General features: G+C 37.4%; 12 protein-coding genes across 43 annotated transcripts in view; 6 read left to right on the top strand and 6 right to left on the bottom strand.

The window, feature by feature from the left end:
• Positions 1–18,105, bottom strand: part of LOC113667968 (uncharacterized) — a 23,679-nt gene extending 5,574 nt beyond the window's left edge. For 2 of the 3 annotated variants that reach the window (XM_089181420.1, XM_089181421.1), the window contains exons 1-5: positions 17,858–18,098; positions 17,574–17,699; positions 9,411–9,971; positions 8,178–8,726; positions 1–874 (exon numbers count right to left, since the gene is read on the bottom strand). The exon at positions 1–874 is cut by the window's left edge and continues 1,411 nt beyond it. In XM_089181420.1, coding sequence (XP_089037546.1) covers positions 1–874; positions 8,178–8,709 — 1,406 coding nt within the window. In that variant the 5' untranslated portion in view covers positions 8,710–8,726; positions 9,411–9,971; positions 17,574–17,699; positions 17,858–18,098. Of the gene's footprint in view, positions 875–8,177; positions 8,727–9,410; positions 9,972–17,573; positions 17,700–17,857 lie in introns of all 3 variants that reach the window. The other variant, XM_089181419.1, reaches the window with a different exon arrangement.
• A 1,904-nt stretch (positions 18,106–20,009) lies between these two features.
• LOC149040472 (UBX domain-containing protein 4-like) lies at positions 20,010–24,426 on the bottom strand. Of its 2 annotated transcripts, XM_089181422.1 has the most exons (5): positions 24,227–24,426; positions 22,827–23,097; positions 21,954–22,037; positions 21,290–21,421; positions 20,010–20,558 (listed from the first exon to the last, which is right to left on the bottom strand). In XM_089181422.1, the coding sequence occupies exons 2-5, from the start codon at positions 22,872–22,874 to the stop codon at positions 20,457–20,459; spliced, it is 366 nt and encodes a 121-aa protein (XP_089037548.1). In that variant the 5' UTR covers positions 22,875–23,097; positions 24,227–24,426; the 3' UTR covers positions 20,010–20,456. The 2 variants fall into 2 exon arrangements, with proteins under 2 accessions (XP_089037548.1, XP_089037549.1); XM_089181423.1 differs by lacking the exon at positions 24,227–24,426 and having other exon boundaries at positions 20,417–20,576; positions 22,827–23,018.
• Positions 24,427–24,490: 64 nt separating this feature from the next.
• On the top strand, positions 24,491–32,565 carry LOC113667971 (sperm-associated antigen 6). 2 transcript variants are annotated; one of them, XR_016179514.1, is made up of 15 exons: positions 24,491–24,621; positions 24,700–24,795; positions 25,458–25,624; positions 26,381–26,449; positions 26,781–26,895; positions 27,016–27,143; positions 27,499–27,576; positions 27,893–27,998; positions 28,485–28,552; positions 28,682–28,834; positions 29,128–29,187; positions 29,695–29,736; positions 30,003–30,140; positions 30,728–31,466; positions 32,150–32,565. XR_016179514.1 is itself a non-coding variant. In XM_089181418.1 (15 exons), the coding sequence occupies exons 1-15, from the start codon at positions 24,597–24,599 to the stop codon at positions 32,208–32,210; spliced, it is 1,569 nt and encodes a 522-aa protein (XP_089037544.1). In that variant the 5' UTR covers positions 24,491–24,596; the 3' UTR covers positions 32,211–32,565. The 2 variants fall into 2 exon arrangements, 1 of the variants encoding a protein (XP_089037544.1); XM_089181418.1 differs by having other exon boundaries at positions 31,204–31,466.
• Positions 32,566–33,631: 1,066 nt separating this feature from the next.
• LOC113667957 (rho GTPase-activating protein 15) lies at positions 33,632–52,036 on the bottom strand. Of its 3 annotated transcripts, XM_089181416.1 has the most exons (18): positions 51,030–52,015; positions 48,201–48,377; positions 47,845–47,931; positions 47,192–47,278; positions 46,345–46,569; positions 44,886–44,984; positions 43,052–43,122; positions 42,475–42,556; positions 41,761–41,862; positions 41,506–41,604; positions 40,926–40,980; positions 40,390–40,482; positions 39,932–40,033; positions 39,623–39,721; positions 39,239–39,316; positions 38,300–38,434; positions 37,779–37,884; positions 33,632–35,760 (listed from the first exon to the last, which is right to left on the bottom strand). In XM_089181416.1, exons 1-18 carry the CDS (start codon positions 51,510–51,512, stop codon positions 35,589–35,591), a joined length of 2,352 nt encoding a protein of 783 aa, XP_089037542.1. In that variant the 5' UTR covers positions 51,513–52,015; the 3' UTR covers positions 33,632–35,588. The 3 variants fall into 3 exon arrangements, 2 of the variants coding, with proteins under 2 accessions (XP_089037542.1, XP_089037543.1); XR_016179513.1 differs by lacking the exon at positions 46,345–46,569 and having other exon boundaries at positions 33,632–37,080; positions 37,148–37,884; XM_089181417.1 differs by lacking the exon at positions 46,345–46,569 and having other exon boundaries at positions 51,030–52,036.
• A 58-nt stretch (positions 52,037–52,094) lies between these two features.
• Positions 52,095–65,468, top strand: LOC113667970 (uncharacterized). 4 transcript variants are annotated; one of them, XM_089181413.1, is made up of 14 exons: positions 52,095–52,698; positions 54,106–54,345; positions 55,800–56,141; positions 56,322–56,798; positions 57,622–57,747; positions 58,169–58,296; positions 58,493–58,609; positions 59,009–59,172; positions 59,464–59,636; positions 60,035–60,187; positions 61,397–61,515; positions 62,464–62,580; positions 62,932–63,041; positions 63,985–65,468. In XM_089181413.1, exons 1-14 carry the CDS (start codon positions 52,392–52,394, stop codon positions 64,124–64,126), a joined length of 2,715 nt encoding a protein of 904 aa, XP_089037539.1. In that variant the 5' UTR covers positions 52,095–52,391; the 3' UTR covers positions 64,127–65,468. The 4 variants fall into 4 exon arrangements, with proteins under 4 accessions (XP_089037539.1, XP_089037538.1, XP_027039648.2 ...); XM_089181412.1 differs by having other exon boundaries at positions 60,032–60,187; XM_027183847.2 differs by having other exon boundaries at positions 52,107–52,698; positions 54,109–54,345.
• A 1,214-nt stretch (positions 65,469–66,682) lies between these two features.
• Positions 66,683–72,283, top strand: LOC113667978 (insulin-induced gene 2 protein). Its single transcript, XM_089181415.1, has 4 exons — positions 66,683–67,203; positions 68,405–68,571; positions 69,329–69,428; positions 70,325–72,283. Exons 1-4 carry the CDS (start codon positions 66,805–66,807, stop codon positions 70,364–70,366), a joined length of 708 nt encoding a protein of 235 aa, XP_089037541.1. The 5' UTR covers positions 66,683–66,804; the 3' UTR covers positions 70,367–72,283.
• A 1,642-nt stretch (positions 72,284–73,925) lies between these two features.
• LOC113667967 (phosphatidylinositol 5-phosphate 4-kinase type-2 alpha) lies at positions 73,926–85,236 on the bottom strand. Of its 2 annotated transcripts, XM_027183841.2 has the most exons (10): positions 84,978–85,232; positions 84,805–84,902; positions 80,873–80,969; positions 80,610–80,759; positions 80,172–80,357; positions 79,832–79,945; positions 78,889–79,213; positions 78,447–78,547; positions 76,802–76,888; positions 73,926–75,600 (listed from the first exon to the last, which is right to left on the bottom strand). In XM_027183841.2, exons 1-10 carry the CDS (start codon positions 85,095–85,097, stop codon positions 75,520–75,522), a joined length of 1,359 nt encoding a protein of 452 aa, XP_027039642.1. In that variant the 5' UTR covers positions 85,098–85,232; the 3' UTR covers positions 73,926–75,519. The 2 variants fall into 2 exon arrangements, with proteins under 2 accessions (XP_027039642.1, XP_027039644.1); XM_027183843.2 differs by lacking the exon at positions 76,802–76,888 and having other exon boundaries at positions 84,978–85,236.
• A 1,795-nt stretch (positions 85,237–87,031) lies between these two features.
• LOC113667976 (protein boule-like) lies at positions 87,032–95,177 on the bottom strand. 2 transcript variants are annotated; one of them, XM_027183853.2, is made up of 8 exons: positions 94,923–95,177; positions 92,783–92,887; positions 92,534–92,625; positions 91,979–92,033; positions 91,057–91,119; positions 90,180–90,225; positions 89,984–90,048; positions 87,032–88,667 (listed from the first exon to the last, which is right to left on the bottom strand). In XM_027183853.2, exons 1-8 carry the CDS (start codon positions 94,953–94,955, stop codon positions 88,545–88,547), a joined length of 582 nt encoding a protein of 193 aa, XP_027039654.2. In that variant the 5' UTR covers positions 94,956–95,177; the 3' UTR covers positions 87,032–88,544. The 2 variants fall into 2 exon arrangements, with proteins under 2 accessions (XP_027039654.2, XP_089037536.1); XM_089181410.1 differs by lacking the exon at positions 94,923–95,177 and having other exon boundaries at positions 88,404–88,667; positions 92,783–93,058.
• A 1,026-nt stretch (positions 95,178–96,203) lies between these two features.
• On the top strand, positions 96,204–111,370 carry LOC113667964 (dolichyl-diphosphooligosaccharide--protein glycosyltransferase subunit STT3B). The gene is made up of 20 exons (XM_089181409.1): positions 96,204–96,457; positions 98,331–98,439; positions 99,070–99,179; positions 99,507–99,595; positions 100,227–100,315; positions 100,779–100,844; positions 101,512–101,611; positions 102,324–102,422; positions 103,266–103,412; positions 103,582–103,630; positions 104,381–104,535; positions 105,401–105,633; positions 106,171–106,376; positions 107,360–107,431; positions 107,624–107,723; positions 108,521–108,694; positions 109,099–109,212; positions 109,501–109,625; positions 110,168–110,255; positions 110,740–111,370. The coding sequence occupies exons 1-20, from the start codon at positions 96,261–96,263 to the stop codon at positions 110,851–110,853; spliced, it is 2,436 nt and encodes an 811-aa protein (XP_089037535.1). The 5' UTR covers positions 96,204–96,260; the 3' UTR covers positions 110,854–111,370.
• A 2,472-nt stretch (positions 111,371–113,842) lies between these two features.
• Positions 113,843–123,211, top strand: LOC113667972 (methyltransferase-like protein 27). Of its 4 annotated transcripts, XM_089181408.1 has the most exons (5): positions 113,911–114,213; positions 118,858–118,946; positions 119,277–119,363; positions 121,053–121,387; positions 121,927–123,211. In XM_089181408.1, exons 3-5 carry the CDS (start codon positions 119,332–119,334, stop codon positions 122,151–122,153), a joined length of 594 nt encoding a protein of 197 aa, XP_089037534.1. In that variant the 5' UTR covers positions 113,911–114,213; positions 118,858–118,946; positions 119,277–119,331; the 3' UTR covers positions 122,154–123,211. The 4 variants fall into 4 exon arrangements, with proteins under 4 accessions (XP_027039650.2, XP_027039652.2, XP_089037534.1 ...); XM_027183851.2 differs by lacking the exon at positions 118,858–118,946 and having other exon boundaries at positions 113,890–114,213; XM_027183849.2 differs by lacking the exons at positions 118,858–118,946; positions 119,277–119,363 and having other exon boundaries at positions 113,843–114,213.
• Positions 123,212–123,824: 613 nt separating this feature from the next.
• LOC113667953 (SWI/SNF-related matrix-associated actin-dependent regulator of chromatin subfamily E member 1) lies at positions 123,825–133,474 on the top strand. Its single transcript, XM_027183825.2, has 13 exons — positions 123,825–125,223; positions 126,832–126,881; positions 128,024–128,092; positions 128,720–128,797; positions 129,181–129,282; positions 130,196–130,225; positions 130,563–130,638; positions 130,882–130,946; positions 131,449–131,497; positions 131,947–132,057; positions 132,345–132,406; positions 132,796–132,897; positions 133,162–133,474. Exons 1-13 carry the CDS (start codon positions 125,109–125,111, stop codon positions 133,270–133,272), a joined length of 1,020 nt encoding a protein of 339 aa, XP_027039626.2. The 5' UTR covers positions 123,825–125,108; the 3' UTR covers positions 133,273–133,474.
• Positions 133,475–139,065: 5,591 nt separating this feature from the next.
• LOC113667954 (D(1) dopamine receptor) overlaps positions 139,066–140,173 on the bottom strand; it is a 49,577-nt gene continuing 48,469 nt past the window's right edge. For all 18 annotated transcript variants that reach the window (XM_089181394.1, XM_027183829.2, XM_089181404.1 and 15 more), the window contains one exon: positions 139,066–140,173. This exon is cut by the window's right edge and continues 1,274 nt beyond it. In XM_089181394.1, the coding sequence (XP_089037520.1) occupies positions 139,902–140,173 (272 nt within the window). In that variant the 3' untranslated portion in view covers positions 139,066–139,901.

The following is a 140,173-nucleotide window of genomic DNA, read 5'->3' as shown; positions in this document are numbered from 1 at the left end:
GATGCAAGCATTTCCTGGAGGTCCTCGTCTTCCACAACCAAACTAGATACAGAGGACATCCACAAGTCAAGATAATCCATGTTACTTCTTTCACAGAAATCATCCTCGATATCCTTGTAGAATCCGCGCCTCACTTGAGGGCTGACTTTAACATGTGGATCGTCACTTAAGTTGTTAACTAAAAGGTAAATCGCCCGTGGTGTGAGAAATATAGGATGGGTGGCGTAATAGACAGATTGTCCACCAAAATCCCACAAAACTGCGCACACACCTTCTTTACCTTGGGCACCTTCGGCTTCTTTTAGTTGAAACAAATTTTCAACCAAAGTAACTATCTCAACCGGTACCTCTTTTAACTCTGGTGCATCCGGTCTAGCGTGGACTTCCTCTACCGTACTAGCATTCTCTATCTCCTTTAACTTTATTTCTTCTTCATCTGAATTTGTTGCTTCAACCTCTTGGGAAACTTTGGAGTAGGAAGGGTCAATCCCACTTTCAAGATTTGACACATCAACATTTTTCATCTCTTTTGAATTTAACCCTTCTTTAAGGCTCGTGAAAATGCACTGAGCTGTACATTTTTCGTAGGAAAAGGGTGCTGGATCTGAATTTGTTGCTTTATTTCCACTTTCTCCTAGTTTCCATACTTCTTGGGAAACTGTGCAGTAGGAAGGGTCTGTCTCTATTCCTTTGGTGATGGTTCTCTCTCGCTTAAAACGCTCTCCTTTTAATGACCTCTTTAAACTTGTTTTTCCCGACTTGCTCTGTCCAATGAACATGATGGGCAGTCTTTTTACAACGGTTTTCCCCTCTGAAAGGGCTTTATGATAGGCTAAAACTGCTGAAGGACCTCGGGAAAGAATCTCCAGTGGGGCTGTATGGGTAAATTAAGGAAACATCGCGTAATAAGGAAATCTTCGATCTCATAAAAGAAACGCACTAAATAAAGGAATCAAACAGAAGAAGGAAGGGATAAATAGGGCTTTGCAAAGAGTATGTGGCGTTAACCTCTTTCATTTATCGTAAAGATGTTGCGGCCTTTTTCAGCTTCAAAATAAAGTTTGGTTTTATTATAAAATGGTTACCTCGGTAGGCATTTTTGAAAAAAAGCAATCCAAGAGAAGCATTGCTCTCAGACACCCTTTCAAGTATTAAATATTCTTGTATAACAACTACCTGCTTCTAGTCTCCTCTTTTTCTTTTCTTTCCTCACTATTTTCCCCTTGATTTCATCGAAAGCGCAAACAAATCATTTCTATTTTGTAGTGACTTATTATTCCTTTTAAGGTGAGCAAAAAAGTGTCCAATTTTTGGGTTTTGAGCGGCACGTTTTCTCCTTCACATACTGATTATGCCACAGATAATTTTTAAGTAAGTAAGTAATTAAGTAAGTAGGTATACTCCTTATTTAAAGAGGGAAGCACTTAATTGCCGAAGGGCTAATAAACTTGTGGCCCTCGTACAACACATATCATAATACTAATACAAATACAGTTATCAGTAAGTAAAAGCAAGAAATAGAAAAACAGTTGAAAAAATTAATAATCCAATGATAAAATCTAAAATAAAGTAGATCTCAGGATTAAATGACAGAGTCAGGTAACTTTAAAAGGGAACCTATTAAACTATGAAATGATTCAAACTCTGTGACGGAGACTGGAACCGAGCGTAATTGACAGGAGGATCATGTGGAGAGTATGTGGAGAGAGTCAGTTGTGAACGCTACGGTTTGTACGTGAATTTGAATGCGTAAGCAATAAACGGTGATGATGGATTTTTTTTCCGTTTTGGAGATTGCTTTTAAGGGAGCATTTTCAAAATGTGGCACCTCCAACGAGACAATCCCGACAATCCTCACTTAAGAGAGAAGAAACCGTTATCTTTACTTTGAAAAACATGGTCACGGATGCCGCCCAACTTGATTTGTAGACCAAACTTACCCTGCTGCAGATGACATGAGCGAATACAGCAAATGTTCTTACAAAAGGAAACGGAACTTGGACTAAGTGGCATAAAGACAACTTTTAAAGGGCTGCAGCGAACTCAGCGGATCAAGCTGGACTTTAATTAGAAGAATTGAAAATCGCTGCTGGTGAAGAAGAGGGTGCTATTGTCTCCTGAAGCAAGGAGGTTGAAAATAAGATTGCGATGATCGACGAAGACGTAGTTAAACTGGGCTTGTTTTTGATGGAAGCCGAACGAGTTGAGATAGAGAAGGCGAGGGAAGAACAGCTTCTTTTTGAAAAGGAGTTGATAGCGAAGAAATTCCAGTTTCACAAGGAGCTTGAAGAGAGAGTGCACAAAAGCAACAACACGCGCCGAACGAGTTGAGATAGAGAAAGCGAGGGAGGAACAGCTTCTTTTTGAAAAGGAGTAAATAGCGAAGAAATTCCAGTTTCACAAGGACCTTGAGGAGGGAGCGCAACAAAAGCAACAACACGCGCTCATAGGAAAGCAGGAACACGCGCCTGCTACTGCCAAACTCCCTAAGCTTACGATTATCAAATTCGATGTGACGTACTCAGATGAATGCGATTCTAGAATCAATTTACCGAAACCATTGATAAGGCAGGCATGTCGCCGGTAACAAAGTTCGTTTATCTTAAAGAATTTGTGCAACCCAAGGTAGGGAAAGGAATTGATAGATTATCAATTAGCGCCGAAGGCTACAATCGGGTCTAAAGCATTTTGCAGAATCGTTATGGGAAGGAGAGAGAAACTGGCATATGTCTAGGAAATTGGCACATGTCCAGGATATCCTCGATCTCCCAAGGATTAAGAAAACGAATCCTCATAAAATTCATCAACGCGACAAGCGGCTTCGATACAGTGTGCAATCACTCGAAACGATGGGAAAGCTGGGAGAAGTCAAAGGTAGTATGGCGTTGACAATCAATAAGCTCGCTGGAATTGGAGTCTTATTGCCAGCAAGTCTCGCCTTTTGAAACAAGGGCTAACCATTCCTCACCTCAAACTTATCTCTAAACAAATGGCCGTAAATTTAGCATCAAACATTCTACGTACACTAGAGGGCTCCCTTTTAGCTACCGATATCCAGCGTTGGCTGGACAGTTCCGTAGCGTTACACTGGTTGCATGACCAAGGAGAATATCGCCAATTCGTGACTAACAGAGAGAAGAAAATTCAGAGACATCCACACACGCTGTGGCGCCATGTTCGATCAGCCGAAAATCCTGCAGACCTTGGAAGTCGCTAAGGTAGTGTAGTGGGAGCAGAGTTATGGTGAATGGGACCGAAGTGGCTGTCAGATGTTACCCAATGGCCATCAGACATCGTGACAGCAGATAGATAGATAGATAGATAGATAGATAGATAGATAGGTAGATAGATAGATAGATAGACTGTTTATTCACAAATACATCGCAGTCATTAGACTGAATTGCGTATTTCACAGAGAAATATAAAAATAGGCAAATGTTAAAACTAATCACAAACATATGTACATGATATAAAAATATACTTATCTAATGGGATTCAAATATGTATCGTTACTAGCTAAGTACTACGCGTTGTTTGTTGCTAGGCATCTTTGGACATTGCATACACAAAGGACTGTCTAAAGCGGTCTGTGCGCGAGCGTGGTAGATTATATGTTCTCTGTTGTCGCAGGCAGTAGCTTTGGTCATTTCTTGGAGGCAGTAAGTTGTGTAGTTTATGCCCGAGTTGTTGGCGATTGAATCAAAGAGTCGTTTACATAGTTCATTGCGTCTCTCTTTTAGCGTTGGCAGGCCTAGTCTGTCCAAGCAGTCCTGATATGACATATCTGGGAGAATTATGGAAAAAACTCTTTTCTGTATTCTCTCTATATCCTCACTAAGGTAAGCGGGAAGCGCGTGATGGAAGAGGGGAGCGCAATATTCTAGAACAGATCTGATTGTTGTACAGTAGAAATCAACAATGTCATTACAAGGTACACGAGCCCTTTTCAGGAGAACAATGAAATATATCCGCTTGTTTGCCTTCTTAATGCAATCTACGACGTGATTGTTCCATTTGAGATCACTAGATATGGTAACACCTAGGATTTTGGCGCAATCGATGACGGGAAGGGCTTTGCTATCTACTACAAGGGGAGAAAAGTTATGAGGATTTTCTTTAAAGTCAATAATTAACTCTTTGCACTTGTCAGCGTTGAGTTGCATCAGCTGGGATTGGGACCAGGTGTCCACCGCAGTAACAACGTGTTGTACGTCACCCAGGGAGCCACGGGGTATGGTTTGAGAGATGGTAGTATCATCTACGTACTTCCACGTTGGGGCGTCAGCTTTGAGATCGTTTATCATGAGCAGAAAGAGCCATGGTCCGAGTTTGGTTCCCTGTGGGACCCCGGCCGGGACTGGGCCCCACTCAGAGAAACAGTCTGCCGACAGTTTTACCCGTTGTTGCCGGTTTATCAGGAAGTCGGTCACCCAAGCTTTGATGCTGCGTGGCATGTCAAGACCATTGATCTTGGCAACGAGGATCGTATGATCAATGAGATCAAATGCCTTTCGATAGTCAAATAGCACGACCCTGACGGCTGCCCCTGTCCCATCTGTAGCCTGTGACCAGTGGTGAAACATCGAGATCAGGGCGAATGAGGTGGAGGATTCGGGGATGCCGCCATACTGATCATAGTCGACCTTCTTGAGTACTGCGGGACCAACATGAGTGGCTACAACGAAGTCTTCCGCGAGTTTCGAGATGGTGGGGGTCAGGGAAATGGGCCGCAGATGCTTACTTAGGTCTTCAACAAGCTTCTGTTTGGGTAGCGGTACAACGTCAGCTAGCTTCCACGGCGAGGGCAGCTTTTGCTCTTTATAGCTGGAGTTGAGTATAGCCGTAACGGGTTCAACAAGAACCTCTGCATACTCTCGCAGGAGCCAATTAGGAATACAGTCAGGTCCGGCTGCTTTACGCGGGTTTAATTGCTTCAAAGCAGCCAAGACCGCAGACTCGGATACAGACAACACATAGGGTTCATCCTCGTGGGCTGCGATTGGCATTAATGGCTGAAAGTTTTCCATTGGAGCAAGAAAGGCTGAGTTAAATTTGTTGGCTATTTCAAGTTCGCTCAAATCGCCATCCAAATGAAAGCTGGAAAGAAGACTCTGATCTGGAGCAGGGGACCATTCCTGCGACCCGTTTGACAGCATTCCACCACTGAGAGGGCTTGGTGGACTTGAGATGGTCAACTTTGCTAGCAAAGTACTTGCCGCGAAGAGATTTCCGCTCGCGGTTGACGATGTTGCGGTAGCGGCTGAAGGCGTTCTTATCTCCCTTGTTGAACGCTTGCTGGCGCAGCTTGATAAGGTTTTTAAACTCTGCGGTGATCCATGGCGCATCATTAACGTGTGTCTTGAAGTGCTTAACCGGCATGATATGATCCATACCAATCTGAATTATGTCAACGAACATGCTTAACCTAGCCTCGCAGTCATCTCCATTAACTGGAGACCAGTCAATCGACGAGAGATAGCGTCCGAGTTCCAACTTTCTACTTGGTCGTGTGTCTCGCCTTGCCGTGGTTCTCATACTGCAACCGTTGCCCTTGGGTCTCGCTTTGGGTCTCACTAAGACAACATTGTGGTCAGACATGCCAAAGGGGGGAAAGGTTTGCACAGCGTTTGAGTCGTAGAGCTGTGGAAGGTTAGTAAGCACTAAGTCCAAGATTTGGTCACCCCTTGTGGGCTTATCTATTAGTTGCTTCAGCTTAAATTGGGTGGTCAAACGGCGAGTATTTAGGCGGTTGAAATCGCCGCACAACACGAAACCGCAACCGGGGTACTCTCCTTCCAAAGAAGTGAGGGACGCAGACAGATAGTTCACAAGTGCTGCATCTCTGATGCTGTTGTTAAAGTGTGGATGGTATATGACACCCGCGACGATACAGGGAACTCCGCGTGGAAGTCGGCTGGGTCGTAGCCACGCCCACAGTGCCTCGATGTCAGGATCCGACAGTTTTTCTAGGTGCTTGAATTTGATAGAATTCTCGATGTAGAGGCCAACACCGCCGTGATGGTCTGTGGTGCGGTCACGATGGATAAATGAGTAGCCTGGGATCTGCAGCAGTGAGTCACAGATTGTCTCTCTTAACCACGTCTCGGTAAAGAGTACCCAGGTACCCAGGTACCCAGGTACCCAGTCAAGAGAGCGAGACGGAGGGAAAGGTTCGAAGAGAACTGTTTGCAGGAGCAGTTGATGTTCCCATGGGTTATTTTGGCCGTTGCTTTAGAAAAATTTAAGTTACATAAGTCTTTACGTGTTTGTTCATAACTGTCAGCAGCCGCTAAACAAGATTACGGGGCCCCTAACAGCCACAGAAATCTCAGCACGAAGACTTCTCTGGATAAAGCGAGCACAGCAACAAGGACTCGACCACAAGAACTTCCACGAGAATGAGCAACAGCTAAATCTCCAAAAGAATGAGGACGGATTGCTTGAGTGCAGAGGGCGAATCCAAGGTGAATACCCATTTTTCTACCGGACAACATGGTTTATACAATGAGGGAAGTTCAGAGAACGCATGTGGTTACCTTACACAGAGGAGTCGGTCTCACGATGTCAAGAGTGTGGGAGAAGTTCTGGGGGCCTCGTCTCCGTAAGTTAACAAAAAGGGTAGAGATTTCAAGCCGTTACCCTCTCTGCTCCGCCACATGGTCAACTACCAAGAGAAAGAACTGAGGGCAGTACACCTTTCAGTGTAATTGGTGTTGTATTTACAGAAGCCAAAGAAGGAGATAAAGACATATGTGGCGATGTACGCATGCAGCTTATTACGAGCCGCTTTCTTACACATGTTATAGCGAGGAGAGGAAGAGCAAGCAAGATATACTCTGATGACGGGAAAACATTTGTCGCTGCAGCAAGTTTGTTAAAGAAGATACGGAAGGACGAAAAGCTCCATGACTCCCTCGCCAGGCATTCAATAACATGGCATTTCAACCTGAGCCGCGCTCCTTAGTGGGGTGGAAAATTTGAAAGGTTGATCGTTGTGATGTAAACTTTCCTCGACAAAACAATTGGAAACGGCATACTCTCCTGGGATGAGCTGAGCGAAGTCCTCCTTGATGTCGAGATAGCGATGAATAACCGATCCCTAGGCTACCTAGAGGAAGACGTGCAGCTACCAACGTTGACACCTAATTCCCTCCTCTTAATTGACTGTAACATTCTGCCAGAGCTTGCACCTTACCATTCGAATGAAAGGGATCTGAAGAAAAGGGCGAGGTTTCTTCAGAGGACGAAGGATGCCATTTGGCGTCGATAGAAGTTAGAGCACATACGGGCGCTTAGAGAGCGACATCGCCCTAGGCACGACAACGCAAAGAATCCATTCTTTGTGGGAGACGTTGTCATCGTCAAATCTGAAGAGCGCAACCGACACCACTGGCCTCTAGGCGTGATGGAAGGCCGATCGTGGGCAGAGATGGCGTAACACATAGAGCCAAGGTGCGATCTCGCAAAAACGTGGCGGAAAGACCGATTCAGCACCTATATCCCCTACAACTTTCATATGACAGGGCAGCTTCTAGCAATCTTCAACCTCAAACCCTCAACCCTGATGTCCTTCCCTTCCGTCCAAGGCGGTAAGCAGCAGTAGCCGCAGGGTTGCGTATACGAGACATTGTTACTGAGGTTTAGTGAACAGTGACTAGATTCCTAGTTTTGTTTGGTTCTGTGGGACTGAGTTCAAAAGTAGTTCTTAGACAATGTAGTTGTTTCTGTTTTGTTGCGTTTTCCACTCATGATTTATTCATCTGTGATCTCTAGTTTCCTCATCAACATTTTCCTCTTAAACAAGCAATATGGGGGGAGGGTGACGGAAACTGGTACTAAGAGTGATTGACGGGAGGATCGTGTGGAAAGTGAGCATGTGGAGAGAGTTAGTTGAGAACCCTACGGTTTGTACATGGATTTTAATACATAAGCAATAAGCGGTGATAATGGAGTTTTTTTTTCCGTTTTGGCGATTTCTTTTACGGGGGCATTACCAAAACGCTGCTGGTTTCCGAGAAAAAGTTGTCTTAAGGACTTTTTAAAACTTTTGTACTGATGTCTTTTGTCGTAAGGTGATAGGTAAACTGTTCCATAGTTGACATGTAGTAACATTGAAAGTTTCACCGCCATCTAATTTACGTTTAAAATTTGGACATACTAAGTTTCGGTTTGCATACCTGGTGTTACAGGAGTGAAGACATCTCTTAACTCCGTCTTTTGGTTTGTGATCTGTTGAATTCCTTCAGTGGAAAGACCCAGTGCTTCGAATGCAGCAACAACTTTGCCAATAGCATATTTAAAGTCAAACTCCGAAAGTTGACCTTGTGGCATATGAGCAAATTTACTGCTAAATTTTCTGAGATCGTCGACATTCTTTCTCACCACCGTGTTTAGACTGTGGATGCAATCTGAGTAGAGAATGGCGTAAAACAACATGGTAGTATCCCATTCCGCTCTATTTCCTTTAATCATGGTTGACAGCATATGCACGTGCATCCTTTGGTTTCGCTGAGACTCTTGACCGTAAAAGTCTCTCCCGTTCTCAGGATAATCTTTCCATTCTCCAAAAGTTGTCTTGTAACGACTGTCCCATTCTTGTTTGAAAATTGTTCGCAAACCTTCGGCTAGGATATCAGTTCTGACGTGACAAATCTTGAAATAGTTTAATTGCTCATCAGTATATTCTTTTGCAGCGGCCATGTCTTTCATAGGCGTGTCTTGTAAGCCTTTGTTAAAAATACTAATATCAGCTAACAGTCAAAAATATTTTCCAAATCCACAACTTCAATGAGTAATAAAACTATTCCAAGCTAAAACAGTAAATTAGTAACGTATTTTTAAGAGCCGTGCAAGTGCCAAAAGAGCTTCGTGCTGAAAGATGTCATGCAGTCTATTTAAAGGGCGTTAATAAATCAATAAATTGAAAATCAATTTTAAATCAATCAGTTACAAAATCAATAAAACGAAGTAGAGAGTAAAGGAGAGAGAATAAAGCGCTGGGTTTAAGGACCATTGATGAAAGCAGGCCCATGGAACATTCTAGCAAATTCCATAACATTCCTGAACATTGTAATTAACAAAAACAGAAGCCTTGACTGTGCTCTGTTCTGTTGTAGAGCACGTAGGAAGCGGCTAGAGCACGAAAGAAGTGTAGGGAGAAACACGAGACGTAGTCGAGTGTTTCTCTTCGCTTCTTAATTGGAGCTGATTAAACTATAAAATAATTCGAACTCTGTTGATTTCCGAGAAAAAATTGCTTTAAAGCCTTTTTAAAACTTTTGCACCAATGTCTTTTGTTGTAAGGATATATAGGTAAACTGCTCCATAGTTGATATATGGTAACATTAAAAGTTTTACCGCCATCTAATTTACGTTTAAAATTTGGACATACTAAGTTATATTTGGCATACCTGATGTTCCGAGAGTGAAGACATCTCTTAATTCCTCTGACGGAAACGTCTTTTGGTTTGTGATCTGTTGAATTTCTTAAGTGGAAAGACCTAGTGCTTGGAATGCAGCAACAACTTTGCCAATAGCATATTTAAAGTCAAGCTCCGAAAGTCGACCTTGTGGCATATGAGCAAATTCATTGCGGAATATTCTGAGATCGTTGACATTCGTACTCACCACCGGGTTTAGACCCCTGAAGCAATCTGAGTAGAGAATGGCGCAAAACAACATCGAAGAATCCCATTCCGCTCTATTTCCTCTAATCATGGTTGACAGTATATACGCGAACCTCCTTTGGTTTCGCGGAGACTCCATACCGTAAAAGTCTCTCCCGTTCCCAGGATAATCTTCCCATTCTCCAAAAGTTGTCTTGTAACGTCTGTCCCATTCTTGTTTGAAAATTGTTCGCAAACCTTCGGCTAGGATATCAGTTATGACGTAACAAATCTTGAAATAGTTTAATTGCTCATCAGTATATTCTTTTGGAGCGGCCATGTCTTTCATAGGCGTGTCTTGTAAGCCTTTGTTAAAAATGCTAATATCAGCTAACAGTCAAAAATAATTACCAAATCTACTATTTCAATGAGTAGTAAAACTATTTCAAGCTAAAATAATAAATTAGTAACAGTATTTTTAAGACCTGTGCTAACGCCGAAAGAGCTCTGTTCTGAAAGATGTTATGCAGTCTATTTAATAAATTGATAAATCAATTTAAAATCAATCAGTTACAAAATCAATAAAACGAAGTAGAGAGTAAAGGAGAGAGAATAAAGCGCTGGGTTTAAGGACCATTGATAAAACCAGGCCTATGGAACCTTCTGGAAAATTCCGTAACATTCCTGAACATTCTAAGTAACAGATGGAGAAGCTCTGACTGTGCTCTGTTCTGTTGTAAAGCACGCAGGAAGCGGCCAGAGCACAAGAGAGGTGTAGGGAAAAAACACGAGACGTAGTCGAGTATTTCTTTCCACTTCTTACTTGGAACTGATTAAACTATAAAATAATTCAAACTCTGTTGATTTCCGAGAAAAAATTGCCTAAAGGCTTTTTCTTCTTGGGTGCTCTAGCCACCTCCTATGTTCTCTACAACAGACCAGAACACAGTCAAGGCTTCTCTATTTGTTTTATAAAAAAGAATCCGTTAAATTCCCCACGCATTACTTTCAATTTTCAAAACAAAACAAAATTGTCGTCAGCATACTCTATACTCTCATAAACGACAACCGAATTCACGGGAACATCAAGATTACTCAGGATGACAGCGCCGTAAAACTCGGCTGCTGTGACTGATGTGGCCTTCCACTCAACGCATCGGAAAGGATATCAGAACAAGCTCTTAGTTGCTCACTCGAAGGGCGCCCGATGTAATTTCTGAGGCTTGCTTCACTGCTATGACCGGAGATCGCCATTATCAATGAGCTAGCCACGATGGACCTCAGCATGATTGCAGTCACATTGACACTGTCATGATTAGAGTTAATTTTAATAGTTATGCCAGTTTGGCTCTATTTTTCATCATTGCTGTTTTGTTATTGAACACGAAACTATATACAATGTACGAGTGTTAGCTATGTTTGATTTTTATCACCGTAACCAAGTTTGCAATCTATCTGAGCGCGTAAACCTTCAAAACTCGCACTGTCTATTTCGTTCTCTCTTTGAGGATTTTCGTCTCTGCTCACTCTATGATAACGTAAATTACGGCGGTTCGCATGTTTGCAAACCTCTCTTTGGTTCTTCTGTTGCTACTTGCCGGCTCGCTTGTTCCGAAATTTCACTTTCAATTACCGAAAAACAGCTGGAGAGGAGCAGATGGTCGGACACAGAGCAATTTGGCAGATAGCGTGACAGCTTTAGCTCAGCTCTATGCTTTGTACTCGGATAGAGCACGCTCTTTCAACCAATGACAGCGCACGCTATATCCGAAATTTAAACATTCTGAATCATTTTGGAATAATCCGAAACACCCCAAAAAGTCAACAATTGCGAAGATTGTGAAAAAATACAAGTATCTACGGCCCACTATTGATCAATTTGCATCTTTAGGTACATTTTGATGAACAACAAAATTTTTTTCAATACTTAGTTTCATGCAAAATTGCTGTCCAGCAATCAAGCGAGGAAGGTAGTCATAGAAATAAGGCAAGAGAATAAATTTTTTTCTTTTAAATTTAATTTGAATACATCTTTAGAGACCCTCCCTCTGATGGTAATTGCTTTAAAATGGAACAGCCCCTCTTTAGATCCTGGATCCACCCTGGTGACCAGATAACTTCTTACTTACTTCTTTCCATCGTTTTTGGTGGCATAGAAATCATGTTTTATTCATCTGATCGATATATATGTACTTGCATTTCAGGTCAGCTTGTTGACAGGAAAATTAGGTAGCATTCCCTTTGCTCTACTTACAAAGATTGACATGTACCTCCCTCCCTGAAACAATGAATTTTACATACAACCCCCCTCTCGATTTCAGCCCCCTCTTCTGATAATTGTTGCACAATCTCTGAAAAGGGATATTGGTAGAAGCACATGTGCCACCCAGGTGGTGTGCGCACTCCGATTGCGTTGCATTGTGGTAGCTTAATTTTCAATATGGCGGTGAAAGCAGCAGAATTTGGCAGATTTTGACTGAACATTCCGTAAAAGTTTGGTCGTTCCTTTTTTCTTTCACCATAAGTAAATTTAATTTGATTTATTCTGAATGTGTAAAAGTATTTTTTGTTCGTATTTGTCGCGTATTCTATGGTTCTCAAGGACAAACGCGATCACTGTTTTTTTGTATGTAATTTGAGACCGGATTTCAAGGTCAAATTTGATGTATGTCGTAGTCTGGAGCCTTTCAAAGATTTGAATGGCTGCTTTGATCCTTCTTTAATAGCTCTGATAAAACCCTCTCAAACGCTCTCCAACGGTACATGTGTTTCTCGCATTTTAAGTACGGGTGTTTGAAACCGATTATGGCCGAGAAAAGGCTTATTGTTGCGTTACACAGTGTTAATATTATATACTCAATTGTGTTGTAAATCTACTTTCCTAAGTAAAAGGAAGTTAACTTATCGCGAGTGTTGTATGGTAAATCTATTACCTTGATCATTGAATGAAGGACATTTGAATTTGAGCTACGAACGGAATCACTTGACCAATGAATAACTCTACGATGCGCACGGTGACACACCGGGTAAGCCGGAAAGCAAAAGGTAGTCGATCGTTAAACGGTGTTGATAGCTTGAGCGACTCCTGCCTTTCGCTTGCGCTTTTAAATCTTCTAACCTGAAAGCTTAGCTGTTATTAGGATATCCTTTAATGACTTCCGTTTGCGATGTGATATTAAGGGTTAGTTTTAAGGTGTCATTTCCCCACCTGTATGTTCTTGAGGTTTGGCAAAGCCGGATGAGATTGTGTTACAAAAGATAATATTTTCATGTGAACGCGTTATTTTTTTTTTAGGTATCAGTCTCTCCCGCAGAAAATAACTCCAGAGATACGTTTGTCAAAACCTTATTCTAAGTATTCTCTATTCTTTAAGCATATTTGGAACTCTGTACGTTTTTTCATAAACGTTGAGCGTGACGAATTTGGTATTAGGAGGCGTAAGGCCTCTCCTTTCGCGAATCCCGTATACACACACTTTACACACTTTACACACTTTATTTTTCTTTTTCTTACAAAATAATTTAGATTATGTTGACCCGCAGATAGCAAATTTGCTATTCGAGGCGGGTCAATCATCAACAAACATTATTTACAATATATAAAGAAAATTAAAAACTAAATAGTTAGATATTGTTAAATTATAAAAAGAAGCATAACTGGCAAATACATCAATAGTTGTTCAATAAAGTATAGAAGCAAATAAATTAGTACTGAAAGCAATCGGATCAATTTGTTTTAATTATGCAGTCCTTAAGTTTAGAGGAGATCTTTTCAACATCAAGATAAGAATCTTCATTATCTAGTATCTGAAATAAAGACGTTTAATTTGTTTATTAAAGGAATGTTTTGATAACGTTTTGAATTCTTTCGGTATCTTATTCCAAATTTTGACACCAACACGCGAGAAAGCCTTTTTTTGTAGGTTAAGTCTAGAGTACTTTGTACTAAAGAGCTGCGATTTGGATGATCGAGTATTGTAGGTATGAATATGAGATGTTTTAGTAAATAGTTTCAAAATATTAATGGGAGCCCTCTGGTTGTGCACGTCAAACATAAGTTTACTTACGGCTTCATAATATAGGAACGTAACAGGCAGAATTTTTGCTTTGGCAAATAAAGGGATGGCATGCTCTCTTCGATCGGTGAAATAGATTAAGCGCAAAACTCGCTTTTGAAGAACTAAAATCTTGTTTAAATAAGCATATGACGCATTGCCCCAGGCAAGGAGTCCATAAGTTATATAAGGTAGAATTAATGAATTGTAAATATTTACAAGGATAGTAGAGGGAACGAAGTACCTCAGCTTTACAATCATCCCTATTGTTTTACTTATTTTTACGATAACAGAGTCAACATGGTTTTTCCATGACAAATTTTGATCAATTAAAACGCCTAGATATTTGATATAACTTTTTTGCTCTAAACTAACTCTTCGGTTTGTCTCACAATCTAAAATACCTATTTGTGGAGAAAAATGCATTTTTTTCTGACGAGGACGAAAAATTAAGAAATTTGATTTTTTTGTATTCAATGTCAACCTATTTGTAGTTAACCAGTCATGTACGTTATTCAACTCTACATTAACCGTTTGCTCGATCGCCTTAAGATTCTTATCAGCATAAAGTATATTAGTATCATCCGCAAAGAGATAAAATTTTAGTTTATCAGAACAAAGGTGAATGTCATTTATGTAAAGTAAAAATAGAAGAGGTCCAAGGACTGATCCCTGGGGGACACCACAGGGGGAGATAAGTTTTGTTGATAAGTGCTCTCCAATCTGAATTGTTTGTGTTCTATTTTTTAAATATGATTGAAACCAGTCATTTATCAATCCACGGAAACCGTAAAAGTTCAATTTATCGAGTAATATTTCATGATTGACCGTATCAAATGCCTTTTTCAGGTCAATGAAGACACCGCATGAGAAGTACCGTTTATCCATATTACGTAGTATATCTTCGACAATATCAAGTACTGCATGCTCTGTGGAATGTGACTTGCGAAAGCCATACTGTGAGGAGTACAATAGGTTGTTTTTGTCAATAAATTCCTTCATCCGGTAGTACAAAAGTTTTTCAAAAATCCTATTAAAATTAGACAAAAGAGATATTGGTCGATAGTTTGAAGGGTCGGTCTCGTCGTCACTTTTATATATTGGCGTTATTTTAGAAATCTTAAGTTTTGAAGGATAGACACCAAGGATAACAGATAAATTGAAAATATGAGAAAGAACTGGAGATATGATATTGCAAGAAGATTTAAGCAGTTGTGTAGGGCAGGAGTATAAGCCACAGGATTTACTATTTGGTAGGGATAATATTTCCTGTTTAACTTCTTCTGGTGTAATGGGTTTGAAAAAGAAGGAAGAATCAGGTGATTTCAATTTACCAAGATAACTCATATAGTTATCTTTCTTTGGCAATTTACTTGCTAGTAAATTACCAACATTTGCAAAATGCTTATTTAGAATATTTGGTAATCTGGAAGGATTTTGTGTTATTTGATTGTTAGTGCTTGGGTCTTTCAGCTTCGTTAACACTCTGCTTTTTGTCCTTTGGTTATTTATTAATTCATTTATTACTTTCCACGTCTTTTTCATATTATTTGTATTTTTCTCAAAGAAATCATAGTAATAACGTTTTTTACTCAAACGAATAAGGTTTGTAATTTTATTTCTATAATATTTATATTTGCTGTGTATTCCATTAACATATAGCTTGTTCTTTATTTTTATTGATGTCCTTATTCCTTTTGTTATCCACGGTTTTGCAAGTTGTTTAATTTTACGTTTGGATAAAATTTTAACAGGCGCATGGTTATTCACGACTGAATTTAATTTTCTGTAGAAAGATGAGAATAGTTCATCAATATTATTTGTTTTAGAGGCAATAATAGCATCCCAGTCGATCGCGGACAAATCATTATTAAATTCCTCAGAGGAGAATTGAGAGAAGTCGCGTTTTTTAATTGTTTTCTTGACAGGTTTGTCTCGCTTAGATTTCAAAATACAAAATTGAGAAAAATGATCAGAGACATCGGTAATAATGTTTCCACTAATTAGAACTTGATCAGGATTATTAACGAAAATATTATCAATAAGAGAGGCTGAGTTATTACGTACGCGTGTTGGTTTGTCAATAGTTGGAACAAGATAAAAACTCTGTAGGGCCAGTAGGAAATCCTGACTATATGAAGATGATTCCGTCTTTAAAAGACATAGGTTAAAGTCACCCATTAAATAAAGTGTTTTCCCAGTGGAAGCCAGCTTTTCGATTGTATCATTAAAATATTCAATGAATTGATCTGGGGAGTTGTTGTGTTGTATTCACGCCTTTAGGTGTGTGACATGGAAAATAGTTCGTGTATTAGAAGGTCGCTGCCTCTTTGGAATGCGTTTGCATGTCAAGGGACGATTCCCCGTTAAATAACTCGCGATTTGATATTATCCACACAGCCATCGGCTGTGTGTGTAACTGCTGTCAAATAAATAGATTCTCGGGCAAGACTGCAGTTTCGATTCTTTCTGCATCTCTTCAATTGCCTCCTAACAACGAATTTGTCAAGGAGGAATAACAGGAGTCGCACAGGCCCGCAAACACTTTTTAACTTTCGAGGGAACGGCATCAGACAGTGAAGTCCCATTAAATTCAACGTTTATTCACGCTATCTTGCTGCTACCAGAGATGTTCACTCGACCACGACAGGATGCAAATGACTTATTTTTCGTTTTACGACCATGATGCGACGCAATCAGAGTGCACACACCGCCTGTGTGCCACCAATGTAGCCACAGCAGTCGAGCTGCGGGCGCGATCTACACCATTTTGAAAAGGATAAATAATTAATTTGGATGTTTGGATGAAAGACCTTTAATAGTTTGAATCTAAATCACGCGACTGAAGTTGTGTCGAAACAACTTTCCACGTGAATCGGATCAACTTAGTCGATGTATCGAATTAACTTCAGCTTGTATCGAACCACCTTAAATGGAAACGACCGTAAACGGTCACATTTATTCGACGCCCGATGTGGTGAAACAGCGTGTCACCAAACGTATTCCCTCAAAGCCTGTCACGCAAATTGTATGCATCGTCGAAAATGTGTTGTTTCCAAATGCGAAGTTGTTTGGAAAACTGCGCCATTTCACGACGAGAAAAAGTTGAAAATACCTTTTATATTCCAGAACTATTCTATTCCGCACAGAAACGAGCAAAAAAAAATGAATTCTAACATACTGATTTTCTGGTTTCAATTCTAAAAATAAGCGTGATCACATGATCAAGAACACAAAGGTCTGCGATGTAGTCACCACTGCGAGATCGAACGATGCACAATGTTCAGTCGCCTTCCTTGAAAACAAGCAACGAAGAATCTCTTAAGAAGATAACTTATCTAAGAGACTATTGAATAGAGAGTGCTTCTTGAGCAGATCGAACTGATTGGATTAATGTGAAGCGCATCAACAGTGCGATCCTACATAGAAAGTGACGACTTTATCAGACAAATAATAAAAAAATTAATTACTGAAGTAGTCACCGCGGTGAATAACCACAACAAGTTGTAGGCCACTGTGTGAAAATACATGAAATTTAACCCTTTCCTTAGAGTGCATTTTTGGCACAAGAGTCGGGACGTGCCAACTAACGATTACGACGTAGGTAGTTTTACATTCTTTACTAAATGATTCAGTTCTCATGCACCCTAACTAAACTACTGTGATTTTCCACTTGTTTCAACAGAGGCGTGTATCGATCACAAACAATCGGTAAGTTTTGAAATGAATATTGATCATCATTATTTCTAGTGATTTGTAAAGGCAAAATCAAATTAACGCTGTTGTTGTCGATTTGAAAAATAATTCCCAATGATGTATTGCACTTGTTTAGAGAATATTTAGAGGTGAGCCACCAGGTGCACGGAAACAACATTAGTGGACGTGAACAGAAAAAAAAAATCAATAATCTTACCACAATACTTGATCTCACATCGTGTAATTACTATTAGCGAAGGCGGAAACTTCTCAAATAAGCGAAGGCGAAAACTTCTCGAGCAGGACTCCTTGTTTAACACCGCAGTGCAAGATGTTGGTCCTTCTGTTGGGTTCGATGTGAAACAGAAGTCACCTCAACGTCATCGGAAATAAAGATTACGGTCTTGAAGCGATTGATCAAAGTTTTCAAGTTGTCACACAGCTATTCATCGACCGCCTAACCAAATACGAAATCAGTGAAAAAAGAATCAATAATCTTACCGCAATACTTGATCTCACATCGTGTAATTACTATTAGCGAAGGCCGAAATTTCTCAAGCAGGACTCTCTGTTTATCCCTATAGTGCAAGATGTTTGTCCTTCTGTTGGGTTTTGATGTGAAACAGAAGTCACCTCAACGCCACCGGAAAAAAAATTACGGTCTTGAAGCGATTGATGAAAGTTTTCAAGTTGTCACACAGCAATTCAACGACCGCCTGACCAACTACGAAATCAGTGAATCAGGGTGTAAGCGGAAGTCGAAACTGAAAGTATTTGGTCAGCACAATAGTTATGGTTCGTTTGGAGCCTGGGAATAGTGAAATGAGGATAAGAGGAAATGGACAGTGAGAAATTACGAGATGGGAAATGAAAACAAACTGCCGCTCAACTTTGCTGTTGTTGTTGTCTTTTTTAAATGAAATTTACTAATTTTGCCTCCGCTCTTCTTGGGACGTAATTTCATGTCCCAGTGGCTTACTTTCTATTTTTTTCCTAGGTATTTCAGATTATTGTGCCCTTACTATCATTTACTACTGTTGGACTTTGCCAAGGCTTTCGATAAAGTCTCCCATGCCCATCTCCTCTACAAATTGGAATGCTATGGTATAAAAGGCCAGATCTTAACTTGGTTAAGGGATTTTCTCACGTCAAGGAAACAGCGTGTAGTGATTGAGGGTCAAGCATCTGACTGGTTAAATGTTACATCTGGTGTGCCCCAAGGCTTGGGCCTTTGCTGTTCCTTGTATACATCAACGATCTTCCTTACTCAGTAACCTGCAACGCTGATTTGTTTGCTGACGATACTGTCCTTCATCGACACATAGCAAATGGATCGGATTGCGATCTACTTCAAGAGGATTTAACATCTGCCTCTGATTGGTGCAAGTCTTGGCTTGTTACTCTTAAGACCCAGAGGTGTGAAGTCCTACACATTACATGGAAGAATGACCCAGTAAGATCTCAATGTTCGTTGAATCATATCTTACTACCGGAAGTGGATCACCACAAACACCTGGGTCTTTGGCTGACACCGTCTTTATCATGGGATTATCACATTAACTCAATTTGTGCTAAAGCTAACAAGGTCCTAGGCTTGATAAAAAGGACATTTGGTTATTCAAACAAGACTGGTATCAAAATAGCTTTTAAGGCGCTAGTGATACCTATCCTCGAGTATGCCTGCCCAGTCTGGAATCCTTATCTGGTGAAACACACCAAGGCAATCGAAGCAATTCAGAGAAGAGCGTCCCGACTAATATGTGGCCCAGACAAAGAATATCCTGAAAGACTTCTAGAGTTAAAATGGGATTCTTTAGAACTGAGAAGGCAATACTTTAGCCTAGTTCAAATGTATAAGATTATATTTGATTACTGTGATATCAATTGCCATCATTACTTTGATATTATTGGAATAACTCGAACTAGAAGTAAGCATGAGTATAAAATAAGGCCTAAAGTTGCTCGTACAAATTATTTTAAACATTCTTTTTTTAATAGATATATTAACGATTGGAACTGTTTGCTTTCTGAAGTAATGTCATCCCCTAGCCTTCAGTCTTTTAAAGTTTCACTAATTAAGTACCTCCGCTCATGATTACCCCAAATACCATTTTTTTTGGTTTGTTTGTTTGTTTTTTTTTTGAGGGTATGTCTTAGCATGGGAATTTAGTTTCCCCCTACTACCGTCCTGTCAACCATTTTTGTACTTTTGTTCGATGTATGGTTACGAACTGTGATTAAAGATTAAAGATTAAAGATTAAAGATCAGGTCTAACGGAGGTTCCTGAGAGATAAGCTTTAGAAAAAAGAAACATTATTGATATTGATTATTTAAAACTTCCTTTTATTTTATTCTACACCAATCACTCCAATATCATTTAAATAGTATGTTTTATTTTAGCCTTATGCCCCATTCACACCAAAGCTTAAACATGTTTAAAAGTTGTTTTGTTAAACACAGTTTAATTTTTTTTTTTCTTCATAGAAACTATTTAACCGAATATTTTTGACTTGAATGTAGCACATTGGAAATGCAAGTTAGCAAGTACTTGAATCCAATGGAAAATCAAGTTTTTCAGTTCTCTGTTTATAATTTTCATTCAATGAAAACCAGTTTAACAAAACATGTTTTGCTGGTGTGAACGGGGTGTAGGTCCTATGTTTCTCTCTGCATTCTCGAGGGACTGGGTAGTGATATCCTTTGACATTTTAACTGACTGTCACAACAAATGGAAGTTGGTCAGAACTTTGGCTGAGAAATTGAAAATTGTTGTGCCATTAACCATCAAATACACTGCAGAAAACTTTAAACTGTTTTCTGTTTTCAATTGTTTTGATATTCTGTGAATAATGGACAACACAAGCTAGTCACAACATAGAACTGTATACAAAAATAAGCCAACACAAATGTTTGATTCCTTTCTAAAGGAACATTGTTTCTGTATCAATGTATTAATTGTCAGACTCTTGTCACTCTAACAACCAAGCTCTTCTCCACACTAGCTAATCTATTTAACAAGAATTATTCCAAATCAGAGACTAGATTTTACTCTTCATATATTTATAACAATCTTGGATCATCCAGTTACATTTGCTGAGTTTAGTTTCCATTCCATGTGTGATTTTCATCAAGTTCACCATCTCTCTTATCAAGCCGGTGAATTGCGCCTTCTTTCTTTACAGATGAAAACCACCTGGGACTCTATGAGGTACACAAGAACTGCCATCAAAACAAAAAAAACCAAAAAAAAAAATAGGAAAGATTGGCATGTAACCTTTGGAAGGAAGGAGTTCAGATGTTGTTCATGACTCTGAATTTGACTATAAGTTTGTTTATTTCATTTTGTTTGTTTATTTATTTATTTATTTATTGGTTAAAAAAAGCAATAATCTACTCACTGTAAACAAAAATCTAGAACAAGAGACCATCATTGTTTTTGTGAATTTTGTGAAATTTGCAAATTGTGATAATTGAATATTTAGTCCAGAGTCACCAGTAAAAAAATATGTGCACTTTCAGGCATTCACATCTGTTTCATTTGCCAAAACTTTCATCTGTCGAATAATGAGCCAAAAAAAACAATGGACAATAAAATTGACTGTAAATCAAATTCTGCAAATTCTTCACAAATACAATAATAATCAGCTGATGAAAAATAAAAACAGCAACAACAAAAGATTAAACACTTATTGGGAGTGAAGGAGAAGAAAAAAGCTAAAGTTGGTTGCAAGTGGCTCCCAAGCTTTCCTAAAACACAACCCTGCTTTTATTTTCTAAAGTTTCAACTTCTATTACCCTAACTCTGAGTTACACAAATGTAAACAGAACTCATTGGTGGGCCAAGCCATATGCCAAGTTTACATGAGACAAATATTCACTCTTTCTTATAGATGAATGTTTTAAAAACAACCTAATATTGATCTTAAACTTACCACAGCTACAATTAAAGTGGAACTTAGTGCCACACCTAACTCAGTCAAACTCTTTATCAGGTCTTCTTCAATCACCTCCTGCCTAGGATAGGTGGTGTACATTGTTATTGAGCTGGTAGTGGGTCCCAGTCGCTGAGAACAATATCCACATTAATAAAAACTTATTTTCAGTAAGTTTTTAACAAATTTGCTCAAAAGAGCTCACTCATTTTTTTTGAGGAGTTGATGGCTGTAAGGATAATTAACAAAAACCAAATGGTCTTGAAGAGAATCTTTGCTTGGACACACAGAGGCAAGGTTGTAGAAAATTACAAATCTAATGCAGACCTAAGAAATGGTATATCTTTGCCATTTCACACAAAGTCAATTTCAGATTACTTTTTTAAAAACAATTTGGGGTCTTCTCGAAAACCCATTGAGGTAAATATGAAATATTTAAAATTTCACCATTTAAGCAGTACTGTTCTAAAATGGAATGGCTCAGATGACTTTAGGAGAAATTTTTAGGCAAAACTATTTATGGCCCCTAAAATAAGAACCTAACAATCATAGTTTCAATACATTTAACACTGAATTCTCCTCTACTTATTTAAATAGAATTCCCTGAAAGTTCCTTAAATTTTTCTCATTGTTATACATGTACGTGTAAAAATCAACTACTCACAGTGATGATATACTGCTGGATGGTCTCCAAAGGAGTATCAGGTGGGAAAGAGTTTGTTAAAAAACTGCCATCTGAAAGACGAAACTGGAGCCAGGCAGAAATGCTGAGTAAAAACAAAAAGTCTCTGCACAGAGCAGTAAATAACAATACAGTACAACAATGTATAACTAAAGTAATGGCTGATGTTATAAATAACATGTACTTTAATTACTTTCACAAGTGAAGGATATTCAAGATCTCTAAACCTGTACAAATGACATGTTTCATTGCATTTCTACTCAAGACAAACCACAAACAAGTCTATTCCACCTGCTTTGAAAGGTTTTGATGTCATGAAACATACTGAACACAGGCTGTTATGAACCATATTAATTCAACATTTAATTTCGTAAGTTGTATTCAAGTGTTTTGGTTATTCCTGGTCATGTTACAAAATAATTCCTTTTATTGTCTCATTTGGGAATCTCAGCAATTCAAGAAAATGACTTGTAATGTAACGCTTATGTAATGTAATGTCGTTGTAATGTTGTAATGTCTGCTTATTTCTCACTCTGTTGTCCTCTTTCCCTTTTTAGAGGATGCAACACTACTTTCAAATGAGTTTTGACTCAAATCATCAAAGCAAGACATGGATCGAGTCCTTCACAAGGACTTAATAATTCATTTCTCATATCAAAAAAAAAAAGTTTGATGAATTTAATTTTAACTCATACAAGAAATATCTTACTAATAACTGTCAACAGTCAAAGCTATCTCCTCTCTCCCAAAGAGATTCATCTAAAGAGATCTAGCAATAAGCTGACAACAACAAAATAGGGACTCTTTCAATACTTAATCAAAAGTTTGCAGAGTTGGCCAAACTATTTCTCTTACCCAAGAGTTTATGCAAAGCTTCTTCCTCTCCTTTTTCTTTAAGGGCATCTAGAAAACTCCCCAAGTGGCCCCAATCCCTTCTTTGTGTATCCATCTAACAAGCATTTGAAAAGCTCTTTCCCAGTTTTCATAGTAGTTTACCTCAATCATACTGAGAACTGGTCTTGGAATCCTCAGGATAGTGCCCAGATCCCTCCATGTTGATCTTAGTTCACCAATTATATTGGTGCAATATAATATTCTGTGACAACCCTTTCTTGGATGATGTTTGCTGCAAATGCAGATATAGGATATCAGAGTCAACTATAAAATAACTCGTAAATTCAGGTTTGTGCCTCATTAAAACAGTTGATAATTATTGTGTTTACCAACCCCAATTTAAACAAGAGGGGGTTGGGGAGAATTAGAGGTTATGCAAGCCAAAGAAGCAGTAAAGGGTTTATATACCTTAAATTTCTAGAATCCTCACAACCTCCTGAAACAACAAATTGCAGCACAATTTTTGGCCCTTAAGTCTAGCAAGCAACAATTCAGGCAAGGTGAATCTTTGGAGCAGGTCGCCTATATGGCTCACTATAAAATCTGCCTTTGTGTTTTGATAGTCCAAAAGGCAATCACAGCATTCATTGTCCTTTTCTTGTGAAATACCACCAAAAATAAACATCCTCTCAGTTCCATCAGAGGACATGAGCTTACTGGTAATGAATAGTAAACCTAATTGTTTGTAGTATTTCACAAGTGTGCTAATTTCAGGGACAGGGTGTAGGTTATTCCTGTCATGGCTACGAGGAAAAGTACTGTATTTTTCTAAGGTAAGTTAGAGTAGTCTGTAGGTGCCAACAAGTGCTGAATTGTACATTAGCTATCTGACACCATTTGAGGCCTCCTATGCAAAACACACCATCATGTATTAATAGAGATTTAAGCCTAAAAGTGGAGCTTGCATTTTTTTTTCCTCCACGTCTCTTCAACAAAACTAAAGCCCCTATCATGGATAAAGTGCATGGTAATATTAATGGATTTTCATTGGCAACTTCTCCATGTCCGTGTAGAGGACTGATTATAAGATGGTGCCAATGGTACAGTCGGCCGCACATGCTAAAAGTAGCACCCTGTACAGTCGGTTGTATGGCCGTACGGTTGCACATCCAAATTTTTTCAGCTTGATAGGTTACTTCTATTTGGTATTATAATGGAGCTACGCTCTGCAAGCTCCGCTATTAGAAGCGCTCAGAGATTTTTGGGTGACACAAAGGAGGCGCGCATAGATTACAGACCTTGTCCTTCCCGCAGGTTTCCCTCGGTTTCCAATTCCTTAACACTAGTCTTATGAATTGGATATTTGGGGTTTCGTCTGAGAATTATTTCCACGGCAGTGATTGACAAAACAATCAACTTACCGGAACTGCCATCTGAATATTTCGAAGAAGTCATCAAGTTTGCCGAAGTGTGAGCCCAATCTATTACACCTCTAATTATACTTCCCTCCTTTTGGTGAAATATTCCAATATTTAAGAGGCTATTTAAGAATGAATTTCCGATACTTTCAGATGTTAAATTCCTTCGTAGCGTCCGAGAAGGAGATGGGCGGAAGTACGTTAATAGGCCTGATATTGTAATCAGCAGCCTTACACTTTAGCGCATGCGTGAGTGTAACGTCCTGTAACGTAGCAACGGAGCAAAAGAAAACAGCTTTTTGATCGCTGTACGTCTAAACGCGAGACATAGCAGTGCTTGGTTTTGACGGTAGCATCTCTTTAAAGAGAGAAAATGAGTTCAAGAAAGGTTACAGCAGGTAAGTTATAAAACATAGGGTAAAATTCTAGCGTTGTAATGTCAAAACTAAGGATACATGCTTTGTCTTTAACCGTAGTGTTTGAGAACTATCAAAAACAAAGGACAACTTTTGTTGAGAGAGTCGCCGAACTCGCCAATCAGGCGGAGAACATCGAAACTCTGCAGAATGTTGGTAAGTTAAACATGCACTTCCCAGAACATTATGTTGTCTGATACATGGAGATCCCTTTTTTTCAGATGAATCTCCTATCTTTTAATTCCAACAAAGTTATCGACCCAAATAAGTTTGGTGTAATTCCTCGAAATTGTGGATGACCCGAATCGTATGTATGGCTAAGCTTTCGAAGCAGAAATCGTGATAAAATTTACCAGCACTGTTATTAAACTAATATGTGACACGAACATGTATCTTTGAAAATATGTCTATATACACAAACATATAAAACAAGTTTAGTATGTGAGATTGTTAACTGGAAAAAAGACCAATGTATTTACATGTCTACTGAATATAGAACATACTGTAACAACGTAATTATACGGATAAGGAGTTATATTGTTACATGGTGGGTCCCAGTGTCTCAGTAGGGGACTCAATCTTCAAATGAACAAAGATCATGTTCAATCCCTTGTGTCATTTGAATTCTGTATTACCCTAATGCTTAAAAGTCTTTTTTCTTTAAGGTCGTTCAACCACATTTTTGATGCATGAAGTCTGACTTTTAATCACTCTGAGTATATTTGCTGTATCAAATTCTTTTAACATGTAAAAAAATAGGCAGTCAGCTTTTTTCCACATTTTTGTTAATTACTTATACACAATGTTTGTTTGTGAAGGTGCGATGGCTCTGTTGAGACCACTTCTCCTGGATGTTGCCCCAAACATTCAACAGACAGCAGCATTAGCCCTTGGTAGACTGGCAAATTACAATGAAGACCTTGCTGAGGCAGTTGTGAAAGGAGACATTCTGCCACAGCTGGTGTATTCTCTGGCAGAGCAAAATGTAATTATTTATGTTTACATGTATGTCAAGCAAAAATTTTCCTGGCAGTTGTAAAATAAAAGATAAAAAAGAGTTACATGCATATCTTTGGGAAAATTTTGTAGGTTTATTTAGTTTTTGTATATGATCTTTTGGCCCTGTAATTATCAAATCCTGTATTGACCATTAGTTTTGTTCAGTTAGAATGGCGGGATATTTACCCAGCCTCATTCTTTCAAAGCATATTTATTGCCCAAACTCTTTTGCAAGCCAACTTAAAATAAGACCTAGGTCAATATTGAGGAATCTTGACCTCACCCTAATGGTCAATGACACACAAAAATATATCTATATAATTTTAATTTGCATAATAGAGAATCATCTTGCAGCAACTAGCCTGCTAGTTCTTCTGCAGTTAACTGGGGAACTTGTGGGACATGCAGAACACATTCTAACTGATTATATATTTTGCACAATAGAGCATATTGAGCAGCAACTAGCTTTGCTAGTTCTTCTGCTGTTAACTGGGGAACTTGTAGGACATGCTGAAAACATTCTCACTGATTATATAATTTGCACAAGATAGAGTAGTCGTGCAGCAACTAGCTCTGCTAGTTCTCCTGCAAGAAGATATTTGCTGCAAGGCAATTCTCTACTGTATAAATCATATATATTTATATATATTGCTTCTATAAAGTGTGGAAAACTCATCTAGTGCGAACAAATTCCATGTTTTTTACTATAACAAAAAAAATATATCTATGTTTCTGTCCACAGCGATTTTACAAGAAAGCTGCTGCGTTTGTGCTGAGGGCTGTGGCAAAGCATTCTCCTCAGCTGGCACAGGTATGTAGGAGAGCAAAATAAAGAAATTTTTAAGCTATCACACAAAATGTGTGTACATACCAACTAGTGTACATGTATATACTAGATTTTAGGTTATGCATGTGCTTAATGTAGAACTTGCAAAGCTTAGTTACATTGTACATTGTTCACTGAACTAAAACAATACAGATGTATTTCACATGATCGTTGTGATGTTAAGGTTAGGTGCAATTAGTCTTTGATGAATAAAATTCATGTAGTTTGATAATTTTGATGAAATGTAAATTTAAAAAAATGGTGAATGTGCAGCTTTATGTCCAAAATAATTCAAGGATCTGACTGCCCTTTACAGGCTGTGGTAGACTGTGGTGCTCTGGAGGCTCTTGTCATCTGCTTGGAGGAGTTTGACCCTGGGGTCAAAGAAGCAGCAGCGTGGGCCCTTGGATATATTGCAAGACACAATGCAGGTAAGTAACCAGCAATGAAATATTATCAGTTTCCATGTAACAGTTTCTTCCTTTCAATTCTGATCACAAGTTCCTTGATTTTAATACCAACACTTAAGTCTCTAACATTTTTTTTTTCAGAGCTCTCTCAGGCAGTTGTTGATGCAGGAGCTGTCCCTCTGCTAGTCCTCTGCATTCAAGAACCTGAAATGCCTCTCAAGAGAATCGCTGCATCAGCATTGAGTGACATTTGTAAACATTCGCCCGAGGTGAGCAGTACACTATGGGCATGACCACTGATTTCTCAACAAAATAGTAGTGCTTGATTAAAATTGCTTTGTTAAACCTTATTTGGGTTTCCTTTAAGTGGGAGCTGTAGTGTTAACCCTTTACACCCTAACATCAGTTGACATATTCTCCATACTGTTCTCAATACATTTCCAAAGGTGCTGACAAGGATAATTTGTTTAACAATCAAGAGCTTCTATTGTTGATCATTTCCTTTTTTCTCTTGACCTCTATGTGTGATTTTGGGGGTGATATTTTGAGGAGAAATTGAATGCTAGTCACTTGGAGGGGTTAAAGGGTTAATCTATATAAAAGCCAATTTACTCTTTTCCATAGTTGGCCCAAACAGTGGTAGATGCAGGAGCTATTGCTCACCTTGCACAGATGATTCTAAATCCTGATTCAAAACTTAAGGTAAGTCTTGGTGATGACTGATAAAAGTTTCACTGTTTGTTCAACTCTTTGCATGATTCTAATGATGCTTTTAACACAAATGTAATCAAAGAAGACAATAGTTTTATTAGATTTTTTAACCTGATTCTGAAGGTGAACTGTAACTAAACTTTGACCATTAATATTAGCACCTGTGGTCAATTTTTACAACTGCCTAGTACCTTCACACCTCATTTTGTTTGTTAATATGTGATAGATTTTTAATGTACTGTAAGTTTTAATTAATTCTTTTTCAAAGTGGAATATAACAGGTTGATATCTATTTTACTTTCTACAGCGTCACATATTCTCTGCATTAAGCCAAATTGCCAAACACTCTGTTGACCTGGCTGAGATGGTTGTTGAGGCCGAGATATTTCCAGCTGTTTTAGCCTGCCTTAAAGGTAAAGCGCATTTGAATTCTGACTTCCTGAGCGATTTTCTGGTCAGCCTTAATTAATCTACGGTTAAGCTATTAAAAATAATCCTCTGGATACAATTTTTTTGATAGCTTTAAAACTCAATTAAATTGTCAAATGCCATTGAATGGAAAAGTTGATTTATCTGCAACATTGCTGTCAAAGGAAAAAGGATTTTTAAGCCATTAAGTAGGAGGGTTATCTACATTTGACCTAGCAATTAGTTCCATGCCCACTGTAGCTGACATGTAAATTTATATAGCTGTATTTATCATGTTATTTAGTAAACTGAATAATAATTTATCACTGGTTGTCATGGATTTGATCTTTTTCACTTTTATTTTCTCTTGAGGGCTATATTTTCACTCTCTTTATACCTGAGAGTGATCCAGTGTAAACTTTTGGATCACTACCATTTGATTTTAAGGTTTTCATGATACTAATAATTGTCTTTGTTTTTGTATGTTTTAGATGAAGATGAGTATGTGAAAAAGAATGTGGCAACATTAATAAGAGAAATTGCTAAGCACACTCCAGAGGTATGATAAATCATAAATCAAGTTACTTCATTTGTTTAGTTGATATATTATCAAACACCAGCACTTAAAATCTGGCTGGAGTAACTGGTTTTGAACTGTTTGAAATCATGTTGTTCCTTATTTTCTCAGCTTGCCCAGTTGATAACAAATGCTGGAGGAGTTGGCGCTGTGGTTGATTTCATTAAAGAATCAAGGGGAAATGTGCGACTACCTGGAATTATGATGTTAGGATATGTTGCTGCCCACTCAGAAACACTTGCAATGTCTGTTATTGTTTCAAAGGTACATGTCAAGTTAGTTTACATATTAAGTATTTTAATAATTTTAGTGTCTGATAAATTCAAATGATGTTACTGGTCCTAATAATGGATGATAAAGTGATGATGATTATAAGCAGATGGCTTTCCTCGCAAATATACTTTTCAAAACCTCACTAATTCTTTGTAGATGAATTGATCAAATCCTGTGCAGGGCTGGAGAGCACTGCCTGATAAAGAAATTATCCTTGGCTATTCCCAAACAACTGGAGCTTGTAGAATTAAGTTGAAATAGTTTTATAATTGTTGTTGTTGCAGGGAGTGACTGTGTTGGCAGGCATTCTCTCTAGAAGTGAGCATAATCACATCATGCGACAGGTATTTTGAGCTTCATGTATTATAAATGTGGTACTGATTGATACTTACAAATTCCTAATTTATTTTTCCACAATGGAAAAGAGATTAAGAGAGGTGTGTTTCTAATCCAGAAAAAGAATTTAAGTAAACTATAAACTTCTTGATTTCTAATGTTTTCCTGTTTACACTTGGTGAAAATGTCAGATTTAAGAAACATGCAGTCAAATCAACCCTTCACACCCAAACTTCATGATCAGTATGCATATTCTCCATACTGCTCTCTCTACATTTGCTAAGGTGCAGATACGGAGAATTTGTTTCACAATCAAGAGCTTTTCTAGTTGGTGATCATTTCCAATTATTCTCATGACCTTAATGTTTGATTTAGGGGTGATAGTGTAAGGAGAAATTAGATGCTAATCATTCTTAGGGGTTAAAGGGGTAATCAGCTGATAGACCCTGCTGTGGTTGATGCTATCGTACAGTGTACATGTGTGCTTATGAAGTCTCTTTCTCTTACAAATGTAGCGATCCACCGAACTAGGAAGGAATGAAGAAGATCACATACAGGTAAGGGATGTTTTAAAAAGTTTTCTAGTGAGTTTTTGAAATGTAAAAGGAAAGCATTTTAGGTTTAATTATATTTCACAACTCTCGTACCTTTCTCATACCTGCCTTGCTTAGGAACACAACACATGGCCACAATACCTAGCCAGAACTCCTCGATCATTAATCCACTTTATCTCACACATATTGTTTCCCCCAGTAACTTGACCATTTTTGCTGAATGAGCAAAGTTTCTTCAAACCAAACCCCTTAATTTCGTTTCACAATAGGCTGCTACAGCATGGGCCCTGGGTCAGATTGGAAGACATACACCAGAACACGCTAAGGCAGTGGCAGTCACTAATGTCTTGAAGTCCCTGTTGGATTGTTACCAGGACTCTTCTAGCTCAGAGGACCTGCAAGCTAAGGTAAAGATCTGCAGTTTATGGCAAGCATTGTGAAGGCAGCTTCCGTTTTGTTCAGGCGCTGGTAGGAAACGATATTTATGGCGTCTTCTTGTTCCGTCTCGTTTTGGTAACAGGGATACCTTGCTTGGCAATCCTTCTCGTTCTTTACCAACCCAGTGATCATAGAAACCTTTTTTGGTCGTTTTTCAGAAAGCGGCGTTATGTCAAAACAATATTCTTTAGATGAAAATTCTCCTAACTTGCCCACGACACATTGTATGGAAATGGGAGGGATGATCTTTACGCTGGTCACTCCTGGCAATGAAGGGGTTAAAATAGGCTTGATATAGTCAAGATATTAGTGCGTATTTCCTTGGAATTGATGTTAAATGATTTAGGGCGAGCTCTAATTTGCGCTTTACAGCTATTGGCGAATAATCTCACAAGGAAATTAAACTTTTGCTAGTAAAGAGTGAAAGCTTCCTTGTAACTTTGACATTGGGTAAACTCTTTCTGAAAAACAGGCTTTAGAAATCTATTACAGTAGTCATTGCACCTATACCAACTTCATAATCATGATTTTTCCTTCCTCTCTTCGCGGTGATTAGGGTTGCTCCCTCTCTCTCCGGGCTGCTATTTCTGCTTCACCTCAGGTTCTCAGCCCCCGCCCCCTCAGCTCCCTTTCGACTGTCTGTCGTCACGTCCCATACCAAATTAACACTGGAAAATTATGTAAGGAGGGAAGAAATCAGAAGAGACCATCAGCGTAACGGCGTTTCCAGTACGAGCTGTAGTCAGGAGCACCTGCAGTCATTGTCAGCTACAGCAAGCCTGCACAGCAGACGGTTTTAAGGCGCATTCCTTTTACTTGGCGGCAGATTTGCGAAAGCGTCCTATTGCATACCCCTCGCGGCATCGCCGCTCTTCTTCGACGCCAATCCGCTGATTGACGCCTCAAAGCACATGCAAAACCGCGGCAGGATACATGTTACCACTTTATTTTGTTAATTTACAATTAATATACTTGTTCCGTTTATTCTTTGCGCCGTTTCTGAATGATGTCTTTTCTTTTCCTACACTCCAGTCCAAGAAAGCACTGACCAACATCCTACAGAAGTGTGTCCATCTGCCAGCGCTAGAACCTCTGCTGAAAGACGCACCGCCAAACATCTTGAAGCACGTCGTAAGTCAGTTTGCTAAAGTTCTCCCGCACGATGTGGCGGCGCGTCGGCTGTTTGTGACGAGTGGAAGTTTGAGAAAAATCCAAGAGATCAATGCAGAGGGGAACACAGCTCTCAGTGAACACATCAATACCATCAACAACTGTTATCCTGAGGAAATCGTCAAGTGAGCAAAACACCAGATTGTTTTGTACATATCGCTTTTAAACGGTTAAGAATATATGAAGGTCATATATTTGAACTGCGGATAAAGACATGAATGAAAGTGATCTTCTTAAGGGCAACTCTTGTCCTTCCATTAGAGCAGTTTTTGATTAAGTGCCGTAAATCCGAAACCAATGAAATCGCAACGACTAATTAGAAGAAAGGAAAGTACCTTTGGAAACCAATGAGAACTCAAAGTGAAAACAGGCAAACTGCCTAAGGCGCGGGAAAACGCGCTGGCTACCAAGTCTTGTTTGGGTTTAGTTTTGCATCTGGTTGGATGAGAAAGTAGCGCGAGTTTTCTGGACCAATCACAGAGCAAAGTAAAGCGAAACCAAAGCAATCCCAGATTACTTTCGAAAATTGAGAATTGCTCTCAAGGAAAAACTTATCTCCTCCTAATTTTACTTCGTAGTGTAACTAGCCGAATCGTGCAGCGTAGCATGAAGTCTCTTTAAAATTCTTGACGCTTTAAAACAGAACATAAGAACAAACGCAGCGAGAGGTTTGGTCACATTTTTGGCCAAACTTTGGCGTGTTTGTTCGTTGCCCTATCATTCTCGTTTTTTATTTAGAAGCTGTTAAATATGTGATGTATGTTGTCATGTGTTGTCACTTTACACTGTTTTTGGTTTTTGGTTTCAGATTCTACTCTCCTGGTTACCCCGACAAACTGCTTGAAAGAATTGGTCAATGTCAATCTTAATAAGAATTTTTTTTTTGAACATGGTGTCATCACCTTGGATCCAAGAGTACAAGATGTTTTCTTTTCTAATTTGTTCCCTTAGACCAGAGAATCTTATGCTGATATTTCCAATTTTCTACAAGGTCGTTGGACTTTGATTTCGAAAAAGAGGCTATTTTTAGTGAAGAAAACTTGAACCCATGTTTCAGGGACTCAAGCCAGTTAAGTATTAAATAAAAGTAGAATGACCTCCAGCATGTTCTTACCCTTTCGAGTAACACACTTGAAGCATGTAAATATCTAAAAAAAATTAGGTTTCCATTTCTTATAACGTAATGGACAGTAAAGTTTTATTATATGTTGTGTGAATGCTGAACTTTGTGATTCAAATACGGGATTACCAGTAATACACTTTCTTTCCCTCAAGACCTTCACTCGTTTCGTTCTAAAAGACGTTTCGTTCCCCAATTTAGACGATTCGTGACCAGTTCGCGTGCTGGTTGATACCCGATCTATCACTGGTCGTTTTGTATCAGTCCCAACATTCAGTGACGATCAAAACGTTGAACTCGCAAAGTACCTTACCCACGAGCGCGTGAACAAAATGTCCATCGTTGTATACGAAAAGTTAGTGAAGAGTCAAGCAAGTAAGGAACAAGTATGAGGGCCATGAGTTTATCGGTTAAATTACCAACTAATGTCGCCCTCGTCAGGAGTCTTGCTCTCGTTTGATAACACACCTTATTAGTATGGGTAAAAAACGGCCAAACTGACTGGGTACGAGTGGCCATATCTGAGTACCAAACGTTAGTGGCCCAGGGGTACAACACGGCAAAATTAACTGGGTATGAATGGTCCCAGCTGGGTACCAAACGTCCGTTGAGAAAAAACTACTAAACTGACTGGATACGAACGGTCCTCGGGCTGGGCACAAATCGACTGGGTACGAAGTGTTCGTAAGTAAGAAACGACTGGTTAAAGCCTTAAAACCTCGTAGGACATCCACAACAATGGCTGGTTTCTTTTGTGAAAGGAATTTACGGTCTGATGATTGATTGGAGGGCGGTGATTGAAGTGAACAATGTATACATCCTGTTTATATGGCGTTCTCCTTCGTTCACACTCCGTGTGAAATATGGGTACGAGTGACTAAGAAAGCACATTTTTGGTGATTTCACGGCTCTTGGCGGCGTCCAGGGTTGACCTAGCTGAGATTGGAAAGGCTCTTGCCTACTGTCTTCTATATAGGCAGACATTCAAATACTGGGGATCTTGTCACCTTTTACAAGAAATCAGTAAACACAGCCTTCCTTCACAACTCACGAAGGGCGTGCTCTAGGTGACCTCACTGATGTTCGTTTGCCTTTTCCAACTCAATCTTTCCTCGGTCGTTCTTTGCGACAAAATTAAATCATACTCCCTTCAAGAATCATCATAACAAATACCTCATCCTAAATTTATTTCACTGAACGTTCTTTGATGGTGGTAAATTGAATGTTTAAGCTGCTGCTGTTGACATCGTACATGCAAAAATATATCTTTGTTATTACAAAGTCTGAACAGCTATGAATGTCGTGAGTAGTGCTTAGGCATTGTAATTAAACAGAAGTCCAAAAATAGGTCCACAGTGACTTTGCACATTGCCTCGTAATACTACAAAGTTAACAAATACACCAACAATACCTTTCAGCCTCACTCGCAACACTTTTTTTCTAAAAATGTATTTTCCTAAACGAAAGTTCTGTGTCAGATGAATTATATCAAAGGACTAACCACTCTTAATATACAAGAGATACTTTCATATGGTATGTTATCTGCACAAACACTAAAGATAACAAGTGACAGTGCACAAGCACGCATTTCAGACCCATTTCAGGAGAATATAGTGGCCCAGTGATACTAACGTTTGTTCACGGAAGCTTGGCGGCCAAGCCTTTAAACTCTGAAAAAAAAAGGGATTTTGCCCAAGTAACTTTTACTTGACAAAATGTAGAAAGATTCTCTCAGAGTAAATTATCTTAGTGCATGCATAAATATCACCCCATAGACAAAAAGTTGTACAGTAGCATTTGCACATTTTGGATGACTTATCCAAAACATTTCCTATTTTAAGGCATGAGTACGCTTACTAAACCTACACGAAAAATCATGTCTTGCATATGTGGATGTGAAATCCCCTCAAACTTTAACACTTAAGAATTTTTATCATTTATGAAATCCATTCAAATAATGGCTGACTCTTAGCGCTAAGATGACATTAATTTATTGACCCCTATCAACTATAAATCTCTCATTACAACCCACAGCAATTACTCCTACACCCAGTTAGCAACTAGATGAATCATCTCTGCATTTTTGACAATATGTTATATCAGACCACTTTGTCAACTCTCATGTTAAGAGATGGTAACAATAAAAACTCGTGTACAATAGAATAAGACTAAAGTACTAAATCTAATTTGGATCAGGACTATATCTATTTCAAAGACAAAACAAGATTGTTGTCTACTTCTTCACAGATCTTTTCAGTGAACATATTGTTCTAAAGAGGAACAGTCAGCATACACTCTTTCAAGACCGTTTCTCTCCAGACTGTTTCAAACATTTACTTTTCTCCCGGATCATTAAAGCAAAGAGTAAAAGTTTTAGTCGTCATCTTCCAGACAATTGGAGTAAGGAGGCAGTGCCAAAGGCCTCCTCAGTCTTCACCATAATGATCCAATATTCGAAATCCATGTTTACTCAATACTTTCAGTTAAAAACATCCACCTACAAAACATTCATTATGATGCCACAAACCGTTGCAGGTTGTTGCAATCTTTGATTCTTGTAACCTAAGGGACAACCAAAGATCCTCATATTCAACTCTTGATACCTGTCTATGGCAAGTGACACCTGGTACAGCCTATGCCTGGTGCCTTCTTAAGCTACACCTTTACCATCACTCTTAGATTTCATTCATGTAAAAATCATAGAAGATTTCAATTTTATCATTCACTATGCCTATTGAACAGTTTTCTCCAACTGATCATACATATTTAGTCATTGCATTAAAATTTAATTCAATTTACACAAAAGAATTGTGATCACTGCCGTTGTTTTAGTTACATTATATACAATGGAGCACTCTGAGAACTGTGCCCAAACCACTCCCACAAGAAGGGAAACAAAATGACTCTTGCAATGTAAGTACATAAAATTGTTTCCTCTTTCTAAAACTGCAAAAAAAATACTCATCTTGTCACATACTAAAAAGCCATAACTCTGACCTGCTGTAGTGACATACCACACTAGTATGCACTACATACTAATGTAATAGGCTGTATGTACCTAAATGCCAACTACTACTACTACAATATTCTGCTGAAAAATACTTGTTTTGCTGTTATAAGTTAACAACTATTTAAACACATGGTCAAATTCCAAAAGTAGAAATTCTATTATTTGGTTTTGATGCACCATGTTTACTGCTATGTCTCCAGAATCATAGCGAGGCCACATGAGATTTGGGCCCCAAACAATGGCCAGATTTTGCGCATTCATACGGTTTTCTTCACTCTGATCCATCAACCTGAAATCATAGAATTATATGCCAACATTTAGTTTGATGAATGTTATTTATCAATATGGTTGTTTCTTTTACGTATCCAAAGTTTTAATACATTGAAAATGGTTTTGCAAACAAAGTTCTACATAATATTAAGAACCATACTATTAGCAGAGCATTAAAAATCACTCTTAACACTGTACACGCTAACATCAGTATACATATTCTCCTGCTATTCTCTATAAATTTCCTAAGGCCCTGACAAAGAGAAGGTGTTTCCCAATCAAGAGCTTCAGTATATGGTTTTAACTTGGGGGTAATATGTGAAAGTGTAGTCTGATCGTCGGTGAGTGTAGTCCAGATAAGGACTGTTGTCTCTAGTGGTGACTGACAATTAAAAACCCTCAGTAGACGTCATCATCAGAGTCAAGAGAATGATTGTGATCAGTCGAATGTTCTAAGTCTGGTTCACACGAATTGATTAGTCAGTTTTGCCGAGAGGCTGTAAGACTCAAGTGGCGTAGGTCAGTCCTGATTGGTCTGTTTCGATCAATCGGTAAAGTTGGGTCATCGTATTCGGTTCGTTTGCAGTGTTAAAGTCCTACTCGAATCGTTTGTATGGTTCCGGTAGTAGTTGACACCTGTTAAAGGGAGTTTGTTCCAAGTTAGTAAACCAGCTATCCAGAGTCAGTCGCTGAAAGTAGTTAGTGCTGTAGGTTACGTATTGCGCAGAGTCTTAGTCAACAGCATGGTTCATGACATTTAGCAATGTGATTGTAGTCATCATCTTTCCTCGTCGCCCGCTTGTGTTCAGTCAGTCTTATTGTGAGGTTTCCACCAGTCTCTCTGATGCAGGAGGCTTGGCAGTCAAAGCAATTGATCTTATAAACAGCCCCTTCCCATTCCTCGGTTCGTTCTTTTCTTTGACGTTTGTTAGTAACTGACGTAGTGTAGTGATGGGTTTGTGAGCGACACGCATACTGAATCATTGTAGGTTGTGCAAGATGTTCTCATACCCTTTATGAACGGTATAGTCGTTGTAGTCGTAGGAGCTGCACCGTTATTTGTTTTGGTAGTTCCAAAGGTTGGTTGGTGAGTGTTTATTCAGATAAAGACCTAATTGTGGTTGTAAACTGAAAAAAACGTGGTCAAAGTATTTGTTCTCATCGGATAAGCTGTCTGTCGTGTTTCATACTAGTTGCGTTCATCATGTTAGAGTCCTGGTAGTTGTGGTTTTGTGTGATGTCAGGTTGTAAGATGACTCGTCCAGTAATCTGTCGGTATGTGGCGATTTCCTGTAGACTGTTGTTCGTAGTGAGTTGTCGTCACAGCTTACCAGGCAGTCTACAAAAGGAAGTTTTTTTTAATTTTTATTTTTTTTTATTTATTTATTTTTTTTTTTTATTTTCACTTAAAAAAGGAAGTTACCCATTTTCTTTGACTTCTGTGGTAAACTGTATGTCAGTGTTTTGTCAGGTGTTTTGTTCTTTGGTTGATGATCATTTCCTTTATTCCCGTGACCTCGACTTTGATTCAGATGAGACATTGTAGAGAGAAATTAGAAGCTGGTCATTCTTTGGGGTCAGAGGGTTAACTCTATACATCTATTCTAATCTAGTGAAGATTCTCATCTGAACATGCTTAACTCTTGAGCCTCTCGTAGTAACAACTTGAATGTCTCATAAATTAGAAGTTAGTCATTCTTTGGGGTCAGAGGGTTAACTCTATAAATCTATTCTAATCTAGTAAAGATTCTCATCTGAACAGTGAACATGCTTAACTCTTGAGCCTCTCGCAGTAACAACTTGAATGTCTCATAAATCCTAAGTGCTAACTTTTAAGTAAAACTGAAATTTACTGAATGAATGAAGGGGGTAAGTTTCACTCTGACGAAGGGCTAACGCTCGAAACCTCAGCTTTGAAACTTTTGACCGTGGCCAATTTACATTATCAAATCAGTTGATAATACTAAATTACCCCATTTCAACTAAATAATTTCTGAGAACATTCCCATCTAAGCCAACAATAAAAAAAAAACCTACTTCCGCAAATGTCGCAGCAATAACTTAAGAGTTTCCCCATTGACCTTCGGCATCTGAACAGCCAAAGATCTCATAGCAGTTAGCTTGCTCTTTCGTGTGCTTTGCTCTGTTGAAAGATCCAATTAAAAAAGATTATTAATATGTCATTAAGAAATATGTTCTTCGTCTTTTTTCGCCGTTCTTAATTCTTTGCCGAGCTCAAAACTTACCATCTCTACTATTTCTATCAACAATATGTCATTGTTGAGAGTTCACAAAATAATTTTTGGACTATTATTTCTAACATTTCTTAAGGTAAATCAGGTTTCCGGCAAGGATTACACCAAGATACACAAAAATATGTGCAATGTATGTATTCAATTTAATCACGAAACCAATTGATAGGGGGTTGAGGGGAAAGAATAGAAAACAAGCAAAAAGGAAGGAAAAAAAGAATAAAACGATACAAATTGAATGTTTGAATTGTAAGAGCATATTTTGGATGAACATATGAAAAATAAATAAGACAAGATGAAACTCACTTATTGCCTCTACAAATCCACTAAAGAAGTCATAAGGAATAAGAGGCTCTGGAAGCTCTCTAAAGTAAAGTTTTAGAGATCCAGTGAGGGCGTGGACGTCATCGAAAGGTGGCTCACCAAGTACCACTTTCTCCTCTATGGCAAAAATTTAAATTGAGCAAAATTACTGATGTTCTTGGAGCAGGAAAGAAAACAGAGTAATTAAGCAAAAGTTCTTTCCATGCAGTTTGGAAAGAAACCTTCATTGACGTTCCTATTCCAAATTTTGGCTCAGAGAACTGATCACCATCACACTGATGGCCAGAAGTGTTGGGTTGGGTGGGTGTAATTATTTCTGAGTGAGGGCCACAAGTTTATTAGCTATGCTATTATGTGTTACCCTCGTAAAATAAAGTCTTTATTATTATTATTATTATTATTATTATTATTATTATTATTATTATTATTATTATTATTATCCACACAAAGATTCTTGTGGTAAATGGCAGCTTTTAATTACACCCTTAATATTATTTGATTTCTAAATCAAATTCTATCAAAGACCCACGAACAATGTTTTTTTCTGAAAAAACTTATACAAAAACTAATATACAGCAGGGTACCATTCCTCCCTTTAAGCTTCGCATAAACCATATTTAAGACAAGCTTGTTCTTCTTTAAGGCAAAAAAAAAAAGGTTTTAGTTGGGTTTTGTATCTTTTCCTATTATAAGTTGAGAGAGATCTGATACTCTAAAAAAGACACCCTTGAAACAACATGGCTTAGGGAATTCTTGAATGGTAATATCTCCATTTCAGAATTTTCATATGTTATCTTAAAGTCCCTCAAGAACCCTTAACATATACTTATACATGGGAAGGAGGGGGGAAGGTTTCAGGAGAATCCTCGGACTCCCTTCATTTTCTATGCCCCTGGATGTATAAACTTAAGGCAGACAAACCTTGGTCAACCATTATTCTGAGCTTCTGCACTGTGGAGACATTACCACACACCCTGTAGAGACCATCAAATGACAGACCTGGAGGAAAAATCAGGTAGACATCACTATGGCTACCATGCAATCAAATTGTCTCACACAGGCAGACATCATTTAATCAAATTGAACACTCGTTTCAAGAAGCATGCAGTGCTATTTATTTACTCTTCAAACTTTCACTGATGTTTGGACTTGTTCTTACCAGTGACCATCAATTAGCTTTCAGTCACTCATTCAGTCATACTAAGATGTGGTGATGTAAAAAAAAAAAAACTGATAAAAATTCGAGAAACTCTGTCAAAGATGCAAAAGGTAAAGAGGTCACAAATCACTTTAAGCAAAACATACCTCTCTTCTCAATAGCAGCAATGCATGAGCTAACAAATACAGGAACTGTTGTTTTCTGTCTTTCACAAAGATGTGCAATGTGGCAGCCAAATACACTTTCTGAAAATGAAATCACACGAGGCTTAACACTTTACACCCTAACACTAGTATACATATTCTCCAAATTGTTCATTATACATTTCCTTAAGCGCTGACAAGGAGAATTTATTAAACAGTCAACAGCTTCTTTAGTTGGTGATCATTTCCTTTATGCCGATGACCTCAATGCCTTACTGCAGTGTTTAATGGCATCATGTTAAATTTGTTTACCTTTAATAATTCCTTTCTTTTCCAGCTCCTCTATTGGAGGTCGTTTAGTGAGAAATTTCCTCAGTTTTTCTCTCATGTTCCTTTTGTCCTCTCGGTCAACACCTGAAATTAAAAGAAGGTTCTTATCATGGAATTTTTATTTTAATTAAATAAACTGTCAACCTCAATGTGATGCTACAATCTTATGAAAAGTCAATACAACATTTAAAAGATGAACCTGGCAAAAGCAAAAGAACAACCTCACTGAGCTGGTTAAATATAGGCCTTTCAACTGAATACAAACTGGTGACCATTGCAGAGAAATTACCTTTCTACTAAGTTCCTTAGAGTTCTACTTTACACCTTGGTTTTCCTTTCAACCGATCATTCACATTTAATTGAAATCTATTATGAGGTGTTGTTTGTCACTGATGGAGTCAGAAATGTTTGAGTAGAAGTGATTTCACCCTATGGTTTACCTCTTTTATGCATGCTTGGAATTCGGACCAGATCAACAGGCTGCAAAGAAATTGGGGTCCCAGGTTCTTGTGAGACGACATCATTGTCAGCTCCTTAACAGAATGAAAAATGTAGTGAATAAAACAACTACAAATCTCATTTATTTAGTTCCTGTGTTGATTCTATAACTTCTCCCTGTCCAAATCATAACTATCCATAATCCAGGCTAGGAGATAAAGGAAATTGAAAATCAATACAAAGAAAAAATGTATCTCTTTGATTACAATGCACAGACTAACATGTAGCCAAATAACCTCCACAGGATAGATAAGGTTAATTGCATGCTCTTAACACATTGTGTGTGGAGAGAAGTGATCTCAGTGGAAGGGCACCTGGTGCACAAACACTTGCGCATGTTTTCATAATGCAAGAATTGGGTGGACTTGGGCTTAGAAGCAGCCACAAAAAAGACAAATAAGTTGTTAACACATGAATTTGAGGAAAACTCCAGGATTCAATGGGTTTATATGCCAGTAAATTAAAACCAAAATAAAACCTCGTTGTGGTTGATCTTGCACAGGAGTTTGTGGTGGTAATGGCTCTTCCTCATTCTGAAAAAAGACAGAAGAAGAATCATACATGTATATAATAAATGCATCTTATTAGATGTTTTGGTATGTAGTATTGCTGAGTATTTTTACGAGTTGTGCCATATTTTGATGAGTCCATAAGGCAAGTCAAGATAAAAACACCGAGTACAAATACTCAGCAATACTATAAGACATTTATTATCCAACTGCTTTTTGTCCTGCTAAGTCTTTCTGTTCGTTTCTCATAAGGCGGGAAAAGCAAAGCGAATAGAGACAGGTAGCACACAGCCGACTGGTAGAACAGGTTTTTAACAGTACAAAATAACCAACTGTTCAAATAAATGTACAATATTGCAGGATACTTGTACTCTGACTATTTGTATGTTATGTGTACTCTACTTTGTGCAGTTGGATAATAATTATTAATAGTATTACAATTAAGTAATGATACTAACACAAACTGTAAAAACAAGAAAGCACCAGGAGACCATAATGACAACAACAACAATATAATCACTGGTGCCAGAGTTGACATTCACTACTCACCAGTCTCTTGATAACACCAGAGATGGCACTAAACCAGTTTGTGGCCTCCATTTGGTGATCATGTTGAAGGAGATACACTGCTCCAGAAAATGCTTTGATCTGAAAGAACACACCAAAATTTTTCAATTTCAAATCATAAAAGAGATGAATCATGACATAAACGCACAGAAAGAGCTACAACATTTACAGGTTTGGAGTAACTTCTACACTGTAAATTATCTACATTGCAAATGACATAACAAAGGTGCATATTACCTGGAATGCACTTTTCTTTTTGGTAGAAGAGCTCCCCCACTCAAGTGTTGCACCTTGCAAAGGACAACAACTCTGTGGTTTCCCCTGGGGGTGACCAGGTTTCTAGGAATGGAAAATGAACACAGTATTATAAGTTTGGTTCAAATCTTAATATTTAACATCCTCTGTAGTTTTTTAGCCCAGTTTTTTTGTTTTCCAAGTGCAGAAAATCCTCACCAGGATAAACGTGACCAAGCCAAGAGCATTGGAGGGTGGGTGGTGTAAAAGCAGTAGTGGTGAGGGGTAGCAATTTCCTGAGTCGCAAGGAGGTTACCATAATAACCAAGAGGGTGTTTTTTTGTAATTAGTTTTTGATACTGATTTTTTAATTAGGTAAATAATTGACTGTTAGAGACGTTGACATTCTAAGGCAGCTTACATTAGGGAATCCTGTATTCTGTTTTAAGCTGTCCTCAAATTCATGAGATTGACTTGTGCAACATAATTTAATTTGGAATTTGTCTTCATGATTAAAGATAAAAGCACCTTTGTACAATACAATGGGGAAGTTGTGTATGGAATGAATATCCATCAAAAAATGGGGGGGGGGGAAACTTTGATGAAGCCCTCCACATGACACAGCAAGAATGGTCAAATTTAAGTTCTTTTAAACTAAGCAAAATTACATATCGTAACAACTTGGCCAAAATTTCATTTAGCGCTATCAAAAGGCACCTGAGCTGCTGCTTTCTGGTCCTTGTAAAAAACCAAATTTGCTGAAAAGAGTATTACAAATGTTGGTGTCCATGACATCTTTCTGCAAAAAAATGTAACAACTTTCTCATTTTTGGATACAGGTTACAAGCTCAAAATAAGGAGGTGTGTTTCCAAGAACTACATTGTATGTAACAAAGAGATGCCTTCTTACTTCTCAAAAATAATTAATTTCCAACTCATTATCTGGTTTATAAAATATCTAGCTCACAGAAAGTTCTTGTTCTTTACAATATTGCTACAAGCTGCCCTTAAATGAAAATATTCTGGACTGAGTGTTTGATAAACTGACTCAAAGATATTAAATTCCAGATTCAGTTTAAAAGGTACGCTGACTGTCAGTAGTTTCTTCAATAAAGGCTTTTAGAGAGATAAAACTAAACCAAAAGTTTGCTCAAACCAAGTTTGATGCAAACAAGAAATATATCGAAATCAAGATAATATGCTAATCTTACATTAGTGCAATCCACCTATCACACAACTGACACCCAATTTTTAACAAGAAACCTCTTCATTTCCATATTTAGGTCATACTTACTTGACCTTCTTTCCACCTCCTTCCACTAATTTCTTGCAGTTCAGCATCCCTTGTTTTTCAATTGCCTGAAACTATCACCAAACAAAAGATGGAATTGATATCACTTATAGTAAACTCTGGCTCGTGTAACTCTATTTGGCTTTGACTATACACAAGTAAAATGAAGGGGACATCAAAGGGACTCACACTAGAGTCTGCTTAATACAAGGTGTGAGTTAGATGGGCTTTCATAAATTAATAGTCTACAGTACACATGTGTTTCAAAACAGCAATGACCGACTAAGTCCATCAGCATGATTGTTCAGTATTGAAGGTTTGTGTTCAAAGCATAAAAATCCTAGAAAAGCAAAAAATATATATATATTTGTGCCAGCCAAGCACTTTTCTTTCTCAGTTTTCAGGATAGGTCTCCTCTGATGGCCAAAGGTTTCAAATCCCGCACAGGCCAGAATTTTTTTCTGGCATTATTTTCACTACTTCTTATAAATAAGTAGTGTTTATTACTCTGAAGATCACTTTCATATTCATAATATGATTTTCATATATTTCCATTAATTTATTCGTCATTTCATGGGTTTATTTGGAACCAACACAATGACCAGCTCTGCAGAGGTCATGGATTCAAATCCTGTACAGGCCTGAATTTTTTTCAGGCCTTATTTCACTACCACGCTAGTAGGGTTTACTACTGTGAAGATCATGTTCATATTCACTTTTTTATCTGCAGTTCACACGATTTTCGTATATTCACATTCATTTATTTATCACTTCCCAAGTTTACTTGTGACCAACATAACGACTAGCTCCCTGTTGGCTCTGACTCAGTTGGTAGAGTTGCAGTGGTATTGCAGAGGTCATGGGTTCAAATCCTTGACAGGCCTGAACTTTTTTCAGGCCTCATTTTCACTACTGCTCAAGTAGTGTTTATTACTGCAGAGATCACTTTTGTTTTCAAAGGTCTCTTTGTTTTCATTCACAGGAATTTTGCTTTGCAATGAAAATAAATGCCCTCAATGATAATAACCAAACAAGATGTAGGTGGCAAATGAAGAAAAATCTCTGTAACTGAAATAGTCACGTGTCTCTTTTAAATAAATCAATACTTTATTTCCTTGAGTAAGAGCCTGGGCCCTTATTCAAAATTTTGACTAAAAGGAGGGTGCTTTATTATGGGGAGTGCTTCGTCAAGGGTAGTGGGGGGGGGGGGGGGTTGCAAGGGGAGTGCTTAATCAAGGGGGTGCTTTATCAAGGGACTATTGAGGGACTATTTTAAGGAACTATTAACCTGTATTGTTCTGAAAGAGTTGAAGCTTACAAAGCTCTACATTAAGTGGTAATAGAAACAGGTTTTTCTTTGTATCCCAATTATCTAAGAAAGAGGGGGAGGATGGTGCTTTTTCAAAAGGGGCACTTGTTTGATATCATGGCCTAAGGGGTGCGTACTAAATTGTGGAAGGGTGCTTATAAGAGCGGGGCACTCATTTGATGAAATATGATGTTTTTCCTAACTTAAAACCTGCCAGGTATGTAACTGTTATTCCAGAATTTTGATAGGCTTGAAGGCCATGGTGTCTGAGCTATACCATTCATTGCTTACGATAGGTTTAGGAAAAGGCTTTTGCAATGTTTGAAGCAGATTATGAGATATCATTTATTATTTTATCAGTCAGGAGTGTTTTTCATAAAAAATCAGACAACCTTCATCACTCTCACACCTTTTGATTATCAGATAGTCCAAGCTTACTTAACTGAAATGGAAATTTATCATCTCATTTTCAATGCAGGACTATTGGCCTACCATATTATTCAAAACACTGATTAAGTTATTACTTACAAAATCAACAAAATCTGTTGAAGGTGTTGGAGGTGTTGGCCATTCATCTGCTGAGGACACACTCTCTCGAGACTGTACAGATGCAGATCTTTTGGCAACCTAATTGAAAAGATCGTAGAAAATAAAAACCCTGAGAAGTTATTATTATCCTAAATCTTTAGATTTTTATGGATGCATATGTAAATGCTTTTTCTCACAAAAGGATAATCTTACACTGCATGAAACATGGACCTACTGATGTAACAAAGATTCAAAAACTTAATAAAATGAAAACATTTGATAAAACAACTATCTGCAACTAAACATTCTCTTCTTGATTCTGTAAATGCAAGTTCAAGATTAATGCTACAAAATTTCTCAGTGAATGGTGCTGATCACTCCTAAGTGCTACAACAAAAATTTCCCCATAAATAACTTAGTGGAAAAAAGCAGTGACTTTTCCTACAGTAGGCTACATGATTTTGCACACTTTTCATCTTTTGTCTCCTCTGTTTCTGATTTAACAATAAGGAATGCACAGTAAAGACAAAAATAAACAAACAAACAAAAAGAGATTTTTATAATTAAAAAACAACCTGAACATGTATAGTTTGACTTTTTCACTAATTATCTTCAACTTGTCTTAGCTTTTTCAAGTTTCTGCTGCATTTGCTCTCATTTGAGTAATGGGACTAAAAGACAATATTTAAAACAGGAGTACAAGACTACAAGATTTCCCTTTTCCTTTAATCACTATATTAACCCTTTAACTCCCACGAGTGACCAAGACATAATTTCTCCTTACAATATCAATACAATATCAACCAGATAGGTGATGAGAATAAAGAGACATATCAATTTGGGGATAATTAGTTGATCCAATACTAAATTCTCTGACCTAACATTATAAGAATTGTATTGTTGACAGCAAGGAGAAATACAAATTTGATCTGGGAGTTAAAGGGTTAAAGAGAGTTTCCCAGTAAGCCTTGACTTTATCTATTAGATCCAGATGTGGGTCCTGATATCTATATAGGCCACTGGAAAATCTTACAATGAGGAAGTAATATCTTAATGATATCAGACTTACCATGTAATAGCAAAATAAATAAACCAATAAATGGAGGATAAAATGTTAATTGGCACAGTTTTGATAAGAAACCATTTTTGGTTAGCTGATGTGGTAAGATAGTTATAGTTTTGTTATCAATTCACAAAAATTGGCGATCACACCAAACATGGAGGCTGCATGAAGTGTGTCTGTTAGAATGATAAAAAATTATTTGAGAACCACTGAGTGCACATGACAACCAGGTGAAAGACAATGGAATTAAGGAATTTTTCACAGGGAATAATTAGAAGGCATTAAGGAAAAAGATAAGCAGGTAGATGACCAGAAGTATGATGATTTTTAGTGTTTGTGTGAATCGTTAAAACAATCAAACATCCATAGTGATGTCAGATGCCACAATATTGTCACCTTGAGGGATGAACGCAGCTCAGAACCAACCAAGGGTGGTGGTGGGGGAAAGCCATGAACAGCAGCAGCAGACATAGAGGGGGGAGGAAAGGTAAGATTTGCTTGAGAGTTTCGTGGGCTTGATGTCAGCAGAGACTGACACTTTGAGGTTCTAAGACTGAGATTTGGTGAGCGTCGTCTGTATGTGACATCCAGTGCTTCAAAAGACTGCCGGGCAGGTTCAAGCTGTAGAAAGCCAGTGGTGTGAATACAACTTACATTTAACAGTCTAGTCTACTAAAAGGAAGAGGCTCAAAGAGATATATGGGACTACATCAGAGAGTTTCCTGGCATGAAAATTCAGTAAATGCAACATAAAGATCAACAACAAATTTCGTATCAAAGAGAGGGGAAAAGCTGACATTCAGCAGATTACTGGACAGCTGTGAATACTGACTATGTCCATATTTAATGTCACAATATTAAATGCTTAAAGAACCCAACTGCCTTGTAATTCCTTTCTCAAGTAAATAAAAAGATAAATCAGAAAAAAAATCTTGACATAGTACTGGAGCAATTCCCAAACCCCAATTCTAAAAGTGAAAAAAATGCTTTCCAATGAAAATATACACACATATGTACAAAAGGGAGGCAATTTTTCAGGCACAGAAGTTTGTCAGCATTTCACTGTTCTATCACAACAGCTTTACAGATGATACCTCTTTTGATATCAAAGCCTACAAGAAGCCGTTTCCCTCCCTATCTGGCTACCATCTTTGCATAAAAAGTTTCTGTGCTTAGAAAGACCCTGTCTTTTTTTCTTTCCAAAGCCCCTGACCTTAAAAAAGTGTTAAGATTAATTAAGTACCTCTGGAAGTTCCCAAGATGTACGTGCAGTGTTTCCATTGACTAGGTAATAATAATCTCTTCCTTCCTCATCTTTTGAAGGCATCCACTTTAAAATTAAACAATGAACTGCAAGTTATCTTTTAGACACTGTAACTGGAGTATGTTACATTGCTTTCTTATAAAAATATTTTTTAGAGTATCACAATTATCAGGAGTTAAAAATACTGAATGTTGTGAGCTCTTTTGGTAAAAAGTTTCTCAGTTTGGGTCCATTGTGATGTTGCTTTAAAAATTGCAGGATCTGCCAAAGTCAAGAGCTAATGATACAACTACAATGCAGCTCAAAGATATGGGGCAGTACCATACATGAGTCTTGCATCTATGTGTATTCTGACATACTAGTATAAAATGCATTTGAACAAGTTTTACATGCCATTCTCATTTCTTGCCATACTTTTACTTTACGTTCCACCACAAAACATTAATAATGTAAAAGTGCTCACCCACAGAGCATGACATTAGCAAAACAGTTGGGAAAACATAAACAAAAGCTACTGGATGCCAACTGTTGAACAAACAGCACATTAATTTGACATCTGTGAGAGGAAATCCCCTTATAATCACATGAAATGCTTTTATTCATTATGAAAACTGCCTGCTAAAAATACAAACCTCTTCATCATTGAAATCATTGACATACACCAATTCATCAGTTGAACCACTGCGTGAGATTCGCCATCCTAATGGTGGTGTCTGCCACTGTTTGAAACAACAATAACAACAACAAAAAACAGTTACCCAAGTTTGTGTAAAGTCCTTTCATAAGAACTTTTCCATTTGCACACCTTTAAAAAAATGAAATCTGTATCTTCTAATACCCTCCACCAAAACAACTCCACTTTTTTTTTAAGAAACATACTCCTTCTATCAATCCATTATCCAGAAAACCAGCCATTAAGCTGTCTTTCTCCTTTATCAAACTGCTCTACACCATCCTTCACTGAAAAGACCTCAAGTAAAGCATTTACCCCATTTGGTGGGGGAGTCCTGGATTGTGATATCCTTGGTGGTTTCCAGCTTCTTTCCTCAGTATGTGTGTTGTAATAACACAATCTACCACTTGCTTCATCAGTTACTTGAACCCAACCCGTGGGTAGTGACTGCGATTTAGGTCTCTCTTTTCTAGGTGATGAGAAGTTTCCAGACTAAAAAAACAATCACAGTTGAATCAGTTACAGGTGCAGATTAAGCTCATTTTCCAACAGTTTCTTGGCATAATAGTTAAATTAACCTTGTTATATCTCTCAGTAGCATGTGCTTGGGCCAAAAATGCAAGCAGGAAAAACCTAGTTTGTAAAGTACAGAATATGGACTTGCTTAGATCAAGATAATATTAATTACCCCAAAAATCTTGGACTTAATTTGCTGTACTAACTTTCCTGCATTTCTTATCATTTTTCCCTGAAATTTTTTTCGATCCAAAACAAACTAATTTCCTTGGGTGGAAATTTTTCTTTCTTCTCATCACCATTTTGTTTGGGAAGTTATCAAGGGGTTTACAAAGCAACAAAGCCAGCAAAAAGTGCAAAAGCATGATATACAACTGTGTGCAGTTTTCATGACTTTCTGTTGAAATACATACTGAAAATAATTTATTTCGTCAAGAATTAAAAGACATCAAGAAGGCCAATACCCTGTTACTCTGTACAGTACATTTATTACCCACAATACAAGACCAAATGAACGCTGAAACAGGAATGTAGTATTATAATAGTAGTGTAATAATAGATGATACAGTCCACAGTGTTTCAGGCTCCTACCATTTTGGTCCTCATGGTGAGTGGGAGAATTTTGGCAATCAAATTTGAAGGCGAAGTCACCAGTTTGGTACAGTCGAACCTCGATTATCCGGACTCATCGGGACCTCGGTAAATAGTCCAGATAATCGAGAGTCCGGATATCGAAAATATGAATATTAATGAGATAGAAATGTGAAATAATTATCTTTAATCAATTGAACGGCAAGCTTTCACTTTGTAGGCATGTTTTTGATTTGAGTTTATGATCGATTGCTCGTGTGTTTACAGAACTCACGCAGGAGGAACTAATCAAGCATGAAATTCCCTTGGCAACAAAACAATTGAGCTAACCATATATCAGCTAAACACATCAGAATACTTCTTTGACTCGTCGCACTTTCGAATTTTGAAAAGTGCATAGGACAATACGCTGTTTCAACAGTCTTTTGAAAGGATTATTGGGCTTTTTGAGACTTTGAGTTTTCAAGATCACAACTAATTAATATTCATGGAAAAATTGGGACCTGAGAAGAAAGTCCGGATAATCGAATAGTCCGGATAATCTGAGTCCGGATAATCGAGGTTCGACTGTAACTTGTTTTCAGCCTGGCTATCATAGTAAAAACATTCTATTATGTTGTAAAAAAATATATATTTCCTTTTTCCTGTCAAAGAAAATTTTGTTTCTGGCAACTTTAACATAATTTTAGGCAGATGAAACCTGGATGAAAGCCAAACAGGTAGCCCTGGGCTAATGATTAAGCTAGGATTAAAAAAAAAATTCAAATCACAGATAACTAGCCAGAGAATGAAAGATGCTAGGTAATGGCCACCACATCTTTCTCTATTCAGTGCAAAAACAACAACTAAAATAGTAACCTAAATGTATAAAAATATTTTCTGATGGAGCAAGTTTAACTTTCACTTTCTTGGAGAAATTTGTTTTCCGTTCACTTCTAGGCAAACAAAATCTTGGAACTTTCACAGTAATGTGCTTGAATCAAAATAAATACAAAAACTTAAGTAAAAATTTTACATTGCTGCTTATTTAAGTTACTACCAACAGCAAAAAAAAATCACAAGAGGTATAAACAGAACACTTTGAATCCAACTTACAACTTCTCAACTTTGCACAAAGAGCAAAAAAGTGTCAATAATAATTTTGGGAACAAAACTAACCTTGAAATCAAATTAAAAAGTTTCAATTTTAAAATACAGATCAAAGACCAGTTGAAATCAGATAATAAACTGCAGAATAAGAAACAAACACACAAACAAACATTTTTATAACCTAGTACATGGCTTATGTGTCAGAAGTATCCAGTTTGCAAACCACTAACTTCAGAAAACACTTATGAATCATATTAATGTAAGACATAGCTAAGGAGATAAAATTATCTGTGAATACTTCCTTCTCAATTAAAGAGCCTACAAGGCACCCACAGGACCCACAACATCATTTACCAAGCGGATGAAAAGTTTTCTTTTCGTTGTTTGACTGTAAAAGATGGAAAGCTCTCGTTTGTGCTAATTCTTGTTCGTAACCATGATAAGCGCGGTTTGAAATAAATCCTCTTCGGTAAGAAGGTTCTAGATGGATGCATGTTTTTTCTCACAAATGACGAAAGTTATGGGTGACCACTATCTTTAAAAATCCCTCACGACAAAGTATACAAAAAGCGTTTTTTTCCTTTGATATCCGAAACTTTCTTGCCAAAGGCAAATGTAACCAGTAGTACCTTGATCAATTATCACGATGGTTCTTACTTTGTTTTCGTATTGTTTATTGTAAACAATCACTTGTTTCTTTCCCCGAAAAAGAAAACTTGATGTAATTTAAGTTTCTCTCAACAACAGAGAATTAACTCTGACTAGATTTAATCAATTATGCAACACGATTTATCATGCCATCCAAAAAAAAATTACGGGGTACTCTTGTATTCCTAAAGAGTGCTTACTCTCGTTTTCGCTGATGAGATGACAATTAGAGAAAATTGCTTAGCGATTGACAAGATAATATTATAAACGACTTGGAGCTGGCTGCATGCATACACTTACCGATTCCAGAGATTTTGCCAATGGGTTGACCCTTGAAGAACCATTTGTAACACCATTAAAATCGTTTAAAGCTCTAGAGGCGTTACTTGCATTTTCGTCTCCAGTTCCGTTGTTGCAAGCTGGATAATCGGAACAATTGGCATCGTTTGAAACTTGTGAGTTCCCTGTGATCGAATGGCAACTACGCATATCGCTCGTCGAGACATTCTCTTTGCTACCTGCTCCATTACAAGTCTCATGATGATCAAACTTTTCCACGTTTTCGTAAATCGGATCTCTTCTTCCTGGGGTAATTTCTTTCATATAAGACGCGGGAACGTACATAGGTTTTTCCTCAGTAGTATCCTTCCTCGTAACTTGCCACCAATCGACGTTGGTCTTGTTGAGCAATGTAAACCGATCTCCTGTTTCAAATTCGATGACTCTTCCATCGCCAGCTTGGTAAGAATAAGGAAATACGGCTTCTACAGTTCCATCTCCCATATCGAGAGCTTAGGGTGAGTGTTTAAAACCGCAGCGAAGAAATAAAATCTCACTTCAGAGTTTTGTAAACGAAGACATCTCTCATGTTATTGAAGATACAGGCGCCATAATGACATAGCATTTCCACAGAATAATATCGACAATATGTATATAACGTCCGATTTTGATGTATAAATGGGATGAAGTAAAGAGAGTTTGATTTACTCAAAAAGATACACCAACCACTAATGAACCTTGAATACGATAAAAGTGAACTTCAGACATTCGACTTCCAAGGAAGCATTTCCATGTTTTCCAACTTTCGAGCGCAATATACAGCGCAAAGATGTCACTTCAATACGTCAAAACCCACGCACATCAGTTTTGGTTTCAGCTTTGCACAAACAAGGTACTGCCACTGCCGAAATTTCCGCAATTACAGCAATAGAAACTGTGGTATCCGTCCAAAATATAAGTGAAGCTTATATTTCACTTAGCAAATTTGATTGACTCGTTTGCAAGTAAAATTCAGAGGCGAGAGGACTGAAAACTAGTAACTACCATCGGAAAGCGAAAATCACTCCGAATGTGTTACGAACTGACCCGGAAAAAAATGAACCAATAATAAGCCCATAGGAAGCAGGCAAAATCAATCCTCCGAACGAACGATTTCCCGCGATTCTTGGAAAAGCAACCGGAAGTTTTAACTTTACAGGAATTGTGTTTGAACGGGAGAAATCCCTTGATTTATTTTCGGCTTTTGACGATTTTTAAAGTGGTATTTCTACCAGTGTGTGGGCTAGGTGCTTGCATAGTTTTCTTGACTGCGTGGGCTGAGGACGGATCGATCGATACCATTTGGGTAATTGTAGCAATCTTCTCTGTACTGGTAGGCCTAACATGGATGCAATCCACAAGAAAGTGTTGGCTAGCAAGACAACTGTTATCATGAATAGCATTACCAGCCCAACACTGATTGCCGCACAACTCGGCTCAGTTTTCTGCCTTTCAGATAAAGAGGAAATAAAGGCTACGGAAAACAGATTGGGTTCCATTCACGCGTCACAAACATTGCTAAGTTTGTTGGAGAAGAGAGGACCGAAAGCTTTTGATAAGTTTTTAACAGTCCTGAAAAATACAGACAATCGTTTGACTCACTTAGCAGACGAACTCTTAGAAGCTGAGAGAAAACTTCGTGGAGAACAAGGTCAGTGAGCTGTTTTCGCCTCATTTAATTCGCTTAAAAATTTATCGGAGTTACAAAGCATAATTAGCCAAAGTATCCCACCTCCAATTTCCAGGATTTATCCTTAGTCGTTTCAAAATTATAGAATCCCCGAGTTTTACAACAAAAGACAATTTTTTCCTTTCCAGTTAACTGATTTTAGTTCAATTACACGCTGGTCGTAGCTTTTATGACAAATGCTCGACAAGTTTACTACGGTTTTGGTTTTCAGTTAATATTTCTTTTTTCATAAAAAAAATAAAGTTACTCTTTGTTAGCGTGTACAGTAGTATGTTCTTTGCACCAATCAGATCGCCGCATTTGGGTATGTATCTCAGTCATGACAAACCATCTGCACTTGTAAAATGTTGGTGATGACAGAAAATTTATCTAAATAAACAAGTAAGTTGGTCAGTCTGTTGGTGAGTCAGTTAGTCAATGAGTCAGTGAGTAAGCCAGAGACTGAGCTAGTGAGTCAGTCAGTCAGTTAGTGAGTTAGTCAGTCAATAGGTCAGTGGGTCAATGAGTCAGTCAGTCAAGTGGTCAGTTAGTAAGTCAGTTAGTCAGTGAATCAATTAATGAGTTACTCAGTGAATTAGTGAGTGAGTCAGTCAGTGAGTCAATGAGTCAGTCAGTTAATCAGTTAGTAAGTCAGTGAGTTAGTATATCAGTGAGTTAGTAAATCGGTTAATGAGTCAGTCAGTGAATTAGAGAGTGAGTCAGTCAGTGAGTCAATAAGTCAGTGAGTGAGTGAGTGAGAGAGGTAGTCAGTCAGTCAATTGGTCAGTAAGTGAGTCAGTGAGTGAGTGAGAGAGTCAGTCAGTCAGTCAAGCGGTCTGTTACTAAGTCAGTTAATCAGTGAATCAGTTAATGAGTCAGTCAGTGGTTGAGTCAGTCAGTCAGTCAGTCAAGTGGTCAATTAGTAAGTCAGTTAGTCAGTGAATCAGTTATTGAGTTAGTCAGTGAATTAGTGAGTGAGTCAGTCAGTGAGTCAGTGAGTCAATGAGTCAGTCAGTGTGTTGGAGAGTCAGTCAGTTAATCAATTAGTAAGTCAGTGAGTCAGTAAATTAGTTAATGAGTCAGTCAGTGAATTAGAGAGTGAGTGAGTCAGTGAGTGAGTGAGAGAGGCAGCTCAGTTATACCCTCTGGAATTTCTAAGGGAGTCAGCATCATGACTCATAATTACTCTCTGAGAGAAGAAACTATATGGTCTCAGGGACAGACTTCTCATTTACATTTGACGTCTTAGAGCAATCAAGTGATGGGCCGTCCTTTTTTTACTTCGGGTCAAGGGTTGGTGAAAAGTAATGAAAATTACTCACTGATATGATGAAACAATCTGTGCATGAAAATCTTGACAAATAATTGTTGCTGACTCTTTATCATCAGAAGCTCCAAGACTGCCAACACCAGCAAGCCCTGATACTCCTTCTGAAGATGTAAACTTTGATGATCAACCTGAAGAAAAAAGAGAGGTGAACCCACCTTCTCTTGACTCAGGGTCTACAGAACAATTCAGTCATCAAGAAAGTGAAAGTAGATTGAAAAACTTGTGCCATGGCCAAGGTCAAGCTTTTGCCAGCAACCAGTCCTCCAGTGCTGATATGAAAAATAATGTGCTCAGTTTAGGTAAGTCTAGATGAAAATTTATGATGAATTCCCATTTGAGAGGAATTTAATAACAAGCACTTTTCCTTCAACTATTTAATTCTTGTTTTCTTGTCACCATATTCCCACCAATAGCATAGCTCCTTTTTTGTATAGGTAATCACATGATTTCAAGTGCAATTGGAATAAATAAGAATGAGTAAATTTTTTCAAAGACTAACAAAATTACACGAGCTTGTAGAGCAAGTGCAATTTCTGGTCTTTGAAAAAATTTACAGGTGCTTATTTATTCCAAATTGTATGAGGAAAATCATGTGATTACGTATTAATAATATACATAAAAAAATATGAAACAGTTTATCATAATTAAGCAGAAGCAAAGTGGGCACATCAAGAGCAAAAATAATTTATTCAAACCCTGCAAGTGACATTGTGCATTCGGTCAAAACGACCGCATGCGATTAAAACAATAATTTACAATAATATTTTCACATCTTTAAGGTGCAAAAAAGATTACCTGGAAACTACATTTATCTTAACCAATCAGAACTGAGTAATTTTTTCATGTATCTTATTATGCATAAAAATACACACAGCCCACAATTCCTCCAATTGCTCTGACAAAGGGCTAACACTTGAAATGTCAGCTTTTAAACTCTTCAAAGTGGCCAATTTACATTATCAACTCAGTATACTCTCCCACTGACGCAGCACCACAGTTTCTTTATAAACTTACCCCCTTTATTTATTTATCTTGAACTCTCTCTCCTGCATTCTGAGAAATGTGTTGGCTAATGAGATAACACAGGGATTTAAATCCTGGTTGTGTGAACCATTGTGACATGTTCTTGGACAGGTAACTTGAGTATTGCCTCACTCAATCTTGGAAAGTAAATGAATACTGGTGAACTTTTAGGGAAAGTTTATAAATCCCTGTGGGAGTGAAGTATCCTATGATCATTGCTTTTCCCACTGGGTATTCCTCTTGACCATCTAAAGGATGTAAATTGATGCCATAATCCCTTGAATAGGAGCCTGGGCACTCATCTAAAATTTTGGCAAAAGTAGAGGGTGCATTCGTTGGAGAGAGGGTGCTTAATTGAGAGGGGCACTTATCATTCTCTTTGTACTGATTCTGTTGTAAGTGCAGCTTAAAAAGTTATAAATAAACTAGCAATAGAAACAGGTTTTCCTTGTTTCCCTATTTTTAAAGAAAGTGAGGGAGGAGGGGGGTGCTTATTTCGGGGGGGGGGGGGGGCTCTTGTTTGACAATTTTGCCTATGGGGTGGGTGCTTATTCAGGGAGAGTGCTTATTTGTGAAGGGCACTTATAAAGGCATGTGCATTCATTTGAGGAATACAATATTTAGGTTGGCTTGACAATGACAAATTACAGTAACTTTTTATTTAGTTGATTTATTTTTTCTTAAAATTGGCATAGATTTGTTCACAGCTCTTTGTTTTTCTTTCATCCAGATACACTTATTAAAGACATCCCCTACAGTCTCCAGTTGCAGATTGTGAAGCTAATGGATCCATCAGATGCCAATCATCATGACTGGCGGGGGATAGCCAGTGTAATGAATTTGAGTGCTGATGATGTACGACAATTAGAGAATGCTCAAGACCATGGAAAAATGAAAGGACTGATCGAAAAGATGATTCAACTCAAAAAGACTGTAAATGATCTCCTTGGTTGGTTAAGGAATCCTAATGTAGCCAGATGGGATGTTATAGATGAAATAAAAAATCGTTCTAACAATATTCCCCCTAAGTTACTGTCACCTGAAACAGAAAGCTCAGAAGACCAATCATCAGGTGTGTTTCTTGTTTTGCTTTTTAAAATCAAGTCATGTCTGATTTAATTATGACACCACTAATTTTTAGGCTTCCATTGTGGGTTCAAATTCCAGAAAGATCAAAAGACTCTTTGGGAGAAAAGTAATTTTTATCCCTCCCACAATTATTACCAAAGTTCATACCCCAATTTTTTCTCAGATTCAGCAAGTACTGTAACATTTGGAGAAAGCTTTCTCCCAGAGCCAAAATATGAATTGAAAGCAGTACCTATACAAGAACACAGTCCAGAGCTTGATGAAAAACCTGATGCTCGAATTCCAACACAAGAAGAGGAATCTGAAGACCATCAACAAAAACGTAACTCTAAGAAAAGTGCTAATCCAGTTCATGAAACCCTCAGGAAAGGGTCCAATTCTAAATTGCATGCAGTACCAGCACAAGAACAGAGTCAAGAGCCTGATGAAAAACCTGATGCTCAAATTCCCACACAAGAAGAGGAATCTGAAGGCTATCAAAAGAAGGATGGCAGTAAAAATAATTTGTCCACACCAACTCAGGAAGAAGGCAAAGATGAAAAAGAATTCGACAACAAATCTGATGATCAGATGCCTACCCAAGAGGAACAAACCAATAGTATCTCTTCTGTTGAAGATGACGATGTGTTTGAAAATTCAGGTATTTGTCATTCTTTAACTCTTTGGAGTGATATTTTCTATTAAAATCTGAACTATCCCTGGTAATGATTTGTTGTCAGACCAAAAAGCAATAAGTATCAAGAAAATTATTAACCAGGGAATTTAACATTAAGGTAGCTCAAAAGATAATTTATACATTTTGTTGTTGACTGATGAAGATGATGTTACCTGTCTTGAGTGTTCTGTTGCACTGTAACGAGAAAATGCACTTTTTAAATATTAAATCAAAAATAGAGAATAATTGAGTATGTGACAAAAGTGGAATTCTTGAGTACTGTTCTAACTCTGTTCAGTTTCAATGACATCTGGATATTAACTCATGCCAAACCAGAAACTATAGTAGTTTGATCATTTCCCAAAATTTATATCAATTTTTGGAATATCTTGGAAGTTTGGAGTCAGAGCATTTGTAGTAGTCCTGAAGAGGCACTTATATTACTGGGTCATTTTTAGTAACCTATGAGTAGCATGGAGAGAAAACCTTAAACCCTCACACCTCAACATCAGTATGCATATTCTCCATACTGTTTTCTATACATTACCTAAGGTGCTGATAAGGAGAATTTGTTTATCAGTCACAAAAATATTTAGTTGGTGATCATTCCCTTTACTCTTGTGACCTTACTGTGTGATGCAGGGGTTATACTGTTGGGAAAAATAAGATGCCAATCACTCTCCAGGGATGAAGGGTCAATTCTTCCCAAGTTAAGCAGCATAGTGAAAGTTGGTCAAGGTTTGCTTACATTTTTAAGAGTTAACTGGTTTTCCTGATGTGTTTAATGAAGGACTGTTTTTCTTGACAGATGATGGCAAAAAGGAATTCCGTCCTCTCTTAATAAGTTGCTGTGGAAATGAGAAACAGGACCAGATACATGAAAAAAAGCTAAAGAAGCTGCGTGAAATCCTTGAAGAGTCTTGGGATAGTACAGGTATAGTCTAATGTTAACATTGTTTACATTTAATGTTGTTGTACACTAGGGGCAGATCCAGGAATGATTTGGGTGGTTCCGTCAACCCCCCTAAAATAAACATCACTGACAAATACTGTGCATTTGCTTTCTTAAATACTTAAGAATGGAAATTTTGTTAAATAATTCAAAACAGAGATGGTTGCACAGGTTTCAAATAACCTACACTCATCCCTCAAAATGTTGTAAATCATGTTTCTGAAGACCTACTTTTCAAAATATCCCAAGGAAGCATGCCCCCAGAAACCTCTAGAAGGGTCCACCCTTAGCAGACAATTTTCTGAATCCCCTTTGACTAAATCATGGAATTGCCCCAACATAGTCTAGTTCTGTTTATTTGGCATAATAAATGGTATGCATTTATATGTATTTTTATTTTCAGATGTCCAATTTAAAAAGAAGGTCAAAGAGCAAGATTTGAGCAAAACAATCCATTCATTTATAAAAGCCAGTGAGTCTGGGGCAAGAAAAAGTGTTTACTTTGCTTATTTGGTTGGACCCACAGTTCAGGTGTGTTCCTTTTTGTTTGAAGATATTCCAAATTCCAAGTTGAACTTCCATTCCTTTCACCTTTTTTGATGGCATGATTTTAGAGACTTATTTTATGTAAATTAGCATTTTTTCTGATTGTGACCAGAAATACTTGCTTTACAATTTTCACTCTTTTATAAATATTAATGTTATTAAATTAATGTCCATCTTGCAGATAAATGGGGAAAACTACCTTCTTCCAATTGATCTAAAGAGTCCTTCCTCGCGAGCTGACCTTATTCACAGTTCATTGAATATCAACTGGCTGGTTAAGCAACTGAGCAAGAAATATGTGTGTATTTTTATTTCTGATCTTTATGATATTTTCTATTTGAATTTAAAATTGAAGGAGGAGTATGTATCTACTTACATAACTTCATGACAGTAATAGAAGCAAAAGAAATTTCAAATTCACAATAATACTTTTTAAAGTCATGTTTTGGCATATACTATTTCCTCTAATGAGTATCCAAAATGAGCGCCTTCTCCTGACTAAGTGGCTACCCCTTAGGCCAAAATTTCAAAGGGCCCCCCCCCCTCCCCTGCAAATAAGCACCCTCCATCCCTCACTTTCTCAAAGTAAGTCTTCTGTATAACTATGAGAATTATTATACATTACACTTACTATGAAAAATTAGATTGGTAGAGAGCAAAATCATTGAAGTAATCGTTTGTGTTTCTGCTTTCTCAGATGCAAGTAGTGATAGTCGATGGAGCTTATGAGAATCCTGTCGTGAAAGATTGTTTAAAATTAAATGGAGTTCTACCAGGATTGGCCCCGATCCAGCCACCGCCAAATGCAATCATTGCATTCCCATGCCACCCAGGAATTGTAAGAAAAGAGAAAGAACGACTGTGAGTTTTATGACAAGCAGATTTATTCATGTACTTTGAACATCAATGACACACTTTGACAAGAAATTGAGTTTGATCAAAATACTGTCAAACTTAATTGAGAAAAACGCGAAAATGCCAAAATATTTCCCGCTTAGAGTCGGGCTGGGCGATCGGAAAGGAATCTTCTTGTACTTGTGAAGTTCTTTGTGTATCGCTTTATCGTTTTGTGTGGGATAACTCTAACATTTTTTTCTTCAATCCTCTTTTCCATTCACGACTGACTCAAAGGGTCCTTTGATTTATATTCAGAGAATTCATTACAAGCCTTGTAGAAAAGTTGGAAGGCGAACCAAACGTGATGCTGGCAGATCTTTTTGACCAAGTGAGAGCAGACTTAGAGGGCAAATCTCTCAGTCCTTCAGTGGAATTCGCCTTATTCTCGTCTCCACTACCAATCTGCATCAATTCGGAAGCAAGTCAAGGTTTGTTCAGTGGAGAGAAACAAAAATGGTTTATTGTTAATCTTTGTTTTTGTGGTATTTTAAAACGTATAAAAGTAAGCTATAGTAGTTCATCTATTGCTTAAGTTGTGAAATGAAAATTTGAAATAAACTCCTTGCTTTGGAATGGTGTGAAAAAGATCTTATCGGGGCCTGAATATTAAAAAGGATCGGCTGGTGATTAAATTGTGCCTGTGCCGTTTGTTGAACTGAACCGCGGTAGAAATTTTCAAATAGATCTCCGGATGTAAGCAAAAGATAGGAGAAACATATTAAGCTAAGGTTGAAACTGCCTAAGATTAGACGTTAGGCTGTTGTGCTCTCCGTGCCATAAGAGTCGCAGTCGTGAAAGAAATGTCAATTTTTTATTCTTTCAGCAGAGATTCAAGTAAATTCTCTAGTTGAGATGAAACGCCATGCCATATTAGTTTCAAACTTCAGTGGGCCAAATGCTGAGGCGAGCACAGATCGTTGTCTCAAGCGGGACCGTGAACAACTTCGAATGGCCCTGTTAAAATCTGGATGGGAATGTGGTATGTTGTAGAAACTCAAAAGATCTTACTGTGTAACTTAACTAGAGTTGATAGTTAAGGCGTCTTTTTATGAGTATGGTGTATGGAATATCGCATCAACACACTGTGGATAAAGCAGAAGAAGAAGAGGAGGAAAGCATGTATTCAAAATCAACTCCTTACTAAGAATCACGGGAACCGAGATTCATAAGGAACCATTCGTTATTTACCGCCAAGGGTGGGGAGAGGATTTTGGGGATCACATGGTTTTCAGGAGGAACGGAAGGAGGGGGGATCAGTCGCCGCCAACTGACTGTACAGGGGGGACTATAGGAAATTGTCTGTCAATTAATGATCAATGAGGAGGGAATATGACAGAGCCTGATCGGGAAATCAGGTACATTAGTTTTATTGTGACACAAGCAAAATTCCTTCACCACAACCCCCCCTCCCTCCTCCCTTCTCATGACCCCAGGTTATGCTTAACACTTTAACCTTTAGGAGTGACTGGCGTCTAATTTCTACTAACAATATCACCCTTGAATCACACATTAAGGTCATGAGAATAAAGGAAATGATCACAACTAAAGAAGCTCCTGATTGTTAAACAAATTCTCCCTGTGAGCACCTTAGGAAATATATAGAGAAAATGCATAATGATGATAAGGTGTAAAGGGTTAATTACTGGTGATCTCTTGTCGGTTCCTAAAAGGAAAGAAGATGGTAAAAAGGAGTCAGTGAAAATTGCGTTTCGTGGTTAACCTGCCTTGGTTCCTCCAAGAAGGGCCGGACATTATCTCCTATAGCTCTTCTAGTTTTAAGCTAGGTTAACTGAAGGATGAAGGTAGAAAGGTCATTCTTCATTCGTATTCAGAAATCGGTCCGAAATATACTTTTATCATAAACAGGAGGCCAAATTCGTCTATCTATCTTGCTTTACATACCCCCTTTCTACCCCCCAAAACACATTCATAAGCCTGAGAATAAACACGCGGAACATTACGAGAACAAAGGTTTCGAAACGGATCTAAGCCCATACGAAATGTCCCCGTAAGTTTGTAGGCTGCTTACGAAACACGTACATTGTTGGAGAAGGGGAGGAATATGCGAATACGCAAAAAGTGGCGTGTCATGGAAGAACGAAGAAGTTCTTGAGCTCTTGGGATAAAATTATATTCTGTATTTTTAGTGTCTTGCAGTTCTAAAGGTTTTTTTTTTCTATTTCAATAGAGGATTTTTGTGACAAGTCTGCTAAGGTTGTCAAAGAAAATTTAAGAAAGACATTGACCAAGCTGGCTGATGGTGAAAAGAAAGAAGTTATGCTCTATTTCATGGGACACACCAAAATGGTATATGAACTATAATCAGATGCATTATAGCGTAGAAACTGTATAAATGCTTTTTTTTTCTTCTTCATTCCTTAACCATAACAACGGAATCGAAAAGGTCGAACCAGACCTTTATACAATGGCGATGTTAAATGATATACGATCGAACCTCGATTATCCAGACTCGTAGGGACTGTGCTCAATAGTCCGGATAATGGAGAGTGCGAATTATCGAAATATATAAATGTAATGTTCGTAGATAATGGGATCAAAGAAACATGTCCGGATAATCTAAAAATTCGGATAATCGAGGTCCGGATAATCGAGTTTCGGATAATCGAGATTTGACTGTACTTGCTTCCGTTTTCATCAGTTCGTCAAAACTATGCCAATTACTTCTTTGCACTGGTTTTTTTTCCATGTATATCAATCAATCATGTCTCTGATGGTCCTTTGTATCGATTGCTCAGTGTGTGGTCGACTCTACACAACGATACATTTTTAGAGAGACCTTATATGCAATGCTGGGGAATTCAAATTGTTCTAGAGGACATTGCACCAATGTTCGTTTCAAACACTACAACAAAACCAAAAGAAAAATCTTCAGGAGCAGTTTACGAGTAGAATTGCCATTTGCCTCTTTAAACCATTTAGTGTCAGTTTTTAATCTCCTTTTCTTGCCCCTCGTATATTTGTTACAATTTGTGAATCAATGTCAGTATCTGAGCGGCAGTCCACCTACTCCTCCCTAAACCAACAAAAGTCAACTGATAACAAGTCAGGGTTAATGTTGGATTAGGGGAGGGGTACTGATATCCATCCCATATGGTAAAATATCTCAGAGATATTTTACCAATTTTCTTTCTGTTTTATCATTCTTAAGGAAGCAGCTTTTTCGGGACAGATTTTGTTTACTTTAAATCTGGTTTTTTTTCATTTTCTTTATTATTTATTTTTTTTCTTTTGTAGATAATGGACTGTAACTATTTTTACGGAGGGGATATAGAGGCTCTTTTAGAAGATCCATACCGCTCGGGTGTATCGCTTCAATGGGTGTTGGATCTCATGTGTGAAAAAATTCATGGAGTAAGCAATTCATACTTTTCTGTAAAAGATATTGGCTAGTTAGCGCGAAAAGCTGACTTTGCTCAAGGGTTCGATACCATAACTTACACCCTTCGCCTTCACGATGAAACAAAAATTGTTTGTTTGCGGCTGTAAACGAAAAACTTGCTAGGCTGCCACAATATTCTCCGGCCGTAAGGGCGTGTGTCTGTTAACCCTCTACACCCGTTGGTGATCACTTATCATATTCTCATGACTTAAATGTTTGATTGAGCAGTTGTGCTGTGAGAAGAAATTAGATTTTAGTCAGTGGTGAGTTGACATTTGCCGTCACAGTTCAACAACTGATTGCGCACTTGTTTCATTATGCAGCCAAAACTATTGGTAGTAGATGACGTGGGCTCAAACCCCAACAACCCAGAAGAACTGGCGGAGATGTCCGTACCTTTCGATGTTATGATCAGTTTACCACGAAAAGACAGGTTTGTGATCTTTCTCTCCATTCTTCTTCGTTTCTTTTTTCCTTCTTTTCCCTTTTTTTAATTAATTATTTTTTTTTGGGGGGGGGGGAGGGGTGTGGGAGAGTAACTTTTAAGGCCTTAAATGCTTTCGCGATGGCGGAACGGGGGGGTGGGTTAGTTCAGCAAATGAGCCCTTACTGGGTGTTATGTTTTTGTACAAGACACTAGTCTCTACCTAGGATCTAATCTCGTTCCCAGGTCTTTTTAATAAAAGACGGGTCAAGATGTTGACTGCCTACAAGACGTACGCTGTTGTTTCCATTTGCACTGAAGTTCGATCGCATTTCCATTGAGTGTCGTAATAGCGAAAGGATCGCAAAGGCCAATCAGGGCTAAGGAAGATTTCACAACAATCCAATAAGAACTCAGAGTAGATTCAAGCAAATTTTTACAAAGGGCAGGAAATACGAATGATCTTGTCGCGATTGGCTTTAGTTTTACATTTGATTGGTTGATTGGTTTTACTTTTGAATATGATTGGTTGATTGGTTTTGATTTTGCATCTCATTGGTTGAGAGGGGGTGCAAGTTTTTTAGTCCAATCACAAAGTGAAGTTAAGAAATGCTGATTCAATTCAGAATCACCTTGGTCACTTAACCCTTTCACTCCCATAAGTGACCAAGACAGAATTTCTCCTTCCAATATCAATACAATATCAACCAGATAAGTGATGAGAATAAAGGAAAATATCATTTTGGGGATAATTAATGGATCCAATACTAAATTCTCTGAACTAACATTACAAGAACTGTATGGTTGAGAGTAAGGAGAATTACAAATTTGATCTGGGAGTTAGGAGGGTTAATTGGAAACTACTTCGTAAGAAGACTAAAAGCTTTAATTTCGCTCTGTGAATGAACTGTTACAATTCTTTCATTATTTTCTCCTTTACTTCATCTTTCAGGCCGCGTGCAAGGAGTTTCACCAACAATTTTGCGCGTCTGCTGGGTGAAAACTCAACGAAGTTGTCTTTGAAGGACAAGTTGGAAAAAGCTGCGATGAAGGACCCTCACCGGCTCAACTCAAATTTATTAGAACCCAGATAAGATGGTTGCATCAAAAAAAAAAATTTACATAGTGGAGCTTTAAAAACTAATTTTTATTAATATTTATTGAATTCACAGAGTGAAGTGGAGTATGGTAGAGTAGAATATCGATTGGACGCATTTAACCACGAAGCAGTCAAAGTATATAATATTCTGATTATAAGCTGATCCTCTCATTGATGAAAGCGATTTTCTTGAATTATTTTGACGACTAGTTTTAAATGTGCACTTTTATGAAAGGTAGCGTGTGACATTTATAATCAATTCGCGATGCGATCATATTTAACTAATCATTTTAAGCCGAGCACGACAGTTTTTGCCGCGTCAGCAAGTACTCACGTGTTATCTTTCCCAAAGTGCATTGTTGGCTGAAGCTGCCTTAAGTGACACCTGTGTTTTAGCGAATACAGAGGTTTATCTTGGAATAGCGAAAGCAGAATGCACGAAAATTAAGATTCAGTAAATTTTATTGTCTCGGAATCAGCTTAGTTTCATGCATGGAAACTGAAAATCATCTTATCTCATAGTTATAGGGGTACTTTTTTTTTTAATTGTGCAGTTTCGTTGTTGTTTTTGATTTTTATAATACTTCAATTCATATTAAAAGGGGACAATATTGGTAACCTTTTCCAGTTCACTTGCAGAAATATACGTTTTGTTAAGCTGGGGAACTTAATAGAAAGAAGGAACGTTATAATATTTTAACATACATTTCTTCCCTTCCTTTGTAATTTTCGTTAAGTGGAAGAAAACAGTTTTCAATTATTGCTTGCTGGAGTAGACAAACTCCACATAGTCCTGAATAGTCTGAGATGGAACAAGAGTTTTTAAGGATAGGTAATATTAAAACGGATTGCAAACCTTGATCTACTAAAGGCAGCCGGAATGGTCAATGTGATTAGGGCAGTTTTTGAGTGTCGATAACGAAAAGTTAAGTAATTCCAGAACAATAACCATAACATGCATATGTTCCAGAAAATTCGTTTTCGGTGCGTGGTACTGTTTTCAGTTTCATCCTTTTGGGCTTTCAATTCACAAATGATAGACCGAATTCTTCCGCGGACCTTTTTTTAATGAGCCTGAGAGCCTCATTAGGTGGCTAATAAAAAAAATCCGTTTAATAGGGAAAACCAAATGAAATTGTTGGTTTTTTATCAGGTTTGATTTACTCATCACAATTTTTATTTAGTCTACGATTTACTGTTTCTCACGTGTTTGAATTTTAATTATATGCTCGAAACTGTGTTAAACAGTTTCTATCATGGGGGGATTACTAACCAGTAAACATTACAATTCCTTAGAACATACCTTATAAGAATTAAACTGACAAATCTTTATCACAGTATCTGTGACTGTTTCTTGTGTGAGTAACTAACATCAGGAGTCCAGTTTACGAACTCTTTTGAAAACCTTCAACAGGCTGGTTTTATCAGGGCGAGAACTTCAATTGCGTGGACTTTAACTGCTCTTTGTCCGCAAATTACTGCAAAAAAGATACCCTGCTGCTGAAGGGGAACCGAACTCTCTCCTCAAGCTGAAGTGAAAAATGACTCTTAAGGTTACACACTAAGCTTTCTTTCCTGTGACATCCTAAAGAAATTGACGCTAAAATCTCAAAATGATGCTTCCTTTGGAAGGGTTAGCGCGACCGACGTCATCATGGCTCTTTGCTTGTGTGGGGAGACTGACGTCATTCGACGAGAGATCGCATATTTTTACGGTGCAACCGGCGGCAACTACACTCGAACTTTGTTCCAACATGTTAAATCTACCTAGAAATATGACGTCGTCGTTGCAACTCGACAAGTGCAATATTGAAACGTCCACCGCGGCTTGGCGTGATTTTCAAGGACCTTGATCAGCTCAGCTGCTCTGGTGACAAGTCAGGCCACCAGAGAATGTGGACTGAAAATAAATTAAACTGTGTCTCACCCAAAACTACACGCTCGCTACTGCAGCTATAGAATGATTTTGCACCAACGTACGAAGGTCAAGTCATTTGCTTTGCCCACCGATAGTCGTGAATAAAGATCTGTGCGGCGGTCAGAAATCGAAAATACAATGTGCCTCTGTGTAATAAACACATGATCACAGGTTACGTTCAACCGTATCATCTAAAATGTATTATGCGATCAAAAAGCTTCACTGCACTAATTTTTAATTAGTTTTCAGAAATATAATTTTTTAAAAGGACTTCTTAAAAGCCCTTCACTTGCAAAAATTAATCGAAAATGTACTTTTTCATCCTTAATCTGACCATATCATATCAATTGGCTCAATAATAATGAAAACTCGCTATTCACATTGCATCAATTTTGCCAATTTGTCATTTGCATTAATCTCTCAATTTGCAAATATCATGGCCAAAGAGGAATTTAATATTTTATCTTGTTTTGTCGAGAATTCCGAGAGACAGGGAGAATGTCAAAAATATACCAATAAACGTTGCGACAGTGAGAGCCAAAGTCGCGCGGGCGACAACTCGCGTTCTGATTGGTTCATTTTTGGCTCGAGATGTCATATGATTTCTACCTTTGCCCACCAGATATTTGGAGCGCTGTGATTGGCTTACACTCATCAGGCCACTCACAGCCCATCAACGGCAGTTTATCGTAAGGTTTTTTGCATGTATAAATTCTACGGACTTTTTAAAAGGAATTCTTTCGTTATATCGCTCGATGGGATTCACAATGCACTGTCTACTTTGTGGTAGGCGCTCCTCGTCGAGTGGGAAATACTTCTTGAACTTATTTCGCAAAATCGCACCGTCAGTTGTAAACGTTTGCGTGCGCGGCGTTGTGTTGTTCATCCTCGGAACTTTCTTTGCAATGGTTCTTTTCACGTTTTCTGTTTTACCAGAAGTACGTAGAAAGAGAATCCAAGATATAGGTATAATTGCAAAGCTCTTCAGTGCTGTGTGGTGGATCGCTCCGTCCTCTGGCACTGCTGCTGCAGTTGTGGGTTTGATTTATCCTTGTTCTGACATTCGCCTTGGAAAACCGCACAAACTAGAAAGAGAATGGTCTAGCGTTTTTAAATGCGTGGTGTTATTCCTTGGAATAAGTCATGCATGTGCCGTATCCTTTCCACTGTTGTGTCCTTTGGGTTTTAAAGTAATTTAATGTGAGTAACTACGAGTGTTTGCGGAAACTTAGAAGCTAATTTCTAGCGTGATAGTGCAGTCAACGAAATTGACACAGGCGTCTAGTTTATTTCCGGTCTGTGTAAATCAGTCGTCCGAAAACGAAAAAAAACGCGATAAAAGCAGAAATACAACGTATATTTGTGAAAAAATCGCAGTGCATAACAAGAATAGCTAACTCTGTTTTGAAATAAGCCTCATTCAGTTACAAAACTTTAAAATCAGGGCAACGAAACCCGAAGATTGTTAAAACGTGTTTTTAATTGTTATGTATCGCGTTTTGAATCGAAATACGTAATTTAGTATCTTTCTTAAGAAATGTGAGCTATGCAGGACTATTCATCATTTGCTGATGCATAGGAAATTTCCATCAACAAATTTATGAAACGCCGGTAGTTTTTCAAGGTATCAAGTTACGCCTAAAATTTCCGGGACTGGCGTTGATTTGATGATCAAGTCGTTTAATGTGTTTATGTGACGGCAGTTTTTTGTGTATGTATTGTGTGCAAAGAAATTAAATTGGTAAAAGATTTTTGATTGAATATTAAAAAAAAAAAAATGTTAATCAATCTTTGTTGTTCAGCCTGAAATATAATTCTAGGAATTTTTGTTTGATACCCTTGTCATGATTTGTATTGTTGTAGTTATGGTTTATATTTTTGTTCTCTTTCATGTATCGGTTGTTTTTCGTTTTCAACAGAATTAATTTAATTATACAAGGCATCATGTCTTACACACATCATTGACCTGTTGCATTCAGAAAGCAAATAGGGTGACAAGCTCAGTAAGCAATTTAATTCAGTGGGATTCATTGCTATGGATAATTCTTGAGATTACCATTTTCCAGTCGTTTTTCAAAGTCAACATTTTTATGTACAAAAAATATGATGATCCTACCAAAAACTACAAAAACAAGTAAAGAAATCCCATTATAGACCATTGGTCCAGCTGAACAAACCAGCCTTAAGTTCAAACTTTTTCCTTGCTAATGTGAATATGCTTATCATTCTTATCCAAACTATGTTTTTTTTAGTTAGCCATTCTTTTTTACTTCATGATTATCTGTGGACAGTAAATAGTTTTTATAACTTCTTAAGTAGAAAAAGTAATGTTTTGTCTCCTTAACATTTTTGTAGAAAATCACTTTTAACAGTCCAATGCACATCTTCCTCTTTATGGCTATTAGCTCACTGACCTTGTGGTGGTTATTTGACCGATCAAAAAATGGTCTTGGACTGGCTGTGCTGGTAACAATGTGTGCCTGTATTCTTCTACAATGTTTGATATACTTGGGAGTTTACAGGTAAAAAAAAAATAATAATTTTTAGACATCAGTAAAATACTAGGATGGACTCCACTTCCTAGATCTGATATATTCTCCTTATTCTCTGAAAATAATGGCTTGTGTCTTTCAATTGGGAATATACTGATGTTGTCAGAATTGCCAGGTCAAATCGAAGAGAAATGCAATAATTGTTTGCTTAATCTTTAATTGTTTGACCAGACCCACCTAACGCATGAGTGATCCTGCAGTTTTATTTCAAAAAATCATGTTTGATTTTTACACCTCAGTACTTGAACATCTAGACTAGGTTGTTCAAAGCTAGGTTAAGATAACACAGGGTTAATGTGAAATCTGATTTCAGATCTGATAGCTTTAAAAGAAAATTTAGTCAAGTTCTTTTTGTCTAGAATATGACTACGTAATTCTCTAAAAAAGAACTCAGGAAATTATCCTAAAAAGGCTTTTGAATAAAGGAATAAAGAAACCTAGATTAAAATTTAACCTTGGGTTAGTGCTTATTGGCCTTGGAACAAGTGGGCCCTGGTCTTGTATACTTGTATACTGTACAGGTTTTACCCTCTAAAGCTGAGATAGAAACTGAAAGATAAAAATTGGTATGCAGTTCTCTAATCACTTCTATTCACATCTCATTACTAATGTGCTATCAAGTTGGTGGCCTCTCAACCATAGCTCCTGAAGGATAGAAACCAACCAGTCAATGACAAAACAAATTGGTTTTTTTTTTTTTGCAAATAGTTTATCTCTGTCCTTTCAGAAATGGTGAGCCAGATTTCCTCTATGCAAGATCTTGGCTGCCATGGTTCTTTTTTTCTGGTGTTGTAACATTTGGATCCATTGGAAGACAGCTTGCTATGGTATGTTTCTGCTCATGAAGTGAACCTCAATTTTTCATCAAAAATACTATTTACACTTGAAAGGAATGGTGCCAATACAGTGCCTATAAGATCTGAAGACACTAATGTTCCATATAGGCTTTGTAATTTTAAGGCACTTGAACAAGCATAAGCTAGCTTCATAATTTTTTTTTTCAAATAAGTTCCATAGAATGACTTTTTCCACAAATTTTTGTGCTTACATCATGAGACTCGGAAAAGGTTTGCCTGCAGTAGGTTTTTACTGAGATCTGTGATGCCTCCTCACAAATTGATACTTGCTTGTCTCAGTACAGCTTTCCTTTCCAGCCACTAGCCCAAACATGTTTTACCAAAAATTCTGGGAGGTTATTTTGGTGTATGAAACATTTATCCCTTTACACCCTAACATCAGTATGCATTTTCTCCTCACTGTTCTTTATACATTTCCAAAGGTGCTGACAAGGAAAATTTGTTTGCCAATTAAAAGGTTCCTTCTCTAGTGACCATTTTTTTTTATTCTCATGACCTTAATGTATGATTGAAGAGTGATATTGTAAGGAGAAAGTAGAAGCCAATCAATCTTAGGGTTTAACCCTTTCACTCCCACAAGTGACCAAGACAGAATTTCTCCTTACAATTTCGACACAATATCAAGCAGGCAGGTGATGAGAATAGAGAAGAATATCAATCATGGGATTATTAGTTGATCCAATACCAAATTCTCTGAACTAACATCATAAGAATTGTATGGCAGATAGTAAGGAGAATTACTAATTAGATCTTGGGAGTGAAAGGGTTAAAGGGTTGGGCAACTACTCTGAAATGCTTTAAGAAATGTTAAGATTCCATTTTGGTTCAGCGATATCTGATCTATTTTTTCTTTTTGGTTTTTTCAGACTGAATACAACTTTGGGAGAGGAAAAGAACATGTAGATTAAATGTTGCACCAATTTAAATGCTTTTAACATGCCATAAGAGCTTAACACTACCTGTGAATAGCCTGCTTGAACAATGGAAAGTATCCAAAGTTTAGAACAGTTGTAAAATTTTTTATTGAAACTTGGTTTTGGCCATGTCATGACAATAGTTGTTAAATATTGTGGATTATTGTTGATGTGGGAAAATTTAAGATGAAAATTACATTCTTCAAATTTTAATAAGAGAGGGGGAAAAATTTGGTACTTTCAGTGATATAAGAACAAAAGGAGGCATTATTTATTTTGCCACTTGGCTAATCATTAATAAGTACAACAAAATATTTCTTAAACGTTTTGTACATATTGGCTAAAAATGGAGCACAATCCTGAGTTATGACCAAAATTACAGCATGGTTCCTAAAGAACTTGATTGCTATGTTAAAGTTATTGGTAGATAGATAAACAATAGCATCCATTTGGCTCCAAAATATACGCACATATTTGTCTGCATACTCAATCTTTTTAGACATAAGAGCAGTTTTCTGATTGCAAAGCTTGATGAAAACTGAGCTATAAAAAATAGATCACATTCAAGGAAAATATCCCTGCATCTTTTTGCGCAATATGGAGGCTGTTGTGTTTAGTATCCTAATTCAAATATTTTTGCAATGTGCAGGAAAGATGTTAACAAACGACTTACTGTTAGATTTATGGGATGATTACTTTTCAGAGTTCTCTGGTACAACTTTACACACAAGAAACATGTCCCTTCTTTATCACCACTTCACTGTGTTCTCTTGTCTTGAATATAATTTTAAACAAAGGGTTTTCTGTATTGGACAAAAGTTTTGAAAATTGGGGAAGATCAGGGGGTATATCCTTGAATATCCTCCAATCTTTACTGGGGCATATTCAGTCACATGATGCATTTAGACCAATTGTACACAGGCAAAAATATTCGATGGATTGTTATGTCTGCTATTTATGTAACATATGGTTAAGTTCCTAATGGTACTTTCTAAATAGTATGACCATAGAGGTTTGCACTTGTTAGATGGTTAGATTAAATCATACTAATCAGAAATTGAGTTATTTAATATCATTAAGATCACATATCTTACATGCTGTTCAAGATGAGGTGGATATAACTGTTAAAATGTTTTAATTCCATATTTTACCAAGAAATACACATATGTATCGCTAAGGAGATGTTTGGTGGGCAAAAACCTTGAGAATTTGTTTTAATCAGCATAATTATATTCATTATTGAAAAGATTCCAGAATAATAAGGAAAAATATTAATAAGGCTGCTCTTACATGATAAATATTTTTTGGCAGGTTCCAGGAAATTTCTTAGTGACAGGAGTACACATGTATATAGACATGTGTTCTCTAGGCTTAATTTCTTGCTGGCGAGAGATTTAAGTTTCTATAACCAATTTTCCTGTATTTCCAAATAAAAAAAAATTAACTGATTTCTTTGACTGAATATTATGAATTGCTTGTCAAATATTGTTTTTTTGTTGTTGTTTTTGTTTTGTTTGTTTTGTTTTTAACAAAATCACTGTTTCAGTGGCTGATAAAAAACTCAATTTTAGCACAGGAATTTGTGAACTGTAATCAAAGGCAAAAAAATGGCCTATCTCTTTGAGTCAGGTTACAAAAAACTTCATCCAAGTGTGGTCATGTTTTTAACATGGAAATAATTAATTTATTGGCTCTAAGAAATTTTACTTATTGTGAATAATCCTTTTAACTGAATTAATTTATTCAGATTCAAACACCAACTGAGAACTTTTTCTCATAAGGGGTAGCCATATTAATATTTTGAAAAGAATCTCACTGGATGCTAAAATGGTTATTTGTAAAGATGTTAATGCTTTCATGCTTTGTTCTCACCTTCTGTATATATTTGAAATAAAAGACGACAAAACTTAATGAGTTGTTAATGTGTGCCTTGATTAGATTGAATAATGATTTCAGAAGGTAAGTTCTGAAGAGATTAAGGGCAAGCTTGAAAACCTGTTCATCTCTCTCTTGTTGCATTTGATAGTTTTGAATGGTTCCTTGTACAAAATTCATTTAGCATGCATTTCTGCATGATTGAATTTACAGGGCAGTAGTTTCCTCCAACTGTGGAGACCCAAAAGGAAACAAAAAATGGTTTGAGTCAGCAGAGGTTTGGGTTAGCAGACAGTAAATGGCCCAAAAAAATGGGTCAAGAGAAATCTTGTCTTGCTCAAGTTGGGTTGGGTCATCTGTGTTCAAGTTACCCATCTTTCACTTAAATACAAAGGCCACTGCAAAAATGTTGTCACTTTTGTTAGTGGTGAAGTCTGAATAGCTTCTTTGATTTTAAGTTGAAAAGTTGTGGAAGCAGGTGAAACCTCTCAGCATTTATCCACATGTGTGCAGGAGCACTTGGTCAGTGATAGGAACTCTCACATTTTCAAATATACACAATTCTCGTTGCACTCTATGTTCTGCGTACATTCTTCTGTTACTATTGTTTGTTTTGTTCAATCAGCATTTCCTTATACACTTAACATTTTTTTGTACTTTGTACCAACCTGAACTAAAGATGACAGAAGAACTGTTGAAACATGTTTTAAAAAAGTGTTGTTTATTTTCTTAAATTTGTTACACATCTTCTCCTTCCCAGACCTTACTAAAGGAAATGATCACCAGTGAAGGAACCTTTTGATTGGCAAACAAATTCTCCTTGTCAGCACCTGAGGAAATGTATAAAGAACAGTGTGGAGTCTATGCATACTGATATAAGGGTAGAAAGGGCTAAAACTTGAAATATGTTGGGGTCAGAGTATTTCTTGAATGCCTGTTCAGATTTTGAAAACTTTGTGTTATTTCCACTACTGCTCAATTAGTGTTCATTACTGCATAGATCACTTTCATATCCACTTCTTTTTTCACAGTTCACACATATGATTTTGATATATTCACAGACATTTATTCATCACTTCACGGTTTATAATTAATAGCTCCCAGTTGGCTTGACAGCTCAGTTGGTAGAGCACTGCACTGGTATCGCAGAGGTCATGGGTTCAGATCTTGTACAGACCTGAATTTATTTCAGGCCTAATTTTCACAACTGCTCAAGTAGTGTTCATTACTGCAAAGATTGCCTCCACATTCACTGCAAAGATCTCTTAAGGCCTATTTACACGGCACGACTTTGTCGCATGCGATAAGCTTACGACAGGCCTACGACATGACTTAAGAGTCGTAAGCGAGTTGTAGGTTTGATTTACACGAAACAATTCGTGTCGTAAGCCTGTCATAAGCTTGTCGCATGCGACAAAGTCGTACCGTGTAAATAGGCCCTTATAAATTCATGTTGTAGTGTTAAAAAACCTCTCTTTCTTCTTTAACCCTTCAACCCCTTAAAAAGACAAATTATAAAGGAAATGATTGCAAACAAAAGCTCTTGATTATTAAGTAAATTCTCCTTGTCAGTTCCTCAAAAGATCTATAGAACACAGTTTAGAGAATATGCATACCAATGTTAGAATGTAAGGGTTAACCCCTCAGAGTGACCAGTAAAATTTCAGGACAACTGTCATACTAAAAGAAATGTTTATTAAGATTTAAGAAGCACTTACAAGCATCAGAAATTGTTTTTTTGTACATTTTAACAAATATTTCAACAATAGGAAATTCCCTTTTGATGATGCATACAGTACTGCTTGAAGTTTACCAGTTAAAAAGTTAATTTTATCAAGATCAAAACATCCAGTGAATAAATAAATTTTGAAACCTTAAAAAGACCAAGAAACACTGAGTTTCAAAACCAAAGAGAGTGGTTTATTAAAAAACATCAGAATAGGGGCTCTCAGATACGTTGGTGTCAAGTTACACAATTTTTTTCTAAACCGAAACATGAAGGACAAAATATTATAGTTAAAATCTTAACATTAAGAAAAAGGCTTAAATACTGGCTAGCAAGTGCCTGAAATGTAAAACCTGAGCTAGAGTCATTGTAAATGTACTAGTAGGTCATATTCTCACTGAAATGGGAAAATAAATTAACCTCAGATTAAGGGAAACCCTGCAAATGTCTTCTGTGTACGATTGTGCCAAGGCCATAATAAACTTGAAATTGAAATATTTAGTATAAAAAGAGAAAAATACCCAAATTAACCTGTAGAGATTAAAGAGAGCTGAAAAAGGCAACTGATCATTTTTAAATTTAGATATTTTCATCTAGTCTTTTCATCCAGAATGTTCAGTGTAAAATAATTTGGGAGAAATAAATTAGTTGGGATAACACACATTTCATTAAAGAAAGGTTAGAGATATATCAGATAAAATTATAGTGGTACACTGACACAAGTCCATAAGACCCCCTCAAGTTTTAACAATTGCAATCTATTGCTCCCCTACCTCCCCCTTGCACCAAAACTACTGCAGCTTCTTTTAAGAAACTGCACTTGAAGCAAACCTGCTCCAGTAGGCATTAAAGTTGGCTGGTCAAGAAAAGAAACTCATCTATAACTGATTTAAACTTGAGACTTAACTTGTGTTGTGATCACCCTTAAATTAACTGTATTTGGATCTTGGGAAAATTCCTCCTCCCACATAGGAAAACAGATTGTTTCATCATTGGATCAAAACAATATAACCTCCATAGGTGAATAAATTAAGAAAACTAACGCAATCCTTAAAACATTTTGGCAGGAGTATGTTAACTCATATGTGTCACATGAAAAAAATTATTCACCATTCTTTGCATTTAGTAGAACAACTACTTATGACTGAGATAAAATTTTTCCTAGCAGATAAAAGTAATGATTTTATTAACAATCTACCTCTAACTAAGTGAAAATGCCAATGCTAAAACCAGTTGTTACAGAAGGGGTCAAATAACAGCTAGAAAATATAATAAACCCCCTCCCAACTACATTATGAAAGGATTGTTTTAGTTAACAATTTTAAAGGTGTCAAAAGAAAAACAACAAAATACTAGATGTAATCTGAATATGAAAATTAATATTTGCAACTGTGATAAGTCATAAAATTAAAAATAACAATTAAATTTAATTTTTACATTTTGGAGCTTTGGATTTCAAAGGGTTGACAATGCTAGTGATTGACTAGTTGATTGTACATTTGTGTACGTACTGCATATTTTTGCTTAAAAATTACTCTTAATACATCTATTCGAATATTCTCTCCATTAACTCCAGGAATCTCCTTGCATAATTTTCCGGTTTTATTGTAGAAATTTCTGCTCCTGCCTAGGATGTAAAAAAATATCTGTTTTCAGAGCTGCATACAGTTAGTTTGTGAAATTATTATGAGGATCAGTATATTGCAAGGTAATACAATGTTCAAGGAAGTGTTTGACTAGCATTTATAACACCAACACCCAAGAAAATCTTAACAAAGACCATCCCCACATCACCCAAGTGTCAAGCAAAGATGACAAGGGAGTATGGAAGAGATTAAGGGTACCACTGAAAACACCTTTCAAGAAAAATAATATTCACAGCTGGATCCGACAACAAGAGGTAATAAAGCTAACCAATGAATTTTATCAAGTGGATACTGCCATCCAACCTATGAGCAGAAGGTAAGTCTGCATCCAAGCCTTAGTTGCATAGCTACTAGAACTTATACAGGTTTCCAGAGCATGAAACAGTTAGCAACATAGGCATTTCCCATGGAAAAGGATGCCAGTTCATCACAGGTTACCTCCCCCCCACCCCCCCCCCCCTTGCAGTTTTCCTGTCTCCCTGACGGTTTACCAGTTACAATTACTACTCTTGGGTGGGAAGGGGACTGACAGAGACTGTTTTGTGCAAGAACTAAACCCAATGATGCTGGCTAGAGCTGTGACCTCAACCTTTTGGTCCAGTCCAGCAAGCTAACCATTCTGTCATCATGACATAAACCTGACAAACAGTAAAAAAAAAATGTTTACACTAGTTCTGCCATCAACATGATAGCTGTGTATCATTGCTTTTTGAGACCACTTCTTTAAATTAAAAGAAAAAGGTTTTAATCCTCTATGGAAGGGAAGGGAATTTAAAAGTACCCCAAAACACTGACAGGTGAAAATATGTCTGTAAAGGCCTGTTAAAGAAAAATAGTTTATACTTGAGTTGTATATATCCAATTGTTCACTTGAAGCTTGTTTCAATGACAGTTAAAAAGAAAAATGTGTTTAAGTCTTACAAATTTAAAATAGAGTCAAAAAGAATTGTTTGAGGAAGTTTAGCTAGTTATCTTTTAGTGAAGTTCAATTGTCATCAAATAATATTGTCAGAAACTTTAAAATTACAGCTATTTTCTTAGAAAAAGGTTAACCATTAACAGTTGCTCATAAATTAGCAAAGAGTAAAAAGTTATCATGTTTACAGATTTTCAATACCAAAATCAGTATTAAGATGAGTATTTTAAGTAAGATAATTAAGATGTGGAAAGAGGTCAAGTTACCCTAGGAGATGTTAGCCAGAAGTTTTCACGTTGCTCGCCATTTGCCCTCATTTGCCTCACACTAGCTCGCCACTGAACTGCAGCAATCTAAGGCAGGGAATGTCACTGATCATGACACTGACTCAAACCCAATAGAAAAAAGCATTACCACTGCTGTAAATTAAGGCAGATCAAAAACTTAACCTGCAGCCAAATCTTTAAGTGCCAGCTCTCTGAAACTTGGCATTTCAGATCTATGCTATTCTAGGTTTACAAATAAGGCAATTAGATAAAGTGAGACAATTTTGAACAAAACTGAAAAAAACAGAAGTAATTTTTGTGACCAACGAAGTTACAAAACACCAGTAGAAGTAAATTTTCAGTGACAGTCAATTCTATGACAATTTAGATTCTGAAAGTTTTTTCACTATCTTCTCATTTCTCTCCAATATTCATTACATTCATTAATTCATTTTACATTTTTTTAGCTCAGTCTTTATGTTTCCTAAAGAGAAGAACTTTTTACTTAAATTATATAATTACTTGTGGATCAAGGAGTCAAAGTCAAAATTAGTTTTATATGAGAATATCTTTCCAAGCCTACATTATGTCAAAGTTTTAAATTAGTCTATCAAGCTTACAAAAAATTACACTAAGAGTTGGTACAAATCATCAACTTTCAGAGTGAACTTTTAACTTCATAAAGAGATCATTTTTCTAATTTAACTACAAGTTACAAAATCATGAAATTTTTTCTGAGAATCTGGACCTTAGAGACATCACTTGAGACAGTATGAGAACACTATCACTGTTGTAAAGTAAAGATTTAAAATTGTATCTAGAGCTACTAAATGTATCTAGCAGTTCTTAAAAGGACAAGGAGCTTTTATAGGCACCTGATTGGACAATTAGGAGGTGAGAGTGGAGGGGGGGAGGGGGGGGGAAATTTACTACCTTAGCTAATGTTGAGCAAATATAAGGGCTGCTTACAGAATGGAAAGTTCTGTGTGAACCCCCATACATCTAGTGAGATTAGAATAACAAGCACCACAGAGCTTCCAAATGGGAATAAATTATAAAATAAGGAATGAAGTGCCAAGTGCCAAAAATAAGTAAACATTAATTTTCTAAGAGATACCTTTATGCACAAAACACTCAAAAGGATACACTTATCTCCCTCTTGAAAAACTTGGTATGAATATGTGACCAAGAAATACAATCCTTGTTTAAAACAAGGTATATTTTGAAAGGGGCAGGGCTATTTCTGATATTCAAGGCAATTGTGACATCAAAATTCCCTCTTGTATACATTTATATATAACATATACAGCTAAATTTTTTTTTTACCAAGGACACAACAGGACTTGCAGATATCTGAGTATCAGTGAGCCACCTACTATGTTACATGTACCTATCTCCCACACTTCCCAAATCTCTTTCAATAAACATAAAATAAAACATGCTACAAAAATCTGTTACCCCATTTCAAATTACTTTGCATTCAGGATGTTTTTCATACTGTTTGCCAAAGTATGCCAGATGGATTTTGTGTCAACCTTGTGGGAAATATCATCTGATGAGTAGACCATGGGTGTTTTCACTGCCTAATTACATAAACAGTGACCTCAAATACAAATTTCAGTTAGCTAGGCAAGCATTTACTCACCCCATGTTTGACAGTTTTCGCAGCATGAGCAGCCTTTTTTCCAGCACCATAAAATGTTAGCACATCTATGATACCAAGGTAATAACACTCGCGTCTGTTTTCTATAAAAAGAGAGTGAATTTAAGAGTATTCTTCTATTTGTGTCCGGTGGAATTTTAGAGAATTTTTCAGTTGAAAACCTTAATTAATCTGGAAACAAGATAAGATTGTCAGGTAAGAGGGTTTGTTGATGTGAAAAAACACTGAAATCTCAACACCAAACATCAAAGAAACATATGATAGATGGTTTGGAGATTTGGATCTCAGGTGTTTGACTGACCCTTTGCATCTCATTTTCTCAATCACTGCTTCTGTTTTAAAACCCTTTAATGTGTACTCATATACCTCAACATTCCACTTCAAGTGTTTGTTACTAGTCTAAGATGTTCATAGCAACACATACCATCTACACTTTGAAAGCCCTCTGTGTCATCCTCATCCTCTCTCATATCAAGATCAGTGCTTCCATAGCTGATATTTCTCTCTCTGTGATCATCACAGTTAGCAGGAGGAGTTGTTGGAGGTGTATCAGAGTACAGCATCTCTGCCTCACCCGGGGAGTCAGATTCCTGGGGTGAGTCACCTTCACGAGGAGACTCTGGCTCGCTATCTTCATTACTGTCTACACCCCCCAGAAAATCATCCACATCATTTCCTGCCTCCGCAAGATCAGCATCATGAATTCCTACCAGCAAGCTATAGTCCATGATGTTAAGACTTGTCAAAAACTGCATGAAAGGAAAATACTAATTCTTAGGTGAAAGATTTCACTTCATTTCATTTGTTTTTTGTTTGAAATCTTTACCATCATTTGCATCAACTATTATTTGCTACCCAATGGATAAATCACTATCCAGTGGATAAGTCATGGCAAAACATATATTGTTATCTACTGGATAGAGATTTATTCAGTGGATAGTGTTATCTGACCTTTCAACAACTGGGGCCAGTACAATAATATATACTTCCTGAGGGAAACAGTTAGTTTTGTTTTCCCGAGAGTCCTGAAGTTTCCCCAGACATAGTCTTGGGAAACATCAGGACTCATTGGAAAATGGAACTAACTAGTTTCCCACGGGACCACACATTGAGTACTTTGTTGTTTATTTTGCTGCTAAGGTGAAACTGCAGAAGAGATTAATGGGTAACTCCTTTTGACATTACCAATACATTCTCCTGCAATAAAGTGACAACAATGCTTATTCTGATAAAACATCAAATTCTCCATCAGATTTAGGAGGAAGTGTGTAGCAGCTAGAAAGGAGAGCTAGTTATCAGATATGGGCAGTTAAAGGGGGCAATGAAAAATCCCAAACCATGCAGAAAGGGTAAACTAGAAGTCTCACCTCAACATCATCCTTGACTCTTTGTAGTAAGTCTTTCTTCACTTCATCCCCAATACGAAGCTTTGCATTATCTTTTGTGAAATCATTGTCCTTGAATGTAGGATTTTCTTTTGTCTGGAAAACCAATAATATCCTCTTGAAAAAAAATGTCTAAAATGTACATGTATATCTACATCATCTTGATGGTTTTAGTGTCTCTTTTAGCATACTTAGGGACACAACCTCACAAACCTGTGAGGATGTTACTGGAAATTACATCAAAGCCCTCTTAACATGAACTTGAGAGCTTACTAGTTTTTATTATCAATCTTAAAATACAAAACATAGCAAGTACTGTTACCTTTTCCTTAGTACTTGCTTGTCTGTCAACTGTAGAACCTTTTAAGTCATACTTCTTGTGAATTTTAAACTTAGAACTAAACACACTCTTCATTACTAAAAGGTAGGTCTCCTTGTTATCCACTGTGATCCGGTACACAGCCAAGTACTGGGGCAACAGTGTTTTGGCATGTTTCTCAACAATATACTGCAAAAGATTTGTAAAGGAAAATATGTGTGGTTATTATTGAAAAGGTGTAGTAAATGTGCATTTACAGTACTACTCAAAAGCTGATTGACAGTGTGGACATTTTTGAGAATTAAGGATGGAGAATCTAGGATCAAGAATCAAGCCTCGTGGAGAGAGAATTGAGAATTAATTATTGAGGATCAAGGATCAATTTTTTAGGAAAATTATTGGTAATAATGATAACACTCCTCTGGAAACTGCCGTACTCACATGATGGTACTGTGGAAGAATGTTGTGAAGTCTTTCAATATCTTCACTCTCTATTGTTTTCACATAGAACCTTTTGTCTTTGGAAATAAAGAATTTGGCACCACTTCGACCAGGTGAGGGCATGACTAAGGGAGGACTCTGAAAGGAAGCCTGGAAGATACAAATTAAACAAAATTGTTTCACAAATCTGAAGCTTGTAAGTGCATACCTGTATGTATTTTGCTATAGAAAGCCAAGATTGGAGACAAAAGTCAACTACTTACGGCATAATGGCTGTCATCAATACCAAAACGTTCCCGAAGCTGTCTGAAGACTAAAGGACAGTATTCTTTGAACTTGAAATGGCTTGGAAAATTTTCTCTGCAAAGAAATATGTGAGACATGGATTAAAACCTATCTTGTTTTTCACAAGACAATCCAGAGAAAAAGAGTTCTAGAATTTGAAGAGGGATGGTTGAGGCAAATAACAAACTCATACAAAGATTAGGTACATGCATGTTTCCTTACATATCAAATGGGCTATCTTGAAAAATCAGTACCCCTCAGTTTAACGCTTTCTCATTTGCAATATGTGCTAAGCTCTGCCAATGTCCACAATCCTTGACTACCTTCGAGTTTAATCCAACCACTTTGGCATTTTTTTCTCCCAGAAAGCAGTTTTTTTAGGGTTGTATTCTTTGTACATGTAAGACTTGCATAGGCAGTTGAGAAGGGGATGCAGAAAGCCTGTGCTCCACCCCAAACCCCCCCCCCCCCCCCCCACTCTTTCCACTGTAAGTTTTTAAATTAGTGCAAAAATACTCCCAAGCTCAGCATAAATTGGCTGGGAACAATGTTCTTACAGTATATTCCTCTTTTTCATAAATCACTTCATCATGATTATATTTAGTAGATTATAATAATGTTCTGAGACTTTTTTGTAACAATGCATAAGTTGATTTTCTCATTATATCTTAGCTATATAGGATGTTTATTTAAAAAATTTGTTTGTAAAGATATTGTAGTTCAATTAGATCCTTGGTTCAATTTTTGCAATCTTATTTGTTTCAAATCAATCATCATAGGTCACTAAATACAAAGCTAAATATGCATGAAAATAAAATTTGAATGAAAAGTTTATGAACTTGAGTGTATCTTTCCTACAAAGAATCCCTATGACCTTCTAGTATCTGCATTAGGTATAATTTTTTAAAGAAACAGTTTCACAAATGTGATTAAGATAACCACAGAATATTTTAACCTCAGTGGCACATGTGCCAATACTTACACTTTTGCATGCATAAACTATCATGATGCTACATCAGATGTAAAACCCTGCTGTAGCATTTTACTTGAAAAACTACCAAAACATGAATAACAGCTGGAATTCTAAAGAAAACTCATCTTGCATATTTTCTTTTATAACCAATTATTGGCCAAAGTTTCATTATTTTGACTATGTTATTTGTTGTGGTTGTTATTTCCAGCAGGCTACCTTACACAAAACCCTGGATGCTTCTCCCCTTATAGTCCAAATTTACCAAAACTAACTGCAAATGCAACAGAATACCAAAAGTTGGTCAGCAGAATTTTAAGGCTTCTCCCCATCAGATGCGTAACTTTGCCTCTCACCAATTTTTTAGCTTGTGCTTAAGAAACTGAGATTTCCTCCAATCAAATCATTATTGTATACAATTTACCTCCTGTATTAGAGGGATTTCCTATAATCATCCCTGAGTAGGCAAATGCATTCTCTGTGATAATTCCTTTGCTACCTAATGCAGTCCTACAATAAATTGATCTAAGTGCTTTTTAAATGGGATTTAAAAATAGTTTGAGCTGTTTGGTCAGACAAGACATTGGCTCTCCGCCAAAGGGAATTTTACATAGCTTATATTATTTTTCACATCTAGAAAAGTCTCTGGCAATGATTCCTTGGATGACTACTTGTCATCAACACATTCACACATCATACCCACTTCCTCATTGCATCTAACAGTTCTAATTATACTTTGATTAAAAGACTGTCACAAAATATCTTTTACCAACCTACGATGCTTGTTTTATTTAATTTCATGGCCAAAAGAGGCAAAAGTAGCTAACTATACTCCATGTTTCTGCCTTTAAAATGTCCCTCCTCAGAAAGATAGCCAAACAAACCAAGGTTAGGAGAGAGTCAGTTGGACACAAGGAGCGATAATTTTTAACATATCTGTTGGTTAACATAGAGTACCTCACTCGAGTGTCACTTGGCTTATCTGAACATTCCTTCTTGGTTTAGGGTGAAAATTTAAGAAGATCGATTGTAAAAGTCTTATTTACTTTCACTTTCTCATTTCACCATTTTATAGCTATAGCATGTGAAAAAAATCACTTCTACTTCATCAGTAAATCTTGTAATTTGTTCAATTTTTCCTTTTGTTCTTTCTAAATGATGAGTTTGAAAAAAGACAAATTTTATTTTTCAAAGCCAGATTTGAACCATGTTCTTTCCTTTAGATGGTATCTCTAGCCAAAGTGACAAAGATGCATTTAAAAATGGAACATCACTTGGCCTGTATAGGATTACTGTATGTCAAGGACATACAATCATAAGTGATCAAATTAACACAGAAAAAAAAAAAACAATAACAGATGTCCCCAGACAAATTTTGAAAAATATGTAAATAATCAAACAAACTTCACGAATTGAGAGATTTACTGCCTTAAATAGAAAAGAAAACTCTGAAATTGCTTCTCATTGTTGCTTTAATTTAATAATATACTATAAAACCAATCATTTCTTATTATGACACCATGTATAAAGGTTGTTTCAATGGGTACGCACCAAAAACATTAGCTATGTGTAATTACAATAAAACTCAGACAGCCAAAGGCATATTTATGAATCAAGTGAGAAATCAAACTCCGATTTCTTAAAGTTTCCTTCTGATGGCATAAACATACAAGAAATAAAAGAAATCTTGAATTCTTTTACAGGTAGCTGTATAAGCTATCTAAAACACATCACTAACTATGCACAAATACACTGCGATTCTATAGAACAATGCTTCAACCTGATTAATCAATCATTTCGAATTGTTTGTAGTGATAGATAAACAGCAAGGCTGTGCTCCAGTTTCAATGAGCTCTAGCTTATCAAATTTTTTTCAGATTATGTGAGTTTGCCAAGCTTAAACTGTATGTCAAAAAATTAACCAGACAAAACCAAATAATCAGACTATTCTTCCAATAAACTAATTCAGCCATAAAATTGACTTAATTGTGCTTCTTATCATCTCATAACAGTATGAGGTCCTTAGGGGAAAATATAAAAGAGTGCATCAATCAAATGCACGAATGTAAAATGATGAAAATAACATTCTTTCCTAACTAAAATTCAGCCTCAAGTTTGCTCACCCAATAACATTATTCAGTAATATCTTCACATATGCACATTTACGCAAGCTACACTTAATAAGGAAAAAATTTGACTTCTGAAATTAATCCTGACTAGAGCTGAAATTAAGAAGACGTCTATATTTAAAAATTTAGACATTTTCCACGCAGGGGGAAATCAAAACCGCACGTAAATTATTAAGCAATTTGATACAGAGAATAAAAATACAATAAATGCTGAATAGCTGGCTACACCGACCATTCTGTCGATAAGGCTGCAATGTGCGAAAAGGAGGTGTTGTTTACGAAATAAATCAGCTTTCAAGATGGGTATATGCCTTTGCGGTAACGATTCCATGGGAAAAGGCTTTGAAAGTCCAAATACGCTCGCACGATTGTCTAGATAATGAATTCAAGTCTTGCAGGTGACAAGTGCCCAGACCGAATTAAATGAAGAACCTATTCGATCGACGGTTTAACTTTGAAAACGCTGATACACATGTAAAACCTTGTCATGTTTCAGGAACCCAATCGACAATACAAAGAAAAAATTTGATATCTTCCGTAACAACGGGAAAAAAACCTAAGGAAGGTTAGGAAAATCTTAAGTTTACTGAAAGCTTCACAGTTCTCGCATAAACATGCTTGGCAGAGACGCTTGGATTTATTCCGATTTTCCGGACCAAACTTAACTTCGTGTCAAATCATGAAAACGAAACAGAAACACAAGAAATAAACTCCGAACAACGCCAAGCAGATTTAAAACTCATTCACAATAAATAATAATTCTAGAATATAACAGGACTCAAATAAACACACTGGCCTTCATAGCACTTACTTGTTGAAGAGGTGATTGTCCACGCGAAGTTTTGTGAACGCTTTAAAGTCGTCTGGCATTAGCATGGCTGGATTATTCACATGCGAGAGTTCGTTGATCTAAAAAAATCATAATACAAGCATCAGCCTCATATAAACACCGTTTTAGGAGAAAAACGACGAGATCATGCTTACCGAATGACTGACTCCCCACATCAAAACACTGAGAAGCGGATTTTTGGAGCGAAAGACTTTAACTTTCTGGCTCATAACCCTGAACTTCTTCTTCTTCTTCATCTTAGCATGACTAGACATCTTGGACAGTAGTTTTCCTCAGCTAACGACGACTTGTTTTTGTTTAAACCATACTTACTAATGGTAAAAAAAATTCCCACATTCTACAGTCCGCAGCACAGTTCTAATTTTGGATCGGACAATAAATATTCCCACCTGACTCCCATGATGCTTAGCTGCTTGTGAAGGAAAGAAGCTTCGGGTGGGGGAGGGGTGCGGCGAGTTGATGGCTTTCCGGCCTTTGGAGGTCACGAATTTCTAAGATGGACATGGCCTACTTTTTAATTCGATTTTGTTAAGTGTTCCTGTCATTTTTAATCTTCTCACCCGTGAAATGCTTAACGAGTTGAAGTGGCCACAAGGAAAACACATTTAAAATGAACAAAAAAAACAAAACAAAACAAAACAAAAAAGCAGCATCTAAGACAAGTCCATGATGAATTATTGAACAAAGATTTCTAAAGTAGATCAGTTAATTTGAATGACATGGAAAAATAACGATTAAATTCCTCCTTCTTTCGACCTCCTTTTCGTTTCCCTGGCGATTCAGGGTAGAGTGGAGGAAAAGCTTAACACAGAGGATAAAATTGCAGACTTCGGTCAAAATTCCGTCCTGGGATAATGGGCGAGTAAATCCCGTTTCGACATTTCTTTGACAATTCTTGTAGGTTTTTTTTTTTTCCAATAAGTACTTAGAAATTTATACGGCTGGTGTTTTGATTCTCCCTTTTGATTCTCCCTTTTGAGTCTAGCGTAATTATAGTTTTTTCGAGAGCTATCCAGGTAATGTCGCGGTTTACTCAGCCATTTAAAAATTATAATGAGCTCAAATCCCGGTTCGGGGAATTATTTGTGGAGACAGATTAGAGTCGCAGCGAACTCACCTCATCGAAATTGTTCAAATAACGTTTTAATTCCGCTTAGCCCATTTTTCAATAAGATATTCCATAAATAACGGGGCATTCGGTCAACTTCCGCGATTTTTCGGACACCGGTAGGGAGAAACGAGGAAAAAACTTGAAGTTTGCAAAACCCCTCCCTAAAATGGAATCTCTCCGCCGATGATCAAAGAACGCTTTCATCACCATCGAAAGTCCTAAAATATTTTCGTTCGAAAAGAAACGCCTTCCCTATGGCTGTCCTCTAATATGTCGTAAATGATCTCGCGACAAAGAGTCACACTGATTTGATGTACATCATTTTCTTCTCCTTCGGCTTACTCACAACTAACTCCGATCTCACAGTCAATCAACCTAAATCACCTATCATGTTTCTGTACTTCCGTCACGAACCTATCAACGCTCCGGTCACGACAAATATTTCATTGGTAAAAAATGCTGATACACAAGCTAAATTTGAACTGGTTTTTCCTTTTGAATAAAAAAACGCAGATAAGAGTACGAAAACGTCCAAAGTTCATCATCATCAAGTGAATATGGAGACCCTTAAATTTTCTGAAGAAACGTGATGCAGAAATCTGGAAACACCATAATTAAAGACAACCGTGACATCTATCTTTAAAATTTGTGCCAGTTTTCTTCTTATCATGTTTCTCTTGGAAAATGTTCTGATGAGCACATAGGATTCTTCCCTCAATAGGATCTTAAGCTTCGATCGTGAATAAGTTTTTCATAAACTTAGCAACATGACATTAAAGGTGCATCAAAATATGTCATGACTACAAACGCAGATTTGGTCTCGCTATCAGTCTATTTTTCCACGAAGGAACTGACGTTTGAGATTTATCAAAGTGAAAAAATATTGTTGCAGCCAGAGAGTACATGTTACTATTAACAAGTACTGTAAATTTAACATCAGTACAACTTCGTTTGGTTCTCTCCAGCGTGTGCAGCCCGTCTTGAATCAAACATTGTCAGCGGTAAAGTGGACTACAGAAAGAGTAGAAGAGTCGCTCTAAGACTGGAAGTGACCAAAGATGAAGGAAACGTAACAAATTCTTACTTCATCTACCTTTAATTAAGATTCGGTGGTAATCAAAAATTAAACCAAACGAACTTTGCCTATTCTCCAGGCTTAAGGTTGTCGAGCAAAGTACTCCATCTACGTGGACTGAAGCGAACGCCATACAATTAAATAATCTATCACATTATTAGGGGCCCTAACTACATCTAACGTACCATACACTGTTAGCTAGTTTGTTAGCATGCAAATAATCTCGTACCCAGATCCTACTGCAAAACTTTAACTTGGTCGTTGAAGGTCTGGGCACGAGACTAGCACGCAATAGTCATTGAAACAAGCATTGAAAGCTCCTCTACTTTAGTAACTAAGATATCAGTCAAAAAGACGTATGAACGAATGGCAGATCAATTGTTTGTCTTTGTCTATGAAATGTAGTTAAAACAAAGTTATATATAAGCCCTATAACGGCTTTTTAGAAGTACGGTTTATAAAAATCACGTATAAATGTGGTTAAAATAATACTTTAACAAGTTAATGATTAAAATCGATGAGGAATTCTTGTAAAAATAGTGATATCTACTTATGTACCAGGATTTGGCACTTAATGAACATGTTTATACAGTCTAAGTTTTCCAAGCTTTGCGTCGAAAGTCTGACGTTTGCAAGAGGAGAGCACGCTGGAAGACTTAATCTACATTTGCTGTGTTTAGTTTCCTGGGTTATTTTAAGATCCCTCTAACCTCGTTTCCAGGGGCTCTCCTCTTTTGAGGACGAGGTTGACACAGTCCCATTCCCAAGTGGATCTAAAAGACACACACTTAGTGTCCACAGCGCTTTCAGACTAAGTATCGTGAAAACCAAAATCAAAGTAATGTAACCAGCCTATCAGAACGAGTATAATATCACAAGGATAACGTGGGTGGCCAGGTCGCATTTAGTTTTAGTCTTGTAACTCATTTGTTGAGAGCATGACACGAATTATCTCGACCAATCACAGAGCAAAGTGAAGCGAAATCGAAGCATCCCATTTTCCTCTCTAAATTTAATTGAAAACCGCTCTACTCCTCAAGTTATCTCTCCCGTGATCTTATTGAAACGCTGGATCGTTAGATACACCTTGCGTGCATCATGGATGCTTTGATGGAGAATGAGCACTCATTCTGTTAGTTTTCCAAGTGAGTCAAATCTGTGACACCAGCTGATTAGTTTTTTCAACATCCCCTTAGGTTTTTGGAAATAGTGAGTGAACTAAGAAAAAAAAAACGCGAGAGAAACTCTCACGGTAATCTCTTTCTGATACTCTCCTGCTCGACAACGATCCGAAATAACGTAGCATTCGCAAGTTAGCGCAGTTATTGCTTCTCATTGACTGAGGACCAAAAATAACGACTACACCAAAATACTTGAAAAAAACAAATAAATCAAAGTAAAAAGTAAGACGTGGGGAAAAATAATAAAAGCAGACGAGCTAGTCTACGAACGTCCTTTACGAGCTACGCCGAAGTTTTTCGCGCAATCTTTGGAAAAACTTTGTTTGTTAGTTAACTAATAATAGTAATATTGTGGTACCCAAACTATTTCAGCGGCCGGTTGTTGAGGCATGGGGATTCCCTGTACCACAGGCCAAGTCCTTGAAGATGAAAGCTGTAGTTGTGGCATCTGAGGTGCCTGTGTATGGAAATATGAAATCTGTTTGCAAAAACATTTAAAGTTGTTAGTGTGGGCAGCGGGGTCGGATACGGCGGAGGGGCATACGAGATTGACATCAATGGGACCTCAAGGGACCATCCTCGGTCCATTATTGTTCTTATTATATATTAACGATCTTCCAAATTGCTTATCAAATTGTAAACCAAGAATGTACGCTGACGACACGCACCTTACATACGCGGGCAGTAATCTTGAGAATGTTCAGTTTTGTCTAAATGAAGACCTAGCAAACGTTTTCAACTGGCTACAAGCAAACAAACTTACATTGAACATGACCAAAACCGAATTCATGCTAATAGGGTCGAGGCAGAGACTGAATACTCTCACGGCTTCACCAACAATTACAATGAACAATACTCAAGTGAGCCAGGTTACAGCGACGAAATCGCTTGGTGTAATAATAGACAATAAACTCGATTGGCATAGTCACATCGAAAAATTAACCAAAAAGATCGCCTCTGGTATCGGGGCCCTAAAGCGAATTAGGCACCTGATCCCAGCATCAACCTTACATCTCGTTTATCAAGCCTTAGTAAAACCTCACTTTGATTACTGTGACATTGTTTGGGGTAACTGTGGGAAAACGCTACAAGACAAACTGCAGAAATTGCAGAATAGAGCAGCCCGTGTGTTGACATTCTCTAACTATGATGCTGATGCAACTGAGCTACTCGAGTTTTTAAGGTGGAAAAATCTTACACGCCAACAGGAAATTCACAAACCACCATGATGTCTAGATGTCTGGACGAGCTAGCTCCAGAGTATCTGAGTTCAAAGTTTACGTGGCGTGACTCTGCTTATGACCTCAGGGACTCTGAAAATAAGCTCAATGTTCCCTTACCGCGCACTAATTATTACCGAAAAAGTTTTAGCTACAATGGCGCCACATTATGGAACAGTCTACCATGCGATATAAGGAACACCGAGTCTCGGGGGGTATTTAAACGTAAGATCAATGACATTTTTTAAGTCTAACGCACGGCACTCACGGAAAACAGCTTTTAGTGTTATAGTGTATAGTTTGAGTTTTAAATATTCTAGCGTATGTGATATGTATTTTTTAGGCTGATGAATTGACCGTGTTTAAATAAAAATAAAATGAAATGAAATGAAACATTGATCAGCTCTACAAGTTATCAGACCAGGAGGCATATTGTATCTGTAGAAGTTCTTAGAGTTAAAAAAAAAGGTGTGTAGGTGACGAAACTTGGTAATTTTCTTCTGAAACGTGGCTCCTACGTACGAGTTTACATAACTCCTTCAACAAAACAAACCTGCTGGTTCATGGCTGTGTAATACACAGGTGCAGTTGATGAGGGAGAGGTCCAAGTGGTAGGGGCTGCAAGAGAACAAGAAAAAAGGGGCCCTTCAAGGTACCAGTCAGTACTTAACAGAGTGCTTAAAGCTCAACAAGAAAGCAGCGAACCTTCCTGCATAAAAAGATAAATATTATAGGAAAATAATTGATACCAGCCACAGGCACAGTTACCAAATCCATCGCTGCTTGTTGATTGACCTTGAAAATAATAAAAAGAAATCGTTATGTTTCTCTAATAAATACGAAGACCTACGTCTTCTTCTCTACGTCTTCCTGTAATTTAAACACCACGGAAACGACAGCAGCAATCTGATCACTTTTGTTGTGGTCGCTTCGATGTTGCAACGCACTTATAATTAGGAGTTGCACCACTATACTTACTCTCTCGTGATTTCACAGGGATAAACAGACAATCGGCGAAGCAGCTGTCACTATTCTTCGGAACTACGAAAGACACCGCGCGGAAACCGAGTGTTCTCAAATATTTTTGATTAGCATTGCCTGTCAAAACACAGGCGGCCCAAGCTCCAGTTGTGAGATGATCATCTTGCGCAATAACAGTCATGGCGGAATTATAAGAGTTTGTATGGGAATATTTACGACCGCTCTAAGGTATAAAATAATACGTCAAATTCTCTAAAAAAATACCTCACCTTACTTTCACAGCGTATCGCTTGTTATATGACCGCTTACTTTGATGAAAAGAACGCATTTTAGCGAGTTGTCCATTTCGAGGTTTTCAACGTTGAAAACCTCGAAATAAACAACTCGCTTAAATGGGCTCTTTTCATCAAAGTAAGCGGTCAGATAACAAGCGACACACTGTGGAAGTAAGGTGAGGTCTTTTTTTTTTTGAGAATTTGACGTATTTTTTATTCCTTAGAGCGGTCGTAAATATGCCCATACAAACTCTTATAATTCCGTCATGACTGTTATTGCGCAAGATGATCATCTCACAGCTGGAGCTTGGGCCGCCTGTGGTCAAAAGTGCCGCTTTCGTCCCCAGCAAAATAAACGTGTTTTACTTACGAGCTGCGGTTTCCTAAATGCCTCAGAGATATTGAGTCGTTTCTCTTTGAAGAAGATTGTTCCCTGTGGGATATTTAGAAAATACAAAGCTGTTCAGTAATAAAGGGATATTTACAGATAAGTTCCAAATTAGTTAGTAAACAAAAAAAATCAATAAATAGATAAAAGGCCGCCAACAATAAAACAAAAAAAAGGGAAAAAAAAGAACCAAATTTGTGACTTTGTATTTCACCAATCAGATGAGTTTTAGTGTCACAAACAAATGAAAGACTGAAATTCTCAATGCTTGGACAAGCCGTTCTCAAAATCAGACATGCCCATCGGCGTGGTCATCACAGTGCTTTTTAAGCTCAAGACAGCCTTCACAATAGAGATAATGTGGGGAATTAGTAAGGATAGCCCACACTGTCTCGTCTTCACTAGATTTTTATTCTTCTCCTCTTCTATTCTCGCTAGGTTTCACAACTGTCACAACTCCTCGACTCGACTGATATAAAAGATTACTTCGACTGAAAGCTAAATAAATCACAGACAATTGTTCCTTATCTTTGCGGGACACTTAGTTAAAAAGAACGCTGATTGGCTAGATACGAATCTTCCAGACATAAGAATAGCAAAATTTCCAGACAAACATTTCACAATCGCTATTTGATATCTATGCTATTATTCTGTTTCCGACAATAAGAATTATCTCGGAACAAAGATGTAACGGGTAAGGATTCAATTTACAACGTTTACAGCAGTGACACACACGGCTGCGCCTCTAGTGTAACTTTTAATTTTTGTTCTTCACCACATTTGACTTCATCTGTGATCTACAGTCTTGTATTTCAACAAGCGCAAGTTAACATGGAATCTGTTCATCATATAGACGATGGAAAATTGTGGTAGATTTTTTAAGTAAACAGGGGTATGTCCTCACCATGTTCATGACTTTCTGGGCATCTTCTTCTCGATAAAAAGTAACAAAACCGTACCTGCGATTATAAAATCATGACACATTCAAGCATTCTGTAAGTTTCCCCGGACTCCACTGAGCCGATTGCCATTTAAGGCAAAGGTGTAAACAGTTTAAGATGGCTTTTTTTCACACGTGTTGTTATAGTTGTTATTTTGTTCACCTTCAGACACTAAATCAAAACTTTTCGCGATGTCTGCACTAGAACGTACTACAATTTAATCCACTCAATTCTTCAGTGAGACTTAAACAAACTCTACGAGCCATAGCCCCAGCGCAAAATACATCCCTTTCTTTTTCCGCTTCAAACAAACTGAACCCGATGGAAATTTGAAAAGAGATAATAATAAATCAACTTGTTCCTTCAGTTAAAACTACGTTTTTCTTATTGCATGCGTAATCCCATGCAACACAACAGAACTCAGCTGTAAGCAACACACTTTAAAGTTTTCCATGAAGATTCTGTACAACCATCCAGAAACAGTACAACATTAACTTAACCTCCATTGTAAATCTCACCCTTTACTCAATCCCTCGCTGTCTTTTATGATTTTCGTGTCCCTCACTGCTCCATAATTACTGAAAAAGTCTTTCAGTTCTTCTTTAGTGGTCTTAATAACAAATCAAAACACAAAAAAAAAGTTTAAGCGTGCATAATCGTTTCGTCAATTCGTTGTCAGTTTTTCATGTGTGGGATGGAGAAACGTTTGCCGATTACAAGTACATTCTCTATGACCACTGTATAATTAAGAAAAGCGCTTTACTCACATTGAAAGCTATACCGCCAACAAAGATGCGATAAGGGATTTTTATTGCCCCGTCATCGACTGCTCGCAACTGATTCATCGTGCCTGCATCTGACGAAACATATGCCTGCGTTTGAGGTAAAACGTTGAGTAAGACATTTTTAACCATTTGAACTGCCTGTCTTAAACATTGGATGATATAAAACGAGACGAGCACTGAGCCGTATTTAATAGCTAAGGTTTGTAATGCTCTTGATTCTATTCTGGTGAAAGCGAATTTAGAGCCATTACACAGTAAGGATAAAGGTAATGATACAGCCAAGTTTTACAACCATGATCTAAGTGGTTACAGTCCGCCCACGATGGAAAACTGTCACAGATCTAGGATTTTTAAGTAGTTGTTCATGGATCAAAGCAAGTCAAGTCACTTCCCAGTAAAAAAAAAAAAAAAAGTATCGCAAAATTAATTTGTGAAATACAAACCTTACCATTTCGATCTCGAGATATTTGAAACTTGTCGCCACTCCAATTTGCTACAACAGGAGTCGCACTAGCGATGCGTTGGTAACAAATGACCTCCCTAGCAGTACATGGGGGGAGGGGTAAGGAAATGGTGAGAGAGAAACATTCCCACGCACTGCCACAGATAGCCGATTGGAAATTCTAATGTCTGAGGACTAATTTGTTATTTTCTGCTTTGATTGTCAATCGCAATCTCTGAGTAGTACCATCATCGAAAACTTCAAAAATTGCATAGCACTGCATCGGCGATTCGCTTTAAGAAAAACAACCAATAATTTATTTTTCGTTCTTAGTTTTCTATTTTTTGTTTTGTTTTTTGTTTTGAAATAAATAATCCATGATATCTACTTATCAGATCTACGTAGGCCTTTAGATAACGAACCTGCGAGACAGGACAAATGTAACATGAGACGGAAACATGATATTTTACTTGTCAAACATTATTACTTTGACATCGTGCTTTTAAATCCATGGATTTCAGGCGAAAGGTCCCCACTCAGAGAATGATAAACAAAAATGCATTTCTGTAGACTTTTTTAGGGCCTGTTTACATGGCGGTCCATATAGTCTCTTGTTTTACCTTGATCACCTTTACATGATAGTTGGGTTGACCCGCCTGGACGGGTTGCCCGGTCTCCTGGGTAGGGTAACCCTGTCAGCTGGGGTGACGAGTTGTCATGTAAACGTCTCAAGATGAGTTAAAAAAAGCTCAAAAAGCAAAACGTGTGTTTGAAAACTTTGTACATTTCTTGGCCGTCTCATGGCAGAAATCACTAAAAATCGCAACGGACACACAAGGAGTGTAAAATGTTCACATTTCGGAATATTTAGCGTTGTAAATCGACCATGTTTGGTTTCCCAAACTATTCTGTATAACGTATTAAGTCAACGGTTTCTCGCGAAACCAAACACCGCGTAACAGAACGCGTGACGCTTTCACGAATAAATACATATGTGTCCGAGAATTAATCTTTCGTCTTTTTCGAGATGTGAGCTTGGGACGCCTCTGCTCAAACTCCTTAGGGCTGTTTACATGGAGGTGGGGGACCTCAGGTAGGTGAGGTAACCCGCCTGTTCATATAAATTCTTATTTTATTTTGATCACGTTTACATGATAGGTGGGGTAACCCGCCTAGCCGGGGTCGCGTTCATGGCAAAAAGCTCAAAAGCGAAACATACATGTTTTAGCCTTTGTACATTTCCTGGCCGTCTCATGGCAGAAATCACCAGAAACCGCAACGGACACACGTTGTAAATCGACCATATTTGGTTTCCCAAACTATTCCGTATAACGTATTAAGTCAACGGTTAATCGCGAAACCAAACACCGCGTAACACAGCGCGTGAAACCTTCATGAATAAATACATATGTGTCCGAGAATTAATCCTTCGTCTTTTTCGAGATGTGAGCTTGGGACGCCTCTCCTAAAGAAACCTCACCCCAGCACCCCGGGGTTGTAAGATTGCATGTACACGCGTTTTATTTTTCGACCACGGCTAGGTGGGTCACCTCACTTACCTGGGGTCTCCCATCTCCATGTAATAAGGCCCTAAGTTTATTCTGCTTGTACGTTCAAGTTTAAAAAAGAACAACATTAAGCACTCTTACCGAAGAAGACCACAGTATTATGATAACTTACCTTCAGAGCAGTGTCCCAGAACACCTTTTCCATGCCTTTTTATATGTCACTTAGTGAAGTGATATCGATTTACAGATTTCAAACACAGCGTCATTTCCACGGAAACAAGAGCTTCTCTCGCCCTCGTCTGAAGTCTCTTCTTTTCAAAAACACGTCATTCTCAGAATTTAGATATAGCGCAGACCTTTCTTTAAGGATAATTTTCCAATCACATGAAATGAATTCAAATTAAAAGCGTCAACTCAGTCGACACCTTGTCAGTTAAAACTCATAAGACCCAATTAGAAGTATGAGAATTTTGATGTTTCAACAAGATAAGACTCCGTTGCTGATAAGCTTTTCTATTCTGTTTGCCGGAAATCAATGATATTGCGATCGCTAGGGAATTTATATATTTAACACGTCCAAGAGTTTTTTTTCTAACAGTCCGTTTGTTTCAAGCCACTGTTAGTCTGTTACGGTGGCTTTTCCTCCATTTCTCTTTTGCTTTGGATTATCTTTTTCGTTCCAGGATCTTCTACTCCACCATCACCGATGTTTGAAAAACGACCAACGTCGAGAGGAAACCAAGATATGAGGAACGTGGGTACTGTTATGAAATCAAAGACAGAAAACATTGCGATAAGTGATCGCTGGTTAAAGGATCAAATATTAATGTTACTGATATATAATTTACACCATTCCGAGGACGGCGCACTTTGATTATCTGGCATAGCGTAAAAAAAAATATCTACTAGACCAGTGGAACCTAGACTATGGTATTATATGGACTACTTGACGACCTGATTTCGCGAATATGTCGAAAGTGATGCTCTCACTGCCCGGCGTTCATTATCTAACGTAACCACACCGGGATGAATATTTATACGCAATGTCATCAATATACTCCTTCGATTTTTTCTTTAAAAATTCTCTATTCCTCCCTGGTTGTCCTGGTGTTAAGACCTGGCATGAAATGTCGCTAGAACCTCCCAACATAATCAACAGCCACACACTTGATTTGTTGTTTTTAAATTATTATTATTTTATTTAGCTAGAGGTGACACTTGTTATGATCTTGGGTTTCCAAATAGTGATTATTAGCAACGTTAAACTTAAAGTCTTGGTCTCCTGCTGTGAGTTAGGTCGTTTCTCATGCCTTTGGAATGAAATATATAAAGTAAAATTAAAAAAAAACCTGAAAACAAATAAATCATTTTAAAAATTGAATGTTTCCCACATCTTTTTATTCTCAAGCCAAGAAACGAGCATAAAGAAGTAAATCGGAGAGACTGGCACTAGTTTACAGCTGGTAACCGCTGATTGGCTTAGCCGTAAAAACGTGGTCCAGCTTCCAAAATGGAGGTTGAACGGAGCAATGAAGCGTCTGGATCAAAAGAAGGGAAAATTACCTCTGCAGAGGCAAAAACACAGACGATAGGCTGGCAGTCCTTGCTTACTTTCACCATCCTTTCTTTAGCATGGCTGGTGGGTTTTGCGAGCCGGCTTTTCGCAGTGATACGGTTCGAGAGCATCATTCACGAGTTCGACCCGTGGTAAGATCAGAAGAAAGAATTTGTATTGAACAGTTTTTTTCGCTTCTTTTTAATTTCGATTTCCGAGATAAAAATTGAATTTTCCTCACGATTTCTTTTATTACCAAGTCTCGGGAGTGGATAAAACATGGCTCTGCGTGCATTTGACAAGCCGGTCTTTTGTTTTCAAATTTTTGACATTTTGATCAAAATTCAAATTTCAACTGAGTTTAAATTTATTCAATAACTATCATTAACCTAGCGTTATTCAGTCGGATGAGTTAACTTATAAGCGAATCAACCTTTTTGATCGGATTTTTGAGCTCGGTTTGGAAAGGTCAAAATCATTTCGTATTCCTCCTCAAATTTCGAATTCATTTAAGGGCATCAATTATTTTGGCCACTATTTCCGTCTTTTGTTGTCTTGGTTTTAATGGATCGGAAAGTGTCAGCTTGATAATAAGTATTTGAGAACATCTTAAAATACAGTGTAATGCTATAGCCGCGGTGGGGGGTAGTTCTTGTTTGTGGGGAATTTCAGGTATGAAAGTGCAAATATTATTTTGATATTTTTCCATTAAGGGAACACCTTTTTTTCCAGGGTTTGTTTTTTTATGTGACTTGGGCCTGGCTCCTGATTCTGTTCTAATCAATGGGATGATAATTCTGGATTTTGTGATACTACAAACAATCTTATCAGTGCATGCATTAAATTGAGCAATTCTTGGGTTTTTAATCTTGCATTTGTGCAAGACAGATCGAACGGATAAATAAATATGCATTTGTCAATAACACATCTAGTTTGAATATTTTCAATAAATAACTTTGAAAATATTTTTTTTTACTAATTTATTTAGTCAGCTGCTCAACGTAAAGGACATGACCTTATTTTCTGTTTGTGAAATGGTTGCTTTGGATATTTTTGGCCTTTTTGAATTAGCATTTACATTTATTTAATGAGCGCTTAGAACGAGAGGAAGTGGTAGATGTAAAAACAGATGTTCTTGCAGTTTGTGTTTTGGCTTTGAAGGATGTGATAGAAGATAGATACAGATTGAATTAACCCTTTAACTCCCAGACCAAGTGTGCGATTCTCCTTACTGTTAACCATACTTTTCTTAAAATGTTGGTTCAGAGAATTTAGTATTGGATCAATTTACTATCCCCAATTGATATTTTTCTCTATTCTCATCACTTATCTGGTTGATATTGTATTGATATTGTAAGGAGAAATTCTGTCTTGGTCACTCATGGAAGTTAAAGGGTTAAGAAACAGCCTGAATAAAATACGAGAAAATTCATAGCTCTACAATTTGTTTTACTGGTAGCTGGTATTTAATTTTTATGCAAGCAAATTTTGCTAAAACATGGAAATTATGATAATTGTAACCACATACAAATCATCTTTGTTGACTACTCTTCTTGGATATCAGAATGAACTTAAAAGCAAATAATTTCTGACCAAGGTTTGTTAAAAACCTACCTTTTATTTATGCTATCAAATTTAAAAGGGCAGGTGAAACCTTTTTTTATGTTAATTTTCCCTGTACAAGTAGGAAATTTATTAGAAAAGCCATTTTTTAAATAACTGAAATGTCTCACTCATACATATAGATGCACACTTCTTAAGTTCTGGGGTTTTAAAATAAGAGACCAAAATAAAGTAACAGGTTTAAGGGGGTAGCCAGCTTTTTGACTTGTTGCAGGCTTGTTCCCTAAGAAAGTTCAATTTTTGTTTCAATTTTTGTAAGAGTCATATTATGAAAGTTACACGCGCAGAAAAATGTTGGAGACCAAGTCTATGGACCTATCAGCTGGCTACATAGCTAGGTTATATCTGATTACAGGCTAGCTTAAAGTGACTCAAACTTATTATCTTTTTTCAATTAAACAGGTTCAATTATCGGTCTACACATCACCTTGTCACTAATGGGTTTTACAACTTTTTGAACTGGTTCGATGAAAGAGCTTGGTACCCACTGGGCAGGATTGTTGGAGGAACAGTAAGTAACACAATTGGCTCATTGATAGAATGCTCAGAAGATTTTTATATTCAATTGTCAGGGATTTCAATGACGTTTCCCATTAGTGGCTGTGGAAAGTGTAGTAGGCAGCTGTGCCATGAAGGGATTAAACACAAGAGCCTGCCTGCAAGCCAAACAGATGGCAGAAAGATGTCTTTTAGGCAGAAGTAGACCTACTGTACAACCACTTTTATTAAAGCCCCCAAGAGTTTCTTATAGGAGGCCTCAATCTAGAATTCAAAGCTAGTTCAGTTACTTGTAGCGGCCAATGCTCTAAGGTAAATGTGTGAGGGTGAGGGAGGGGGAGGGTAACCTTAGATAGAATAACACCTTATTATAGGAGAAGAAGTAGTATTCCTGGTCACATTCATGCTGCAGGACCAGGCTCGACAAAAAAGGGGGAGCTTTACCTGTTCCCAGTGTTTCACGGACCTTTATTAGTTTAAACCATGTAAACTTATAAAGTTTTAGAACTGCCTTGGTGAGGTGTAGTTGCTCTTTGCATAGATTTATGCTGTTACACAAGAATGGTTTTTCATCAAGTTTGAAATGACAGAACTGTTATACAGATTTTTACAGGTCATTGAAAGTTTTCTTTTTTCTTTTTAGGTTTACCCAGGTTTGATGTTGACTTCAGCATCTGTCCACTGGGCTCTTAACACACTTAACATCACAGTACATATCAGAGATGTGTGCGTTTTTCTGGCACCAATGTTTAGGTAATTTTATCTCAATGAATATAATAGGTATATAATGTTGACTTTTGCGAGACTCTGAGCATAAAGGAGTAACCACTCTTGCTCATTATTTTTGTCCCATGTAATAGTTATGATGATACAAATGTTATTATTTTGAATGGTGACCAACAATGAATGATTATCTATGATATCCAAACATTTAGGAGAATATCAAGAAAGGGATGCTACTTGAGTCAATATCAAATTCTCAGAACTACAATACTACAATCGTAAACAACATATGGGGGAAGGTGAAGTGAAATAACATTTAGATCTTAGTGATTGATATTTTCTTTGTCTTGTCTTCAGTGGTCTTACAGCAATAGCAACTTATCTCCTGACTAAGGAACTATGGAATGATCGTGCTGGCCTCTTTGCAGCTTGTTTTATAGCAATCGGTAAGTCACAATATTTTTGTTGGCTGGTTATAATACCTCTAGTGAGGAGTCAATAGTTGTTAGAACAAGAGCTGTAAGCATCAAATGTATTGTTTTAGTGTGGATGGAATGGCTTAGTCTCATTAACAAATTCATTCCATGTTGATGCGTGTCTGTTTAGTAATAGATCAGAAATAATATCAAAATGTGATAAGAACAAAAAGGGGCAAACAAGGTACAACCATTATGACACTGTTCTCCTTTTCAGGTGGTAACTGGTAAAATTTACCTCGTGTAACAACTTTCATCACCATTGAAGTTATTTGTAATTCTTGTAAATTCAACTGGTAAAAGGATTGTTCTACCGGTTGGAAAATTTATTTTACCTGTCATGCTTACAAGAGGGAAGAACACTGTTATGATGCTCAGAAAAGCCAAAATACTTGTAAATAAGATTATAGTGGAATAATTAATCCCTCATAGTTTACATCTTTCCTTGTCCCTAACAGGCTTGGAAAAATACCATGTAACTCACAACATACCTGCCCCTACATTACAATATACCATTAAATAAGGTGTATGAATGAAACAGAATTCCACCAGTGATTTATTTGAATTTTTTCCCCTGTACATAACAATGTATCTCTTCTAGTTCCTGGGTACATTTCTCGGTCGGTGGCAGGATCTTACGACAATGAAGGCATAGCTATCTTTGCATTGCAGTTTACATATTTTCTATGGGTGAGTTTTATAACTTTTTGTATGGGTTCCATTTCCCCCAGGCTTGAACAATTTTGAATTTTGATTTTAGCAGAGAAGCTTATTGTAAGTAAGTTTTGGTAACAAGGGTAATCCCCTGTGTATTATTTTTTTAAAAAATTTGAAGGAGGGTTCTGAATTTGATTTGTGGTTTGCCACAGAGCAGAGCTGCCTTGCTGTTTTGTCTTTCAGAAAGTACCTTAGCATATTAGATTTAGACTTTCAGAAAGTACCAAGTGTATTAGATTTAATATTCTTGGCTTACATACTTTTCATGAGCTGCAAACTGCTGATGCAAAGTTTTTTTTTCTCGTAGCTGCATTTAGTGGCACATTTCATTTGCTGTGATGGAGTTTGAAGATACTTTTTGCAAATGTGTCTTTTACAGGTTTAAATTTGGGAGAAGATTTTGCTCATTTTAATTTCCTTTGTTAAATTCACTCAGGTGAAGTCTGTTAAGACTGGTTCAGTATTCTGGGCAGCCTGCACAAGCCTCTCTTACTTCTACATGGTGAGTAAAATGATTAACCCTTTACACCCTAACATCAGTATGCATTCTCTATACATTTCCTATGGTGCTGACAAGGAGAATCTGTTTAACAATCGAGAGCTTCTCTAGCTGGTGATCATTTCCTTTATTCTCATGACCTTAATGTGTGATTCAGAGGTGATATTGTGAGAAGAAATTAGATGCTAGTGACTCTAAGAGTAAATAATCACTTTTTTATAGAGTAGGCAGATACCATGAAACTACCCCATTGTTATGGCCCCCTCCTCATAACAACTTCCTTTTCAAATCCCAAATGAAGGCACAGTTATTTCTTTTTTACGTACTTGTTTTGTAAAACAATTTGAATATGCTCAACTCTCAATAAACTACCTTTACGTAAAGTTAGTTAATTTCAATTCCAAATTTTGGGCGCATGGTGTTTTGTCATTGGCTGAACATCTCACCATTTCCCTCTAGGGTTTTTTTCTTTCTTTCTTTTTAACAATTGCGATAATTAAGAAAACCCTCCTCTAATTGTTGCTGCAGTGATTACTGCAATGTTTCATTACAGATTAAAAGAGTAGCACTGAGTTATTGCTTTGCTTATAGTTATGGCCATTTGGCAACAGCTCATACATACAAAAATGACTTTGTGTTTTAATTCCTTACTTGTCTGATCATCTGTCAGGTCTCTGCATGGGGTGGATATGTATTCATTATCAATCTGATTCCTCTTCACGTGTTCTTCCTTCTTCTGATGGGAAGATTTTCATTCAGGATCTATGTTGGTATGTTTATTGCTAATTGCTTATTTATACCTCACCATGTCTCTCTAATGATGTAAACAAACATGCTCAAACTTCATTGTAGACAAGTATTTCTTCCTTTGGGTTTCCCTGATTGTTAAAGATAGCAGTTCCCTTTATTTTAAGTAATCCCCTTGATAAAGCTATGATGTTGTAGGTGCTTTTGGGGAAAATAATCTATGATGTGTTTAAATAATTTAAAAAAATAGATATTTTTAATTGAAAATCAATAACTGGAGAGTGAGTCAATCAGAAAAATGTGGAATGGGCCCCAATTTAATTACTACACCCACTCCCACTATCTTTTGTTCAAGTGTTTGTCTTAACCCTTTAACTCCTGTGAGTAATCAACATAAAATTTCTCCTTACAATATCAATACAATATCAACCAGATAAGTAATGAGAATAAAGAAAAATGCAAATTTGGGGATAATTAGTTGATCCAATACTAAATTCTTTGAATTATCATTATAAGAATTGCATGGTTGATAGTAAAGAGAATTACAAATTTGATCTGGGAGTTAAAGGGTCAAGGTGGTCTAAGCTCTGAAGCATTTTTGTTCTGACTCTGCCCTGTCTTTGGTGTTGAGTAGGATGGTGTGGTGCATCCAAGTAGATATTGAATCTCATTGCTTGGTAATGATATACCTTATAAAATTATTTTTATTAATTAGTTTCGCTGTGTTATTTTTAGCATACACGACTTTCTTCATCATGGGTCTCCTCATGTCAATGCAAGTACCTTTTGTCGGCTTTCAGCCAATACGAACAAGTGAACACATGGCTGCAGCAGGTGTGTTATAAGTTAGAGGCTCAGATAGCTGTCCAAAATTATTGACGGGCACTCCATCTGTGGGGTCATTCCAAAAAAACATTACATCAAAATAATTGTTCCCACAGACAACAGCTTTCTAGCATCAGTTTTATTTTGGTTGAAGATCATCGTGAAAGAAATTATTCCAAATAAAAAACTACAACAAAACAGTAAATATGATAAGAAAGTTGGTAAATTTTGAGCTCAGTCAGGAAATGGAGAAAGATGTTTTTTTCATCTTGTCATGAGTGTGAGACAAGACCCTCAGACCTTCAGACCTTCAGATTCCACCTTCCAATGCTCTACCACTAAAACAAAGAGACTGTATGGCAAGTAAGGCCATCAAGAAGTTCTTATATGACAGGCATCCTGTATACTGCTAGGATCAGCAATGTCATTAGTGTCATGTTTTGAAAATAGAAAAAGAGAGATGGTAAGTTTTGAGCTCAGTAAAGAAATAGAGAAAGATGTTTTTTCCTTGTCCAATGCTCGTGACAAGACACTGGCAGTTATTGGGTCACTTGGCCTCTCCGACTTAAACCACACCCCCTCCCTCCATTTTATCTGTTATCTTCAATTAGCTTATTCCTTTTAATAAGAAACTGGTTTGTAAAAGAGAGGATCAACTTTTGTAAATTTCTATCACTGGAGAAAGTCAACAACATTACTGTTTTTAACTTTTACAGTGGACGAGAGATTTTTTTAGAAGACCAAAAAAAAAATACTATTTGCAATATAGTATATACTAGGTCAATGATTTTTTAAAAGTATTTATTGTAGTTGTTGTTTTTTTTTCATTTAAATGATGGTTGGTTTTTCTAGGGACATTTGCTCTTCTCCAAGCCTATGCATTTTTGGTGTATGTTAGAAGCAAAGTATCATGGACTGACTTCAAGAACATATTTGTGTTTGCTGTGGTGGCTGTAGCAGGCTTGGTGTTTGTTGCAGTCATTTTTCTTACTTATGCTGGTATGTAGGCTTATAGTTTTCTGTTTACGTTGAGGAACAGATGGGGAATATGTTAAATTGCTTGCCTGATACATGTTTTAAATTTTAGTATGGGAGTTTTCTGTAACTTTCTGAGGATCACCAGTATATTTGAATCCAAATCAACTTGTTAACTTCTTCCTTCAACCAGGTTATGTAGCACCTTGGAGTGGACGTTTTTATTCTCTGTACGACACTGGGTAAGCCAGACTGAGAGTATACTGCGTAGCTTGAAAGTTTTGTGGGTTTTATGTTTTGCAGATTTTAGAGATGGTCTTTGATTCTTTGAAAAAGTTTTCTTTATAAAAGAGTCAATAAAAATGAAATGCTGCCAAAAAAATGTTCTTCCTTGAGTTATAGTAAAAACTCCTTTAGTTAAACAAGTGCTAATCTGTTTTCACCTTCATTCTTGCTCAAAATATCCATATAGAGGAGTTTCAAACAGTTTTTTCATAAGTGGCCTGCAGTGGTTTAACCTTTTAGCCCTTAAGAGTGACTAGCTTCTAATCTCTCCTTAAAATGTCACCCCAAAATCTAACAGTAATGTCATGAGAATAAAGGAAATGATCACCAACTAAAGAAACTCTAGATTGTTAAACAAATTCTCCCTGCCAGCACCTTAGAAAATGTATTAAGAACAGTATTGAGAATATGTCTACTGATGTTAGAGTGTAAAGGGTTTACAAATGGTAGTGACAGGTCTTACAGAATGTGGTGGATCAACAGTAGCAGGCCCAGCATATGACTCATTTACATATATTGTGAAGCCCTCCTCTGCAGAACTTAACAAATTAAAAAGTGCTTAAATGTCACTGAATTTCTTTCTTTGCTATTGTTCTACTATATGAATAGAAAGTAAAAAATAAACATTTTCAGCAGTAATTGAGTCTTTTCAAAGGGTGTTTGTAGTGATGAAAAGATTTTTAAATAATTTTCTCAATTTCAACTAGGTATGCAAAGATTCACATTCCAATTATTGCCTCTGTCTCTGAGCATCAGCCAACCACATGGGTGTCATTCTTCTTTGATCTCCATGTCTTAATCTGTACTTTTCCTGCTGGTCTCTGGTTTGTGATCAAAAATATTAATGATGAAAGAGTCTTTGGTGAGTAAAACATTTTACTTTAACTGATGTTTTAGTCAAATCTTTAAGGATAGATCAATGCTGATTAATTATTTGTTCTATTTAAAATTGCAGTTTGACTGCTGGGAAACTTACTAACAGCATTGTTTTTGTTCTGGATTTTTTCATTGTTCGGCACAGTTCTGAAATATGCATCCTTTGAAAGACTTCAATTGCCTATGTGCTGTTGTTAATACTTACCTTGGTGATTAAATGGAGATGTGTGGATTAGTGAGGCTACTGCATCAACAACACTAATTTAACTTTAAGACAAATCCCAGTTGGCGATAACTTTGGAAGAATTCCATGACAAATGAAATGTGTCCAAGAAGACCCAAAAAAACCTACCCTCTAGGGCTGATAAGATCTTGTAGACAAGTTAGCATGACCAACAATTTTTCAAGTCACTATTTTACATCTGTTCACATGCCTGCCATGCTTTTGTACAGTCTGTCAACATTTGTGAAACAGAGAGATGGCTGTCTTGTACCACAAAAGCATTGCACAGATATTGGCAGACTTGGTGTACAAATATTACCCACAAAAGCACATAGAAATAATGGGCTTCATGGCATCGGTTTGATTTTTTGCTCTAGTTAACCTTCATATGCACAATATTGCCAGCTTCATTCTCACTTATTTTAAGCATAGCAGCCAAAAGACATTTTCAAAGTGGTAGAGCACTCTTTTTACTGGTTGAATTTTCAAGAATTCCATGTGATTTTAGGCAATAATAAGAGGTACTTCAGACAGTAGATTTATTTATCGCCTGGAAAGGAAAACACTGTTTGTATTAATTTACTTATCTCTTTTATCGACTAATCTTTCTGTACTTTTTTTGTTTCAGTTTGCCTGTATGCTACAACAGCTGTGTACTTTGCTGGTGTGATGGTGCGTCTGATGTTGACCTTGACACCAGTAGTGTGCATTCTGGCAGCCATTGCCTTCTCTGTAACATTGGACAACTACCTGGTTGATGATCGCCCTTCAGAAAACAAAGATGCGACAGCTAAACCAACTGATGGAAATAGTAGCAGTGAAGAGAATGATAAGAAAAGGAAGAAAGATTTGTATGACAAGGTAAAAGTTCTGTGTAAGAAATCCTCTGAAGCTGACTTGGATTTTGACTTGAAGCTTTGCAGCCTGGTTTTCTGGCTCTGCTGCCCTTTTTCAGTCAATGGGAAATATTGCATGTGGGCTAAAATATTTTTAATTGTATTGATGTTTTTGTGTTAAGATTCTCTTTTGAACTTCTGCATCCTTTTGAGTATTTTGTGATGTGTAAAGGAGTATTTGATTGAACAAGGTTTTTTTCTTTTTTTATAGTTGTAGCATATGCTACCTGCATTATGCATACAGCTGTTGATGGGATAAAAACACATTTTGATGCAGTTTTAGATAATTTTCCCTTTCTTGATCATTGCATGATTGATGGGTTAGTGGGCCTTTCTTAACATAGTTGACTCTCCAATTTTGGTCACCTCTCTGAATAGGTCATTTTTCAGGGCATAGAGGTGGTGTGTTGTTGAGAGATTCATGTAAGTTAGATAAATGATTCCTTGAAACTGTGGAATCTTTACAATGTTCCCGCTTGGTTCATTCCATCTTTATCTCCAGCCCAAGAAGAAGTCTCATAGCAGCAAGACCAAGCAAGAAGAGAAGGAGAAGGACGAAGATGATGAGGCAATTGGTGCAAATCTGAAGGGAATGGTAGTGATGTGTACAGTGATGATGCTGATGATGTTTGCAGTGCATTGCACATGGGTGACCAGCAATGCCTATTCAAGTCCCTCTGTTGTGTTAGCCTCTACAAACTATGATGGGTAAGGCTTATTATTGTGGCTTTTTATTGTCCCTACCAACTGGTATCCATGTGGGAGGAGAGAGACAAGTGTCTGACCCAATAACACTTCATAATGAACTGGCCAGTTCTTGAAATCTCACCATATGACTTGGGAGTCAAGCATATTAACCCTTTAGCTCTCAGAAGTGGTTTACATGTAACTTCTCCCAACAATTTCCATACACTATCCAACAAACAGGTAATGAGATTAATAAAACTTATCATTTAGAGGTTGTTATCATGATATAACACCAAATTCTTGTAACTAAATTTCAAAGAAATGTGCAACAGCTAAATGGGAGAATTAAAAATCAGATCTTGGGAGTTAAAGGGTTAACTGTTAGGCCATTGAGGTCTCCCACATGTGTGGAGCGAGGCAAATTTTGGCATTCCTCTTGGACCCTATCACAGCTCTTTGCATCCTATTTTTGTCTCAGACACCTTGGTCCCTCAACAGTTAGGATGATACAATCCTGGCCAAAAGTGCATGGAACACCTTTGAAAAACACACGCAACTTCTTTCCATGACCATGACAATTTCCTTTTGAAAGTGACCAACATCCTCTTCTCCAAAACAATATTGACAGCAAATTTAATAATCAACCAAGTTAACCCTTTAACCCCAAAGAGAATCTAGCATCTAATTTCTCCTTACAATATCACCCTTGAATCAAACATTAAGGTCATGAGAATATAGGAAATGATCACCAACTAAAGCAGCTCTTGATTATTAGACAAATTCTCTTTGTCAGCACCTTGGCAAATGTATAGTGAACAGTATGGAGAATATAGATACTGATGTCAGGGGATCAAGGGTTAAAAAGGTAAACTGTGCTAGGTAGTGGACAGATAGGACCACATGGTGAAAAGGACATGTTTTTTAAGGGTGGTGTTGCAGAAGTGTTCCAAAATGTTCATCCTTGGTTGAAAGTTGTTAATTAACATTTAATTGTCTCTATTCAGGAGTCGAAACATTTTGGATGATTTCCGAGAGGCATATTTCTGGCTTAGACAAAACACAGATGACAATGCACGGTATGTTCTACCTTGGTCTCTTATTTTTATGATATCAAGAAGTTAGTTTTCCCACATTAAGGCTATTTTGCTAAGGTACCTGATATTCAAGTGAAGCATACTTTCCTTGGAGGGGTGGAAAAGGACCAAAAATTATGATAATGCTCTTGGAAGTTTTCCATGTTATGTAACTTGGTATTGTTCTTCTTTCAGGGTCATGTCTTGGTGGGACTACGGATATCAGATTGCTGGCATGGCAAATAGAACAACACTTGTGGACAATAACACTTGGAATAACAGCCATATAGCTCTGGTACAAGCTTATTATCATTATTAGTAGTAGTTTTATTATTGTTATTATTAATAATGTTTTGGAAATGAGTGATGAGTACTCCTTATGTTAACTTTTACTAGTAACCCTGTGACACCTATGAGTGACTTGCATTTAATTTCTCCCTACAATATCACCCCTGAATCACACATTAAGGTCATAAGAAGAAAGGAAATGATCACCAACTGGAGAAGCTGTTGATTGCTAAACAACTTCTCCTTGTCAGCACCTTTGGAAATGTGTGGAGAACAGTATGGAGAATTTGCATACTGATGTTAAGGTGTAAAAGGTTAAATTGCTAACGGCTTTTTTTTTTCTGCATTTTGGGAATGAGGAATATTTGCTGAGCAATTTCGTTTCGTTTTAAGCTTCGAAGGAATTTGTTTTTCAAAATCCATCAAACCTGTAGACCAGTTAACCCTTTCAGTCCTTGGAATGATCAATAGACATTTTCTCGTTATGATATCAATACATAGCCAGGCTAAGAGGTAATGAGAAGAAAGAAAATATCAAGTACAAGATATAGCCAGATTGAACCCCAAATTCTCAGTGCTAAAATCATTAGAAATGTATGGCAGAGGTTAGGAGAATTGATGTGGGGATTTAGGGAGAGAAAGACTTAAACTTTGTTAAGATTTTTTTGTGTTCGTCCTCTGTCCTTACGGTCAGTTTTTTAACGACTCTTGCGTCTTGGTAGCGTTCATATCGGACGCCAAGCCGAAACCCTTGTCTCCTTGACTTTTTACTTTTCGTTTGACTTTCTTTTGTTAAATTTCCAGGTAGGAAAGGCCATGTCATCAAACGAGACATCAGCTTATAAGATAATGAAGATGTTGGACGTGGATTATGTCTTGGTTATATTCGGTGGTGTGATTGGTTATTCTGGTGATGACATTAACAAGTTCCTTTGGATGGTCAGAATTGCCGAAGGCGAGCACCCTCAAGAAATCAAGGCTAGTCTAAATCTGAAATATTGGCAGTGGCTATCTTAAATTTCTTTGTTATTGCTTAGGAGAAGGAGGAACATTCGCCTTCAGATACCTTTTCTTTGACCTTTCAATTCCCAAAAGTGGCAAACGTGTGACTTCTCCCCATATTTTATCCATACGTTATCCAGCAAACAGGTAATGAGAATACTCAAAGTTATCAGGTAGATGTTCTTGTCTTGATCTAACACCAAGTGAGTTGCAGTGTCTGTTTGTTTTTTTTGTTTTTTTCGGAAGGGGGTGAACTGGACCCCATAACTCTCCTCCTTTACAAGCCCTTTCCCCTCGTCCCTTCCCTTACTGCACTTCTACTATTCTCTCCTCTTTTTACTTGTTTCTGCGAGTTGATTTCTTGGTATGTTGGTTTATAGGAGTCAGATTACTTCACTCCACAAGGCGAGTTCCGGGTGGACTCGGCAGGGTCTCCAATCCTTCTCAACTGTCTCATGTACAAAATGTGTTATTATCGCTTTGGGGAGATGCAGGTAAACTGTTTAAATTTGTTGGTGTTGAACATGTACAGTTTAGCCATCTGTTGATTGACATTGCATAGTTTTCTACTTATAATATTCATAACCGCGAAGAAAGGGAACTTTTACCAAAATGTTGCGAATGCGTGACAGAATGCATTTGACAATCGCCAATATTGCAAGGATGCGATGGCCACCCCCTTTTTAAGATTGACAATTTTTTTTCTTTCTCTTGATCTCTAATTGAAAGAAACTCTTTTTACTATTTATATAACGCATTTCCTTTTTCTTCATTATTTTCAGTTGGACTTTCGGTCTCCGTCTGGTTTTGACAGGACTCGTAACGTAGAAATCGGAAACAAAAACTTTAATTTAGAACATTTAGAGGAAGCTTTCACTTCCGAGCATTGGTTAGTTAGGATTTACAAGTAAGTTGCTCTTAGGAAACACTGATCTGAAGTAAGATTGATCATTTATATTTAGTTTCAAGTAATTTTCTTCTTCTCAAACTTCTTTCCAGCAAGTTTCAGACGTAGGTTCGGTTTTGTCAGGTTGATTCAGTTGAGCGTATTTCCACTGAGTGTGGTAAACAAAAACCATAGTAATCACAACAGCCAATTAGAGCATAGGAGAATATGACGTGAAGCCAATTGAAACTTAAAACTAGCAAACTGAAAAACAAAACCGGGAAAACGCGGGTGATCAAGGCACAATTGGTCGTAGTCTTGCTTCTGATTGGTTGAGATGGTGGCGCGAGTTGTCTACAGACCAATCACAGAGCGAAGTGAAGCAACACCAATCTAGTTCTCGATTAAACGTCTTTTAGTTGCCATGAAATTACTGTAGCCGTTGAGAGCCTTCAGTGAAGTTTGTTTTTTTTTCCGTTTAAACTGATGTAAGTGTATGTCTCTTTACATCAAGTTGTATCTACTTAACTGAGTGATCACACAATTTTTTTTGGTATGACCAGGGTTAAAGATTATGCAAATCGAGTCAAGAGCAAAGTACCTCTGAGGACAACAAATTTAAAACCTAAAACCAAATATATTCCGAGAAGGGTAAGTGCTACTGACAGACCTTCCTATGGTTCATCTCGTGATAAATATTTTTCCAGATCTTTTTGAGATATGACGGTTCACGCCCCTTTAGCCTTTGATATAATCCTTATGCGCATCGAGAAAGTCCTCTTCCTTTTTCTGCAGTTTTCATTGGTTTACTTCTTCTCACGGCTCTCGTTGACTTGTGAGTGACTCCGCTTTTACGTAGATATCAGCGAGTCCTTGAAGGATACCGGTCGCCTGTTCCTGCACAAAGAATTGGTACCAGTTCTCTCAAAAAATTTGCACGTAAATCGGTCCTCGTAGCTCGCAGTTACTTCAAGCTTCGCTCTGAGAAAACTGCTACGCCTCTCGCAATAGTGAGTTCACGGAAAAATTTTCGAGCACTTGGAGATGTGTATTCTGCGAACGAGTAAACCGCAATACTGCACAGTTTTTCTGTAAGCACACTATACCACCTTGTTTTTTTCTTCTCCTTTTACAGAATAATAGGAAGGGACACATCAAAGATAAACTTAACGTAATTCAAGGAAAGAGAGTTCAACGAAAAGGGAAGAAGAAGACGACAAAAGCTAAGAAAGCGAAGAAGAGCACATGAGCGGCAAGTGACGACGTCATGCGAAACACAATAAACGTTCTCCGCCACGTGCAAGAATCATTGTGTTTATTCCATTCGTAGACAAACCTTTAGCAACTCCAGTTTTTCGAGTAGTTGAAATGTTTTAGGACTGATAACTGGAAGTCTTGTCTTTAAAGTCATTGGTTAATTTTTAAGTTTTTCCGAGATGAAGGTAATTTTTGACTGTGTAACTTAAACGTGTAAGGATTGTTCGCAGCTTCATTTGAAGGCATTGAGATTTGACACAAAAGCTAGTAGTTCAAAGGTAACTGAACATAACTTGGTGGAGAACTGCTTTGACTTCGATACCTCCGTGTGCTTTACTTTTGGGTGTTTTCGTTCAAAAGTAGCAGCATTGTGATGCTAATGTTTTTAATTATTACTAGTTTTTCCAATTTAAAAAGTCCATCTCGTTTGCTCTTCGGTGAAATAAATTTAATTTGGAAATATCCTGTTAAACCAACCGTTGTAAAATAAAACAAACATTTCAACCGAATGACTTAAGTAATTTCTGAATTTCCTTTGCTTATTTTCCTTGGCCCCGTCCTCATTTCCCGGGAGAAGCACCTCTTCGTAATAGGCTCATAGGGATTTGTCCTTAGATGGGGTCACATTTTCACGAATTGATTACCATGTAACTTCTCCCCACGGTATTCATACATTATCCAGCAAACAGGTAGTGAGATTACTCAAACTCGTCGGGTAGAAGTAATTACCTTGATTGAACACTAAATTCTCACAATCAATTTAGAGTGAAATGTGTAGTAGCTAGAGGGGAGAATGGACAATCAGATCTTTGGAGTTGAAGGGTTAATGTGGCTGCCAAATCAATAGTGTACGAGGATGGGGTCGCACATTTTGGGGATTTTTGGGAATAAGAAAATTCGTGTAAGGAGAGATTATTAAATGGGAAGATTCGCGGTTAAAAAGTTGTTAGCATATTACCAAACGTTATTAAGACGGGGTCTGTTGTCGAACAAAGAACAGGTTACAATGGATTAGGGGTTCTGAGAAGCTAGTGGCTCATACTTAGCTAAATTTTACCCAAGTACTCCTCTCCCCCGGGCCTCACTTAACTGGATGAATTGAAAACTGCGTTTTCACGCAGCGGAAAATTCCGTTCATACCGAAAAAGTAAAAGATGTTTTCGATCCTCACAGCCATTATCAGAAACACTTCTTTGCACTTGCGCATAAGAGGGACTAAAAGAAAAATTTTGTTTTTAATCGCACACAATCCAAAAATGATTTGTGAGATTTTTATCGTCTTCTGCTGTCTTCCGTAGTGTCAAGGTAAGAACTGAGAAAATAATGTGCTAGTGGCTATTAGCCAGAAATCGAAAAAGGAGAGAACTCAACTTTATATTGAGTGCGATTTCGAGCTACTAAGATGCTCCGAAAAAAAACAACAAGTGGCCCGGGAAACATCAGGTTAAAATTGGGTCAAGATCGGAATTCTATTGTTGCACTCACTCACTCATCTCGACAACGTATGTGGCTTCGCCTCCTATAGGCAGTAGAGTAGCCACAAAAATTACATCTTCGGATCTAATGGGCTTAATTCGCTGATTCAAATGAAGATATTTTCTCTTTTCAAGGAAAAATCTTTTTCTCTTAGTTTCATGATGCGCCGATCACACTCATAAGATATTTCTGCAAAGCAAAGTTTTGTATTTTCACCCGCCTTCCGAAAATTATTGAGAGATGTTTATCGTCTTCTGTAGCACTCCGAAACAAACAATATGTCGCACTAGGAAACATCGCGTCAAAATTGGGTCAAGATCGGAATTCTACTGTTACACTCACTCACTCATTTCGACGACATACAGTACGTGGCTTTACCTTCAGTAGGAAGCGGTAGGCACAAAAATTATATCTTCGGATCAGTACTGGAAATAATTCGCTGACTCAAACATTAAAATGTTCTCTTCGAAGAAAAAAAATTCATCTACGCTTTTTATTAAGAGAAAATAAATCCAGATTTCTAGGAGTTCTTAAGTAGTTGTTAAGAAACGGAACACGAATCTGAACTGAACCTTGCGAACCTTAAGAATCAAATCTTGCAAACCTAAAGAAAAAAACCTCAAACGCTGCGAACATTTATGTTACTTTTTAACTAGAACCTAGCATGAAACCGAATACTGATTATCTTATCAAACGGCGTGTTGTTGCCCCCGGGTGCAGATAGTTTCTTTTTGACGAGCTAGAACCTTAGAATCTTGTAAATCTAATTATCGGAAGACGTAACCAATAAAAACCTCAACAGTAGTTGTCTGAGTGAAATATTCAGTAAAGCCAGCGGAATACTGGTCTCACACTTGGGTTGTGTAGTCATTCACCTGAAGCCAGTCGCCTTGGGAAGTGAAGCCATACATCGGCGTTAATTTTTAATATATTAATCTCGACTAAATATAGCGGCATGGTCATAAAAGAAGGTAATTTCAGCCGTGACCAGTTTCCTTCCCCATAAACTGGTATGTCAGGATTTCAGGGACCAGGCGCAGTAAAAGAAAAACATGTTTTTTTTCCCAAAGAGCAATACCCCATCGAGCCCAAAAACTATCTGTCTTAACCAGTTTCCTTGTTTATAAACTGGATGTTAGTATTTTAAGGGCCAGGCGAGGAAAAGGGAAGAAACATAATTTTTTCGAGGAGTACCCCCCGCCGGCTACTTGCTGTAAAAGTCATTTTTGGAATCTGAGATCGACGGAAATATACATATTGAACAATTATGACGCAAACTGAACTTTGGTCAGCTGCCCTCAGCAGTTTTAACGAAGCAAAAATATTTGGTCTCTATTGTTTTTTTCGTCTATATTCCCACTAAATTCGACTGAATTTGAAGAAGTGTTTACAAATTAGTTAACTTAGTTAAGGTAATTCGTAGGCTTGCTGATAATTTTTTTGGTACGGTTGGCAATAATTAATCTGCACGCGCGATACATTTTTTCTTGTACGCAAGGGATGACGGTCTTACTCGTCACAGCTCATAATGATTCTGACGTATTTCGTATTTGGGAAAGTACAAAGTACTAGTGCGTAGTAGATAGACAGTGAGCAACATAATTGAATTATTCAAACACTCGAGTCGCATAATTATCGAAAGGACGCCGTTTTAGCGTCAACTAAAGCTCATTTTAACACAGCCGGACTGAAAAACCTTTCATATTTATGTTAAAAACCGAACTGAGGTAGTTTTAAAAAGCTTCTTTTTAAGTCTTCTTGTTCTTTGTTCTGACGAATCTTGAGCTGTCCTAACGTATCGCCGATTCGCCGAGTTTCTCGTCGCGTGTCAATTCGAGATGGGAACCAGAGTCTTACAAAGTCCAAAATTATGCCGGTAAGTAGATCAGGGTCGTTGCTTCAGGCAAGAGTATACTTAGTGTGTTTTATTCTTTAGGGTTGAGGAATATCCTTCTCCGATATCCTCTAAATCTTCTTAAGAGCGAATTTTTTTTATCACCGCGTGGGAGGTGGCACATGATCGGAAAAATCACTATCCTCATATTTCGCTCAGAGATACCTTAGGGTAAGTCTATAAACGTGGTATAATTTTTTTGTTCAGAGCTGTTTTTATTTTCTAGAAAATCACCAAACACTGTATCGAGCCCCAACCGCCATAAAATGGCCGAAATGAAGTCGACGAGTAGGGCAACAAAACCTTTATTCCTCAAAAGCGCAAAAGAAAGCAAGTCTTTCTGAATTTTACCTATTTGTATACGAGGTATTAAAAAATGATTTGAATCTAATAGCAGGCTTGTTGACATAACTATGAATTATTGGCGAATATTTGAAAATTGCCAAAATTTGATTGATTAAAAATTACATTTTGGAGCAGTTTTTCAATAAAAATTTTTCCTACCTGGTATAACTCGGAATCACTTGAGATGAGCATTTTTACAAAGTGGAAAGAATGTTCTTTCCATGGATATAAAAATTAATTTGGGGCTCTTAATTACTGCGAAGAAGTAGCCCGGTCTATTTCGTGCAAATCGCAATGCCGCCATGTAAACAACCGCAGATAATCCTATTAGGCTTTTTATTATCGAAGCCATAATTCAACAAAATCTTATCGCTTTGACTTATACTAGATTGTAAACTGGATTTCTTAAGCTCACCTGGCGAAAAACACCTTTCTAAGATTGGTTCCTTGCCTCAATCTTGTTATAAAGAGACTTGACAACAGCTTCGATAGTACAGCACTACAGGCGGTGTATACCAAATCACAGTGAAAACATCTCACGAAGGTTCCTGCCGGAAACGTCGCATTGCTGGACAGTTAAAACCATATTTCAGCTTGGAACACTCACATTTTACAAGTCTTCCTTTCACAATAAGAACGGAAGTTTGTTTTTTATAGAACGAGCCAGAGCATCCTGACAGATGAAGTGAATCATTGACGTTCGTTTTTTGCGATGGTGTCACGCAATAACATGTCACTCGAAAGGAGGCTCGGTTACCAATACGCTCTTATTTTCTTTCCTTCTTATCCCCTATTTTTTATTTCCGGGAAAAAGTTTTAAATCCAGAATTTAAAATTACCGTTGTTTGCATTTTTTAAGCGCGATACCACACAGGGACATTCCTAAGGTATTCTTCAATGCAGCGACACTTAGATTGTGGTAAACACGAGCGAGCCCTAGAGCGCGAGACCTTAACAGACAGAGTTGTTAAGGTGTATGGAGAGAAACTGGAGGGAGAGACCCCTTCAGTACCAGAGGTTATTGCAAACAGTAGACCTGACATCATACCAGATTCGTGCAGAAAAGTACCAATGGGCTGGGCACTAAGGGCTGGTGCTCCACGAAAGAGATTTACTTCCAGCCAGAAGGCCTATCTTACTGTCAAATTTAAACTGGGGAACAATCAGGACAGAAAGCAGACCCTGCATCAGTTGCACGTGCGATGGTAAGCGCCAAAGATGCGAGTGGTAACCGCCTGTTTACAAGCGACGATTTCCTTACAGCAAATCAAATAGCTGCCTTCTTTTCCCGACTGGCTGCGCAAAAGACCCTCCAGGATGACGAGGAACAGTCTGACGACGACTTGGAGGCCGCTGCAAGTGAAGCAAGAATCCAAGAGCTGTCGAATGCGGCTTTAAAGGAACTGGCGCTTAGACGCCCTATCACATATAATGCGTACAATCTTTGTGAAATGGCAGCAAAGTCCAAGTTAAAGAGCTTTTCCATTTCATTGCTGAAGGATATTTGCTTATTTTTTAGCATTGATATCAGCGATATCTCCGTTCATCGTAAGCAGCCTTACGTGAGCAAGATCGAAGCCCTTTGTTTTAGCTTTACCTGTCAGCAGTGACGAACTACATGTAGCTTGAATATTGGTTTCATTGACACGGAAAACGCCTAAAGTATATGACACTGTATTTTTTTCCTTCCGTTCTATCTTTCTTTCTTTCTTTTTTTGCTTTATAAAACCCATTCAGTTAGCTGGTAGATTTCTTGAATCTCCGAGGGTACGCCGCCTCTGTCTTGTCGAGAATTCGGGATCTCAAAAAATGGCCGATTAATTGTTTGATTAAGGGACGGGAAACAACTTTTTCCGAGTTCGAGTTGAGAAAACTGTCAAGTTTCTAGCGATGGCCATTATCATCGTAGCAATCAAGGTACAAAATCGAAAGGTTTAAATTGATGAGCACGCTATCGTAAGGAAAATTTAAAAAAACAACAACAACAACAAAAACAAAAAACAGAGATTGTGTAAGTCCAAAGCTTTAAAAAATGTAATTGTAATGACCTACAGTCAGGCGATATCAAATAACACGTACTGTCTCGCGGCCTGATACAAGCGGCCGACTTTGTGACTCGAAGATTTACGTTTTTAGTGAAGTTTAACGTTCAAAGTGCTTAGATAAAGAACGAAATTGTTAGTCTGTTGTTCTGTTTACATAGTCGGTAGAATTTTTCCAGTGTCATTAGAAAAGAACGCCTCACCGTGGAACCTGTCTAGGGACACGTAGGTGATGTATATAATCACGGAGCACTGGACAATTAACTTCCAGTTGTTTTAGTTAACTGGGAAGTTCGTCATTTGAGAGGTTACGCATGACGTTTGTTTTTCCCGCGAACGTCAAAAATTCAATTTCTGTCGTCTGTCTTTAGGCGTGTGTACACGGAATTAAGTAGGTTTGTGCTTGTCGTGAATGTGTTATTTTATTTTATTTTATTTTTTGTGCAGGATTTTTTTAAGAATTCCATAAATAGGTAACCAAATGAAAGGCAAGCTTGCGTTTTCCGTTTGCCGTTAAACGTCATACTTAAAGTGCCTATTGATAAATATAATCTTTGCAAGCGCGAAGTCGTGGAAATAGAGTCGATAACAACGCATGTATAGTCAGTACCAGGGGGTGACTAAATTTACGAAAACGTCAAAAAGTAGTTTTTCAGAATGGCACTGATTCAAAACACTCAAAAGAGATCTACGGCGTTTTTAAAGTGAATTCGCGCAGGTTTTTGTTTAAAACATAACACTGACTAAGAAATAAATATTAGTTGGCCCTGCACTCGGTACAGCGATGTCTGCAGACGAATGCCTGTCTGAGTGTCCTGTGCACGTTTAGCGTGATTGCGTGACAAAAATGAGTGATGACACACGACTTCGTTGGTGAACATCGTTGTGCCATTTGGGGAGCCAAACGTTTCTTAACTGAAACTGTAAGCAATCAAAGCATCTTGGTTTATCGTGCAAAAAAGACTTTTGTATATACTGGAGTTGTATGGAAGCAGAAATAAGTCAAGAGGTGCGATGGTCTGCGATGATTTATGAACAGCTTCGAGTATTGTAAATGGTCAAGCCGGACGTTGTAAACACTTTTCAAGTGAACATGGCGATTTGAAACAAAAATAATGGAAACATCATTCCTTAATCACTGGTTTCAGAAGGTAAGGGTAAGGTAAGGCACAGCTCAAAGCGGTAAGATTTTGCAGAAATTATGGCTTCGATGATAAAATAATAATTGGATTATCTGCGGTTGTTTACACGGCGGCGTTGCGATTTGTACGAAATAGATCGGGCTATTTCTTCGCAGTAATTAAGAGCCCCAAATTAATTTTTATATCCTTGAAAAGAACATCGTTTCCAATTTTCAGAAATGCTCATCTCAAGTGATTCCGAGTTATACCGAGTAGGAAAAATTTTTATTGAAAAACTGCTCCAAAATGAAATTTTTAATCAATCAAATTTTGGCGATTTTCAAATATTCGCCAATAATTCATAGTTATATCAATAATCCCGTTATTAAGTTCAAATCATTTGTTAATACCTCGTATACAAATAGATAATATTCGAAAAGATTTGCTTTCTTTTGCGCTTTTGAAGAATACCGTTTTTGTTGCCCTACTCGTCGGCTTCATTTCGGCCACTGTTATGGCGGTTGGGGCTCGACACAGTGTTTGGTGATTTTTTAGAAAATAAAAACAGTTCTGAAAAAAAAAAATTATACCACGTTTATAGACTTACCCTAAGGTATCTTTGAGCGAAGTATGAAGGTAGGGCTTTTTCTAGGCATGTGCCACATTTTTTTGATTTCACGCGGTCTTCAGAAAAATTCTCTCTTAATTCTTCTCTTTCGCTCAGCTGTCGACGTGACGCGTGCGACAAATTATTATCATTTAATTAGGTCCAAGACATGACGCTTTTTACATACATGAAATTAGATTACGCCTGTAATGCAATTTCAACGTGAGTTCATCGCTGAATTGATCTTTTGTGAAGGTATCTTTTGCCCAAGACCACTGAAAAAAAAATGTTAAGGATTTAAGTCAAGTAATACACGATAAATGACAGATGAAATTGACATATAATCGAGACAGCTACGTGACCATTAAGTAACACTATGGCAATGCTCATGCGGTACACGTGATTATGTCAGGAGTCGAAACATCCGACAAGTGACAGAGATTTGCTTTTGTTTTCTGCTGAAGAAGGAAGTTAACCTTGGCAGTGTCCTTCGTTTTTTTTTTTCCTTTAGAAACATCGATGTATTCCTTTCGAATATTTTCCAGCCTTCCCGTGAAATTGCGAAGCGACATAATATAATCTCGAAATTAACTCGACATGGTATGTGCCGGTTCAAATTTTTGGCAATATTTGTAGTTGTAGTGGTCAGCTAAATTTAGTTTTAGCCTTGCTCTTGACATGAAAATCAGGTTTTTCACAGGATAAATAATTTAAAGTTAAAATGAGAGACGAGATTCGACAGAGGTTTTACACCAGTATATCAGGTGCTGTAAATATGACGTCACGCGCCCGTTGACGGCTGAAATAATTATTGATGCGTGTTTACTCGGAGTACGTTCTGGCCAGGTTGAGTCGTCGCAGCTTTAAAACGTAAAAATACCACGCAGGATCGGCTGATATTTTTCTCTGCGTACTTCTTTGATTTGACAGCATTTTCTTTGGGGTCAAGTGAACCATAGCTGACTTTTCACGTCAGTCAGTTAACATGACGAACAAACGATCACTGGAGCGTCGTAGGTTAGTTTCAATTGATTTTACCCATCCAAGCGAAGTGAACGTCACTCGGTTGAAATTTACAGTTTCGGTGAGGGCTGCGGCATCGTTGAATACTTAAGTGTATTAATTTTTACGAGCAGATAAGCGAAACTGTCGATTAATATCGAATTTTTCGTTGTATCTTACGATTTCAAGAGTCCCCTGCAGAACGCTAAGGGCAGATTTGGTGTAGAGCGCAAGATCGCGCTTTTCTTGATCAGATGCTGTTTTCAAAATGGAAGTATCGTGTAATATTTTAAACTGAAAATTAACGTCAAGGACTGTTTTATCGGCAATTCTAGCTTTAGAACAGATATTATTAAAATTGCTTATCGTCCTTTGAAGATGAAATCGGAGAATTTACGTATGTGATATTTTGCGAATGTAAACACTTTGACCGGCTTTCTTGCAAGGAATGAATTATTAAATACAGGAAATAAGCGAAGCGTGCTGACACAAAAGAACCGGAAATGAATACTACTTTTCGATTATTTTACTTAGAAGTGTTTAGCGACAGACGTAATCGACGATTGCCCGACCCAAGTGATTCCCTTTAGCCACCCAAGAGGCGCCCGAAACTGATATAATAGTTTTGAAATTAATAGTACCGGTTTGTACTGGATGTTGATTTGAAATGAAAGGTGCTTCAGGACTCATCGAAACTTCTTTGTCTCAACTCATAAGATTACTATGACCCTGGTATTAAACCGCACATCCTCGACATTCGTTTGTAAAATTTCAAATCCCCCCTCCCTCCCCTTCCCTGTGCAGTGTTGGCACAGAAACGTTTCAGTTGTTTTCAAAATTGCTTTGCGGGGGAAAAGGGGGGAGGGGGGATAGGGGGAGAGGGGAGCTTGGAACATTATTCTGAAAATAATTTTTACAACAGATAATCTGAGTAACACATATCAAACAAGGCTTTGTAAACAAATGATGAAAATGTCCCAACAAGTTTGACTAGGACTAACCTAAGTTGAAACGGTTAGCGTTTTTCTGCCATGATTTATTTCATGCAAGGACCCCCTCCAATGAGCTCATCCAACCCTTTATACACTAACACCAGTCACCATATTCTCTATATCATTTTCTCTTCACTTCCTATGTTACTGACAAGGAAAATTTAAACCTGGCTAGTTTATCTGGCTCTAGCTTGTGCCCTTGATTGTGCTAGTTAAGCTCTATTAAAGGAACCACAAGCAAACTATGCCTATGAATAAAGTACTGAAAATTTGTGTCTTTGACACACCATGGCCTGAAAATCCCATTTAAGTGCACTGAAATGCCAGTGCCATTTGCCCTATTGAGTCATGCCCAATCTGTAGCATGAATCACCCCCACCCTTCAAAAAAGGGGGGATGACAGTGACAATTTTCTGCTAAGCTCATTTAAAGTGGCTTAGAAAAGCCACTTTAAGTGCCTTTCCTTGTGTTTGATGGGGCTGGTATTCATGCAGTAAGAGGGAATAAAAAATGGAGCATCAAGAACTGGAAAATATTTATACCACATAGAATCTTCAAAGCCTCTTAAAGTACCATCATTTCCTTCTTTTGCTATTGGTTTTGGTAGCAGTAACTCTTACTGCAGAAAGGCTTCTCAGATAATGAATTTAGCAAAAAAAAACAATCCCTTTATATGCCTTTTAAAGGATACTACTCTTTATATCTGTTGTAGCTGCACAGAGTATTTTGATGCTGCTGTGCTAGACGCATTTCCAAATAAGAGGACATCAGTACGTATTCTGGATGCGGGCGCAGGACAAGGTTCAACCGCCTCTTACCTTCGTTCCTTGGGATACAACAACATTGATGCCTTGACAGTGTCTAAAGAGAGACTTGATCGTGCAGAAGCAAGTGGACTTTACAGAAACCTTCTTTACACTGCTCTGAAAGCAGAATCCACCTTGTGCGCCACTGGTGCGTTTGATGCCATGATCTGTGCAGACGGTGTTTTTCCAGATGAAGTGGACCCTGATGCAATGGATGAGATGTTACGCCTTGTCAAGCCAGGTAGCTATTTTATGTTTTCAAGAGTGAATCAAGTTTATGAATGATCTATGCTGAGCTAAAAGAAAAACAAATCTGGAAAATTGCTTCGCGTTTAGCGTTGTTTAAGGGATGAAAGTAGTGACTGTACTATTAAGGTCATTTAGCAATAGGATGTTACAGCCGAGCAGGGTTACTGGGTCATGTTATTGGGTAAGGCTTAAACTATATCAGTGCCTCTCTCTTCGTACTAGTGATAACTGGTTCAAGCAAATTGCCATTAAAATGCTGAAAAATTTTGTTAGCATCCATTTCTTCAAGGAAGTGTAGATTATGAGCAGTCCCTGCTTATTTGCGGTTTTGTCATGCAAATAATAAAAAATCTTTTAAAAAAGGATGTTAGTGTGCCGTGTGGAACTCTAGATCTTTGATTAAGACTTTGCTGAAAAGCAGGGACTGCTGGTAGTCTTAAGGGGGTGTGTGAATTATCAAGTTTGGGCTTAGGTGCAATGGATCAAGAAATTATTAAAAATTATTTTTTCTCTCAACTGCTTCTGTTTCAGGTGGTATTGTGTGCTTCACAATGAATGCAGCACTATTTGACAGTGCCCATAACAGCTTCCGATTAAAATGTGAAGACTTCATCTCCAAGAGAAAATGGAAACTAATATCACAAGGGATTACTTCCCAACCCCAAGATTCAGAGAAAGACAACAATAATCATCAATGTGCTGAAAGAAACTCTTCAGACAGCTATGTTTTAGTTTTTGTGGTAATTGATAATTACTAAAACTTTGTATCTGTAAAGGGGGTAAGTTTCTAAAGAAACTGTGGTGCTGCATCGGTGGGAGAGTATAACAGGTAATTTAGTGTTAACAACTAAGTTGAAAACATAAATTAGCCACAGTAAAGGGTAAAAAATTATAATTGCTCTGATGAAGGGCTTATGCTCGAAATGTCAGCTTTTTTTATCCTTTATGTTGGCCAATTTATGCTTTCAACTTAGTTGTTAACACTAAATTACCTTTGCATCCATAGCCTGGCATAATGTCAGCTTTGAATATTAACATCAAGTGCGGTCATCTTACAGAGAATGGTGAAAATATTATTAAATTTATTTGGAGATGTTAACTCTTGAGGCCAATGGTACTACCTGACCCATATTTTTATTGCAAAAAAATTCACCAGCAAAACTTATTTGATCATATAAATACTATTACATTAAGCTCTTTATAGTAGTTTTCAATTGAAAATCAAATGTTTTGGCACAAAATTTATATGGTGTGCACTCAGATAAGTGCACATGGGCAATCTTTTTTTGTAGCCTTTATGCCTGTTTTCAACTCTTTTTTGAGGCAACCATGAGAATATAATGTTTTTTATCCATTCACTCTGTCAAGAAATGTTGCATTTAAAAAAAGGCTACATAAGATTTTTTTTCTAAAATTTTAAGATAGAACATAATTTAACACTAAACATTCATGAAAATTAATAAATAAATGGTATAGCAGTGCTTGTATTAAGGATTTATAAATTTACTGTAAATTATTTAAGAAGGAAAATTATTCTTTGATAAGAATTTGTGACTGTCACAGTTCAGGCCATCTGTCTTTGTAAAAATATTGAATATGGTCTTTTGAGTCAGTCTACTTAGTCTTTATTATAACTATTTTGATTATGATCAGAAATTTAAATGTTATAAATAGCTTGTTTATTAACTATAATTTAAAACTGTTTGCTCTCTATGAAAGAGAATGCAATTGGGCCATCCACAAATGGCTCGGCTGTATGTTTTGTAGGATAAAAATAATATTCAGCTTTTGGAAACAATAAAACTTTGTAAATACAGCCCTTGCAGTTCTCTTTTTAGCCTTAATGTGCTGGTTTACTAAAAACTTTAACATCCCCCCTCCCCCACTCATGGGCAACCCACAGGCAATTGATTTTTGTCCGTTTCGGGGGAATGGAGAATTTGGAGCTTGCCTGGCTGGGTGGGTAATTGAACCGGGAGTGACAAGTCTCTCCAGCGGAAAGGGGGGATGTCTCAGGGCTGACGTATCAGATTTTTGAGTGGGGGAGGGGGGCTAAAGACGAACGCATAAGTTTCAGCCAATTATGGGTAAGGATGGGAGCATGCTCAGCAGGAGAAGCTTTTTTTAAAAAGTAGGGGGGCTAAGGCCTCCCCAGGCCCTCCCTATACGCGGTCCCTGTGTTGAAGGGTAAAGAGTTTACTTCGCGAGCAAATGGCTCAGAAAAAGAGGTCTTCAAGGTATCAAGCTTTGACTCTGAGTAAAGAGTCACGGTCGCTGAGTTTGCCTTTCGCAAACAAATTGGCTATCTTGTAAATCCGCCTCTTGGGTTGGACATTTGAGCACAAATTTGGCTGCGGAGGTGGAAATTAGAACAAACTGATCTTCAAAAGTTCAAATACTAGTGAAAGGGGGCGGACGGGGGAATGCTAAGTTTCGATTTGATAGACGCGTAAGTCCGTCTGAGTTCAAACACTTCCTTGCGAATTCGCGCAGTTTTGTCTAATTACGATTTACGTTTACGAATTACTTTATGATTTACGTTTGATTTCAAAAGAGGTCATTAAGAAAAGAGTGACAGTCGCCCCGAATAACAGATTTTTGCTAATCAAACTTTTTGTGCCTCCCGTATGTGCGTGGTGTTCGAGCTAGTTTACTCCAGCAGCCCAACGAAGCATGGTGCGCAAACTTTCGGATATAATTTAACTGAACTTACAGGCCAGGCGGGAAGAACGTATGTGCTGTTCCAGCTGTGGAAAGCTTTCGGAAATAGAGTGTGCAGCCTAAGGCTTTTCCTATGTACGTAGTAAACCTAGAAATGGATGACTCGCCAAAATGGGTTCTTCTCAACATAGTAAGCGGTCAGATAGCAAGCGACACACCGTGGTAGTATGGTGAGGTATTTTTGTTGAGGATTTAACTGTGTTTATGTTCCTTAGAGCTGAGAGCTGTCATAAATATTCCCACGCAAACTCCTATAATCTCGCCATGACTCTTATTTTGCGAGATGATCATCTCACAGCTGGAGCTTGGGCCGCATTGGTTTGTTGAATGAACGATCGCGAGCTTCTTAGCGTTAACTCGCCCTAATAAGACACCTGCACTGCAGGCTAGGAAAGTACTGGTGCCTTGAAAACTCCCTGTTCGCGTTAGACGGGCTTTTCAGCATGCAAAGGAACCAAATTTAAACAAAGGTTTGGAAAATCAACCTCGTTCGCAGTGTCCTCTCTCTTCCTTTCCTTTTCTCGAGGAAAGAAGACCCTAGGAACGAAATTTGCCTAAAACATCTATTAAATCGAAAGTAAAACCATGCAAGGTTCATTATTTTCGTACTGAAAGTACAAATTCTCATATTTTCGTTTCCCTTTTGATTTCTACACGGTATGATAAATCATTCCTGAGCACAGAAAAAACCTTCAGAGGTGGAGAAGACTCCCATGAGCCCGCGAATTATAGTCTGGTTTCCGCCAATCAACGCATACTCAAAAGAAAGTTATGAGAAAAAATCATGGCGGATGACAGGAGGGTTTAACTCAAACTGGAACCTGAAGTGAATTGTCACTCCTAAGACGCTAGTTTCATCCCTTATGCAAAATTTAATGTAGGATCTGACAGGAAGAAAAAAGAGGAGTATCATAAGAGAATTAATTTTTGATCAAACGCCGGGTGATTAGTGCAAAGAGTCCTGTGAGTTTAGACAAAACAAAAGCGGACACATGTCTATGCCAATAGGAGCTTCGCCGCGTGTCGCTCAAAATTTCCGACAGTTCAACCAGAGTCCATTATCACAGCCTTTCCAGGGTGGATCGGCAGCCGCTTTGGCTCAAGCAGGTAAGAGGCTTTTACGTGAAATTTGTGTAGATAGTTTCGGCCAAAGTCTTTTCGCCTACTTCCAATAGTCTTGTTTAGGTCTACATGTACACTCACCAGGATCTGAGCCCTCCTTCGCAGTAATGCACGCATTAAAAAATTGTTGGTTCCTCACTGTACGGTGTAACAGTTTTAAGGTTTAGGGGTGCTTGTACCGTTAATATATTGATAATAGATGTATTAAGGAGTTATTTTTTCCTCTGGCTCACTGTACTTTTGCTAAACAAAACGAAACAAAATAAAACGAAATAAAAATCTGTAATTTGCGAAATGAAAATCTGTAATTTGAGCAATAAAAATCTCTGGCATTAATATTGTACATCTGTAATCATCATTTGCTATGTCGCTTGTTCAATCCACACCAGCGGTGAACTGACCAATTCATCCTTCCAGTCACTGGAGTTCTCCTTGTGAAACTTTTTTCAGCAAATTACAAATTTCATGTTGCAAATTACAGATTTAAAATGACAAATCTTCATGTTGCAAATAATAGATCTATTTTTCAAATTACTGATTTTGAGTTCATTTTATTTCATTTTGTTGGTTGCAAAAATTTCAGTTAGCTGCTTCTCTCAAGAGCAGTATGACTAATAGATAAGGAATCAGATTTCTGATATTTACTTAAGCCCAAACTACTGTAAATCATGGAAACAAGGTTCAGGACAGAGCCTAGTTCAATTGTAGTGCCCATTTAATTTGGCCCAGTATTCAATGTGATACTGATTTGTAGTACGTGGTTGGTAGTGTTCTTCAAAGGCATGAAATTGAGGAGGCTCAAAAAGGGTGAAGGATAAATTTTGTAACACTTTTTTTAAGGACCCTGGGAAATATGTGAACAGAGAACAATGATTGTTAAAAGTCTTGGCACTTTCTACTACTTTTTGAATTTTTTTCTATAACTTTAATTTATCTTCCCCTACCCTCTTTTTCAATGGTGCCTGGTATCAACAAAAATGTTACTAATTCAGGCAACATTGTTCAGGGGAAAAGGAAAACTTTCAAGAAACATATTAGAGAGAAATTTCAGGATTTCTGTTTATTGTGTTAAGTGGAGGGTTGTCAACCACCTACTTATGGAGGCATGTCAACCACTTTTGCTTTTCTTTACAATGTAGATTAATGCACTAATTTTTTACAAATTAAAATTAGATGTCTATGTTGCCTTGTAATTTCCGGTGGACGTTGTTCTGGAACCATTTCAGGACCAGGAATGGGTTTTACTGCAACTTTGCCAACAAAGAAATGAATAATTGTTTTTGGCAATTTTGTGAAAAATGCCCTAGTTCATGCTGTTGTTTGTAGACTTTCCAAAAGGCAATAGATTATGTTAAGTGCAGTCACACAAAACTCATTCATAAAAGTTTTTTATTCAACTTAAGTTCTTGTTATGTTGATAGAGATGCAAATCATTTGATCTGAATAATGAACTTGTATATCCCGTCATGTTTACATTTAAGACTTATTACATGTACTTATTCCTATTTTTCACTCAACTTGGAACGTAAAAACAGGGATATACATTTCTTTATACATTTCTTTATTTGCAAAATTTCTCTCTTTTTCCTACAGCAAGATTTCGACCTCCCTATCACCCTGGACCTCAGGCAATGATGGGACAGGTTTGTGCCTTAAATCTTTTGTGGTTTGACCTCTGTACCTGTCATATGTAAAAATCACTCTGGTTCAAAAATTAAAATGACAGTAGTTTCTTTTTGGAGGTTTTTGCATGCTTGATATATGCCTATTTTGGATCAGTGTCAGTGTCTGAGAAACTGTGTATCTACCCCTCCCCTAAACCAACATTAACCCTAACTTGTTATCAGTTGACTATGGTTGAGTTGGGGGAGGGGTACAGTATAGTTTTGCAGTTGCTCAGATACTGACATTGATCTACTATTTCTCACACTCTCAGAATTAAGGATACTTCCCTGCAACCCTTTCAGATTATTTGGAAAAGATGTTTTCCTCCCAAATATTTTACCACATATATCTGTATGTTCAGACACAATTTATACTAGTTACATGGAGATTCCCTGTCTATCTGATATTCTTACAAACTTACGAGCTTTACATGGAGTGTCTTATCAGAACAGCATTTGCAATTTGGGATGATAGGGTGATCAACAAGTAAATTTGCCACAGATTAGTGATTAGAAGAGAGTAAAATATCAACTAGGTGGCATTGTTTCTTTTAATGCCAATTTTCAGAAATAATATTGTAAGTAATGAATGACATGCATAGGAGAAATGAATGCTAAGATCTCTGGTGTGGAAAGATCTAGCAGATGTTGAGTATCGCATGGCTTGTCCTGAAAGTGGATGAAATGTTGGGACTGCTGTGCTGTAACTGATTTCCTTAAAAACAAGATGGGCCCATCATACATTGTACCTGCATGAAAATAGCTGTTGTGATCTCATAAAAAGGAGCACTTTTAGCTTGTTAACATAATTTAGAACATTTTGTTCCCAACAGAAATAGTGTCTCAAAAATTATGCCTTGAATGAACAGATCATTTGTGCTTTCATTCAATCCAGCAACTCTTGAGAGTAATGTCTGTGCCACATGACAAACCATTAATTGACCAAGCATGTACATTTAAAATTCTGTATGCTGGCTCCATTTGGTTTTGTTTTGTTTTTTTTGCCGACTCCCATTTTGTCTCAGTCCTATGGAATTAAAATGAAAAAGGACTTGGCCAAAACTCAGTTACTTTGATCAACAAACCTTGTCAGTGACCCATAAATGTTTTGTAATTTTCAGGCTCAAAACCAGTGGGGACAGATGAGTTATGGACAGCCCAGGTTTGCTACACAGAGATTAATCTCACAGGTGGGTGACTGTAGTTGTAAACTTGGAGTTGTATTTGAAGTAGTTTGATCTTTCCTTGGTTTGACATTCTTAAAATTAGTTAAAAGTATAAATTTAGACCCTCTTAACCCTTTAACTCCCAAGATCTCACTAGTAATTCTCCTTACTGTCTGCCATACAGTTCTTGTGATGTTAATATGGAGAATTTGCTACTGGATCAACTTATAATCCCCTCATTGATATTTTTCTTTATTCTCATTACTTGTCTGCTTGATATTGTATTGATATTGTAAGGAGAAATTCTGTCCTGGTCATTTATGGGAGTTAAAGGGTTAATGTCATTCTTAGCTTTTTTCAAAAATAGGGGAGGGGGAGGGGGAGGGGGGCTAAAGCTCTCTGCGTAATACTACGAACTTAATGGCATTGCCAGGGTTTCAATTACAGCCAACAATCAGTGAATTTCACCGTCTATTTCTCTGAACTTAACAACATAAGAGTAAAGGTCAAATTTATCAAGACCTCTGCATTACCTTGAATTATGAAGAGGGAATGTTTTGGGGCCAACCTTAGTATTTAATTATTCATGAACAAATCATATTACAAACAAGCTTTGGTGAAACCATTAATGAAAAATGTATTTCATAACAGGCATCTGATATTCGTATTCCAAAACCACCAAAGCCTCCAGAGAAACCACTGATGCCTTATATGAGGTTCAGTAGAAAGGTGAGCTTTTAAATGTGTAAATATCAAATTTGTGACATGAACTTAACCAATAGTAGTGAATCAACGTGCTACAAATAGCAACACTTACTAAACAATTATTGACCTCATTGCATGACGAAGACTAGCAGTATAGCAGTCAATCAACATCTAAAGTGACTCCATCCTGGGACAAACTAACAAAGTTCATGTCCTATCTTATACCATGATGAACAATGAACACATATTTTATTACATGTACTTAAGATGCTGTTGCAGATGTTTTATTAAAGATTAGCTCATGGAGTCTTCTCTTCATATGAAAACTATTTTCATCTTCCTTAAACTTATTTCTTAGGAAAAAGAAATCAAAGTGACTAGCATTCCTGTTTTTTTTTTCTTTGTAGGTTTGGGATCAAGTAAAACTCCAAAATCCAGAGTCAAAATTATGGGAAATTGGAAGAATTATCGGACAAATGTGGAGAGATCTCAGTGATCTGGAAAAACAGGTACACTGTGAGCAACTCATCCAAACATTTCTTCTTTATAAATGCATACCTTGTGGACCAGAGGCATTTTGTAGTCTGTTTGGTGTCAAAGACAAGACATCAGCACACAGTTGCTGAAGTCACTTTTTATTGTAAGCTCGCTTACCAGGCACAGTTGGGTAAGGAGAGTGTGCTTCTCTTACTTTGCCTCTATTTCTTTGGAGGTTTTAAGACCAAACCCCAGAATGAAAGGGGAGATTGAGCCAATTGTTATAGCCATTGATGAGAAAATGAAACACACCTGTACCAAGCTTGCAACAGCACAAAAATTGTCTTTCACCAGTTTTCATTAAAAGCTCAAAATTAGCCTATTTCTCATTTCATTTATGTGTATGCCACTTTCTATGTTGTCGATCCTCACAGTATGCAATACATGGGCTCAATAGAGTAGAGTCTCTGTGGCTCAGTGGTAGGGTATTGTAGCATGGAATCCATTGTGTCAAAGATGGTCCAGGTACAATAGGAGGGGTGGTGGATGGTACATGTACCTTGAGAGTCTTTGATCAGCAAACTTTTTTACTGATTTTGAAATCTTGTTGGCCTTTGGAATAAGTTTGAAATCTCACCGTTTTTCAAAATTCTCTGAATTTTTCCTTTAGCCAAGGGTCTTAGTCAATAGGTGGCTAGTGAGATTAGCTGAGAGTTATCACTGTGAGCAAAGAATGCCTGTGTATCTTGGCTGTTGTTTGGAAGTGATGTAATGTATAAGATGCTATAGTACGGCACAAATGGGAATGCAAATGGGAGTAGTGCAACACTAATGCTAAATTTCAGTGGCCTCATGACAAATGACAATGACAATTTCTTCCCCTGTTACTAAGTAATTCAGTAGGTAGTCAAGATCTAATGGTATTACCATTTCTGTTCTTTACAGGAACACTTGGATGAATATGAAGTTGAAAAGGTAACTTTAGGCTTTTGGTAATTTCAGAAAAAGAAAAAAAAAACATGATGTTTGTTTGATACCATGTCATAAAAAAAGGATGGCAGTCCTTTTAAAATGGAAAACAATGGTGTTAAGCAACAAAGAAATTGAACTGCAAAGCAAACAAAAAAGAAGATGACAAATTTTTTTAAAATGGAGAACAATGGTGTCTAACAACCAAGAAATGGAAATGCAAAGCAAGCAAACTACCCCCTGCATTTGAAGGGACTGTTTTCCAGTTCTGTTAAGTTGTAACAGTAATTTTTTATTTCAACTGAATAAAGTGTGTTTCTTTTTTTTTTTTTCATTCTTGTAGCAAGAGTATAATGAAGCAATGAAGGCCTATCACAACTCTCCAGCTTATCAAGCATGGATTGTGGCCAAAGGAAGAGGTGATTGTTGATACAATATTCTTTTAGGTGGTTTGAACTCAGGATAACAAGTGGTTAAATGGTGTTATTGTTGGTGTGAATTGGCCAAGTGAGGATCATCCTGAATAGGATTTTCTCAATAGTGAAGACTAATGTTGTGATAAACAAAGATGAAGTTACATGTACAATCAAGGTCAATGAAACTACCTACAAAAAGACACAAGTAATGAATTACTGTAAACTTTATCTTGTGATGTCTTACAGCACAAGCTGCTCTTCAAGAGCAGCAAGCAATGGAGAGAGCTATGATGGGTTCCATGCCTTTTGGGGTAAGTTCTCTTGTCATGACATAAATGCAACCATGCATCAAATACCTACAGTGGTAGGCTACTTGGGTGTGTGTTTAAATGTCACGATAGTAATGGTAGTAGTGCTCCTAAATATTAATGACACTTCAATAAAGTTCTTATCTTATGCTCTACAACTGAGCTACAGGGAACTCTTTGGTGAGCTACATTGTAGGCAATCGCTAGACTCATATGTTAACATGAATGGCATTCCTACATGTAGTAATTGTTTGGCTCATTGGCGAATTCTCTCTGTGGGAAGTCAGATCTGTTTTCTTTGATCCATGCTTGTCTTAAATTATTGATATCTGTTTTTCTTTGGTGAGAGAGCTCACAATGTACCATAGCTATCATTTTACTCACTGGGCAGTTACACTTTTCTTACTTGCTGTTCTTGATTGGATAGTGGTGACACACAAATAATCTACTGCTTTGAAAAGAAATTGTCTTCTAGAAACTTATTATAACTTTGTTTGTTGGTCAGAAAATGGATGAGGCAAGATTTGGCATTCAACCTGTGGACGATGATGATGGTAGGTTAAACTGTCAGTTGTGCTTGTGGCACATTTGAGGGCAAGAAAGTGGTAGGAAAATAAATTATTCAAAGTGACCCTTACAAATTTATCTTCCATCTTTCCTTGGATTTGTTTACGAAGTTTCTCCTTACGAATGGTTTCTTTTAAGATTAGTTTCAAGCTTTTGTTAGTGTTCATTGTGGGGGACATGTTTTCCTTTTCCAAAGGTGGAGCCTTAATCGAGTGCCATCACAGTCCCCCACTATTTTAGGAGAGGGAGCTACTCGTAATAGGCTATGATCTCATTTTTACATTGGGGTTTGAGGGGGGGTGGAAGGAGACAAAATAGCTAATAACCCCTCTTGACATGTTGCAAGTGGAGAAAGCTGGGACAGGCTCCATCTTGGCAAAGGAACATGGTCTGTTCGCTGTTGAGAGACTTCACCTTTACCTCTCTCTGTTTTCAGATGAAGATGACGCCTTCTCTGTCAAACACATATCCGCAGCTCGTTTTCATCGAAATCATAAGTTGATGTCAGAAATATTCAGCGACACAGTGGTCAGGGATGTACGAACAGGTCAGATTGCAAAAAAAAAAAAAAAAAGGAAGAAATGCTTAGACTTTGTCTTTTTTTGTTTTTAATATTTGGCTGTTTGCAACTTTTTTATAAAATTTTAGGTTGGCTTATCAACTGTATTGGGCCTTTGAGTCTTTTTGTCTGATCTGATAATTTTTTTCATATTTCGTATTTTGTGTTGTTGACACCTATGGTGGTCAATGATATCAGTTGTGGAGTGTCTCAACACTTTCACACCATTGTCTCTAAGACGTATTCCTCAATTGTTGTCCTGTTTATTACTTTAGTTGTGACCAAGTCCCGTCTGGGAGTCCTCAAGCGTCAAGTCCAGTCCCTCATAGCCCATCAGGTAAGTCGTTTGCTCTTTGCTGAATACAGAGACCTCACAGAGCAATTCTAGAGGTTGTGTGGACGAAACAACTGTCTCATTTGGCACGCGCTGTACTTTTTCTTTTTTATGTACAACAGTTTGTATGTTTTATAATGCTATCGATAAGCCTTTTGCCAAGCATGAAAAAATCTAAAATGGTAAACTATTGGAAATTGTGTTCTTTTTGCATCTTCTCCTCCTCCGATGCAATATTAGTTAAACATTATCTCACTTTAAAGCAAAGTGTTCCTCAAGTCTTAGTATTTTTCTGGTTACGGTACCTTGGCTAACTTATTTTTCTAATAACGATTCTCTCAGGGTGATAAAAATTTAATTCCAACCTGTTTCTTGTGTTATCTCTTGAGTAGAAAAAGCTGGAAAGTGAGTTGCAGCAAATCGAAGAAAAGTTTGAGGGTAAAAAACGAAAGTTTATTGATGACAGCGAAAAATTTAACAACGCCCTTAAGAAGGTAAAGAAGCTGGTCTTTTTTTTGTTGTTGTTTAGTTTGTTCTTAAAGCGTTTACAACATGTGTCCTCCTTTTCGAACTAGCTTCTAAAGTGTGGACGAGTTCACTTCTTGTTTGAGTGAATTGACGGGTTACCATATCGAAAGAGAATTTTTCGCTTGTCAAAGCGTTATAGAACCTGTGCTTCAGATAGGGATAGTATTGGAAAATTAATTATGGCAAACATCTTTTCCAAAGAAGTGATCGAATGTTTATGTTTCTTGCAGCTTTGCGAACCTCTTAATGAAGGGGAGACAACCGACGTGGTGGAGCTGAAAAAAGGCAAAGGCACCGATATAAGTTTGCCCCCGGAAGACCCTAAACCATCCACATCTTGACGAAATTAATACGTCTGTCCAACTGTAAAATAACGCCTACCCGATTTTCTTTTGTATTTTATGTTTTGGAGTTGGTTCATCCAAAGGAGAGTTGGAGGGGGGAGGGGTTTGTCAATAAATGTACGAACTGTGGCATTTATTCTTAGGCAGACACAGAATATTGATAAGTAGAGTACAAAATAAAGACTGTTTGTACCACGCATGAAGACTGCGTCCCTTAAACACCCTGTTCACGGCTTCTGCTTCTTACGGAGACCCTTTCCAAGAGGTTAAATAGTAAAAAATTGCATACTTTGTTCGAGACCCTGAAAACCACAGTCGTTCAGGAGGAATACATGCGAAGTAGCCCTTGCTCCTCATCTCTTGGTCCGAAGTAGACTCCTTGAATATATGTTAATGTGGTTATCACGTTCTTTAAAGGTCAATCTGTACTCGAGCCGAATGGCCTACACAGCCGGAGCTTATCCTGGTTTCCATACAGCTTGAAGCGATAATCCCGTTCTCTTTCCCCCCCCCCCCCCCCAAAAAAAAAAAACAAAAATAGAGCTCCTTGCGCTCTGTAAGCCACGTCTGCCCTTTGCTCCCCTGAAAAACACAAAATGAAAAAAATTTACTCTGTTTTCTGAAGGGCAAACTCGAGCCGTGATTCGTTTGGATACAAAACACAAGTACCAATGGCAAATTTACATTTGGCGACGAGGCGACGATATAATCGAGCTGATAGTATCCAAACCATTTGAAATTTCCCGCCGATATTGGTCTTTGCACTCTGACCTGCGCGAGTTTACATCCGGGATTTTTCACCTTCCTGCGCAAGTCCTGGGTACTATCAGTTGTTTCCATGACGACCTTGAACTCACAAGTGCGGCTCACTTGCAAAGCAGGCCGTAGGACCGTCTTTTCCTCTTTCTTACTTATTTTTTCATCCGTTTTTTTTCATTTTATTCCCACTTTTTGCTTAATTAGTTAAGCATCAGGCAGCATTTCCGTGTAACCCCATGATTCATTACGGAGACAGTCCTGTCTTTTAAAAAGAAGACAATTGGCGCCACCTCAAAGGATTGGCGGGAATATTGAAACAGATAAACAACAGTAGTAGTAGTATAGTAGTAGTAGTATAGTAGTAGTATAGTATAATCTTCATTTAAGCACGAAACAATTCATCAGCAATTACATTAACTAAAACTATTTAAAAATTAAAACACTAACTAATATTTAAAAGCTGTTTTCCGTGAATGCCGTGCGTTATAGAGTGGCATTGATCTTGCGTTTAAATAACCCCAGAGACTCTGTGTTCCTTATATCACATGGAAGACTATTCCATAATGTGGCTCCACTATAGCTAAAGCTTTTTCGATAATAGTTAGTGCGAGGTAGAGGAACATTGAGTTTATTTTCAGAGTCCCTGAGGTCATAAGCAGAGTTACGCCATTTAAACTTAGAATTAAGATATTCAGGAGCTAGCCCGTGCAGACATTTGAAAACCATGGTAACTCTATGAATTTCCTGCTGGCTTGTCAGATTTTTCCAACTTAAAAATTCAAGTAGCTTAGTTGCATCGGCATCATAGCTGGAAAATGTCAAAACACGGGCTGCTCTAATCTGTAATTTCTGCAGCTTATCTCGTAGCGTTATCCCACAGCTACCCCAGACAATGTCACAGTAATCAAAGTGAGGTTTTACTAAAGCTTGGTAAAGCAGATGTAAGGTCGATGCTGGGATCAGATGCCTGACTCGCTTTAGGCACCCGATACCAGAGGCAATCTTTTTTGTTAATTTTTCGATGTGACTATGCCAATCGAGCCTATCGTCTATAATCACACCAAGCGATTTTGTAGAAGTAACCTGGCTCACCTGAGTGCTATTCATTCTAATTGTTGGTGAAGCTGTGAGAGTACCCAGTCTCTGCCTTGACCCTATTAGCATGAATTCGGTTTTTGTCATATTCAGTGTGAGTTTATTCGCTTGTAGCCAGTTGAAAACGTTTGTTAAGTCCTCATTCAGACAAAGCTGTATACTCTCAAGATCACCGCCCGCATATGTAAGGTGTGTGTCGTCAGCATACATCCTCGGCTCACAATTTGATAAACAATTTGGAAGATCGTTGATATATAATAAAAACAATAGTGGACCGAGGATGGTCCCCTGGGGGACGCCGCAAGTTAATGAGCAGCTGCTGGACAGCGACCCGTTCACAGAACATTTCTGTGTGCGGTTTTCCAAGTATGACTGAAACCATTTGAAAGATTTGCCATGTATGCCATAATAGTTTAATTTCGATAGGAGGATCTGATGATCAACAGTGTCAAAAGCTTTTTTCAAATCTAGAAAAATGACTCCATTGATTTTCCCGTTGTCAATATTATATGCCCAAGAATCTGTCGCTTCCAACAATGCTGTTACAGTTGAATGAGTAGCACGAAACCCTGATTGATTTTGATATAGAATATCATGTTCTTCCAGATAGGCATACAATTGATCGTAAACTATCCTTTCAAACACTTTCGCCACTATTGGAATCACCGATATTGGGCGGTAATTGTTGACATCATCGCGGTTACCCTGTTTAAAGAGAGGTGTAACCCTTGCATATTTCCAATCATCTGGGAACTTCCCTTGGCTAATAGATTGATTGAAAATATCACATATCGGCACACAAATAAGGTCAGCGCATTCCCTGATAAACCTAGCAGATATTGTGTCAAGGCCCGTTGCTTTTGACTTGTCTAGTTTATTTAAAAGTGAAAATACTTTATTTGGATTAGTAGGTTGGAGCTCAAACCGTTTATCTGTACCGGCAAGATATCGTTTATAGCTACTACTATCAAAATCTATCTCACTGGCAAGTTTTGGACCAATATTAGCAAAATGGTTGTTGAATTCGTTTGATAGCTCCAGTGGATTAGTTATCGTTAATCCATTCACTTTTAGTGATGTCACTGACATTTTCCCAGATTTACGTGAAGTTAGCTCGTTTATAGTCTGCCAGGTCTTTCGGGAGTCGCTGGTGTGCTTGTTAAAAATATTTTGGTAATAAACTTGCTTTGCTAAGCGTACTTGCTTATTGACTAAATTTCTTTGTTTCTTAAACACTGCCCAATTGTTGGGATCATTTGTTTTGATTGCTTTGATTTTTAATATATCTCTATTATGCATCAAGTCTTTCAACCCAGCGGTAATCCACGGAGAACTTCGTGAACGACGAGGGAAGGACGACAAATCTGGCAAGAAGCGTTCACTTTTCTAGAGGTAAGCGGTAAACAGTTCGCACTCAGATTCATGCTTTGACATAAAAAATGCGTGTATCATAGATGAAACATGCATGAACTTCGTAATTGTTCAAGAATAAGATCAAATATGCGCAGTTTGAATAGACTGCGTGAGGTAGCGATTAGGAGACTTTCTAGCGCGATATTTTGAAGTAATTTAGCCGAGATTTTCTCTTGAGCTTTACATGCTTGAAATTTATTGTTTGATGGCGAAGAAGTATCTCTCTTGCCAGTGGTGCGCAGAAAATAGCCAGTGGTGTGCAGAAAATAAAATGCAGTACATCAAGAAATAACATGCCATCATGAGATATTTATAATTTCCCTATGGTGGCGTAAAATGGCTAAGATACCAAAGGCCATAAAGTAATTTAGAAATATTTTATATCGTAATAGTAAATTGAAAAGTGGAATAGTTTTACCAGCTGTGTGGTACGAGATACGCAGATACTTACCCATGTATTTTGTAAAAACTCTAGAAAATTAAAATTGAAAAAATGCATTGAAACAGTCTGAACAATCATGCAAGCATGCAACTGGGCCAGAGCTCCAAAATTTTAATTTTAACCACAAAATGTTTTCAAACTAGAAAATAAGAATCAAGCATTGTCATGCAAATTATAGGTTAAAAAAAATTGAAACATTCATTGAAATCTGCAAAAGGTAACAAAGCCGGGAAAAACAAAAAAAAATTGAGACTTTTCTAAAGCAGAACTAATTGAATTACAGGTATCCTGTTTATTTACCATTTTATTTAAAGCTTTATCACAGCAAAACATACCCTTTTAACATTCCCTTTAAAACATAGTGACTTACCGGTTTTTTATAACTTGTGTTGCAAAATGTGGTTCTTATAGTCTGAAAGTTTGCCTTGAGCATAGCTAATGCAATATTAGCACATGTGTTCCCAACCCCATGAGACCTGTCACACCTTTTCTTTAGTCCTTCATACATATCAACCTTTTTTCCTAGACATTGAGTGTAAATTTTCTTTTTGTTGCCAATATCCTGATATCTGATAAATGTGGTAAACAGATAGATATAGAATGAGAAAGACAAAAATAGTTGATGACTGTTTTTCAAGGCTAAAACTGTTCGATTACATTTGGAAACCAGATCTAAAGATCTAGGCTCAAAGATTTTCAAACTGTTTTACTTCCACAATATAAGAGTATGAATGGAAGACATCTTTTGATCAAAAACATGTAGTTTATGGCTTCATTTATAGAAAATTTTCAATTTGGAAGCAGGTTGAGGGTCTGTAATTTTCCGCAAGGAAAAAGAATCAAAAAGTTCAAAGGTTATATTTGTCCTCCAGAGAGTTTGCATTGTAAATGTGAAGATTCTAGAGGTTGAAGCTCATTCAAATCTTCAAAAACTACAGGGGTGGTATGGTGTGAGGTGACAATAATTCAAACTCCACTTGGAAGATTTAGACTGATTCAATGACAGATCAAAGTTCAAAGGTCTAGATTAATAATTGGTAGCGTTTGACATGAAGGGTCAAGAAGATAGCAATGATCAAAGATTGGTGGCCGTAGTCGCAGCAGCAGTAGAAAAAAGTTAAGTTGTAGGTTTGAACTGAAATACGATAATTAAAGATAGAATCTAACTTAGATAAGGCTAAAAAGAAACAATAGCATTTAAAGAGACAGAACTATAATAAACTAGCAAACTTCTAGCAGAAAATGAGTAGACATGATAATTCTCATGCCGTAAATTATGATCAAGCAAAGATAGAAACAACAATATAGTACTTAAACAGAGTAACTAAATGAGCATAAAAGATTAACAGTTTGAAAAAGAAACAAAAGACAATTTGTGAATAAGATTGTTTTGCTATCATACTGTAAAAATAAAATTTAATTGACTAAACAAGACATTCTATGACCCAGAAAAGGCTGATGATTCTGAGACTTAATTAATGCATACTAGTTTCATGTTTGATGACTTGGCTTGAAGATTTGCTATTATTTATTCATTTATTTTTGATGTTGTTACCTTAGGATTGATTTTAATATTTGCACAATTGAAATTAAAAAAAAATAATAAGAATTATTAAGGAGTTCTTTTTGAAAGAATGCTTTGTTCCATCAACAAAAACAAATATGATATCACTAAAAAAAAATTCAGCGTTCCATGTTTCCATGTGTCTGTGCGGTAGTAGATCACATGTGACATCAAAATGTGTTAAGAAAGAAAAAGTGGCAAAATTCCACAGAGCATGAAGAAGTAACCTCTGCCACAGTGTTTGAAATTTCCTGTTTATTACCACCAAGTACAGAGTGCTCATACCAATAGACAAACAAACCAAAGAAAACATTGAAAAAAACACAACATCAACAACAAAATGCACTGGAGGGGAGAGGGTGGGGGGGGGGGGGGGCAGAATGAGGATTCCTGCCTTTAAAAAGATGAGGAATTTTGAGTTTTCATAAGCTGTTGGATAACCAAGTAGTGAGCGTGTGACAGAACAATGTTAAATTCAGTGTTTGCTATTATTCTAAAGAAAAGAGGAACGCAAGGATAATTACCAAGATTTTAATGATTGTTTTTCTATCAAGATTGGTCAAAGTCCCAAATATTCTGTGTAACCCTCTCTTTATGTACATATGTTATTCAAAACTAAAAAATATATGTTATTCGATTAGGCCTGGGTAACATGCGTTTGTCTTTACGAACGAGTTCCACTATAGTTGTATGTGAAAGAGATTTTACTGCAATGTCAGTGGAGATATACATCTAGAACTTAATTTTAGTGAGTGAGAAAGTTAACTCAGCTGGGACGATTGAAAGCGTTTTCCTGGTCACAAAATCATCTACTGAACGTGAGCCATGTTTCTAAGACTTTTGATTAGCTACATGCATTACGTCATTGTCGAAAGATCTTCGAGACAAATTATCATTACTATGGCAAATCACATTTTCCCGCCAAAATCAAAGGCTCGCGGACGTCGTGTAAATTCGTTTCGCTGCGAGGCTAGACCTGCAAAGAAAAACTCTGCATTCCTAGGGAACCTTGGCTGCTGCGTAATTAATATGTAAACTTAGACGAAACTTTTGTCTTAATTGTTCAGAAGTTTAGCAGATTAATAGAAATTACTGCTTGCTAGCAAGCTGCATTGTTGAATCCGAGCCTTTTAATGCAATCGTTACGCGCCGCATTTTGGCACTCGATTATCAAAAGAGAATGCTTGCTTTAAAGTACACATGCAAATCTGGTACATGATTTTTGGTGATAAAGCCGGCGTCACAACTAAAGTAATCTCCGAGAACGTTCGTATAATTTTTCTTCTTGAAGCTATGCACTGTGTGGCTTTTCATATCTTGTGTGCTATTCAAAGAAATCCCGCGTTAAGTCCTTCAGACGTTTGTCGTCTCAGTATTTCCGTTAAGAAAAGACTTCCTATCATTGTGATTCTTGTCGTCTGCTATGTAATCCTGCGGACTCCCACGTCTTACGAGGTTAGCTTGGAAGAAGCTCGTTAATGAACTCTTTCTCCTCCTAAATGTCTGGTCTCGGCTTGAATCTTCGCACAACGACCACATAATCTTCTTGAAAGCCCGGCGGTACTCGATGTTGAAGTAGGCATAAATGACAGGGTTACAAGCGCTATTTAGGTTCGGTAGTATGA

Source organism: Pocillopora damicornis, chromosome 9 (assembly GCF_964200805.1).
Source record: "Pocillopora damicornis chromosome 9, jaPocDami1.2, whole genome shotgun sequence".
NCBI classification, from domain to species: Eukaryota; Metazoa; Cnidaria; class Anthozoa; order Scleractinia; family Pocilloporidae; genus Pocillopora; species Pocillopora damicornis.
Note: the sequence above shows the minus strand (reverse complement) of the source record. Positions and strands in the feature narration are given on the sequence as shown.

Excerpts from the sequence above, each read along its gene's own strand:
- LOC113667972 (XM_027183849.2), top strand. The coding sequence starts at position 114,176 with ATGGGAACCAGAGTCTTACAAAGTCCAAAATTATGCCG. Across the intron at positions 114,214-121,052 it reads CAAAGTCCAAAATTATGCCG|CTGCACAGAGTATTTTGATG; the intron begins GTAAGTAGATCA and ends TATCTGTTGTAG. Across the intron at positions 121,388-121,926 it reads GTTACGCCTTGTCAAGCCAG|GTGGTATTGTGTGCTTCACA; the intron begins GTAGCTATTTTA and ends CTTCTGTTTCAG.
- LOC113667953 (XM_027183825.2), top strand. The coding sequence starts at position 125,109 with ATGTCTATGCCAATAGGAGCTTCGCCGCGTGTCGCTCAAAATTTCCGA. Across the intron at positions 130,639-130,881 it reads GATTGTGGCCAAAGGAAGAG|CACAAGCTGCTCTTCAAGAG; the intron begins GTGATTGTTGAT and ends GATGTCTTACAG. Across the intron at positions 130,947-131,448 it reads TGGGTTCCATGCCTTTTGGG|AAAATGGATGAGGCAAGATT; the intron begins GTAAGTTCTCTT and ends TTTGTTGGTCAG.
- LOC113667978 (XM_089181415.1), top strand. The coding sequence starts at position 66,805 with ATGGGATTCACAATGCACTGTCTACTTTGTGGTAGGCGCTCCTCGTCG. Across the intron at positions 67,204-68,404 it reads GAATAAGTCATGCATGTGCC|AAAATCACTTTTAACAGTCC; the intron begins GTATCCTTTCCA and ends ACATTTTTGTAG. Across the intron at positions 69,429-70,324 it reads TTGGAAGACAGCTTGCTATG|ACTGAATACAACTTTGGGAG; the intron begins GTATGTTTCTGC and ends TGGTTTTTTCAG.
- LOC113667976 (XM_089181410.1), bottom strand. The coding sequence starts at position 92,929 with ATGGTTAAAAATGTCTTACTCAACGTTTTACCTCAAACGCAGGCATAT. Across the intron at positions 92,626-92,782 it reads TTGGCGGTATAGCTTTCAAT|ACCACTAAAGAAGAACTGAA; the intron begins GTGAGTAAAGCG and ends TTTGTTATTAAG. Across the intron at positions 91,120-91,978 it reads CCCAGAAAGTCATGAACATG|GGAACAATCTTCTTCAAAGA; the intron begins GTGAGGACATAC and ends AATATCCCACAG.
- LOC113667970 (XM_089181412.1), top strand. The coding sequence starts at position 52,392 with ATGGATGCAATCCACAAGAAAGTGTTGGCTAGCAAGACAACTGTTATC. Across the intron at positions 58,610-59,008 it reads AGCAACTGAGCAAGAAATAT|ATGCAAGTAGTGATAGTCGA; the intron begins GTGTGTATTTTT and ends CTGCTTTCTCAG. Across the intron at positions 60,188-61,396 it reads AAAATCTGGATGGGAATGTG|AGGATTTTTGTGACAAGTCT; the intron begins GTATGTTGTAGA and ends CTATTTCAATAG.
- LOC113667967 (XM_027183841.2), bottom strand. The coding sequence starts at position 85,097 with ATGTCTAGTCATGCTAAGATGAAGAAGAAGAAGAAGTTCAGGGTTATG. Across the intron at positions 84,903-84,977 it reads TGTGGGGAGTCAGTCATTCG|ATCAACGAACTCTCGCATGT; the intron begins GTAAGCATGATC and ends TGATTTTTTTAG. Across the intron at positions 80,970-84,804 it reads GACAATCACCTCTTCAACAA|AGAAAATTTTCCAAGCCATT; the intron begins GTAAGTGCTATG and ends ATTTCTTTGCAG.
- LOC113667957 (XM_089181416.1), bottom strand. The coding sequence starts at position 51,512 with ATGGGAGATGGAACTGTAGAAGCCGTATTTCCTTATTCTTACCAAGCT. Across the intron at positions 47,932-48,200 it reads GGACTCCCCCACCAAATGGG|TGGCAGACACCACCATTAGG; the intron begins GTAAATGCTTTA and ends TGTTTCAAACAG. Across the intron at positions 40,981-41,505 it reads CTGGTGTTATCAAGAGACTG|AATGAGGAAGAGCCATTACC; the intron begins GTGAGTAGTGAA and ends GTCTTTTTTCAG.
- LOC149040472 (XM_089181422.1), bottom strand. The coding sequence starts at position 22,874 with ATGCCCTTAAAGAAAAAGGAGAGGAAGAAGCTTTGCATAAACTCTTGG. Across the intron at positions 21,422-21,953 it reads TCCAGCAGTATATCATCACT|CGACTGGGACCCACTACCAG; the intron begins GTGAGTAGTTGA and ends TATTGTTCTCAG. Across the intron at positions 20,559-21,289 it reads CCACTTTAATTGTAGCTGTG|AGTCCCAGGTGGTTTTCATC; the intron begins GTAAGTTTAAGA and ends TGTACCTCATAG.
- LOC113667964 (XM_089181409.1), top strand. The coding sequence starts at position 96,261 with ATGGAGGTTGAACGGAGCAATGAAGCGTCTGGATCAAAAGAAGGGAAA. Across the intron at positions 104,536-105,400 it reads TAATGATGAAAGAGTCTTTG|TTTGCCTGTATGCTACAACA; the intron begins GTGAGTAAAACA and ends TTTTTGTTTCAG. Across the intron at positions 110,256-110,739 it reads CCAAATATATTCCGAGAAGG|AATAATAGGAAGGGACACAT; the intron begins GTAAGTGCTACT and ends CTCCTTTTACAG.
- LOC113667971 (XM_089181418.1), top strand. The coding sequence starts at position 24,597 with ATGAGTTCAAGAAAGGTTACAGCAG. Across the intron at positions 24,622-24,699 it reads TTCAAGAAAGGTTACAGCAG|TGTTTGAGAACTATCAAAAA; the intron begins GTAAGTTATAAA and ends CTTTAACCGTAG. Across the intron at positions 29,737-30,002 it reads ATGAAGAAGATCACATACAG|GCTGCTACAGCATGGGCCCT; the intron begins GTAAGGGATGTT and ends GTTTCACAATAG.